The sequence below is a fragment of the Mytilus californianus genome, unplaced genomic scaffold (assembly GCF_021869535.1).
Source record: "Mytilus californianus isolate M0D057914Y unplaced genomic scaffold, xbMytCali1.0.p SCAF_2, whole genome shotgun sequence".
NCBI lineage: Eukaryota > Metazoa > Mollusca > Bivalvia > Mytilida > Mytilidae > Mytilus > Mytilus californianus.
The window spans coordinates 64,022,152-64,125,411 of record NW_026262668.1 but is presented as its reverse complement, the minus strand read 5'-3'; the positions used below and the strand labels follow the sequence as shown (position 1 = coordinate 64,125,411).

The window sequence follows — 103,260 nt, the reverse complement described above, 5'->3', positions numbered from 1 at the left end:
GGATAATTAACAATAGGAAATGAAACATCATCTCTTTTGTCATAAATTTTTGTATTAAGCTTCCCGTTAATGACAGAGGCGGATTAAGATGGTTTTTCAGGGGGCCCGGGCCCCTCCCCCCTTTTTGGGGAAAAATTTGGTTGATTATATAGGGAATCACTGAAGCATGACTGGAGCGGGCACCCTCTTAGGCAGTCAGTGGGCCCCTACTTATGAAAAATTCTGGATCCGCCACTGAATGATATAGATATCAAGATCGAGGAAAGGACAGTGGTCATTGTTAGTATTAGCTTTATTTAAAGTAAGTTCAACAGGATAAATTTCTTTAGTATACATACTGAATTCGTCATTATTGAGAGCCAATATATCATCCAAATATCCAAAAGTATTGTTAAATTTTTGTATCAGATGTTGTTTCGATGGGTCTTTGCTGATTTTAGTCATAAATTGTAACTCATAACAATACAAAAACAGGTCCGCAATAAGTGGTGCACAGTTAGTCCCCATTGGAATTCCGATAACTTGACGATATACGGAATCTCCAAAGCGAACAAAAATGTTATCAAGTAAAAATTCAAGGGCAGATATAGTATTAAAGCATGTCCAATTGACATAGTTCTTTTGTTTGTTGCTACTAAAAAATGACCTAAAAGAGTTTGAACATATGTATTCGCATTCCGACTTTTTAAATGCCCATTTAATTAGGTGTGTGAATTTTTTCTTAATAAGAATATGAGGCAAAGTGGTATATAGGGTAGAAAAATCTAAACTTTGAACCGATTCAAAATCACCAATATATGCATGCAATTTATCAAGTACTTCCAACGAGTTTTTGACACTCCAAAAGTAATTAAATCCACTATTTTCAAAGGCCTTATTTGAACAATTTATTATCAGGTTTTTGATGGTACCAAGTGTACTAGTCAGTAGAATAGACAATTTAGTAGTGGAACAATGACTTGAAGACGAAATAAATCTATATGTGTAAGGTGATTTGTGTAGCTTCGGAAGCCAGTACATAGTTGGGACTTTCATTGTATTTGGTTCTGCTTGTAAAGAAGTAGCTAATAGTTTATGTTTGTTACAGATATCGTTTTCTGAAAATGAAGTCAGTTGGAATGTTGGTGAATTGGTAATTTCCTTTTGCAGAACCTCAATGTAAAATTTACGTCAAACTATAATAATATTATATACTACCACTCATGTTCGCTAGCCAAGGGTTACGATAGGAGGGGTCTGGATCGTAACCCTTGGCTAGCGAAGACGACTACCACTGGGTGTTAACTATCGGAATCATATTGTAGTCTGAAACAGTCATTTTGATCTTAACAACATCTGAAAAGTCAGAACCTCAAATGTTAAGTCTTGTTTAGAGGTTAAGATAACTTTCATATATTTTCCTTATGGAAATTCATTACCGTTCAGACATATGGCTTGCAGTCAATCCGGTACTGTTCAGTTGTTATTTCGACAATTGAGTTTTGTACAGGTAAAAACAACTAATGAACAGTCTGATCATAGACTATACAGATTTTAATTGACTGCAAGCAAATGATTCTGACAATTAGCACATACTTACAACTTCTCGTCCAATTAAATTACTTAAATGTTGTCTTCTAATTTTCATAGTACATACTTTTTCCGTGCACTAAGTAACTATGCATGAATGACCACAAGGGTAAGCTTTCATTGTATCGTAATCATTATTTTGAAACAAAAATTGCCACTGACTATTTTAAGATTAAATGATGTGTCCCAAATTAAATAGTTTGTAATTAGTGTTCGCATTGATTTTTAGCTCACCGGGCCCAAAAGTGCCAAGTGAACTTTTCTCATCACTTGACGTCCGTCGTCGTCCGTTAACTTTTACAAAAATCTTCTCTGAAACTACTGGGCCAAATAAAACCAAACTTGGCCCAAATCATCTTTAGGGTATCTAGTTTAAAAAATGTATCCGACGACCCCGCCAATCAACAAAGATGGCCGCCATGGCTAAATATAGAACATGGGGGGGGGGGGGGTTATATCTCTGAAACTGAAGCATTTAGAGCAAATCTGACAGGAGTAAAATGTTCATCAGGTCAAGATCTATCTGCCCTGAAATTTTCAGACCCATCAAACAACCCGTTTTTGGGCTGCTGCCCCTGAATTGGTAATTTTAAGGAAATTTGGTTATTATCTTGAATATTATATTAGATCGAGATAAATTGTAAACAGTAAAATTGTTTAGCATAGTAAGATCTACATATAAGTCAAAAATGACCAAAATTGTCAATTGACCCCGTAAAGAGTTATTGCCCTTTAAAGTAAATTTTTCACAATTTTTCGTAAATTTTTATAATCTTTTACATATATCTTCTCTGAAACTACTGGGCCAAATGAAACCAAACTTGGCCTAAGTCATCCTGAGGGTATCTAGTTTTAAAAATTTATCCTATCACCCCGTCAATCAACCAAGATGGCCACCATGGCTAAAAATAGAACCTGGGAAAGGGGGGGGGGGGGGTAAAATGCAGTTTTTGGCTTATATCTCTGAAACTAAAGCATTGAGAGCAAATCTGACAGGAGTAAAATGTTCATCAGGTCAAGATTTATCTGTCCTGAAATTTTCAGACGTATCAGACAACCCGTTGTTGGGTTGCTGCCCCTGAATTGATAATTTTAAGGAAATTTTGCAGTTTTTGGGGATCTTGAATATTATAATAGATAGAGATAAACTGTAAACAGCTAAATTGTTCAGCAAAGTAAGATCTACAAATAAGTCAACATGACCAAAATTGTCAATTGACCCCATAAAGAGTTATTGCCCTTTAAAGTCAATTTTCACAATTTTTCGTAAATTTTTGTAATCTTTTACAAAAATCTTCTCTGAAACTACTGAGACAAATTTAACCAAACTTGGCCACAATCATCCTTAGGGTATCTAGTTAAAAAAAATGTGTCCGATGATCCCACCTGCCAATCAACATGGCCGACATGGCTAAAAATTGAACATAGAGGTAAAATGCAATTTTTGTCTATTATTTTGAAAACCTTTATGACTAGAGAAAATCTGACAAGGACAAAAATGTTCAGAATGTTGAGCTCGTCCAACTGTCCATTTACGTCAAAATTGTCAGACGACTTCTTATAGGAGTTATTGCCCTTAAATGACAAATTTTACCATTTTTTTTTCATTTTTGCCTATTATCTTGAAAACAATAATAGATACAGAGAAACATTAATGGCAAAAATGATCATCAAGACAAGTTCTACAAATAAGTTCACTTTGTCGAATTCGTCAGCCTACTCCTTATGAGAGTTATTGCCCTTTGATGATGATTTTTACAATATTTTGTGTTTTTGCCTTATTTCTTAAAAATTATAATTGATAGATAGAAACTTAAGTAGGCAAAAATGGTCAGCAAGACAAGATCTACAATTAAGATAATATAGAGGAAATCGTCCGATCTACTTACAAGTCACATTTTGCTGATAAAGGTATATACTCTTTATAGGAGTGATTGCCCAGCCCTTAAATAAGGATTTTTTTACCCTCTTTTGTGTTTTAAGCAAAAACTAAAGAAGATGGAGAGAAACTAAACAGACTAAATTAATGTAAGATCAACAAAACAGAGATTTTTCTTATGAATTCTATTCTTGTCTTCAATGTTGGAGAGTGTTCTTTGTTGAATATGCACATAGACCAAGGTGAGCGACAGAGTCTCTTTAGAGCCTCTAGTTAAATATCCTGCTATTAAAATCTTTGGATCTAAAAAAAATGTTTTTGACAATTGCAAGTTTCTTTCATTTAAATAAACAGTAACACATATGGCCCTTAATACCTTGATACGAGTACAACGCTATCTTAAAATTGTGGTAATTTATCATCCATGCAATTACTTTGTACACAAAAAAAATGTGTACTTTGAAACCTTGTGAAGGGAAATTAAGACAACTTGATGATTTTTTTTTACTTTTCCTAAGGAAATTGCTCTATTTTGTCATGAATTGATTGATTGATGGAAGTTTCTTTCATTTAAATAATCAGTAACAAATATGGTCCTTAATACCTTGATTCGAGTACAACGCTATCTTAAAATTGTGGTAATTTGTCCTACCTCCATGACAAATATGTTGTTGTCCCCGCAGATAAAGCCCCAAACAACACCGTTTTTGTGTGTAAATATCATTACATAAACTGCTTGATAAATGAATTAGGTATTGATAATTCATTTGGAAACTCAACATATACCCTCTCGACACTTACCAAAGAGGAAATCCTGGATAATAATAGGTCTGTTCTATGTTCCTTTGGAATTTCAACCAAAGATGAAGAACTGGATCTTCCATCACTGTATTGGATACCTAAACTACATAAGTGTCCTTACAAACAACAGTATATTGCTGGGTCTTCCAAGTGCTCCACGAAACCTCTTTCTAAATTATTGACATCTATTTTATCAGCAATCAAAGCCGGGCTCCAAAGTTATTGTGAAACAGCCTATTCTAGAGGTGGCGTGAATAAGATGTGGATACTAAAAAATTCCAAAGATCTTTTAGAGTACATACAATCCAAGACTCTCTCATCTTGCAATAGTATTAAAACATTTGACTTTTCTACACTTTACACAAGTATTCCCCATTCCAAACTAAAAGACAAATTGAAAGAGTTGGTATTACTTTGTTTCATTAAAAAGAATGGCGAACGTAGATACAAGTATCTTGTCTTGGGGAGGGATAAATCCTACTTTGTAAAGAATCACTCTGATTCAAACAAAAAATTCTCTGAAACTGACATTATCAAGATGCTTGATTTCTTGATTGACAACATATTTGTTACGTTTGGAGGATGTGTTTTTCAACAGACTGTCGGAATTCTAATGGGAACCAATTGTGCCCCTCTTTTTGCCGACTTGTTTCTTTATTATTATGAGTCTGACTTCATACAGGAACTTCTTAGGAAGAAAGATAAGATGTTAGCAATATCCTTTAACTTTACGTTCCGCTATATAGATGATGTTCTCTCACTAAATAATACAAAATTTGGTTATCCCATCGAACTAGAGATAAAGGATACTACAGATACAGTTAAGTCTTCCTCATATCTTGACTTACATCTAGAAATTGACAATGAGGGTCGGTTGAAAACAAAACTTTACGACAAAAGAGATGATTTCAGCTTCCCAATTGTGAACTTTCCATTTCTATGTAGCAACATTCCAGCAGCGCCTGCATACGGAGTATATATCTCCCAATTGATACAATATTCCAGGGCTTGTATTTCCTATCATGATTTCCTTGATAGAGGATTGCTGCTCACAAGGAAGCTTTTAAACCAAGAGTTCCAAATGGTGAAGTTGAAATCATCCCTTCGTAAATTTTACGGACGCCATCACGAGTTGGTTGACCGTTATGGAATAACCGTTTCACAGATGATATCGGATATGTTCCTTATGTCGTAACTACAATACCCTTCCCTTTTCACGAATGTGACCTACCGAATTAGACTATTTACCGGATTTGTAATAACATAAGCAACACGACGGGTGCCACATGTGGAGCAGGATCTACATACCCTTCCAGAGCACCTGAGATCACCCCAGTTTTTGGTGGGGTTCGTGTTGCTTAGTCTTTAGTTTTCTATGTTTGTGTCATCTGTACTATTATTTGTCTATTTGTCTTTTGATTTTTGGCCATGGCGTTGTCAGTTTGATTTCGATCTATGAGTTTGACTGTCCCTCTGGTATCTTTCGTCCCTCTTTTATCATCCATGCAATTACTTTGTACACAAAAAAATGTGTACTATGAAACCTTGTGAAAGGAAATTTAGGCAATTTGATGATTTTTTTTACCTTTCCTAAAGAAATTGCTCTATTTCGTCAAGTATTGATTGATTGATTGATTGATGGTTACTAAATGTCCAGTGACAAATGTTTCATGCATGTTTAGGACGATGAAAAACCACGATAATGTCTGAAGGGAATGTGCCATCTATATATATATATATATATATATCTGATAAATCTTTTAGTTTTTACTTTGAAATAAAAAAAAAATAACAAAACCTATAATCTTTGATCTATTGGTAGCTTGTTAATGCATATCTGCTAGACTATCTATGGGGACATATTATGTTTCAAATTTATTATAGTTTTAGTTTTACTGTGAAATTGAAAAATGTTTTCAAAACATGTAACGCTTCCAGTGCAATTTAATTATTGCCTGATTTTGGGAAATTTATTTTGTCATCTTAACACATAAAAAAGTTTAAGGTGACCTATAGTTGTTAATTTCTGTGTCATTTGGTTTCTTGTGGAGAATTGTCTCATTGTCAATCATATCACATCTTCTTATGTTTACATCGGATGTGACCTTGAAAGGTCACACCGGTGTCATGTTGCCGCAGAAATTCCCTTGCCGTTTGACTGATAACCGAACGTATTTCGTATAATTACACGGATATTATCGAGTGCAAAATAACTGTCCTTATCGCTTGTTATATATTAATTTCATCAATAAATATTCATGAAAATAATTTTTAAAAACATAGATAAATGTATGAAAATGTTTTGTCGTGAGAAATATATATATATATATATATCAATAACAAATTATTACAGAAGAGTATCCACCATGCACTTGCACTGCACTATCATTAGAATAGTAGAATAGAATGATATACAAATAGCTGAAAATTATATATAACTGTTATACAAATATTAATATAATATATAACAACAAACCAGAGTTTACTGATAACAAATGATTATATCACTACAATATAATAGTTATAACGGCGAGCTTGAATCCCTTGCCATTTATTCACCATTCACAAAGGAACTTGTCTCAGAAAAAAATATATCTATGTTCTTTAACCTAACTTTCAGGTATAGAGATGTGATTTTTTTTCTGAGACAAGTGCTTCTAACCATCCACCAGAACTTGCGGTCATCCGATGTTCAGTACTTTGATTATACATGTAGTAAAACAGCGCTTTATATCAATATACATACTTACACCAGCAGCTACAGACTTTTCATTCTGGAGTCGAGGGCATTTTGAAATCACATATTTTACTATGATACTGCTGAGTAGATTTACAAAACATAAAACTTCGTTAATGAACTCCGTTTTACAAACACCTGTGATACAAGTAGTCAGCCAAAATAAACTATGAATAGACCAATTAAAAGATTACTTGAGTTGTAAATATGTGCGAAATTGGATAGTCTATGAAAAGGTATATACTATGAAATTAAGAGCTCGGGGCACACCCCCTCGCACTAAATTTCATAGTATATACCATTGCATAGACTTACCGATACTTCACTGAAAGACTGAATATGATCAAATAATGCAGTGTTCAGGTAAAAAATCGTTTAAGATCAAAATTAGTTAACTCGTGATTACATTTTAGGCTTTCCAAACAGAGACGTTTCTGGTGAAAAGGTTATTACGGAACAAGTTTGTCATAGTTTTTTTAAAAGCTCAGATTTATCAACTGCTTTAACATTTAAAATATTTGCAGGACAACGAACTCTCCAACTAAGATCAACTAAGGTCTAGCTCAAATAAAACCTGTCATGTAAACATGTTTATGAAAGTGTAATGATTTCAATACAAAACATTTTCAACCTATTATGTATAATTCGAGGGATGTGCTATATGTCATACATGCATGAGTATTAAGACATATATATATAAGCTCCTTTACGACAAACCCACATATGGTTAACATATCATTTAAAGTTACAGAAGAACAGATATATTCCTGGAACAACCTGACTACCGTCAGACTATCTCGATATGGACCATGCATGCATTTTTATTTGTTTGTATGTCTGGTTTTTTTCGGAGGGGTCCAGTCTCAAGACTGGTAGCTGGTGTGGTCTGTTCTACTGAAAAGTATTTCTGGTGATTCTGTTGTCATTCTAATGTCTTACTGGAGCTTGAAAATTAAGTCAACGCTTTATAAAACGTTGGACATACAATCCTACACGCAGACAACCATATACCAAATTAAATTGTTCATCTATCATGCATGAATACTCAGAAAATACCTAATCCTGGAAACTCGAAATGACCACTAAAACATGAAAATGAGGCCATGGTGATATGACATTATGTCAAACGGACATATACTCTTCACAGTCAACCCTTATATGGTTGATGGTGCTGGAGTCCTACAAAGTACACCAATTTCACAATGATATCAAATAATTTGAATCTTATTAGATATTCAGAGCTCTGTTGGGTTCCTCACGTCGACCTTGACCGTAAAACATAAGTACTAGGTTGGTGTAGTTCTAGACGTTAAGAATCATATTAAAAATCTCAAAGTAAAAGTCTTTAATATCTCAATACTTTTGACACCAGGGTACTAAGACATTCAAGGAAATGACGAGGCAGCCATTCTGATATAAATATTAGCAGAAGAAGCTAGAATCTTACCACCAGAAAATACCAATGTGTAGACGTGAAAAACGAGGCCGCCTAAGGTAAAACACAAATGTGATAAAGACGATGGGAAATCAGCAAACAAGAAGAACACTTTAAGAAAATTTATCAACAGTAAAGCGGGACATATTCTTTGATCATTCCCTTAATAAAGACTTACACTAGTAAACTAATTTTGGACTGAAACTGTCATTTGGACCTGAACAACTCATTTAAAGACTGAACAATAAATCATTTAGTATGTCCAGTCTTTCACTCAATTGTTAGAATTATTCACTGCGGTTAATTCACTGCTGTTCAGACTTTTCGCTTGCAGTCAATTAAGTTTTGTACAGGTAAAAAAAAAGCAACATACTGAATTGTCTGAACAGTAATGGATTGACTGCAAGTGCAATGTCTGAAAATTAATTTAAACTCTTGACAAGACCGGACGTTTTTGTGTTCCAACTTTTTCATATGTTGTTAAGATCAAAATGGCCATTTGAGACCAACATATGTTTACTTGTCTTATGAACTAAAAGGAAATTAGGACATTAAAGATAAAGGCTTCAAGAGTTAACAGAGCTGTTTGATGTAAAAGGACCGAAACAGTACACTATTTCGTTAAAGTGTCCGCTGTATGAATAACACAGAGAAATTATAATCCTAAAGGAGACAACAGAACTGGGGAAAATAAACATCAACAGCGTTACTCTCACATATGAATTGTGAAAGATCAGAGGAGACATGTTGCAAACTTGAAGCAATTGACGATTTCATCGACATTTCAGAAATATTCAAGAGATCGGAACCATCTAAATCTAAAATTGAGAATGGAAATGGGGAATATGTCAAAGAGATAACAACCCGACAAAAGAGCAAACAACAACCGAAGGCCACCAATGGGTCTTCAACGCAGCGAGAAATTCCCGCACCCGAAGGTGGTCCTCAGCCGGCCCCTAAATAAAATTATGTACTAGTTTAGTGAAAATGGACGTCACACTAAACTTCAAAACATATAAATGAACTGAAATTAAAAAAAAACATACAAGACTAACAAAGGCCAGAGGCTCCTGACTTGGGACAGGCGCAAAAATGTGGCGGGGTTAGCTTGTGACATGTTTTGTGTAATCTCATTCTTAGCAGAAGACAATAAAGATGCACATGGAGAATATTTCAGCCGAGAGACATTGGTAAAAAAAATCATTACGCCTGGAGCGTAATCATTCGAAAGTCAACTTTGCCCAAGGGAGTTGTAATGTTTTATTTTAGCTTTTCATTTATCCCCATTCATACTTCTACGAATTTCCATTTGATAGACTAGCTGACCCTCAGCACTCCAGCTTGATGTTTTGGCTTCTGTTTGTACAAATATAGTTGCCTCCTCGATTTCTGTATGTTCTACATATATGGCATAAATGTTCTTTTGGAAAAGAAACTTTTAGATATATTTTTCTACTTATCGATGTATTTTTTCTATTAAAGCAAACTTGCTTCATTAGGAAATTTCAAATATCCCAAGAGCACAACTTCTTCACTGCAAACAGTAAAACCTCCTCGCAATTATTTTCAAAAATATCAAGGCATTTATTAAATATGAACTGAAGTTATCTTTGAAACAATCAATTTTTCTGATTTCGCCCATTTCAAAAGACATAACTAAATGTAATAAGCATCATAATAAAAATTCTATCTGACCAGCTGTATCTGACGGGTCAGTTGTACTTCTGTTGAAGAAAAAAGAGTAATACTAAAATGATTTATAACATACTATTCTTATGTTCCCCTAAAATAAGGCTCCATACTGATTAAAAAAAAATTCTCTGAAACTGACATTATCAAAATGTTCTTGATTAACAACACAATTGTTACGTTTGGAGGACGTGTATTTCAACAAACAATCGGCATTCCTACGGGAACCAACTGTGCCCCTCTTTTTTTCCGACTTGTTACTTTATTCATACGAACCTGACTTCATACAGGAACCTCTTAGGAAGAAAGAAAAGAAGTTAGCAGTATCCTTTAACTTTACTCTCCGCTACATAGATGAAGTTCTCTCACTAAATAATTCAAAATTTAGTGACTATGTTGAACGCATCTACCCCATCGAACTTGAGATAAAGGATACAACAGATACAGTTAAGTCTGCCTCATATCTTGACTTACATCTAGAAATTGACAATGAGGGTCGGTTGAAAACAAAACTTTACGACAAGAGATGATTTCAGCTTCCCAATTGTGAACTTTCCATTTCTTTGTAGCAACATTCCAGCAGCACCTGCATACGGAGTAAATATCTCCCAGTTGATACGATATTCCAGGGCTTGTATTTCCTATCTTGATTTCCTTGATAGAGGGTTGCTGCTCACAAGGAAGCTATTAAACCAAGAATTCCAAGTGGTGAAGTTGAAATCATCCCTTTGTAAATTTTACGGACAGCATCACGAGTTGGTTGACCGTTATGGAATATCCGTTTCAGATGATAGCAGATATGTTCCAACTACAATCCCATCCTCTTTTCCCCGAATGTGACCTACTGAATTAGACTTATTACTGGGTTTGTACTAACATGAGCAACACGACAGATGCCACATGTGGAGCAGGATCTGCTTAACCTTCCAGAGCACCTGAGATCACCCCAGGTTTTGGTGGAGTTCGTGTTGCTCTGTTTTTAGTTTCTATCTTGTGTTTTTTGTACTATTGTACCAATGATTTCGGTATAACTTGGGACTTTTGAAAATTTTACCACAATATATACATGTACTGCTGATAAGGCTGAATGACAGAGGACAGACGTGATATATGTACAGTATAAAATATATATATACAAGGATTATTCCTAACATCTTTGAAAGATGCATCAACATTTTAGGTTTGATGTGAATTAAAACTGAGATGAAAAGGTTCATTACTTTGTACCCATAAAATAAGAAAAACACTATTTAGTCTGATTTTCTTTATTTTTCAATGACTAGGTCATTAGTTAGCAGTACAAAAAATAACAATTTTCTGTATACATGATACATGAATAATAATGATGTATGGATTAAATATTGCATATTTATTTCAAAAAATAAAACACTTTAAAATTTATTTCATGGAATATAATGACAATAATGTTGAAATGCTATGAAATAGAACATATAAAATTATATCTTGATACAAATTCCATGATTACCACCATTAAATACAATATTTGTATGTTCAACAAATGAATCAAGAATGAGTGTATATTCGAACTCTTGCTGTCATCTTTATAAAGCTAGAAGAAATTACAGCAGATTATTATAGAAAGGTTTCAATTGACACAATTTGAGCAAGAGTTACTTCCCTTTTAATGCCATGCTGGAGGTCATAGTGTGCAAATTCCTTCAAAAATCAGCCGAATTCTATTGGTGGCTAAGACTTTAGACAAAAGGTTTTTCTTAACAATTTTATTTCTTTTATTCTTGCTTAATTCATTACTATGATCTAGTAAGGATCTCTTATCAGACGTGTGTATCATATGTTTCAATTTCGTTAGTCGTATAAGAAAATCAACAGTTTATCCCTCCAAAATGGTGGCAAAGGAAAATAACTCAATCTAAAATTACATCATTCGAAACCTATCTATAATTACACTATCAATGTTTGTCCAGCAAACTTTGATATTCAGAGATGATGTGTGATAAGGTGTTTCAATTCATTTCAAGTTAGCAGACACAAAAGTTGATTGACGTCAGTTCCTTTTAAAACATTTCAAATAATGAATATGAATTTATCCTACATTAATCTGCATTCTTATTCAATATTTTCTCCTGCACCTCTGTATAATGTATGATAATGAATCACGAATAAAAGTACTACAGATTATGAACTGCGTAGAAAAATATACTTATTTCTATAAATTATAAGAAATATATAAAACCTATATTAAAATTTCTTGAAACCATCTGCATCATTCCTTAAATCTTGATACAAAGAAACTTGTTTAAAAAAATATTTATTGAAAATGAATTCAGTCTATACAAGCATTTTCCTGTGTTAATATAAACCTTTGTCTGAATAAATAAACCTGGAGCCTATTTAATATTTTAATGTCTTTTTAATAATGAATGTCTCCCTTTCAAATCTCATTGGCTTCAAACCTCTTAAGCCATTGTACTATATATATATTTGTTTGTCTTCAAATATGGAAATCTTTTGAAATACATACTAAAAACCAAGTCAAGATTGTCCACTTTTAACTAAAGCTTTAAATTCATAATGCATTTAAGATAACACATTTTTGTAGGGATGGGGGTCAGAAATAACATTTAATTATTTAAACATAGTCTGTGAATGCACTAATTGAATTCTGAAACACTGTCATACAATCAGCAATCTATTCTATTTCATATTTAGGTAGGAATTTTTTAAAAAGGGGCACATTTTATTGCTAAAGAAAAAATGAAAATGCCTACAAAAAGGTGAAGTGGGTGAAATGGTCAATCTCAGGTGGCACCGACAAGTTAATAAACAGCTTCTCCACTAGGGCAACATATGCCCATCGTGTGCCAGAAGAATACTCAATTTTCTCCCCAAAAAATTGCAATTTTTGAAATGTTTCCAAGCAATGAATCCCCAATGGAATTATTCATATATTATAAGGCATGTTCGTGAAATTATCATATTATCCTCAAATCAAATTATTTCCAGTGATAATTAATACAATGTTTTCATACATCAAAATCAAAATATAATTTATAACACAAATTATTACAAAGAATTAAAACAAAAGATTACATGGATGGAATATTCTACATGATATGTGTTTGATATGTAAATTATGTACAAATGTATATAAGTATCATACAAGTGTATAAAAATCTATTTACAATGCACAACCTTTTGATGAGGAATGGAAATGGTCAATTATTATGACCAATTCTACAAAACATAACATAAATATAAATTGGAAAAAAGTTTATAAGACAAATAAATATTCACAATATAGAATTCCCAATGTCTAAAGCATTTTTGAATGCAGTTTATATGAGTTCATCTGAAAAAAGTTCCATTTAGTAGTTAGATGACAAATGTAAGCATTGTACCACTAATCCTTAAAACAGAAATGATTTTGCTCATTTAGAAATAAAGTGAAAATGGCTGTACTGGAACCAAATTACTCTTTCATAATGGACAAATTCTGATTAACAATAGAAGAAATACACTAAAAAAGGGAAAAGGTCCATCTTTGTTAACATAGCAAAGCCTTAAACAGACAACATAAATATTTATTAAAGGATCAGTCAAATAATTAATCTGTGATATGTTGTGATATATTACTTTAACCTTGATTATGTTATGAAAACTGAAGAGTTTACAGAGAATATTATTGTAACAACAATTGCCTCATCTTTGTAATTTGAGCTAATAGCATTATTAATTTTGCATGGAGATAAAATATTTCTCTTATGTATTAGTCTCAGCTTCAACATTGAGGGTTTAATAGGAAAATTGTGTTTAGATATCATTCTATGATAAATAAAAGATGACAATAAACAAAATGTTTGCACAAAAAAGTTCTAGTTTGACAATAAAAAAATCAGTAAATTAATAGAACAATCTTTTCCCCAAAAGCACAGCATAGATCTTTAGTTCCTTTTACATTACAATAATAGATTAAGTGATACTGTGGATTCATTATTCTTCGTTGGATACCAATTTTCGTGGATTTCGTGGGAACATGTGCACCACAAAATTAAATATTCAACGAATGACAAATTTTCTTAAGGCTTGTATTCAGACTTCGGCAAAACCACAAAATTAAATATCCATGAACATGCAAGTTTGCCTTCATCCACAAAAATTTGTACCCATGAAAATAATAGTAATCTTTTTTAATTTATATGATATGACAACAAACCATTCACAGGAGCCTACAGCAGTGAGTTCATCATATGTTGTCAATCAAGATGAACTACATATATTAACCATTTTAAATATATTGCTTTTTTTATTGAAATTCAAACAATTGGTGATCATAGAAATGTTTTAAATGATTGGAATTGTATCTTATTATGAAAGTGTCAATGAGTATTTTGTGTTGTATTCAAAAATGTATTTCAATTTTGAACTAAAGCAATAATGAAGAAAAATGCATAAACTTGAATTGCCAAAAAGGAATGACATTATAAAGGCAATATTTTCTTTATATGAACCAAAATGTTTTCTTATAGGATTGATGTTTTATACATTCACATATATGGCATTACTCCAATAAATCAATGGCAATTAACCGATCAGTGTTAACCTTCTAATTTACATACATGCTGACATTATATATTGAAAAAACATGATAGCCAAAGAAAAAAAAAATCCAGTCGTCATATAATTCTTATATAAAATAATTTCTCTGTTCACCAATCTTAATCGCCAAAATATATCTAAAAAGGAACGATAAAAACAAGGTTGCACTTTACCAAGCTATTCATAGATGGTAACAGATGTATTGGCCATGCCTGGTCAGGTGAAACACTTTTGTGTATTCAATTAAGATGAAACTTAAAATTTGATTTATATCTTCCCTTTTTGGCAATATAAAATGGCTGTGACTTGACTAGCACTTTGGTAAATGAAGGCAATAAATACATTTTATACAATCTTTACCCACTCATTTACTTATTATTTAAAGGAGGCAATAACACCTATTGATATGTTATTTGTGTGACTAAATATACATAAAACTGTAAAAAAAAAAAAATATAATAAATTTAATTTACAACCTAAACTGATATGTATTGCATTAACTGGGAAAAAGTTCTTTACAAATAGTTCATTTAAATTAAACCTTATAATATAACTGTTTTTGTTCTTTCGAATATTCCAAACTTTCTTAAATTTTCCATCAGGAAGAGTCCCTTTCGTATTGAATTATAAAATTTTGTTTCAAATTTGTGCAATTCATCAAATGAAATATGGTTTGAGACAGTATTGCTGTAAAAACTTTTTTATCAACATAGTGGCTACCAAGAGTTCCTGTAAATAACTGAGTCCAAATATTATATTTTACTTTTTTTTTGCTGTAGCTTATTTCAATACTGCTTTTAATCAACATAACTTGAATCAATCAATATGGTTGCATAGTAAATAATTCAAAATGTTTTTGAATGGCACATGAATGGCACATTCTCTTTCACATCTCATTGTGATTGGTCAGTTTATATATTGTAACCATTCTGAATCAGAACTGACTATGAATACCTGGTCATGCCCCATTCCTTCTTGAAAAACAGTTATAATTGTCCCTCATTCTTGACATTTCTTAATAATTTCATCCGACTGAAACTTCACACTGTCATACGAACACATTTAATACTTTCCAACATTATGGTATACATATTCACAGTCTTTGGAATGTCATTTGATTTTAAATTTTCTGAATCCAACACATTACTGTGGGATATAATCTCATAATTGAAGTCTATTGCATTCAAGCTTCATATAAGCCTTTCTTCTGGTGGTGGTTTAAGTACTTGACCCAGTTCTACTCTGGACCCTGTAACTTCTTGTCTACTGGGACTATATGTTCCTCTTGTTGCTCTTTTACTGCGAGCACATAACACAAACACAACTATCACTGTTAAAAAAACAAGTCAGTTTAATAGTGACAGGAATTTTTTCAAATCATAAATTTTGTTGAATCTGAATGACATTTCATTTATTGCAAGTTTAAACAATTATCAATTCTTAATATTTCAATTTTTAAGTGAATGTGTGTGTGAAAAAATCTCCTCAATTCATTCCTTTGCTGCTACTTGTTTAGGTGATGATTGTTTTGATTTGGACACAAGAGGCTCTAACAATGTTGATTTCATCTTGTTAAGAAAAGTGTATACTATATACTGAATGTACTATCAAGTACAAAAACGTTTTTGTTGGCATCTTTGTTAAGGCTTATTTGTATGTTTGTTTGAATATTTTAGTCAGTTGTGTTGTATGTTTACAATTTCAAATCATAGATTTTATTTAATCTCTCCTATCAACTTCTATTGTTAATATTTTTTATCTGGAGAATTGCATGTTCATGTGAAATATACATCCAGTAGAAAAGAATATTTTTATTTCTGTGTTTGCAGGGGAGTTAAAAAAACATACTAGATTTTCCTCTGGTAAAGTAAAAATAGCATTATAAAAACAAAATAACAAACAGCTGTAATTTTAAAGAAAACTTACCAACAACAATAGCAATCAGTATAACAGCTACAACTGGTCCAATGATATACCACATAATGTCATTTTCATTATTTATTCTTTGGTAAAAGGGATCCTAAAAACATAAATATATGTTACAATAACTGTGCAAAAAAGACAAAACATTGTCTCTCATCAGTTGTTTTAAAAAAAAAAAAAAACTTGAATATTGTCTTCATATCTTACACGGTTTGAACATGATGTATGATGTAATTCATTCACAAAGATATTTGTATTATGAAGGTGTGAATTACTATAAAGAAATACAAAGTTTTAAAGATTCTAAAAAGGTTGCATTCTTTGCTACACATTACCCAATCAATTGCAACTGGCTTATTCTACCGATACATTGCAGATCTAGTAAAATTTAGACCTTGAATTAACTCACAACAGTATACCCCTGCCCTAGAAATTCAATTATCTCCCCTTAATAATATTATGCAGGGATGATTTTCATTTATGGAAATCCTCATGTAGTGTTCTAATACTGTCTAAAGTTTCATTCATCACTATCCATCCAGCCCATTAGAATGAATTGCACTTATAAGGCAAATGGACAGACAGAAATTGAAAGATGGGCAATGGTATGGACAGGGTGATACCTATTAATATACCCCCTCCCCCATAAAAATGTGTGCAGCGTCATAATTAGTGGTGGTCTCAGTGGCACATCTCATGATAAACCAATATGTGGTGGCAATCAGGAAACTTTAGGTGTGACATTGATTTAGGCTGAATATCTGTTTTTTTGGGGGGGACACTTGCAATGGTTCCAAAAATTTCTTCTAGAAGGTTTTAATCACAGGTTTTAAGAACACAGTTTTTTAATCCTAACCAGAAAAAATTATTTATCCAAATTACAAGTCTTGTTTACAACATACTGGTACCATACCTTTATAGAACATCTTTTCCCTTCATATCCAGGAATACAAGTACAGGAGAAGTCACCAGGAGAATTATCACATCTGACAGAATTGACACAGGTTTCTGAGGCACATTCATCTATATCATCTTCACACGTTTTATTAATGTAACCTTAAATAGAAAAAAATTTTCATTTAAACTATCCACATCTACCATGCAAATTCTTGAAATCAAAAAAATTAATATTTACAAGAAAATCTTGTTAATTTACCCCCTATATGCACAATCTGTTTCCCTGGACTCAGTTCCATTGACCTTTTATTACTCTGTTGAATTTTACAAATTTAAACATTAGTATATCAACTAGTTCAATGGTTGTTGTTGGTTTATGTCTGTAACATTATTTGTCGTAAATTGTTTTGTTATTTATCAGGCCGTTAGTTTTCTGGCTTGAATTGTTGATTTTGCACAAATTTGCATACAAGCCTTTAGAAAACATTGCACTTGGTTGAACTGTACCCCTATTCATGACATTTTTACCTATTATGTCTGTTTGTTTTGTTCACATATTGTTGCCGATATAATGGAAATTTATGCAACTGTCATACAAGTGAGAGGTTTAGCTAACTATAAAACCAGGTTTAATCCAACATTTTCTACATAAGGAAATGCCTATACCAAGTCAGGAATATGACAGTTGTTTTCCATTAATTTGATTTGTTTGAGCTTTTGAGCTTTTGATTTTGCCATTTGATAAGGGACTTTCTGATTTGAATTTTCCTTGGAGTTCGGTATTTTTGTTATTTTACTTTTTAAATTCATGGTTTACCTTTATCCATTAAATTCATTTAAACTGTTTTCCCACAAATAATAATGAACCCACAGTAAGATGTAAAAAATGCCACTTTGATTTAAAACTACCTGTATTGTTACAATCACAGTAAAAATCATTGACTTGATCACTGCAGTTTCCACCATTTTTACATGGTTGAGAGTTACATTCGTTTATATCCGTGGAACAATTCTTGTCAATATAACCAGGTGTGCAAGCACAATAGTAATCACCAAGTGAGTTAGAACAGGTACTGGAATGTTGACAGATTCCTTGGAGACATTCATCTATGTCAACATCACAATGGGTACCTTGCCATCCTGCAATATATTTAAAATTGTTAAAATTTTTGTACTTAAAATATGCTAACATTCATAGTCATATTAAATCAGATTGAACTACCAACTATTTTTTATGCCTAAACCCCTCCAACCGCAGCAGAGGGGGAATTAAGTGTTACCCTTGTCCGTATGTACGTCCGTCCCAAAATTAGTTCCGTTCTCTAACTTTAGTTTGCCTCAACCAAATGTTATTAAACTTATACACAATGCTTATTACCACACAAAACAGATCAAGTTTGAATTTGGGTGGAGTCACTTAAACTTTTCTTGAGTTATGTCCCTTTATAATGCAAGCGGGGACAACATCTGATATATAATAGGTTGAAAGCATTTGAAATCCCTCTAGTTGAGATGCAATGTTTCATACTTTTCAGCACAAAGATATGAACAATGACAATCACCAACAAGGTTTCAAATTTGATGGACATATAAAAGAATTTCTGCATGTTTACTATAACTAAACACAAAATATTGATGATCATAATAGGTACTGTTGATTCATTATTATTCTTGGGATACCAATTTTTCGTGGATTTAGTGCGAATAGGTTAACCACAAAATTTACTGTTAACGAAGTGTATATTTTCTTAAGGCTTGTATAATTAAGACTTCGGTAAATCCACGAAATCAAATATCCATGAAAATACAAGTTTTCCTATATCCACGAAAATTGGTATCTCTGAAAATAAATGAATCCACGGTACACAAAAGTATAATCAGTTTTGATCAATACATGTTATCATACATACTGTAAATATGTCTTTTAAATAATGAGTAAATATGTTCCTACCCCTGTTACAAGTACAGTTGTAAAATCCGTTTTCTTTGTCTTCCTGATAGCAGTATGCTGTATTATTTTGATTGCATGGATTGTCAGCACACTTTCCTTTAGATTCACACAACTGACCTACAATAAAAATGGAAAAATGTCACATAATTTGAATACAATCTATGTTTCTTAATAAAAATCTGAAATTACCTTCTTGTATTATATAAATATATATATTTTGTTCACATGAACAATGTAAAATCATAAAAATTTATGTATGCCTTCGCAAACAAATTTATAAGTTGAATTTTGATTGCTTAGGGTTACCAATCACCGGCACAATTTTATCAAATTATTGCTTTACAAATCTTCATTCTGGAAATGAAAGTAAAAGTACAAATCAACCATTCTGTGTATGACCAGTTTATTTTTGGTTATCGTTATACTGATAGTCTAAGTTATTGTTCAACTAATCCAAAACACTATTGTGGGAGTAAATAAATTGACATTAAAAAAAACAAAAATGTAGTAAAAGTCAGTTAAAATTTGATGTTTAATTATTTTAGGTTTTTTTTCCAACTTTTTATAGAAGCTTGGTAGACCTAAAAGTTCTCAAAACATGAAATGTTAAATAAAAAAGCCTGCTTACTGAGTGAACCAGGTTTTTTCAGATATAGAACCCCCATTCAGAAATATTTTTTATATTAGTTTGTTTTATGCCTTCCCTTGTTTATAGAAGTTTTTTTAAACCTAAAAGTTCTCAAAACATGCAATTGTTGTTTTTTTCAGAGATAGAACCCTATGCAGACATGAATATCTATACAAGTTTACATTTTTCCTTCAAAGATATATTTATTGTAAATTGATGAATACCACCTAAGTAAATGCATTGGTATTGATGAACACATCCTTTAGTAGGAATGAACATTTTACCCTTGTACCCTTTCTATCATATTGCTTCAAAGGCTAACATTAGATGATTTGATTGATTGATTGCTGATTGCTTAACGTCCAGTGGCAACTATTTTATGCATGTTCAGGACGATAACAAATTAACAATACATATAATAGGTAAGTTCTTTAATAGGGGTCAACAAGCATGAAGGGAGGTACATTTGGACTTTCATTGGAAAATGAGGATAAATTGGAAAGGGACAAAATTTGGCTTGGCAACAGGCCACCTTAGGACCCCTCAAAGAGTTGTTGCAAGGGTTCTTCTCAGGCAGAGAGTGTGGCACTCTCTAGATGATTTGAAAGACCTTGTACCTCCAGCAGTTGTTTCCTTTTAAATGTGAAGATATAAGCAGTTTAATTTGACTATCAAAAAAGTAATAATAGGAAAAGGCATTGAGCAAGTTACAAATACAATGGATACATTTGTTTTCGTGGGAACCAATTTAAGTGGTTCAACTTAAACCACGAAATCCATGAAAATTAATATCCCACAAATAATAATCAATCCACAGCATATAATGATTATGATAGGATGTAAACAAGTATTTACTGTTCTCAGTTGATCCTCTGGTTAATGGGTACATATTTTGTATATTATAGTTTTAATATTTTAAAAGTTTGAACCACAATATATTTTAAAAAGAATTGAATTTTTAAAAATGTTGTAAAATTATAGCATTTTGAGATTTGACCCTCTTCAGTGAGAAGTGATTTGTCTGTATACTAAGGGATCTCTACTTCCCCATAAAATTGAGTAAATTCATTTTTTGAGAGCATGATGATTTGTCCATTAGTCCCCACACATTTACAATTAGAATAACATACCTTAAGCAATGTTGTTATAATATATCAGTATGTACTTCTCAATTACTCATTTGCTTTACTTATGACATGTAACTGTAATTCCCTTAGGGAGGTCCAATAATGCAGTAATAAATTTTATAAAATCATAAATTTATTGCATATAAAGTTATACTTAGGTATAATAAATGCCTTGACTTTTGAATGCCAAGTTTGACGGCTTTTCAAGGTTAAAATATTATTCCATTGTCTGTTTAGTTACATCAGATTCTTACACATATTTTTAGGATTTTTAGACATTCAGTGGTTTTAATAATTTTAGGTTTAAGACCTTCTATTCCTTTATTCCTATTTTATACAAACAATGATTAAAAATAAGAAGATTTGGTATGATTGCTAATTAGACTACTCTCCACCAGGGACCATATGAAGAAGTAAACAACTATAGGTCAACATACAGCCTTCAACAATGAGCAAAATCCATACTGCACATCAAGCTCTAAAAGGCCCAGAAATGACCAATGTACAACAATTCAAACAAGGAAACTAACTTTACAAAATATGCTTTCTTTTTGTCATAAAAGCAAGAAATAAACAAGAAAATATCCTGTCTGGGATCAACTGGAAAATTTTAAATACATAAGAAACCCTAATGGGGAAAGACTGCTTGGAGATTGAAATATATGGTTAAAACACATTTATCAAACCATTTATCAGATAGCTAATCTGTGCAATAAAACATTGAAACTATTTGTCTATTTACTTTTCCATGCCTTCAATAAGATATATCCCAAGTTTATTATAATCCTTAGACTCACACAAGTTTCAGTATACTAATAAGTTATAAATTTAGTTTATCATAAAAGGCAATAAACTTCATTACTTCTTTAGATATTTCAATAAAAGAAACAATACAACTTACAATAGTAAACTGAAATAAATATATCCTTAGATAGTTGACAAAATGTCCAATATAAACTTCCTGTATGTCACAGTGAACACCTACATACCCCTAGGAGCCATTCAGGTATCCAACGTTATCTCAAAATCAGTGAATTTACTTGTTAAAACAATCAATGCACACAGTTTGAAGACTATTACACAATTACATAACAGTATTGTTGGTAAATTATTCTAGTTTTTCACAGTGAAATTAATCTTGAAAATTGTGTAATGAACTATAGTTTTCAATGACTTATTCTATACTGTACAGAAAATATGTAAAGTTGGCAAATGTTAGTTTAAAATTGAAAAATTTTGATAATTTCTCAATTTTAATGCCATTTTTTGTGGGGTTAATGGGGGTTTGGGTTACAAAATCTCAATTTTTTAATGAGAAAAAAAAGTCATAAAATCCTGTAGATATTTTGGAATAATATAACTTTTAAAAATTGACTGATGAAGAAAGTTTTTGTACTCATGAAATTCACAAATAATTACATACAATGGCTAACTGTGTTTATAACACTTTTAAAAATTTTCTTTTTTGTTTATGTCTAAAAAATGAAACTGAACTTACCCAGTAACAGACAAATAGTACTTGACAATTTGGGAAATAAATACATCCCATAATCACTTGACATAATATTTTAAACAAACTGGACACCTCTAATTACCTGGATCCTATCATATGTATACATATCGCTCCGAGGAAAACATAGTCTTTTGTTTTACATTTTTGTGTTAACCTTCCATTGTGATACATAATTTTTCCATTACATTAAACAGTAAATAATACACAGATATTCAAGATATAGCAAGAAAATACAAAATTCGTTCTTTACAATCATTTATATTTGTCCAATCAGAAATAATATCTTACTCATTTTATCATTATATTTTTTTTTATTTTTTAAAAGTACCGATTAAATTTTTTTTAAATTTCCAATTAAAAAAAAAAAAAGATGCACACAGTATTTAGACAAACTTTATAATCATGTTACTTGACTTATATTCATGTACTGTGGATTATTATTTATTGGATACCAATTTTTAGTGGTTTTCCTGGGTACATGGGAATCACGAATTTAAATGTTCAACCAGTTACAAATTTTATATAGAAATCTATGAAGAATCTCGCAAAACAATGACATCGAATATCCACGAAAAATACAAGTTTTCCTCAATCCACGAGAATTGGTACCCACGAAAATAATTGAACCCATAGTATTTGGGAAGGAGACCATACATACAGGCCATAATCTTGCCGGCGAAATGACGATTTAAGTCGCCAAAGAATTTTGAAAATCGCTAAATCTCGCCAGCCGACTGACTTCATGGCGAAGTCAAATCGCTATGAAAATCGGTAAAAGGGAGACAACTTGTGAATTACAAGTCTCCCAGGTCAAAAAAATGGCGACTGACAAGTGGGTCTCATTGGGGTCTAAGCTTGACGCGGGATTGCCGATTTTTTGTAAGCGTGACACGTGAAAGTCAAATTATTGTGCCGTGAAAACGGGAAATGATGTCTAGCGGGATACGGGAAATTAAAAAAAAAATGAGAATTGCTAACGTACATAGTCATAGTGTAAGCGGGATACGGGAATCTGACAAAACAGTAAGCGGGATGCGGGATCAGAACCCCCCAATGAGACCCCCTGACAAGGAAAATCGAGATTTTCGAAACGACCCGGCCAGGACTAATACTGTCGACGATCAAATTTAATAAATACAACGGCGACTTTGAACATCCTCGGATATAACATTCAAAACTATTCAAACGCAAAACTGACCGTCTGTTAAAGTTATCATTTACAATGATTTTTATCTCAGGATGTTGCGTAATCACTCAGCTGATTTGTTTTAATTTTTTTTATGACGAGTCGATCAAATTGTACTATTCGGTAGGTTAAGGGTGGGAATGAACGGTAGATTTATTATATTCATTGAACATGTTGAATAGAAAATGAAATATTAAAGGTAGAAAGACAGCTTGTGGATAATGTGATTGCATACGTACGACCCGCTGTGATCAGCAGTGGATTTTTTTTCACGACCATTTCGTTGATAGGGAAGATATCTTTAAAAATGATAGAAATTAGCTCTTTATCGGTTAATTAATATGTGATTGACAGATATTTTCATTTATAGGCTTACAATCTTTAACGAGAATCTCAATTTGCAACTACATGTAACATGATGTCCTGGACATTCAATAATGTTTTACAAAATAATGACAAGTGGTGATATAAATTAAATTCCTAGTCATGTGAAATTCATCAGGCAAACTGGGAGTCATATTTTTCTGGACATTTAAAAATAAATTGAGGCAGATGCACATGAATTTAATGCATCATAATAATTTTTCTAGGCTACTCCCTCATGTCCCAAGCAACACATTTTATTTAAACTTCAATTCAAGTTGACAGTACAAATGGTATCAATGAATTAATAACAACTATATTGTCTAAACCGTTTTATTAAGAACTTTCTACATATACATTTTGTACAATAACATGAAAAAACTGCAAGTATATTTTTTTTGCATATAAAACAATTTCCTTAGTGATAAGCACGAGAACACTATGCAACCGAAACGGTAATGGAATCTCACTTCTCCAAGAAATTGACCACTTCTCCCTTCTCTCTCATGGAAGGAGAAGTCACTTCTCCCTCTCCAAAATCCTAGATTAGGCCCTGTACATATACTATTTTCACTGTTCTGCTTTGACAATGTTTTAGAGATGAGGAAAAAAATTATGACCACTTGCTATAGTGGCCATCGTTGATGAAAGACGGTGCAATTGGACAAAGAAAAAAAAACGGAAAGTTTGCTTTCAGCTAGCTTTGCTGTTTCAGAGCCTTTATTAAAATTGTATATAAAGTTAATAACATGGAATGGTTACAGATGTTGCAACCAAAATTGCTATAAAAAACCTCATCATACATACCAAGATTAAAGTTTTGTATGGCAGACATACTTTTCGCTTTTCATCTACATAAGACTCATCAGCGTAACTTTAATCATATACCGGTAATTAAAAAGGCCAAATAAAGTACGAAGTAGAAGAGCATTGAGGACCCAAAATAAGAAATGGCCCTATCTAATTTGAACTATTTTTAACGTTAGATATTTTCATTTTTGTGAAAGATACCATGCTTTGCTACTTCAATGTAATAGTATCAATGCCGAGTCTTAGGAGTTTCTTTGTGTTTTCTGATTTGTGTGTTTTTCTTTACATTACAGCTGACTCAAGGATTTGTCTCACTAAACAAATGATCCTTTGTTGACATAGTTTTGTAAATGAATCTTTGAATTACCTCCGGTATATTGAATTTAAAGTTTAACTGGCAGCAAATTTAAATGGAACACATTCATCTACTATAATTTCCTTATCAACTTGAAAAGTGCTTATTGAATTATTCACAACTCTGATCATAGATATGACCTTACAGGTGCTAAAAATAACTTTGATTTAAATGTGTGAAGAAGGTGAAAGTTTTCTTACTTGACATTAGACATAAACACGTAAATCATATGTTCCATATATGGCCTTTTATGATAACGATATGTTACTCATCAAAACTGTATGTCTATGTAATACCTTTTACACCTGAGTAGTTAACGAGATAAATCTACATCAAAGCACAGGTAGACACAGGTAAAAACGTGTACTGTACTCGGTCAACCAAGTAAAAGGATTATCCACAATAAAAAAGATTTGCCTGAGAATTATAGAAAGCTATTTATAGTCAGTCCCATTTATAGTTTAAAGAAATTATTGTTGATTGTATGACACCAGCAATAAACCTTACTACAAAAGATTGATTGATTGTTGTTGTTTCCTTAATGCACTACAAAGGACAATTCTCTGTGCAACATCAATCACTTAATATAGAATCAGGACTCTCATATAAATTAGAATGAAGGATTCAGTCAGGAGCAATTTATTGTTACATCAAAGTTTAACATCTTAGAGATCATCAAATATATAATCATAAAAATTTTACTAACTTAAATTTCACTACTTGTCACAACATTTATTTTATCGTAATAATTAAACCATTTTTAAGACGTTTTGGCCACTAGAAAACATTTATTTTAAAGGAAAACCTGCATGAACCGCAAGGTAAAAAATGTCGGTGAGGAAAAAATGTTACTAAAGACTAAAAAAATCTGTAAATTTATATCACTTACTAAGTTTACAAGATTTCCAATTTCCAAAATATCCTTATGATCATTTTGTCAACAATGATAATGATATATTCTATAGATATTTCCTTTAATGGACAATAATTCCAAGGTTTCCAAGTAAATCAATAGGAAAGTAATTGTTCATTATTGATATCAAGTATTTCAGACAGCTGTCAAATGCTACATATGTTTTAGTATAAAATTAAATCAAATCACGATATGTCAATTTATTTCTACTTTTTAATTTTCAGCAATTTCTTGGTAAATTAAGTACAAGTCTTGTATTGTTTTGTTTCCATATTTAAGTGAAAAGTTTAAATATTTAAAATTGAAATACAACTTTTTTGTTTATTTTTGGAACGAGATAAACAAGAGTATTCTACTAAAAGGGGAGATAAGTCACAACTACCATAAACTGGAAAACTTTTGCCCATAAGTTTTAAGTTTTGTTGGTTTTTTTTTCAAGGAGGGGCTACATTGGAGAGGTAGAAAGTGGAAATCAACCATCTTCAAAAACAAATCTGTTTTTGGATGTTACAAGATTTTTACTTCTTTTATATACACAAACAAGTAAACACGAAATAAAATATCTAAATGGTATTCTGCAAAACACAGCAAGAAAATTTTGTTGTTTACAAAAATTACAGTATTTTAATAAAAAATATCAACTTACCAAAATAATACTGCTGACATGAACATTTCCATTGGTTGTTAGCTATTCCACAGCTTCCTCCATTTTCACAAGTAACAAGTGCACAGTTAGGGTTACTGCAGTTTTTACCCTCGTACCCCAGGGTACATGAACAATTGTAATCTCCTTCATAGTTTGTACATTTTCCAGCGTTTTGACATGGTGATAATTCACATTCATTCAGGTCCACATTACAATACTTGTCTAAAATTAGTAAAATATAAACCTTATTATCCGGCAAACTGATAATGTTGACTTTGATGGTATAAAGTAAAGTTTTTTTTTCTGAATATCTGCCAATAAATGGATGGATGGATGGATGGATGGATGAATGGATGAATGAATAAATGAATGATAGTAAAACACAACTTTAAGTATAATAAATGAAGATTCAAGTTGATATGACCACAATTTCATTATTAACTACCTTAGCAAAAAACTATACCTGGTATGGAACTGATGCAGAGACCAGAAAAATATTGCCCATCTACTATTGTGGAATTTATTAGCCCTGAAAATTATTACCACTAATGTATGTTCATTTTGCCCTTAATATGTGCAAGGAGTATACAGACAGTTTTTTAACAAGAGTGCACACGCTGAAATGTCTCGCCTTCTTTACTAATCATTGATATTATGTTGATAGTCCTAAATATAAAGCTTTAATACAACTATCACATACACTTAACATGATCCAAGAAAATGAGGTCAAGGTCATATAAACCAAACAAGAAATACATGTACACCTTACAATCATTCAATACACTAAATATAGTTGACCTATTGTTTATAGTTTCTAAGATACAGACTTAACCAAGAAAACTAAACATTGACCAATGAACCAAGAAAATGAGGTCAAGGTCAGATGAACAATGCCAGGCAGACATGTACTACAGCTTGCAATCCTTCCATACAACAAATATAGTTGACCTATTGCTTAAAGTATTAGAAAAACAGACCAAAACACAAAAACTTAACACTGAGCAATGAACCATGAAAATGAGGTCAAGGTCAAATAAAACCTGCAAGACTGACAGGTACATCATAAAATATTTCCATACACCAAATATAGATGACCTATTGCATATAGTATTAGAAAAAAAGACCAAAACTCAAAAACTTAACTTTGACCACTGAACCATGAAAATGAGGTCAAGGTCAGAAGACACCTACCCGCTAGACATGTACACCTTACAATCATTCCATACACCAAATATAGTAGACCTATGGCATACAGTATAAGAAAAACAGACTAAAACACAAAAACTTAACTATAACCACTGAACCATGAAAATGAGGTCAAGGTCAGATGACACCTGCCAGTTGGACATGTACACCTTACAGTCCTTCCATACACCGAATATACTAGACCTATTGCTTATAGTATCTGAGATATGGACTTGACCACCAAAACTTAACCTTGTTCATTGATCCATGAAATGAGGTCGAGGTCAAGTGAAAACTGTGTGACGGGCATGAGGACCTTGCAAGGTACGCACATACCAAATATAGTTGAACTATTGCATATAGTATTAGAAAAAAAGACCAAAACTCAAAAACTTAACTTTGACCACTGAACCATGAAAATGAGGTCAAGGTCAGATGACACCTGCCCGCTAGACATGTACACCTTACAATCATTCCATACACCAAATATAGTAGACCTATGGCATACAGTATAAGACAAGAGTGGACACGCTGAAATGTCTCGCCTTCTTTACTAACCATTGATATTATGTTGATAGTCCTAAATAAAAGCTTTACTACAACTATTACATAAACTTAACATGATCCAAGAAAATGAAGTCAAGGTCATATAAACCAAACAAGAAATACATGTACACCTTACAATCATTCAATACACTAAATATAGTTGACCTATTGCTTATAGTTTCTAAGAAACAGACTTAACCAAGAAAACTAAACATTGACCAATGAATCGTGAAAATGAGGTCAAAGTCAGATGAACCATGCCAGGCAGACATGAACAGCTTACAATCCTTCCATACAACAAATATAGCTGACCTATTGCTTATAGTTTAAGAAAAACAGACTGAAACACATAAACTTAACACTGAGCAATGAACTGTGAAAATGAGGTCAAGGTCAAATAAAACCTGCGAGACTGACATGTACATCATAGAATATTTCCATACACCAAATATAGTTGACTTATTGCATAATAGTATAAGAAAAAAGACCAAAACTCAAAAACTTAACTTTGACCACTGAACCATGAAAATGAGGTCAAAGTCAGATGACACCTGGCAGTTGGACATGTACACCTTACAATCATTCCATACACCAAATATAGTAGACCTATTGGATAAAGTATAAGAAAAACGGACCAAAACACAAAAACTTAACTATAACCACTGAACCATGAAAATGAGGTCAAGGTCAGATGACACCTGCCAGTTGGACATGTACACCTTACAATCATTCCATACACCAAATATAATAGACCTATTGCATACAGTATAAGAAAAACGGACCAAAACACAAAAACTTAACTATAACCACTGAACCATGAAAATGAGGTCAAGGTCAGATGACACCTGCCAGTTGGACATGTACACCTTACAATCATTCCATACACCAAATATAATAGACCTATTGCATACAGTATAAGAAAAACAGACCAAAACACAAAAACTTAACTATAACCACTGAACCATGAAAATGAGGTCAAGGTCAGATGACACCTGCCAGTTGGACATGTACACCTTACAATCATTCCATACACCAAATATAATAGACCTATTGCATACAGTATAAGAAAAACAGACCAAAACACAAAAACTTAACTATAACCACTGAACCATGAAAATGAGGTCAAGGTCAGATGACACCTGCCAGTTGGACATGTACACCTTACAGTCCTTCCATACACCAAATATACTAGACCTATTGCTTATAGTATCTGAGATATGGACTTGACCACCAAAACTTAACCTTGTTCACTGATCCATGAAATGAGGTCGAGGTCAAGTGAAAACTGTCTGACAGGCATGAGGACCTTGCAAGGTACGCACATACTAAATATAGTTATCCTATTACTTATAATAAGAGAGAATTTAACATTACAAATAATCTGAACTTTTTTTTCAAGTAGTCACTGAACCATGAAAATGAGGTCAAGGAAATTGGACATGTGACTGACGGAAACTTCGTAACATGAGGCATCCATATACAAAGTATGAAGCATCCAGGTCTTCCACCTTCTAAAATATAAAGCTTTTAAGAAGTTAGCTAACGCCGCCGCCGCCGCCGGATCGCTATCCCTATGTCGAGCTTTCTGCGACAAAAGTCGCAGGCTCGACAAAAAACAGACTAAAACACAAAAACTTAACTATAACCACTGAACCATGAAAATGAGGTCAAGGACAGATGACACCTGCCAGTTGGACATGTACACCTTACAGTCCTTCCATACACCGAATATACTAGACCTATTGCTTATAGTATCTGAGATATGGACTTGACCACCAAAACTTAACCTTGTTCACTGATCCATGAAATGAGGTCGAGGTCAAGTGAAAACTGTCTGACGGGCATGAGGACCTTGCAAGGTACGCACATACCAAATATAGTTATCCTATTACTTATAATAAGAGAGAATCTAACATTACAAAAAATCTTAACTTTTTTTTCAAGTAGTCACTGAACCATGAAAATGAGGTCAAGGACATTGGACATGTGACTGACGGAAACTTCGTAACATGAGGCATCCATATACAAAGTATGAAGCATCCAGACCTTCCACCTTCTAAAATATAAAGCTTTTAAGAAGTTAGCTAACGCCGCCGCCGGATCACTATCCCTATGTCGAGCTTTCTGCGACAAAAGTCGCAGGCTCGACAAAAATCAGCCTTCATGAATATATATGTATAATTTCAACAAGTTTTCTATTTAGTGTTCATCTTGCTTAATGGAAAGAAGACCCGACCACGTCTGTCCTAATAACACACCCAGAAATTATTACCTCTCTATCCTGTACCAGTATAATCATAGAAAAATTATATCCCCCCCTTTCTTGTCCTCTAACCACCCACAGTAATTACCTGTGTATCCTGTTTCATAGCAGTCACAGGTAAATGATCCTGGTATATTTTTACATTTTCCTCTCTGGCAAGGTTGTGATTCACATTCATCAACATCATCCTGACAATGTTTTCCTTGCCAGCCTGTAAAATTCAATACAATATTGAAAGTATATGTTACATGAGGATATTGAGTATTTAAATATTTTAATGATGATGCTTTACATTTATTCCACCTCTGTCAATTTTCAGTGTTTTCTAAACATTAAGTAAATTATTTTGGAATTATTTATGAAAAAAAAATTTTTAAAAAATTGCATGATGCTTCAAGTCAATATACTGTTGATGTACTACAGTACAATACCAGTATCCCATTAGAGTCTCATGACAAAACCAATCGCAATATTTCAAAAATTTTCAAAAATACGCATATTGACATGTATGTAAACAAATTTTACTTACTATCCGTGCAGTTACATATGTAGTCATTTACCATATCTATACATGTACCACCATTCTGACAGGTGCCTGGAATGCAGTTATCAGTGTCCACTGTACAGTTCTTACCAGAATATCCTATAAAAGATAAGTCTCAAAATTGATTGATTTATTGTTGTTTAATGCCACTTTCAGCACTATTGTGCTATTTCGTGGCGGTAAGTTTTCATTGGTGGAGGAAGCTTTAGTCCCTGGAGAGAACCACTGACCACTTCAGTGTTGACAGGCTAGTGATATAATAGTTCGACTTCTTAGACCACTTGGCCACCAATGCCACACTCAAAATTGAAGTTATGCAAAACGAAACAAGACTTCAATTAAAAATTATCAGGAACATAAGCAACAATTGATACAACACTGGAGTACAATCTGTAGTACACATTGAACCAGCTATTAGTGTTAAAGTAACTAACTGTTTTCCCAATTTAATAGCCCTGAAAATTACCATTTAACCACTAATGTATGTTCATTTCACAACTAACATGCTCATGGCTAGGGTCTATATTTACTGTAAAATGGGAAATGTATCAAGGGATTTATTTCGCTAATTTAGCAATAAGATAAAAATTGTGAAAATATACCTCATGTATAAAAAAAAAGTCAAGAAAAATGTGAAATTAAATCATCGTGAATGTATTTGGCATCAGAAATTGTGAAATTTTGACTCTAAGAAAATAACTATTTTACAGTAGTCATAGAGCCAAGTGTTGTAATATAGCCTGCACAGCCTTTCAGATGTAGTTTTTAACCTTAATATCATAAGTGTTAATAGTGCCTTTATATTTTTTTTAAGTATTCATACCTGACAACTTTTCAAAATCTCCATAGGGGATGTTAAGCACAATAGGACCTAATGCTCCTCTTATAATTGTCATAAAAGAGTTAATCTACTACTATATTGTTTTAATGAGTATGTATGTGCTTAAATACCCCTTTAACTCATTTGAATGCCCTTTTAAAGGTATTCAGTTCATACATTCAGGCCAACACCTCTCATAGGGGAATACCCCCATTATTGTGAAAGTTGACAGATCTGAGTATTTAAAAGTTAACCATTACAGATGACAAATGGTAATAAATGGTTGAAACTCACAATAAAACATTTCATTAGATGATTTTCACAAGAGGAGGTATGAATGAAGACAGAAAGATTTATTTGTTTACCTGGTGGACAAACACACTGGTAATCATTGTTCATTGATGTACAATTGCCACCATTTTCACAAGGCAGATCTTCACAGTAATCTATTGACTTTTCACATAAATATCCACTGTATCCACTGGGACAAGTACAGTTAAAACTTGGTGTTGACTGAAAATTAGGAGTTAACATAGAATTATTATACTGTCATAATGTCTTAATAGATTTTTATTTAGTAATATCTTACATGTATGTTCTGATGTTAATTGCTTTTAAAATCAATTAAAATTTTGCAGGTTCAGTTGAAGAAAAAGGGAGATAACTAATTCTTTTATTAATTTACTTTAATAAAAAAAGTTGTATTCCACATTTATATCATTTTCAACTATTGCATGAAGGAGTTAAGAAAATCACATAAATTTTGTTTTTTCATCATATCATATCTATAACTGCAATAATCTTTGACAACAGAGATAAATTATATATATAGCGTTTTTATATGTGGTCTTTATTAAAATCGTGTGAAAGCAATATGTTTCTAATTCAATTTCCATCCTCATAAAAAAACATATAACATGACTTTGAAAAAATATGTTACATGAGCTTTCGGAAAATGATTTTACTAATTTTAAAAATTACGAACTAACGACTTAGGGACAAAATTTTTATGAAATATGAATCAAAGTAGATGTGGGGTATATATTTCAATGAGACAGCATATTTTCTTGTTTCAGAAAGATTGATATACATACCCCTGTTAAATCACGACACTGACCACTACTTTTGCATGGTATATCTGAACATGTTGCTGTTGCCTGTGTATATACAAAATAAATGATTATTACAAATGTACTAATTCTAAAACAAAGATTTTACAAAATTAATATTGTTTCATTCATTGCTATTCTTTTAACACCTATAGTGTTATATTTATAGATTTTATTTAAGTCAGTGAAAATTTGGTAGATATTGGTTTGCATTTTAGATTTGTTATTTAGTCTAAAAAAAAATCAAGAATGTGTCCGAAAAGCATGGATGCACCTGAACACACCATTTGACAAATGGCAAGACTAAGGTATGCTAAGAAGTCCCTAACTTGGTGTTAAAGATTTGGTTAAAGCAAATTCAAGTTATTTAACGGAGAAGATTTATGACATTAGAGGAATAAAATCAACTTAAACATGAACTGGTGTCAAATGATTTGGTTAAGGTTAACTTTAGGTAGCAGAAACTTCAAAAAATGCTTTTCATCAAAATGCAGAAATCAGGTGTAAATTAACAGAAATACGTCAATTAAACTCCTTATCTTTTCAATATTAGTCCTCATCAAAAACCTACTAATATGGTTACCTTAATTGAGTTCTTGGGGGAAAAAAACTTCAAACTTGCATATTTCTATCATTTAAGAGCTATTACTACAAAAAATACATATGAGATATTATATCAAAGTCAAAGTTGGTCACAAAATAGAAAAAGATTAATTTAACACTTTTCTTGTTTTAATGGTTCTGAAATTAAATCATTTTCAAACATGGCCTGTGTTTACTAAATAGGTTCCTAAACTTGTGTCTGAATCTCATATAATTTCCTAATTAAGACAACTTAGCAAGTTTAATAAATAGGATGGATGCACAAATGCTGAAACTTCATTTCACCTACAGTGAGGCATACCTATACGATATCTTTATCTAAATTATATAGTGACAGTCTCAAAATTATTTTCTGATTTTGCTTATATCAGGTAAAGATTATCAAAATACACAAACTACAACGTTTGAATAAAATTGGGTTGGTTCAATTTAAATTGTTACAAAGAATCATATACTTGTTCCAATTTAGAAGTTCTAATTCTACTACATGTACTACTATCATTTAAACATTAGCTTACCGAAACTTCACAAGATTGTCCTACAAATGATGTTCCACATTGACATTTATTCTGTTGACAGGAACCATTATTCTGGCATGATGGGTCACATCCTGCTTCTTCAGTCGAACAACTTGGAATGGAAAGTAACAATAATAAAAGATATACAACAGATAATCCACATATAACTTGAACAGTTGTCATCTTTTGATGTTTTCGAAGTGTAATTTGTATCTGTCAGTATTCCAAATGACATTTCTCATTCTGGTAGACTATATATATATCTAATTAGTACGAAATCAAATGCTTATTATTTAAGACATTCTAGCATTTCATCAATAAACTGTACCAAGGTGGTTCATATAGCAATCCTAAAGGCATTATGTAGCCAGGTTAATACTCAATCATTTACGAACCTGTTGCAAAAAGAAATTATTCTAATTGGTCTCAAAGAATATCAAGATTTCAATATTTCTATGTTCTGAACAATAAACCATGGAAAATGCTACATAATTAATTCCATCTATCACAAATCCTTTAGCCAATTTATTTCCTCATAAATCTATTAAACGGTTCATTGTAATACCCTATCACCATGATATTTAAAGTCCTAATGATATTTCAAAAGGTCTCAAATATTTTGACCTTCCAAGATAACACTACCAGGGTAAATGAAATTCGTAAAGTTAAGTAACTATGTCAATCATGAAAAACTTTTCCATTTTAGTTTATGAATATGAATTGTAGTATTATTTTCTAGGAAACAAATACTATCAATGCTGATGACACCTATTTTCTAGAAATTTTATTTATAAAATCCAAGTTCAAACATTAATGCAGAGCCAATGCATAGTACTGCAATATATGCAAGTTTTGTAAATATCACCACTCCCTGGATTAATAAATTTGATGGTCACATATCAAGCAGCCTACATTTTATCTAATGATTTTTTTTTCTTCTTGCATTTGCTAGATGCAATAACACCTACATCATATAAAAGGACAATCCATCTTTCACCAGGTGTTAACACATTTAATCATAATATTGATTTACTGATATAAAAGTTGTGCATCTACTGACTTCAAGCTACAATTGACTTAATTCTTTTATAAGTCTTCTCAATCTCATCTTCTTTTATGTTCGTTCGCACAAAAAATATAAAAACTCTTTTCACAATCAATGAACTTATAAATAAAAAAATTACACTATTTTAACAGGTAAAGTGAGTTGAAAGGTCAGTTACACAGTATGCCAGTCTATCCAAACAGAAAACATCCTTGAGTTTATGAAAACCTTGCATGTATGAATGCAAAGAGCAGTGCCAAAAAATTTCTTAACACGTTTATGTGTCACAGCTAGTTGAAAGAAAAATATGTCAAAAGAGAAGAGAAGCTATATATGTCCTCCAGTATGTTAATATGTCCTATTATACTTTTATTTTCATACATTGTCATATGTCATTCAAAAGTACTCAAGTGTACATTAATTGTTAGGACTGGTTATGTGTTCACTGGAATATTTGGAATAGTGTTCGCTTCACATGATATACTTCTCAAAATGGTTATATATATATTTTTTTTTATTTTAGTACTTTGACACTTGCCAAAGATGTTTCATATGATTTCTATTAAAATTTCTACAGTATACCTATTACTGAATTTATATAAGGATCTGTAGGGTGGACTGTTGCAAGGCAAAATTTCTGTCTCTATCCAATATACCCTCATTTTCCAGTGGAAGTCAAAATTTCCCCAAACTTCATCCTGGACGGCCACTATTACAGGGCCTACCTATTGGACTTATTATTAACTTGTTCTCATCCTGAACATGCATGAAATATTTGCCACTGGACGTTAAGCAACCGACAATCGATCAATAATTTATATAATATCCTTTCTTGTGTTCATGACATAAAAGGACATTTTCTTTACAAAAATAAGTACTGTATCATCTCATTCACAGAATCAATGAAGAAAACATTGTCAACATTTTTTGTTTCTTATCTTCTTAAGAAAGACTTATATAAGAGACCTATCAATCATCTACTTTTATCTATTTAAATTTATCTGTCTCACATATAAATAGCTTATGTTATCTTTCCCTTATACTATCAGAACTAACAACCTTAACTCAATCAGATTTAACCTATCAAACTAATGAAATAGGATTTAAAACTGACTGGAAATCAAACAATAAAGGGAAGCAACTCATGATTGAAGAATCTGTGTCAATAGGACATAACAACACTGTAGTACTTTATTAAAAGAACCATGAAATTTCGACCAAGCAGTCAATTGGCATATAATTTAAATAGTTCAATTTCGTAATGAACATGTGAACTATGTATCAAGTTGATGTGACCAGAAACCTTAACCTAAAATTGACATCATACATAACAATAGGAAGCAACCTCATGCAACTTCTAAGTCATATTGTGACATTAATGGACATCACAACATGGATATGCATAAACAATTTCACAGCAGATATCACAAAACAACTTATCTTTCATACGGGAAAACTTACTACATACACAAAGGTCAAGTTCATTCAAGATAATACAAAAAGACCTCCTGAAATCAATAAGAGAATTTAAAAAAAACAGCACGAGTTTGAACTAAGAGTGAAACCGAATTAACAAGTAAATTTCGACAAACTACAAGAATGGCCTCTCTTTGTAAAATAGTAATCTTCATCATATTTATTGCAAATTAATTATTTTCCTGTTGCATAAATATTCTTTTGTGTTTTTTTTTTTTACTTCCTTATTGTAACTTAACATTGCTACCGGCTAGAATAGAGTAAACTCTCATTATATTAAAACGTACCCAAATTAATCATAAAATGTCAGGTCTTGCCTAACATGGTTAAGTAGTTAAACGATTATATAAATAATTTAAAGATTCTGTTTACACATAATAAATCAAGCAAACAAATAATACTGTAAATTTGTTTACAGGTACTCCTATAATCTTCAGGTTTGTTTGCACATGGTCAACACAAATGTTGTATAATCAGTTAAACTATAAAAATGGGAGGGATATTCACAAAATAAAAAATAAATCATTATCTAAAATTCTCTGCATATATATAATAGGACAAAGAAAGTGCTATCATATATATTGGTGCATGTTAAATTTTGTAAAGACTCAAATTAGGATAGTACATGCTGGAAGTAAAAAACTTAAAACCTTATATATTGGTAGAAAGAGTCAAAGGATAGGCTTTTTATAAGCAGTATGTCCTCCCCATAAAGGAAAGAATATAAAAGTAATGAATTTAAAAAGGGTATATTGTTAGACGAATGAATTGATGGACAGAAGAATGAATGGAGGGATAAGGAGATTGCAATATCAGGTGCGGCGACTCTTTTCACAAAAAATCTTACGATTAAAATCGATCGTAAGTTATACTGAAATGAGTATTTTCACTCTTCAGATTTTTTTGGGAAAAGAGCCGCTGATTCAGACAGGGACGCACTGGCATATGCCCCTTAAAAAGAGAAAAAAAAGTTATTTATAGATGAAATTACAGCCTTTTTTTGGTCAAAATATTGTCTTCTAACTCCCAATTCTCAGATGCGTCCCCTTAACATCAAATCCTGGATGCTCATCTGAATATAGCCTAGAGTGTGGTATAAGTGTAGGTAGAGTGTAAAACATTTAATCTTATTTAACTTAAGTCTAAATATTCCCTTCTTGGATTGTTCAAGTTGAGAAATTTAACAAAACTTTGGGTTGAAATTTTTTCTAAATCATGTTAATTAAATCAAAATTGATCTTGTTTCAAGATAATAATTTTAACTCATGAAAATGTCTAAAAACTCAGTATTTCGTTTATTAAGTATTGAATTTAGAAGGAAATTTAAAAGTGCCATTCAAAGATTTAATTTTCTGTTAATTAACACAAATTTTTGCAACATAAATTTTATTAAACATGGCAACAAAGAAAAGAATAAACTTGACTAAAATCCGTGTTGTATCAAATATTTAGGGACTTGTGGTTATTTCTCACAAAGGAGAAGGTCTGCTAAGGGCTAGTTTTGGCCTAAAATTTGAAATACATTAGATGAAAGATTTTTAAAATTTTTTAAACACTTAAGTGTCTACTTAAGTCGATTCAATTAGTTTTGTAGAAGATTTGAACTGATTTGGGCATTAAAGACCCTCAAATTCAAGCTTAATTATGAAATATCTATCAAATATGCCATAAAATGTCACTTTTCAGATGGTTTTGTCTAAAATGAAAGTGGCCACATTCGTGTTCAGTCTCAACCTTTATATATGTTATGTTTTATCATCAAATACAACATATATTTAAATATTAAGACTGAACACAAATGGGGCCACTTCCATTTTAGACAAAAACCGTCTCAAAATTAGCACAAATGCTAAAATTGTGAAGATATCAGTACTTTTGCATGAATTTATTATGCTATTACCTGATGCATGTGAATTGTATTGTCAAAAACAGCCTATATTTATGGAACCAAAGTATTCTACTTTCTAATAAATAGCTAAAAGTTTACATTTCAACAAATTTGTAAAAATGCTACTGTTTGGGGCCAAAAAGGGGTCTTACCGGGCCTACTCCTTTATCATTATAACAAAGATTCTGATGGGTACTGTGGATTCATTATCATTTTGCATACTGTGGATTCATTATCATTTGCATACTGTGGATTCATTATCATTTTGCATACTGTGGATTCATTATTATACTTTGAATACCAATTTTTGTAGGTTTCATGGGTATAAGTGAACCATGAAATCAAATGTCCAAAGAATTACAAATTTTTCATAGGTTATGTATGCAGAAATTGGTAAAACCACGAAATCAAGTATCCACAAAAATGCAAGTTTTCCTCAATCCACGAAAATAAATGAATCCACAGTAAAAGTATTTACAAAAACCCTGGAAAATTGTCATAACAGTGTAAAACTAGCATTAAAAAGTAAGATGGAATCCCCTTCTAGTACAGGGACTGTGACATCTCTATAAAACATACCTTGTTCCTGTATAACCAGCTCTACATTTACAATAGAAGTCATTGATCTTGTCAACACATTTCCCTTGATTATAATTGTCATAGCATATTCCTACTTCACAATCATCAACATTAGTCTGACACCAATCACCATAGTAACCACTTCCTGTACAATTACACTGGTAACCATAGTAACCTGCCACACAGGCAGTTCCATGTTTACATTGATTGTCCTTACAACCAGTACCACCTTCACAACCATCTTGAAGATTTGCTTTGTTCTTGACCGAAAAATATTGCTCCGTTGTGAAATTGGTGAAAGAGGATTGCTGATAAAATGGTAAAAGTATACCCCCAATTCTGACTTCTTTCAGACATCCACTGTAATAGTGGTGTGCCAATGGTGAAAATAAATCTGTAAATCCAAGCACTATAGATGGTGAAGATGTTCCATAATTAATCAAGGTCTGAAGTGAAATAGCATTAGCTGACACCACAGTGGTATTTGTAGCTTCTTGATTGTCTCCCTTGACAGTTAGTGTCAGGTCTTTGTCCTTTTCAGTTAGGGAAACCATATACCAAGATTTATCACTTATTAGTAAATCCACCATGACTTTCTGTTCTTCTGTATTATCTAACTTGCATGTAACCACAACATTGGCTCCAATAAGCTCAATTCTAATATACAGACCATTTTCATTTTTGATTAGCAATATATGACCATTTCTAACAATAGTTCTTAATTTCAAAGAAATTTCGTGAATCTTGTAATCAGACTTTATATGTTTTTCATAGGAAATGATAGAAGGGGCATCTTTGTTTCCTGTTAATGTGGCAGTACTAATACCTAAAAGATAAAAAAAAAGTTACTTTGATAATTTTTTGTACCCATAAGTTTATCTCAAAAACATAAAAAAATGAATTTCAGATAAAATATTTTATGTTTGAATTTCTGAAAATTATCACATATGATTTAAAATTATTGAAAAAAAATCATACTACAGTCAATGGGAGATAACTCTGATATATATTCAGTATATAACAATAATTGTAGAAAAACTCACATTCAAAGCCGTCAGGTAAAGTGTTACAATCTGCTCCAACCGGACAGGAATGATCTTTACAGAAATCCAATTCACTACAGTTTTTACCAATGAATCCATGGGGACAAACACAACTGAAAAAACAAAAAACATAAATAAAGAATAATATTCTTTTGTATGACGATGTCTAAAGAAATACATTTTGTATATTTACACCAGTTCTATTTTACATTTAAGAACAATCCATCATTCCCTTATAGCTACCCTTAAGTCAATTTATTTCTCAGGCATAAAGTTGATCATAGGGACTTTACCAAAAACTGATCTCAGATAAAAAAAAAATTAAAAAAAACACCTTATCATTCATAGTGTGGCATATGGTATAGATGCTTGTCTATAGTATTATAGCCTCTTAATGTCTTTCATGTCTTTGATGTTGTTAGATTGCTGTCTCATTGACATATACCCAACTACCAGTACTCCTTTATATGTTGCCTACTGATGATTTGTAGGACTCTTGATACAGACCATTCAAACATATCAATATCTAACTCCAATTGATTCGGAGGACCTATTCTTGACATTGGACCTATTTTAAAAGTCCTTTTTTAATGCCTAATGTGGATATCATTAACTTGCTAAAAATTACTCCAAAAATAATTACGAAGGAGGGGCTTAATAAATGCTAACTTTATGCCCCCAGTATTTTAGAGATCATAGTAAGATATCTCAATCCTTTCAAAATTAAGTTAATGAATAGTATTATATTGACTAATCTGGACAAATTTCATTTTTGCATACCTGTAAATTGTCACAAGCATGTCAAGATTAGCATATTTAACAAAAATAGCCTTCCACAAAAAGACATTTGACTCATATTTACACACTTCTTTGTATATTAAGTCATCTTGTGGCAAAAATTTCTACTTGGGCAAAGACAGTCATATCTGAATATTAATGATAACGCTAAAATCATAGTTCATGGGAAAATGTATGACAAAATTCATAATATAATTACTGATATTTTACATAATAATGGCTTATTATCATCTGTCAATATCCGATGTGTTTTATTAGATAACTTCATATTTCTTTGTTATGTTAAAGTTCAAGATGTAAAAAGATGATCTTTATAATATCATTCTTTGGTTAAAAGGGTCTTTTTCGTACATTCCTATAGCAATCAAACATGACTCCAAATATATCCCAAGACTTTCTAAAAAGATGTGGCCGAATGACAAATGGCAACGATTAAATACATATCCAATAAACAGTTACCATAACAAAAAAATAAACAATTATAATAATAGTAATATTTTAAAGAAAAAAAAACTTAACGTACGAATATGTAAAATATTTCCAACAGGAATTTAGAAAAATAAGATATAAGAAAACTTACTGGAAATCATTGAAAAATACATTGGTACAAGTTCCATTGTTATCACAAGGAAAACTATTACAGATATCATCTGTGACTTCCCCTTCCTCAAGACTGGAGACATTAATAGCATTAATGCTTGGTATGTCAACTTCTGGATAAAACAGTAATTTCTGATTGATCAATTCAATATCTTGTATTGTTCCTTTGTATCTGCCAACAGATGTTAAACTAGATATATCGTCCATACTAATTGTGAAATCCGCTGTCCTTTTTCTTCTTCCAGCTGCAAAGTTTTTGGGAATTTCCCCACCGACGTACAAGTATTCTGCATTAAATGGACACTGGGCTAATGACACAGTGTCATTCACGGAGAATGTGTCGATATTCAGAGTAAACATATTGTCCTTCAATTTAACTCTTGTGAAATGCTGAGCACCATTATTAAACATAGTCTCATTAATATAGAACGCTTGACGAAAACTGCACAATACCAATCGACTTAAGATGTATCCTTGGTACAACTCTAATGTAACATATGTAGACCCTTGATCTCCTAAAAACATCATAAGACCTTGTGTTTCCCTGGTACGAAAAAAGAACGATATATCTAAATTGCTCTGGAGTGAGGCTTTTAAACTGTTTATGTCAAAGCTGGTCCAACTTCTTTTATCCCCTTTGGCAAAGGTAGCAGCTGTAAAATCTAAAGACACATAAAACAGTTCATTAAAAATTGCTGCAGCAGCAAATTGTGGTCTGAAATATTGTGCTACTATTTATAGTTTTATAGAAACCAAATAACATGATTTTGAACATTTAAGTCACTTCAAACAGTTATAAATAGCCTCAATTAATGATATTAATCAACCAGTCTATTTATCATTTAATCTATCCATATTTTATAATGATAAAAAATTTTTTTGAAAAGTTTTTTATTTATATAAAGAGATCTTTATTCAACTTTATTTAAGACAATTATAAAGTTATGAAGGTAAGTGCGAGTGTTTTTTTTGAAAGCTGTCATCAACTGAATATTAATGCATTTAAAAATTTATCAATAACAAGAATGTGTCCATAGTACACGGATGCCCCACTCGCACTATCATTTTCTATGTTCAGTGGACCCTGAAATTGGGGTCAAAACTCTAATTTGGCATTAAAATTAGAAAAATCATATCATAGGGAACATGTGTACTAAGTTTCAAGTTAATTGGACTTCAACTTCATCAAAAACTACCTTGACCAAAAACTTTAACCTAAAGTGAAACAGACGGACGAACGGATGGACGGACGAACAACGGACGCACAGACCGAAGAACATAATGCTCCTAGCTAGGTAGGGCATAATAATAATTAAGTTATTTATAAATACATACTTTTCTCACAGTCTGTCCCATGGTATGGTCTTTCACAAACACATTCGTGTTTATACCACAAGTCTATACATGTTCCTCTTTTGTTACAAGAATCTGTTGTACATTGAATTGTCCTCGCACAACCAGCGACAACATTTACTGCATCAGGTAATGGAGAACTCATTGTTAAAACTTTATCATTTATATGTATATCCTGCATGCAACCAATCCAGTTTGATTTAGACACTGTCTTACTAGTTTTAAATGCACTTGCAGATTTCCCAAAAGATATATTATTTTTTGGAGCCTCGGTCGTATAGCTCACATTTTTTCGGCAATATGACAAACACTTGCTGCTTTTCAATTCAAAATATAACATATCTGCAGTTTGAGTTATTTTGACTTCATGCCAGAGAGAATCATTGACCATATGAGGAAAATGGTAATTTTTAGTTACAGCATTGTTACTTTCCCCTTCGGGATAAGTCACATATAGCATCCCATTAAATAGTTCTACTGTACAAAATAGGGCAGACGTCACAAAATTTCCATCCCATGCAAAAATTAATCCTTTAGACAATGTTGTCCTGAATCGGATGGATATTGTGTTGTTGACCAAATTTGTCAGTGTATTTTTGATAAAAGAATCATTTTTAAAGGACATTGTTGTTGAAATCTCACACAGATCTCCTGTATAACCATTCAAACATGCACATGTGTATGCCTGCTTATTAGTGGCTTCATCCACTAAATATGGTTTACAGGTAGCACCATTTGTACAATTATTGTTCACACAACTGGTCAATTGTACCGTACAATTTTTCCCACCATACTGTTTACTCATATAAAACTCTGGACATATACAGTTATAATCTGCAACTTGATCTTTGCATATGGCACCATTCTGGCAAGGTTGAAACTCCACACACTCATCGATTTCAGTCTGGCATCTGTCTCCACGGTAACCAGGAGCACATGAACAGGTGTAGGCATTAATTTGATCCACACAAGTAGAACCAAACTGACATGTATTGTTTACACACTCATCTATGTTGATTTCACAATTAACACCTGAAATATATTTTTTTCAAGTAAATAAATAAACTTTGACTATTAGTAAAAATATTTTAAAATAAAGTTTCAATTCCAAATCATTACATTTTCAAGAACGTAAGCTGAACAAGTTACTTGTCGGAAGAAACAGATGGTTAATCTATGTAAATTTTATGAAAATTGCTTTATCATTAGCCAATTTAAGTTGAATTCCAGTTTAATTAATTATATTTTAATGATTCTTTCATCATTAACAAATGTTCTACACTTGTGTCTTTTTATTTGATCTGTAATCATCTCAGGTAATATCACTTCTTCATCAATCATCATAGAAGTTATATCATTGTAGGTCATTAATTACTGTAAATTCAGAAATTATTGAGGTTTTGGGGTAAAGATTGCATGAAATGCAATCAAAACCCTATGGTAATGACTTGATATCTAAATCTTCCAAGGTTTATCACTACTTTTGAGATACACAAAATATAGTGCATTGATCATAACATTCTATACATCCTATCCATGAACATTTCCAGAAATTTATCAATGAAATATATGCTCAGAAATTCAAGTTACAAAATGATGTTATACTTGTCAAGAAAATTACATAACTTGTGCATGGTGCAGGAATCTAATATTTGTTCTAAAAATATTAATGATGTCATTGATAAAAGTAATCTTTAAAATTGGAGTTATCTTCCTTTGTCCATAATTGAAGTTGAATCAACTACAACCAATACAATGCAATGTTTAATTGACATCCCAATGATAAATTAAAGCAAACTTTACCCTTCAGTGCTTACAAGCACTTTGATTATTAATGCCAATAGTAAGACTGGGTTAGTATTGCAATAATTAGAACTCGCATTCTGAGATCTGATATATGCATATGTATGCAGAATTGCAATAATAAATGCACACAATAATTTCTGAGTTTACAGTATTTGAGATCTAAACTAGATTGTAAAGCTTGGTCGTTGAACCATTAATAGAAAGTCAGAGCAACTACTTCTTTTGGGATACTGCTATACTTAGATGCATCTTTACACCAAGTACTATGATTGCAGGTCTCTTAGTATCCTAAGATCTGAATTTGGTTGTAAAACTTAAAAATCTAGTACATGGAGAGTAAAATGAAGGTCGAAGTGATCTAATTTTTGAGTGAGGCTGCTAAAATACCCACAATGCACCCTTACAAGATCTTACATGTCAGACACAATTTGAAATAAAATCATATTTATCAGATGAATTGAAAGGCTTTCAAAAGTTAGATAGGAATGATTTGCTGAAAGTTATTGGTTTGTATATACCCCTTAAACATTCAATAACATGGGGTATAATAACACGTCAATAAATACAATGCTGTTTGGTAGACTAATTTTTCCCAAGCAGCATACATATGAAACCAAGAAAATGAAACTTTTAATTTGACTAGAATTTTCTTACCAGTACATCTATACAAAATTTACTCTTTGTTATCAAATACAAACTTTCTAATCAAAGACAAAAAGATGAACAGTTGAAAAAATCAATAAGAAAGAATGAAAAAGAGTAGTACATTAAAATGTTTTATTCTAATTGTAACATTACCTGTTATTCCAGGAATACAACTACAATCATACCCAGCTGCGTCAAAGTAGGAAAAACCTGGATTGTTTTGAATGGACCTCTGTGTACATGTACCATTGTACTGACATGGGTTTGATATGCACTCATCAATGTCAGTCTCACAATTTTTACCCGTATATCCTGAGAAACAATTACACCTGTAGTCCTACAAAGGAAAAGATGATTTGTTTTATTTTTCACAACTTTTTTTGCAGTGTGTATTGATTTCTTGAAGCAGAAAAATAATAACAGATAAAAACATTGTTAGAGTGCAAATTATGCAATTTAAAATCATATGAAAATTGGACTCAAAGCCATATTTTTTAATACATCTTAAAATTTAATGACCATATACAAATAATTACATTACATGTATGTTTCATTATAATACGTTATTTTGATTGGCTAACAGCAATCCCTCGTCATTTTGAAATTAACCTTTATTTCAAAATGAAATGTATCAATCATGATGACACGAGCTTCCAGAATAAAGTCACAGGTAAATAAAAGAAAAACTTGATAGAAATCGTTTTTTCATGATCCTAGCAAAAAAAGTAATTATAAGTATTGAATGCTTCTTTTAGTAACTTTATAGGGTTGTAAAAGTGTTGACCGTGCGCACCTATTTAGAATGAAGCGCTTCCGCTCTTTATACAAAATGTACTTCGGTCAATGCTTTTACACCTCAATAAATTTACAAAAAGCAGCATTCAATTCTTAAACGAAAAATATTTCTAAATAGGTGAACATTTGTATAAAAAGCACAGAAAATCGGTGAAAAACTTCTTAAATTTGTTGTAAAATCATTAAATCTCTAATTTCTAATACATAGATTTTTCTTAAAAAACTATATGTTGTTGATACATAAATTTCAGTTTTAAGGAAAATAGTTGCTTTGGCTGAACTGACATGCATGCTTATGTGCAGGCTTAAAAAGGCAACAATTCATCAAAGGACACATCACCCTAAGCAAACATATTATGCTAACTTTATTGCTCTTACTCTTACATGCTGAACGTTTGATAGATTGATTGATTGATTGGTGTTTAACACCACTTTCAACACTAGTGTGCTATTTTGTGGTGGTCAGTTTTTATTGGCGGAGGAAGCCGGAGTGCCCGGAGAGAACCACCGACCTTCAGTAGGAAAACTGACAATCCTAGTCAATTAAGATTGGAGTCAAGTGCACCTGCCCAGTGAGGGATTCAAACTCACAACCTCAGTGTTGACTGGCTAGTGATACAGTAGTTCTACTACTTAGACCTCTCTGCCACCAAGGCCCATCTGAACGTTTGATAGAAAAACATCAAATACTACTTTCAAAGTCTTTGGCTTGACCTTGCTTTGGAAAATTCTTCCCAATTGGAGTCCAGGGCTCTTGGTCATAAACTTTACACAGTACTCTGAGTACAAAATATGTGCTCAAAACACCAAATCCAATATTTTGATTGGTTGAATGCTAAGTCTGAGTAGGATAAGCATACTCAGAAATTTTCTGACCACAAAGCAAGCGGCAACTAACTCTTACTTTAATAAGATCTGTACATGAAGCATTGTTTTTGCAGGGATCTAAGATGGCACAATCATCAATGTTAAACTGGCATTCTGTTCCATTAAAACCTGTATCTGTACAATTACACACATATCTGAAAAGGGAGATAACTATAATATAACATCTTGAAGAAAGATATCCATTTTATAGATTGTCATGTGATCTTACAGATTTTTAAAACCTATATTCACTAAGGTTATACCTGACAACATATTCTATCAGCCATTATTCATAAATATATACCAGTGGATGGAAATGTTGTTGATTGAAAGATAATACAATTGATAAGGCAAACATAAAGATGAGCAAGGTTGAAATGTATCATATATAGTATGACTTATCTAGATAACCTTTGGTAAAAAGAATTAAAAAGTACTACAATTCTATGCATTAAATATAAGTTCCAGTAATGAAAGTAATTCGATTGATTGAATGATTGATTAATTGGTGTTTAATGCCACTTTCAACACTATCGTTATATTTCATTGAAGTCAGGTTTTTATTGGTGGAAGAAGCCGGAGTGCTCGAAGAGAACAGTCAACCTTCAGTAGGAAAACTGACAATCCTAGTCAAAAAAGATTGGAGTCGAGCACACCTGCCACATCCAGGATTCGAACTCACAACCTCAGCTTGACAGGCTAGTGATACAGTTGTTCTACTAATTAGACCACTTGGCCAAAGAGGCCCCAAAAGTAATTTTGACAAACAGAATATAAGTAAGTGACTAGAAAAGTAATTGATATTTCAATTCTAATTACAAACATGTTTTAATTAACAGATAATTATAATAAAGATAAAAAAATATTTCAAATATCTCATTTAAATAAGTTTACATTTAAGTGTTATGGTTATTATATTAATATAATAATAATAATAATTCTTTATTTAAAGAGGGTTACACAGTTAGCTATAAAGCTAATCTTCCCTGAGGCCATCATGAAATACATTGAAAAATAACAAACAAAGAATTACAAAATAATCAAACAAATACACACATATGAAAAATCTAATGAGAAATTGCTATGAAATAAACAATTTTTAAAATAGGTAAAAATGATGAATTCATATAGTATTGGCATCATTCAAATTACATCAACAATATTTAAAATTTAAATAAGTGTGTAAAAAATTATTATGCATATAAAATTACACAGCTTCTGAATGTTCCAACAAGTAATTTTTGAAATCTTTTATGAATGAACTTGTACTTGAGGTCAATTTTTTCAGGGATATTGGTAAGTTATTCCATAAAACAGATCCCAAATATATAAAAAAATTCTTTTACAGCTCTGTTTTGGCTTTTGGAACTTGCAATTTTTAGTAAGACGTATTCCTCAAACAATATTGGTTTATTTCTGGCATTTCTTTAAATTTTTCAGCTAAATATACAGGGGCTTCATTATTAATGCATTTATGCATCTAAACAGATTTATGGTATGAGATTCTGTTTTCTACTGTCATCCACCAAAGCAGTTTAAACAGTGGTGCTGATGATGAAAGTGGATCAGCATCTAAAATTAGTCTTGCAGCCCTTTTCTGCAGTTTTATTATTTTTACTAGCTCATTATTATTAACGATTAGTGTAACCTATATGGAGTTGAAAATAAAATAATACACCCGTATTGTAATAATTTTTTAAGATTTAGTCAATTATTATGTTTTTGAGATATTTAAAACCACTGAAAAATAAAATAAAAAATATATCAAGAATTCCATTTTCTGTCATGCATTTATACCCTGCTGTGTACTGTAGAACTTTTTTAGGAACTTCGGAAACTACTAAGCTGAATAGAAACTTTTTATTATAACATCAATCATTTAAGTGAATATAGAAATAAAGAATTGTAATTAAGACAGAACTATAACAAATAAAAACATGTTCTAAAAGTTATTTTCCTTCAATAAAGGAGCTCTTGTGTGAGTAATCTACTTGGTCCATATCACTAATGGCACTATTTACTATACAATTGACAAGTAAAAATTAACTTTTATTCTACGAATTTAAGTACCTGCATCATTTCAGCGCAAAACAACAGCTAGAATAAAAACTACTATTTTAAAGTAAGTGATCACATTTCTGCTTGTTATCATGAAATCCATCTTCTACTTTTTATGTTTATATATACTTTTGTTTTAATTTTTAAAGTTCTACCTGGTGCATAAATTGTAAACAAAAAACAAAAATTTCCATAATGAAAATCTGATTCATTAACGCTTACCCATTTATTTTATCATGACATTGACCCTTGTTCTCACATGGCGTAGAAGCACATTCATCTATGTCGATCTCACAGTTTGGACCAGTTATACCCGGGATACAGGTACAGGTGTACCCATTAATACCATCCACACATGTACCATTGTATTGACATGGACTAGATTCACACTCGTCAATATTAACTCTACATCTGGGCCCTGAAATCAAATATTTTCATTTTTTACTTCATCTGTTTACTTTATCTATTGAATGCATCTCAACAATGTTAATAAAATGTTATTTTATGTGCTGATTAAAATCAATGACAGCTTTTTTTAAAACAAAAATGGGCTCACCATATTTTTTGTGCATAATAACTGGAAAAGTATTCCAAGAAATATTGCACCCAATTACTTGTCAAAATATATTTCCTTGAACACATCACATACATCTTTTTTAATGATTTTGATACAGGTTAATGAAATATTACTAGTCAGAGGTTCTATTTTCAATTTTATAATTTTTTTCAAAAATAATTGAAAATAAAAAAAAAAAATCATTGGAATTTGGAAAATGTATATGTAAATATATCTAGCTAATAAAAAGGAACAAAGTTTTATGCTCACACAAGATATTGACAAAAGCTTAGATGACAAGATATGTGCTGATCCAGTGTGCTGGTCATAGTAAAAAATTAAGTTCAAAGGGCAATTTTTTGACTAGCTTCAGTAGGAACTTCAAGGAATTGAACAAAAGAAAACTGACATGGTCCTGACAGACAGGTGAATATTTCATATATTCCCAAAACTCCAAGAAAAATGCAAAATGATCAAGTTCTTGTTCAAACTTAATTAATCAACCATTATACCTTGATTACTAAAAATTCTTTGATTGGTGGAACAGTGCTATACGTGATATAAAAAAGGGAGATAATTACCAGTAAATCTTGGAGGACAGATTCAAAGGAAAGTTGTGTCCCTAGATACACATGTACATGTACCACCATATTTGCAGGTAGGTGGATCATTTTTATAATGCCTGATAATTCACAGTATAAAATAAGGGAGATAATTACCAGTAAATCCTGGAGGACAGATACAAGAATAAGTTGTGTCCCCTACTACACATGTACCACCATTTTTGCAGGCAGGTGGATCATTTTTTACATCATCTGATGATTCACAGTATGATGTTCTTAACTCACAATTCTTTCCTGAAAAAATATCAAGACAAAAATATTAATCAAACAGTATCAAACATTTCCTTATTTCACTTAGCATATGACAGTTGTGGTTTCTCACAATAAGAATCTATTAGGAGATAAAATTGGCAAAAATTCTGGACACTTTCTCAGTCCTTTCAGAGTGAAATCAGGATATGGTTTACATAATCATATAATTAAGGAAATTCATGTATAATAATGGTACAAATTTCAGAACTCAGTCTTAAAAAAAAGCCATCATACCATTTAATTTTTTAATGAATTATTAAAGATTTCAATGTGTGTTTTATCAGGAAATTGAATTTCAGTATTTAATTTAAATTAATGTTTACTTTCCTATTTTTAATTGGTAACCTTAAATTGTTTTTGTGCAATATGTCATAGTTTTGAGTGTCTTTCAAATGTTTTTTTCATAGTAAACAGAGCACTTTTAAGAAAAATTTCACCCCAAATCATTTTTTTTGTACTACTGACCTGTCGTATATATCCCATTGGCATCAGGTCCACATTGACAGTAATATTCTGAATTTGAAGTTCCATCTTTACAAGTTCCATTATTTAAACAAATGGATGGTCTCAGGGCACATTCGTCAATATTAATCTCACAGTTCTCTCCCTTGTATCCAGTCAAAAATTCTAGTTTTTCTCCATTACCAAACTTGGTCAAATTTACAAATGTTTGAGGACATCGACATGTGTAATTGCCTATTTGATCGATACATGTGGCACCATTCTTACAAGGGTTGCTGTCACATTCCTTAATTTCTTCTGAACAGTTTACACCAGTGTATCCTGAATGCATATCAATGTGATAAAAAATAAAGTTTGAAATCAGATGAAAATCTGACAGTAAGTATTTTTGGCCATAATTTAAATGAAGATAACTCTTTATATCTATTTTTTTTGTGGTTTTAACCTACCCATAAAAATTGGTATCCAATCAACAATAGTGAATCCAAAGTAGGTCTATATGTAATACAAATTTATGATACTGATTTCTGTGACAAAACCAGACATGTTTCCTATGTAGTCTTTTGGAGGTACCCTCTAATCCAAAACTTAAAAAAGTAAAATCTATACATGAAAACCCCTAAAAGATCTAAAAAGACTAGCAAAAAGTGTCTTACATTGAAGAGGTAGTTTTACCACAATTCAATAAACTTAACCTTGTGTGAAAAAGACAATTAGAAAATATAATTCAAATATGCATAATAAGATATATATCAAATTATAAAAACAATAACGTCTCTCCTAACGTAGTGGAAAGACCTTAATTAATAAAATGTACATTGTCTATTTAGTACCCTAAAATTGTTACAGCTCTATAATTAGAATGTACATGTTGGAGCAGTAGCAAATAATAAAATAAGATGCATATGAAAAAAATAAACAGTACACTGAAGTAATTCAAATGGGTTCAAGGAGTGACAAAAAGTTGTTCAGTGTATTATATAATGTAAGAATTCATAAAGATCAAGCTTATCTCTCTACTTTTAACTCATACAGATCTTAAAATCTTATAAAAAAAAATTTGAAAATACTCAAGAAGAACTTTGAAAATGGTATGGGTGAGTCAATTGACTGCTAATGCTTCAATTTAATGAAAATCTTTCTCTTTTTGTTTTTTGACACAAAAAATAAACTTGGAGCAGTAGCTACCTTCTTACAACACCATATGATTTTCAAAGCTTATTGTTATAATAAACAACTGTCTATATAATAGCATTTAGCCCCATTTGACCATACAGGCCAAAAGATTTTGAAATATCACTGGCAGGAAGTAAAATATTAGTAAAAAATATTGCATGTGCTGTTTTAATCCTCTTCATTTCATACCATGAAAGCTAAGCTACCACAGTTTCCACCTATTGTGCAGTTATGTTACCTTACCTATAGATTTGTCTAAACTTGTGATATTACCGCTTCTGTCATTCTAACTCAATTTATACTTTTCACAACCACATGTGGCTAAATTATTCTTAGCCCTTTATTATTAAATTCAATATGGTGCAAATACTGTGGATTCATTAGATTTTGTTGGATACCAATTTTGGTGATTTAATCGGCATAGAAAACCACAAATTTAAAAATTCAGCGAAGTCCAATTTTTTCTACAGGCATGTAAGCAGACTTTGGCAAAACAACAAAATCTAATATTCACGAAAAATACAACTTTTTATCGATCAACAAAAATTGGTATCTACGAAAATCAATGGGAACCACAGTACTTAATTTTCATTGGTGGCAGCAAGAAAAAAAAATGATGTCATAGAGAAAACAAAATATTTTACATAAGATTTTTAAAAAAAAAACATCCAACAAGCCCCAAATTTGAAATTTGAAAAAAAAACTTTCGTCAGAAGTTAGATATATCATCATGCAGAAGTTTAATTTATATATAGCTCCCTGCTAATATTTCTTGGACCCATTTTTTATTTGATTTATTTATTATTCACTTTTTGACCTCTATCATTCTATATATCATTATATTTTTGCATTGACCATTTTTTTCTTCTCATATCATTTACTGCTTGTGTATGACTTAATCGATGATGTCACAATTAATTTTTGCTGCAATATATATTTGGCCATTATTTTACCAAGTGACATTCTTGTTCATTTCTAAATACAATGAATGTATAACAACTTCCCTGCTGGAAATATGTATCAACTCAACCATATATTCATAATTCAAAAGGTGTCTGTTTTGAAAGAGGTATGTATTATTTAAGGCATGCATTTTTTTTCTTCAACAGTCTACATGAAATCTTAAAATCATTTTCAATCATACATGGGACTCATACCTCTAGTAGTCACAGATTATACATTTTACCTCTTACTTCTATCACAATTTACTAATTATATTGCATATGACAGAAAGCTGCAAAATAATAGGTACGCTTGCATAAAATACAGTCTTCCAATATTACTGATAAGATTGAAGAAAACTTTATTACATATTGCACAAACCTGTTGGACATGCACAGGTATAATTATTGACGAGGTCAAAGCATACAAATGGTGGCGAGCAGGAGTCAGACTTGCAATCATTAAAATTCGTCTGACAGTCAAGGCCTTCAAATCCGGTAACACATGCACAGCTATATTGTCTCATTGTTTTGTTTGTAGAGCAGGTGGCACCATTCCTGCATGGCGTGAATGAGCATGCATCATATTCATCCGAGCAGTTCTTACCCATCCAGGCTTCACCACAGTTACATTGATATCCATTGACAAGATCTACACAGGATCCCCCATTCTGGCATGGATCTGGCACACAATCATCAATGTTGTTTTGACAGTTTTTACCTATAATTTTACAAACAAAAAAAAGAAGTTAATTAAGTATTTAGAATTCATAATTTAATTTTATTTTATAGACGTTTTTGAAAAAAATAAACCAACATATATCTACACTTTTAATGCAATATAATAACATAGCTTTTGATTGGATAAAATCTGCCATCCTTTCCAAAGTTGACCTTTGCAGTCAGCGGCAACAAGATTGGGAAATTGCAGTGGACATTTCAACTTTTTTTTGGAAACATTTGACTAAAACTGCATTAGAATATTATTTTGAAAATTTGTCTTTGTAAATTGGGTCCCGGTGGTGGCAACTCCTCAACCACAGACCGGGAACATTTTACCAAAACTGCATTAGAATATTATTTTGAAAATTTGCCATTGTAAATGGGGTTCTGGTGGTGGCAACTCCTCAAACACAGACCTAATATTCCTTAATTGACATGATGATAGTAAATAACTCTCATTTAGTGCAATGAAAAATAACACAAACTACTATTATCTAACATTATGCAGTTCCAATTTATACTTATTCCAAACCAGTTATTTATTTTCTAAAAATCATAAAATATTTTCCTCATTTCCACTCTCAAAAGTTTAATTACCAATAATTAAAACTTGTTCAGTAATCCCATGCCTTTAAAATTAGAAAATTAGAAATTTTAACTGCCTGAAGAGTAGAATTAATACTGTAGAGGATCTTTAAATAAAACAAACAATTCATATTCAATCTATGACTAGTCATAATCTGCATGGTATGCAACAAAAAAAGAAGCATTTAACAGGTATTAGATAATCTTAAAGCCAGATTGGTATTCACTTATCTTAAAGCTAGATTGGTATAAGCTAAGAGAGGTATTGAAAAACAAAGATTTATGTATTGTTGACAATAAAAAACTATGTAATGCAACTAATATTGGCCCTGCATCTGGTCGTGCATTCATGGTATCTACTTATTATTTTACAAGACAATCTAAGTTTTTATTTTGCATCTTTTTTAAAATTCACTGTCAGTAACAAATCTATTATGAAAAGGTATAATTTTAAGCTTATATATATTTTAAGCTACTAATCAAAGCTATTTTTGCAGTATTTTTATAGGTAATGTTTCTTTCAGATTAACCATTTTGATTAGTGATTGGTTGCTTTTAAAATTTCAAGGTATTGAATGATATTCACACGACTAATGACCACTATATTGTGATAAAAAAAACTAAAACAAACTAATACAGAAAGTATTTACCATCATAACCAGCAACACATGTACAGTTGTAAAAATTTTGATAATTATGACATGTAGCACCATTTAGACAGGGTTGAGGACTACATTCATTAATGTCCTGGTCACACAGCTGTCCAGTCCATCCTGCTGTACAAGTACAATTGAAGTCATTCACCTGCAAACCAATTAAGAATAATTACATAACATGTATATTTCATTGGAAACCATACTGTTGATTGGCTGAAAGCAATCACGACACATTTCCAATATCCTATTGTATTTCTCAATAAATTCAACACTCATGACAGCACATGCTTCTCATGATGTCACAAAAATACATAGGAAAACATAAGAAAAAATTGCTATAACTTATAATTTCATGGTTGTAGCATAAAAAATGTAATTACCGGTATAAGAATTGAACACTTCTTTTTGTGATTTTATAGAGTTGTAACTGCGTTGATCATGCATACATTTTTAGTATGAAGGGCAAATATGCACATTTGTATAGATTGTTAGTAAATGACAGTAAAATAGTCAGTAATATACCCTTATAAAACCTCCATGTAAATAATTTGCTACATGAATAACTAACCAAATCAAGGCAAGTGGCTCCATTCTGACATGGCTGATTGTTGGTTTCACATTCATCTATGTTCGTCTGACAGTTCTTATCAGTAAATCCAGCTAAACAAACACACTCATAGTTGTTCACCAAATCTTTACATCTATCAAAAAAAGAAGCTCATAATCAGAAATGATTCCTTTTTTCAAGTAAATTTCAACTTGCTTGTCACAATATGATTTTTACATGTTTGTTCAATGTTCAACCCCATAACGGTTCATATAACATCACAAAGCTAAGAATTTAGAAAATCTCTAGTCTGAAAAATTGATAATCTATTTATCTTTTGAGTGCTTTTTTTTATCAAAGATATAGCTTCAATAACAGCCAGTCAAGGCATTTTGATAAAGCATAATAAATGGTAAATTCATTATCACTTGATAAAATATTGAGTTACCTCAAAAAGCCAAAAGTTCTCACCTGCATGAGATTCTCAAATACTCATACAGAGTTCCACACTCGCAAGATTTGACAGGAAGTTCTACACTATTTTAAACAATCTGATTAAAATGCAGATCCTGTGTCCTTGGTTCGCTGACAAGGATCTGAAATTGTTCCGTTCTACTTTCAGTTAAAAAGAATTTTCGGGATCTAATTATACACACCTTCACAAATTTGAAGATATAACTTTCACTGGCTGACGAATAATTACCAGAACAAAAAATACATCAGAGTGTTTTCAGATCCCTGTAAGCTAAGCGTGGACACAGGATCCGTATTCTAATCAGATTTTAATATCCCTAATAACCTGCCCCATTCAGGTATTGGTTGAAACCTATTTGTAGATATAGTGCTGAGAGTTATACTTACTCTGCCCCATTCTGACAAGGGCTAGGAGCACATTCATTGACATCATACTGACAGTTATACTTACTCTGCCCCATTCTGACAAGGTCTAGGAGCACATTCATAGACATCATACTGACAGTTATACTTACTCTGCCCCATTCTGACAAGGGTTAGGATCACATTCATTGACATCATACTGACAGTTATACTTACTCTGCCCCATTCTGACAAGGGCTAGGAGCACATTCATTGACATCATACTGACAGTTATACTTACTCTGCCCCATTCTGACAAGGTCTAGGATCACATTCATTGACATCATACTGACAGTTATACTTACTCTGCCCCATTCTGACAAGGGCTAGGAGCACATTCATTGACATCATTCTGACAGTTATACTTACTCTGCCCCATTCTGGCAAGGGCTAGGATCACATTCATTGACATCATACTGACAGTTATACTTACTCTGCCCCATTCTGACAAGGGCTAGGAGCACATTCATTGACATCATACTGATAGTTATACTTACTCTGCCCCATTCTGACAAGGTCTAGGATCACATTCATTGACATCATACTGACAGTTATACTTACTCTGCCCCATTCTGACAAGGGCTAGGAGCACATTCATTGACATCATTCTGACAGTTATACTTACTCTGCCCCATTCTGGCAAGGGCTAGGATCACATTCATTGACATCATACTGACAGTTATACTTACTCTGCCCCATTCTGACAAGGGCTAGGAGCACATTCATTGACATCATACTGATAGTTATACTTACTCTGCCCCATTCTGACAAGGGCTAGGATCACATTCATTGATATCATTCTGACAATGCTGTCCAGTATAACCAGCAAGACAAACACAATTATAAGCATTTTCTAAGTTTTGACAAGTTCCTCCATTTCTACAGGGGTCTGTTGTGCATTCATCTATATCTGTACAGCTTCCTGGTACACCTAGAAAGGTAAAGATTATTTGGCTGGTATTTTTATTGTCTTAAACTTTTGGAAAAATTCTTGAAATGTTGTCTAAATACCTGGGGTTCTTTTAACAAAAAGTCTCATAACAAAAATTGATCATAAATTTTTTCTCATAAGATTTTGTTTTTTTACAATTAGAATACTTTCAAGTAAGTCTCTGGTTGGAAACAACCTGGATTTACTTGATGCAGTAGAGTATTAGCTACTATATTTATTGAGTGTTTCTAATTATACAAATACAGCTATATAAGAGACATAAATTTACAAAATGCATGTTAGCCAGGAAATGTGACCATTAAATGCTTAAAAAAAGAAAAACTTCTACCTATATATTTATGATTTTTTTTACAATGTAAATAAGGATCTTAATTTAACATTTTCTGTTTAATACATTTGAACCATGAACCATCAACGATCAGTATAATTCTAACCTCAAGATAATTTTTTTATGTAGATTACCACACTGAAAAAATATATTTCACCTTCAACTATGTCTCAACTGATATATTTCTTTTCCTATGGTAATTTACCATAACACTGTCCTCTAAAGGCAAAATGTTTATCATGACACATTTTCACAATAGTGTATTTCATAAGTGTGAATTGTTTTAATTAATCTTTCATACTGTTAATGTAAAAGTTATTTCAGGCTTCCATTTAAATAAAAATAATTTTATTTAAATATTTCATTAGAAATTTCACATACTGGTAAAACTAAAAGCATACTATTCGAGCTACAAATTACTTCCAATATATGAAAAACTTTTATGATCCATATGTTATATCAGAGATGCTGAAGCCAAAGCTTGATGGTTTTTCTCAAGAAAGAAGTGTGTGACTGGTACAATTCTATTCTGGGGAAAAACTTGGATAATTATGCAAAAAATAAAAAATTATTCGTTTTTTTCTCGTAAAACTTATACATACATGTACCTCCTTTAATTTCCCCTCTATAAAATACTGTGGATTCATTAATTTTCGTACCAATTTTCTTGGATTAAGGACATTTTGCATTTTCGTCTATATTTGATTTCATAGTTTTGCAAAAGTCTGCATGTACAACCCAATAGAAAATTTTAATTTGTTGAACATTTGAATTTGTGGTTCATCTGTACCCACGAAATGCACGAACTTTGGTATCCCATGAATAATAATGAATCCCCAGTACAAATCTTACCGGTATAACCTGGTTTACATTCACAACTGTATTGATTAATACCATCTACACACACTGTATAATTTCCTGGACATATGATATTTTTACAATCATCTGTGTTGTTTTTACAGTCAGGGCCTTCGAATCCAGTGACACAAACACATGTGTAATTAGCTATACCATCAAAACAAGTGGCACCGTTGAAACATGGGGAAGAGCTGCATTCATCTATATTCTACAAACATATTTAGTTCATTATTTATATGCACAGCCATTAAATTATCTATAGATTATTACATTCTTCTATATCCTCCCGTCCCCTCAAATCAGTCATTTTCCAAAATCAGCTACCATTTAGAATCTTGTTTTTACTTTTTTTTATTGTCTGTGATGTCTTTTCAGCAACTCATTTTAGCCAACAGAAATAGAATATCTACTTCAATGACAATTATATATGCAACTTAAGCAGACAAGTGTAAAAAATTGTTATAAAATGTGTCTAGCTACTACTAGCTATCTGCAATTTACAAAATTAAATTATTTTACCTGATCTTTATTTAGTTATGTGGGAATAATATATGCAAAATTTAGTCAAGAGAAATAAATTTTAAAAAGAAAGAGACAGTAGCACAAATTTAGTGCATGTTATATTCTGTTTTTGCATCTTAGTTGTAATGGTTGGCATTCACAGTAGTAAGAAACATCTACATATCTTATCATTTTTATTTGAACACTAAAAGTTTTTCAGTGCATAACCTGGTCATCTATTGTGATGTGACTGGATTGAAAAACTAAAAAATAAACGAAAAAGCATAGCATGTTTTCAGTTCTTTAGAAAACTTTTTATTTCAGATTTTCAAGTTGTTCCTGTTTGGTGTCTTAAATAGTTTTCTCATAATCTCTTAATAAGAACAATAAAATGCTTCGCTGGGGCGCAGCTTGATACGACCGCAGAGGTCGAACCCTGAACAGTTGGGGCAAGTATGGACACAACATTCAAGCTTGATACAGCTCTGAATTTGGATTGTTATTAAATATTTGACACAGCATAGGTTTCTGACACAGAAAGAAAGTGGTCTAAGAACTTGAATTTTTTTAATTTACCTATTATGGTCCAATGTCCAAAATCAAAATACATGGTTAGATTCAGCATATCAAAGAACCCCATATTTTCAATTTTTGTTGAAATCAAACAAAGTTTAATTTTGGACCCCAACTTGGACAAACTTGAAAACTGGGCCCATAATCAAAAATCTAAACACATGTTTAGATTCAGCATATTAAAGAACCCCAAGAATTCAATTTTTGCTAAAATCAAACTAAGTTTAAATTTTGGACCCTTTGGACCTTAATGTAGACCAATTTAAAAAACGGGACTTAAAATTAAAAATCTAATTACACGGTTAGATTTGGAATATCAAAGAACCCCAATAATCCAATTTTTGATGAAATCAAACAAAGTTTAATTTTGGACCCTTTTGACCTCAATATGAACCAATTTGATACCGGTAGTTGGGCCCACAAATAAAAAATCTAAATACATGGTTCGATTCAGCATATCAAAGAACCCCATATATTCAATTTTTGTTGAAATCAAAAAAAGTTTAATTTTGGACCCCAACTTGGACCAACTTGAAAACTGGGCCCATAATCAAAAATCTAAACACATGTTTAGATTCAGCATATCAAAGAACCCCAAGAATTCAATTTTTGTTAAAATCAAACTAAGTTTAATTTTGGACCCTTTGGACCTCAATGAAGACCAATTTAAAAAACGGGACCCAAATTAAAAATCTAAAAACATGGTTAGATTTGGCATATCAAAGAACCCCAATAATTCAATTTTTGATGAAATCAAACAAAGTTTAATTTTGGACCCTTTTGACCTCAATATGAACCAATTTGATAGCGGGGCCCACAAATAAAAAATCTAAATACATGGTTAGATTCAGCATATCAAAGAACCTCATATATTCAATTTTTGTTGAAATCAAACAAAGTTTAATTTTGGACCCCAATTTGGACCAACTTGAAAACTGGGCCCATAATAAAAAATCTAAATACATGTTTAGATTCAGCATATCAAAGAACCCCATATATTCAATTTTTGTTGAAATCAAACAAAGTTTAAATACTGGACCCTATCTTGGACCAACTTGAAAACTGGGCCCATAATCAAAAATCTAAACACATGTTTAGATTCAGCATATCAAAGAACCCCAAGAATTCAATTTTTGCTAAAATCAAACTAAGTTTAATTTTGGACCCTTTGGACCTTAATGTAGACCAATTTAAACAAGAGTGCACACGCTGAAATGTCTCGCCTTCTTTACTAATCATTGATATTATGGTGATAGTCCTAAATATAAAGCTTTATTACAGCTGTCACATAAACTTAACATTAACCAAGTAAACTAAACATTGACCAATGAACCATGAAAATTAGGTCAAGGTCAGATGAACCATGCTAGGCAGGCAACAGCTAACAATTCTTCCATACAACAAATATAGTTGACCTATTGCTTATAGTTTAAGAAAAACAGACCAAAACACAAAAACTTAACACTGAGCAATGAACCTTGAAAATGAGGTCAAGGTCAAATAAAACCTGCGTGACTGCCAAATAGATCATGAAATATTTCCATACACCAAATATAGTTGAACTATTGCATATAGTATTAGAAAAAAAGACCAAAACTCAAAAAACTTAACTTTGACCACTGAACCATGAAAATGAGGTCAAGGTCAGATGACACCTGCCCGCTAGACATGTACACCTTACAATCATTCCATACACCAAATATAGTAGACCTATGGCATACAGTATAAGAAAAACAGACCAAAACACAAAAACTTAACTATAACCACTGAACCATGAAAATGAGGTCAAGGTCAGATGACACCTGCCAGTTGGACATGTACACCTTACAGCCTTCTATACACCGAATATACTAGACCTATTGCTTATAGTATCTGAGATATGGACTTGACCACCAAAACTTAACCTTGTTCACTGATCCATGAAATGAGGTCAAGGTCAAGTGAAAACTGTCCGACGGGCATGAGGACCTTGCAAGGTACGCACATACCAAATATAGTTGAACTATTGCATATAGTATTAGAAAAAAAGACCAAAACTCAAAAACTTAACTTTGACCACTGAACCATGAAAATGAGGTCAAGGTCAGATGACACCTGCCCGCTAGACATGTACACCTTACAATCATTCCATACACCAAATATAGTAGACCTATGGCATACAGTATAAGAAAAACAGACCAAAACACAAAAACTTAACTATAACCACTGAACCATGAAAATGAGGTCAAGGTCAGATGACACCTGCCAGTTGGACATGTACACCTTACAGTCCTTCCATACACCAAATATACTAGACCTATTGCTTATAGTATCTGAGATATGGACTTGACCACCAAAACTTAACCTTGTTCACTGATCCATGAAATGAGGTCGAGGTCAAGTGAAAACTGTCTGACGGGCATGAGGACCTTGCAAGGTATGCACATACCAAATACAGTTATCCTATTACTTATAATAAGAGAGAATCTAACATTACAAAAAATCTGAACTTTTTTTTCAAGTAGTCACTGAACCATGAAAATGAGGTCAAGGACATTGGACATGTGACTGACGGAAACTTCGTAACATGAGGCATCCATATACAAAGTATGAAGCATCCAGACCTTCCACCTTCTAAAATATAAAGCTTTTAAGAAGTTAGCTAACGCCGCCGCCGACGGATCACTATCCCTATGTCGAGCTTTCTGCGACAAAAGTCGCAGGCTCGACAAAAAACAGACCAAAACACAAAAACTTAACACTGAGCAATGAACCTTGAAAATGAGGTCAAGGTCAAATAAAACCTGCGTGACTGCCAAATGGATCATAAAATATTTCCATACACCAAATATAGTTGAACTATTGCATATAGTATTAGAAAAAAAGACCAAAACTCAAAAAACTTAACTTTGACCACTGAACCATGAAAATGAGGTCATGGTCAGATGACACCTGCCCGCTAGACATGTACACCTTACAATCATTCCATACAATAAATATAGTAGACCTATGGCATACAGTATAAGAAAAACAGACCAAAACACAAAAACTTAACTATAACCACTGAACCATGAAAATGAGGTCAAGGTCAGATGACACCTGCCAGTTGGACATGTACACCTTACAGTCCTTCCATACACCGAATATACAAGACCTATTGCTTATAGTATCTGAGATATGGACTTGACCACCAAAACTTAACCTTGTTCACTGATCCATAAAATGAGGTCCAGGTCAAGTGAAAACTGTCTGACGGGCATGAGGACCTTGCAAGGTACGCACATACCAAATATAGTTGAACTATTGCATATAGTATTAGAAAAAAAGACCAAAACTCAAAAACTTAACTTTGACCACTGAACCATGAAAATGAGGTCAAGGTCAGATGACACCTGCCCGCTAGACATGTACACCTTACAATCATTCCATACACCAAATAAAGTAGACCTATGGCATACAGTATAAGAAAAACAGACCAAAACACAAAAACTTAACTATAACTACTGAACCATGAAAATGAGGTCAAGGTCAGATGACACCTGCCAGTTGGACATGTACACCTTACAGTCCTTCCATACACCGAATATACAAGACCTATTGCTTATAGTATCTGAGATATGGACTTGACCACCAAAACTTAACCTTGTTCACTGATCCATGAAATGAGGTTGAGGTCAAGTGAAAACTGTCTGACGGGCATGAGGACCTTGCAAGGTACGCACATACCAAATATAGTTATCCTATTACTTATAATAAGAGAGAATCTAACATTACAAAAAATCTGAACTTTTTTTTCAAGTAGTCACTGAACCATGAAAATGAGGTCAAGGACATTTGACATGTGACTGACGGAAACTTCGTAACATGAGGCATCCATATACAAAGTATGAAGCATCCAGACCTTCCACCTTCTAAAATATAAAGCTTTTAAGAAGTTAGCTAACGCCGCCGCCGCCGCCGTAGCCGCCGGATCACTATCCCTATGTCGAGCTTTCTGCGACAAAAGTCGCAGGCTCGACAAAAACAGGACCCAAAATTAAAAATCTAAATACACGGTTAGATTTGGAATATCAAAGAACCCCAATAATTCAATTTTAGATGAAATCAAACAAAGTTTAATTTTGGACCCTTTTGACCTCAATATGAACCAATTTGATAACGGGGTCCACAAATAAAAAATCTAAATACATGGTTAGATTCAGCATATCAAATAACCCCATATATTCAATTTTTGTTGAAATCAAACAAAGTTTAATTTCGGACCCCAATTTGGACCAACTTGAAAACTAGGCCAAAAATCAAAAATCTAAATACATGTTTAGATTCAGCATATCAAAGAACCTCATATATTCAATTTTTGCTAAAATCAAACAAAGTTTAATTTTAGACCCTTTGGACCTTAATGTAGACCAATTTGAAAACTGGACCCAAAATTAAAAATCTAAATACACTGTTAGATTCGGCATAACAAATAAATAAATGTGATAAAAGATTTTACAAATCTAATGCGCCATACTGTGCAATTAAAGATTACTTCTTGAAATTTTTCAATATTTGAAATTTGAAAAAAAAATAATATTTGAAGAATAATTCTTTTTAATTTCTGAAATCTGAAATGAGAAAAAATTGACCCCCCACAATTTCTTTTTATCCCCCCCCCCTTTTTTTCCCCCAAAAAATTCTTTCCCTCAAGATATGGTCATAATCTCAATTCAAATTTTCAATGGAGTTGGCAACCATAATTACCCATTCAAATTTACCATAGTGTTAACTTAATCTATTTTATAATAGAATTAAAAATATAGTGTCAAATCTTTCATATGGATTTTTTTGTAAAAAAAAAAGATGCAACATTTGCAGATATTTTTACTGGTCTTCCTTTATAAATATGCATTTCTTTAAACATAATTTAAAAGCAGTGTAAGGGAAGTAACCAAAACGTTGTATTTGGATTACCTCCCTTACACTGTTTTAAATTATCTTTATTGTTCATTAACCATTACTTTATACATAATTTAAAAGCAGTGTAAGGGAGATAATTTCAATGATGTATTTGATTTATCTCCCTTACACTGCTTTAAATTATGTTTTGTACTAAAGTATTTGTCCATTAACCAGGACAACCTTGTTTTTCCCCCTTTTTTGCCCCTAATTCCTAAACGGTTTGAGCCATAACCCCCCAAAGCAAATCCTAACCATCCCTTTGTTGTATGGAAACTTGTAGTATAATTTCAGAGAGATCCATACACCGTTCCACAGTTATTGTCTGGAAACTAGAAAATGCTTATTTTTGGCCCCTTTTTGGCCCCTAATTCCTTAACTGTTGGTACCATAACCCCCAAAATCAATCCCAACCTTCCTTTTGTGGTATTTAACCTTATGGTCAAATTTCAAAGAGATCCATTCACTTAAACTAAAGTTAGAGTGCGAAAACCAATGTGTCTTCGGACGACGACGCCGGACGACGACGACGACGCCGGACGACGACGACAACGTCATACCAATATACGACCACAAAATTTTTGTGCGGTCGTATAAAAATTAGGAAAAGGCCTCATGAGGTTTATTTATGGTAGAAAAATGGATAAAATGTATTGTATGAATATGTATTTTGAGCATTTTTACAATGCGTTAACTCTTACATGTGTTTTAACACAATTATGTCATTAGGACTAGTTCCTTTACTGTAAATTAGAGCTTTTAAAAATTGTTATCAAGAAAATTTAAAAGAAATGTGTAATTTATGAAAAATGCATGATTCAAATGTAAGTTTTAAGAAATATGATAAGAACTGGTCACATATTTTGCATTTATATGGAACATAGAATATTAATTCCTAAAATACCAGCTTTCATAAAATGTTTTAAATCAAGCCAATTGGATACCCAGAAAACAAGATATAAATTTTAGACTTACTTTTGGAGTTGGCATATTGTGCAACAAATTTTAGGTTTTATGACTTCAACAGCTATAAACTGGGTTTTTCTTTCATTGTAGGTTATCAATACCAGGTCAAATATAGATAATAAGCTTACTTTTTGGCACTGGTGTCCTTCAAACCCAGTAGGGCATTGGCAAGTAAAGGAGCCTGGATTATCAAAACATGTTCCAGTACCACAAATGGATGTTCCAGACTGGCATTCATCTACATTTGTCTCACATGTCTGTCCAGTATAACCTTAAAACATATTAAACGTCTAAGTTTATTACCACATTAATATAAGTACTATACCAGATTTATTTTAAACGAGTGTGGTGCAAATAAGCTTTAAAGCAATTATATTTGTTCAATTAACAAATAAGTTCAATCACACTGCAAAAAAATGAGGGTTTTTGAATGATTTAATGTTCTTTTAGATGAACTTAGTGTAATTACAACACACTCATATTAAGTTGACCTGACAGTACACACAAATATCATTTTTGATCAAGTGACATCTCTAGGCCAAAAAGAAAAATCATATGTTGTTCCTCCCTCCCATTTATTGATCCTATATTTGACATGCTGACCCTAAAACACTTTAATGCCTTGTCCCAAAAAAACTTTTAAGAAAAGTTGTTTTGATTCATTTGAGTAGAAATCAAGAAGGGTCAAGAAGTGGTCAGAACATTAGAAGAAAGGATGGATTGATTGGTTATTGCTTGCTTGCAATTCAGTCGGAACCATTTCATGCATATTCAGGACATTACAATGTTTTTGCATGGTATGTCTACCAGGATGAAAGGGGAGTGGAATTTGGATTGCCACTATTTAAGACAGGAATTTGAAAAGATAAATTTCCCATGTGTGAATTATGGGATGTAAAGTGTAAATCTGGTCCAAAATAAGAGAAAATGTTGTTTTTTTTCAGATAAGGCCAAACAAAACAAAAAAAATGTTTTTTTCCTGCCTCCAACCATTATAAAATAGGGTCTGTCGGTTGGAATTTCATTTTATTTTTAATTCAATATAATTTTTTGCATGTTAACAAAATCTGGAAAAATCTCATGTTTTTTCAGAGTTTGATACCTTTATACACTTTTGCATCCAGTAATTTGTGCATGCATATTGATACGTTTATAATTTTCAATGGTTTGACAAGCTCAACAACAAATATGCATCAATCTTATTACAATTTAGAGTGAATAATCTAGGGGAAATTGAATTCATAGTCAAATAAGACGACTCACAATGCTTTTTCTTGAAATATTTTTTTGGACAAGCAATAAAATATTTTAGGGTCTCCGATCAAACTTAGGGTCGATGGGGAGGCAGGAAACAAGCATTTATTTTTTTGCCTGTTGATAAGAGATAAAAAAAAAAAAAAAAAAAAATGCCAACCTTCTGACCATACCATTATTTGTTTATGGCAATAATAGGAAATAGATACAAATTAAATTTTTGCCTAACAGTAAGTACATACCTGTTCCTGTACAATTACAACTATAATCATTAACTTCATCTATACATATTCCATTTTTACATGGTCCTGAGGCACACTCATTAATACTGTTTTCACAATTAATACCATTAAAACCTGCAAAAAATTTAATTTATTTGTTTTTAGTATAATACATATAAAACAAACAAGTACATGTGTACTGATAAATCATCACATCCCTTTACCAGGATGTTTCTATATAAAGTTTTGGGTTTTTCATCATATCATATTTATCTGGTGCCTATGTAACAACATTGCAATAGATGTCAAGGCAACAGCTACACAGAGTTTTCAACATATATTACTGTACCTCTTGAATTCAGCCCAATAATGTTGGCACTGCATCATGTTTTTTTTTTTTTTCGCACCTTCAAATTTATATGATTCTGCAGCAAGATTAGAAACACAAGTTTTTTAAGACAATAGAAAAACCACTTGCACTGTTTATAGTGCCAAAGACTACTCAGCCAACTAGCTACATAATATAACTTTTGATGTTGACTAAATATAGGTTTGGAAAATATTACATCATGATACTGAATAGTGGTATGGATATCATTTATCTGTGCTGTTTATCTATTTTCAATGGGTTGTCATAGAGTAATCATGTACCAGAGTATTGCCCAGAACATTTGAGTATCAAATTTAAAGTAATACTCTTACTCAAATATATTCTTTTTCCCCTATTTTTTCAAGAATAAATAAAAATAAAAAATTCTGGTTAAGTAGACAAATCTTAAGGAATTAAAGGTAACTTTGCATTCTAACAGTTGGTCACCGTTATTTATCTTAATAGGGATATGATGAATAAATGAAATTTGTCAACTTTTTGAGTACCAACTTTTCCTAGAAATGGATATCCCTTGTATATACGATATAAGGTCTTGCAAACATAGTAATAACTGATAACTAAGTGCTAATACATATATAGTGAAGTATTTAGAACTAGGTGACTGTTGTGAAATTGTGCTTAGATGATGCTGTAGTTAGAAATAAGGTACCTTTACAAGCCACAATTACAATTATAACCCCAAGGGTGGATCCAGGATTTTTCAAATGTAAATAATTATAGAAAACTTAATATAAAATTTGGACAATGTTATGCTAAAAAATTATACATTTTCCAATCAAAGGGGGCGTACACCCTTTGTGCCACCCCAAATTTGCCACTGTGCAATTTAACAGGCAAATCAAATACAAAATAAATCTGCCACTGAAAACTACATGTATAACTGTGCAATTTAACAAGCAAATCAGATAAAAAATAAATTAATTGTGAAAGTATATATATCCAGCGGCATCTGTACTTTGATACCATTCTGACCATTCTTACTTAGAAAGAACCCCCCTGAAGCAAGATCAGGACAGATCCTAAGACAACAAAAATTGACTCCTGACATATTCTTTGATATTCATAAAATTTAGAACAAACCTAATTTGTTACTAAATTATTCATTAATCTAGTCTAATTGTAAAATTATTGTTAAACCTTTTATTTAACAAAATTTGTCATCCATAATTGTGTCACATCAAACTAATTCATGGTAAAAATAAACATAAAAAATTCATCTTCTGCATGAACATAACTAAGATTCATAACTTAAAAAATATCAATTAGAACCATTCATCAAGATTGTGTCACCTGTCACAGTATTTAATCTACTTATCTAAATATGACAAATATTAAATATTTCAATAGAATTATTTCCCTAAGGGTTTGATAACAAACATACGATGATTGATACAAGCAGAGTTTAACCTCCTTATAGCATACTTATGCATTGGTAATCACCTGGTATCATTTGGTATATTGAAGGCACATAGTATAAGAGGTTCTTAACACAGGACATTAAGCATGTTAAGATCATGACTGGCAACATATAACTCTGATCCAGTAATGTTCAAGAACAATCAGGGTTAAATATATCAAAAGATAACTATTCTTGATTACCATTGAGTAGATGCATGAACATGTTTCAATTTATGAAATAAAAGGTTTAATCTGTGTTGTCCTATTGACTTTCCACTTCGTCCTGACTATAAATGAAATATTTGGCATTGGATGTAAAGCAAGCAACTTTTGATTGATTGATAGATTGATCTTGAATAATGTACATGTGTATGTTGCTGTATCCATAAAAAAAAATCAAAGAAAATACTGCTTGTGTACCCCTGTACATTCAATATTGTGTATTACTGGTATCCAATGGATGACTCTCAGCTACAGAAGAATTATATGACAGAAATACAGTTTACTGTACTATAAATTGCTATGATGTATTGTTATAGAGTGGTACTGAATCCTATTTTACATAATTGCAGTATTAGGTGAACGGGCACCAGTTAAAAGCAATATCTGGTGTACTTTGTCTTGATGCTGCTATGTATTTGGAGCGCTTTAATTCATTGCTGAAGATGCTTCTAGAAAATATCAAGATGAAAAACAGCAATAGAAGCAATGTTACTTTCATATGTTATTAGTTCCCAGTATTAAATGATTTGTTGCAAAAATTGGCTTATACTAATGAAAGGAGATGTCATACATTGTACATTTGATAATTAGACAACAACCCAACAACAGGAAAAACCAAAATATGTCATCTAGAGGTCAACAATAGACAGGTGTCTATACATTGTACATGGTATCAATGCAAGCTCTAATCACATTCAGTCTACAAAACTGAAAGCACCAAGACTGTCTTAAAAGTTTTAACTTGTATTTTTTCCAATGAAAGTTTCCATTAAAACAAGATTTGAAGAATGACAAGTAAGACTTAAGGCAATTATTATAAAGGAATCAATATGTTTTTCCAGAAACGTGCATGTTTTCGAAGGTTATGATTAAAATTCAATTTCCAATTGCCATTGATGGGATCTTTTTAAGCTAATGGTAATGAAACCCTTTCCAAACAAGAAAATTTAAAATGTATGCACACTATCTTTGCTATAGGATAAAGTCTAGAACTACATAACTGAGGGTTCAGGGAAATGGCAAACACTAGTTCACAGATAACAAGAGGCTGTCAGGTTGACAGCAAACCAGATTTTCCTGCATGAAGAAGATATTTGCAAATCTGGAAAATGGACCTTTCTTTAGTCAAAGGAAACAACATACCGGTATCTAAATTTGAAAAGATTTTGTCAAAGCATTCTCAAGTTATTGCACAGGCATTGTTTGGTGGCCACTTGCCCGCCCGCCATACATCACCAAATTAAGAACCGATATTATCCTTTGGAAATCAGGTTAATAAAAGATGTTAAGTTAACAGGTAAACACCTTTTATTATCTGTGAACTAGGATTTTCCATTTTGAATAGGCGTACATTTTTGTGGCTGTGAAAAAAAATCCTTCTATTAACTATTGTTTTTAATCCAGACCACTCAACACTCACAATATCATTCATATTTTATTTCAAAACATTTGTTTTTATAAATTTGTTAATTATGAAAAATGAGTTTCATAACCTGACAGTCATTACAGTGACGTTAACAGTGACATTTACATTGTAACACACCTAGATTACCAGAAAACTTAATCTGAATTGTAGGTAATTAAAATGTAAAGTTTATACATTTACCGTAATTATCCTAATACATGTAAAAACGTTTGCCGCTTTGGAAGTTTGGAACATATTTCTAAAAGGGGATTTAAAAAAAAAAGAAGATTTATCCACTGAAGAATTGCACAAAATGCTACTAATCTGCAGGAATATAGAAATTACTGATTTTGTAAAATGCCCTAAAAGATATATTGCCCATTTCAAAAGCCCACACACACTTAATTTATCCTGAAAACCAATAGAAACTGACTGGAATTGCTTCAATATTAAATGTTATATTTTTGCATTACTTTATCTGTTTCACTTAAGAATCTGTGAATGTTCTTTTTTTTCAGAAGTCCATGGTTCTAATATCCATTATCCTCAATATTAGGTTGAAAATTTACACATGAAAAACATCACCAAATTCAAATTGTGTGAAATGTTGGTCATGGTGACTTAAAACATGCCATACAGCAGAGGGGATTTTACTGCAGAATAATTTATTTCAAAAAAAGTTTTACAAAAAATATATCTCATCTTCAAATTTAATCAGTGACTTTGTGGAAATAGGTTGCTGTGTAGACTCTCGTTAAACACGCCCATCTGACTTAGATTTGACCAATATCACTCAAGATGTGAAATGTAGATCATAGTACTCAGAAACCTAAAATCGAAAATTCATAAAAATCGAAAGGGAGCTCACATCAATAGATATAAACAATTCACCAAAGTTTCTTGCAAATTGGTAGAAGTATTTTTGAGTTATTGTCCGAAAACTGGAAAATCCCCCTTTTTTAATGAAAAAAAAAACATAACTCTGAAACGTAAAATCGAAAATTCATAAAAATCGAAAGGGAGCTCACATCAATAGATATAAACAACTCACCAAAGTTTCATGCAAATTGAATTATGTGTTTTTGAGTTATTGTCTGACATGTTGACGACGGACGGACAGACAGACAGATGGACGGACAACTGGTGTACCATAATACATCACGTAAACGGGCGTATAAAAGGACACACTGAGAAATTTTTTTTTGATTGAATTTTCATCTGGGAGCAAGGAGGAGGGAAGTGGAAATCAGGGAAACCCTTTTCCACCCCCTCACATAAAGCTAAACATTAATCCCTGTGCTCTAGCCAGAAATGTAGGACTTTAAGAACTCAAGCTAAGCTTTTTAAGTCAAATATGATATCTTTACCTCCACATGTCTGATCTTACCTTCTCTACATATACATTTATAAATTCTGCTGTCATCGCTTTGGTTGAGGCAAGTTCCTTCATTTAAACAGGGTGATACTGAACAGCCATAAATACCTGAAACACAGAAGTAATAAAACAAACTAAATATCAACAAATTTGGGCAACAAAGACATGGAAACATAATTGCAAAAAATTGGAAGTCAAATTAGTTATTCAACCAATCTGTAAATTTTACATAGCAGATGTACAATGAATCTCCATCAACAGTCAAAAGTAGGTTAAACAAGAATGTGTCCATAGTACACGGATGCCCCACTCGCACTATCATTTTCTATGTTCAGTGGACCGTGAAATTGGGGTCAAAACTCTAATTTGGCATTATAATTAGAAAGATCATATCATAGGGAACATGTGTACTAAGTTTCAAGTTGATTGAACTTCAACTTCATCAAAAACTACCTTGACCAAAAACTTTAACCTGAAGCGGGACATACGGATGCACAGACCAGAAAACATAATGCCCCTACTACTATCGTAGGTGGGTTAACAAACTCAGTTGTTTAAAAGATGAAGATTTCATGCTGCGTTTTCCCTTTGGGTCTAATGTATACTATCATTATTGTAGTAGTGGCCACATTTGGTTTTCACCAAATAAAAATCCTTAATATAAGGAAATGTCTGTACCAAGTCAGGAATATGACAGTTGTTTTCCATTTGTTTAATGTGTTTGAGCTTTTGATTTTGCTATTTGATAAGGGACTTTCTGTTTTGAATTTTCCTTTGAGTTCGGTATTTTTGTTATTTTACTTTTTAATTGTCCATTGGCTGAATCAATTCAATATATAATCCCTCACAGTAAGAATTTATCATTAAAGATTAGCTAATTGCTATAAAAATAGACTCAACTGTCTTTATGACATCAGATTATAAATTTATTCTTAAATCTGATTAGATACTATACTGTAATTTTTAAACCATAATTCAAACTTTGAACTTTGTCTGTTTTTATTGCAATTTTTTATTGCAACTCTGACAATAGTCAAACTTTAAAAGTTCCAAATCAATAATAATTGATAAATTTCTGAATATTACAAAGCATGATTAAACATAGCTATAGGACAATTATAGTTCACATGCAATTATTTGATTTTTAAACTCCTAAGGTTTTATTGCAGAACTTAAAGTTTCGTTAGTACTATGTTATACTCTTCCTTCTAGAATTCCCAGGAAGTTAGTCAGAAATATTCTGTCTATAGCCCTCACAGTTGATACAAAACTGTCTTGGATAATCAAACTTTATATATCAAATGTTTTCCCATGCTTTCTATACTGTTTGGAATGACTGAGTCACTCGTCCACCAAGACTTCCAAATGATTGTTTATACTGCAACTGTGCTACATTGCTACATGTATTTACACAGTCAACCTGCATTGACTGTATATTCATTTGTAATATAGTCATTGATTGTATATCGCCTTGTTTATAACGTAACCAATGCTTTTCTGTAGTGTTTTATTTATGACGTAAAAAAAAAATTTATGGGTTTGTTGAAATTTTACATCGTCCACTTCAAATTTAAAAAGGATGGTTTACCCAAAATATTTCATTTAAAACAGTTATAAGAGTCCCAGTATTAAGAGAATAACCATACATTGTCTTGAAATATATATATATATATATATATATACCAGTTTATTTCTGTATAATAAAACACTTATTTACAGGCTATTAGGACAACAGCTAGCATATTAGATATCTCCCTCAACATCAATTATGTCCATCAGTGTCTCTGGCTATTGTCCTCATCAGCAAGTAAATAAGTGTATATCAATTACTATGCAGTGTCTGTGGGAATGGCTTTGAAACAAGGAGGAGCATTTGCATACTCTTCCTAATAATGTCATAAAGTTAGCTGGACCTTTAAAGGGGCACTAGCTACAAGATATATAAAAAATCTAATATATGATTTTTTTTTGTTCAATCATTAATGAAAGTGAAATAGTGAAATAATAATTCGCTTTAACCGCCAGTATGGTTCAATTTTGTCAAAATAAGCTAAGAAACATTGATGATGAATTATTCACTTGCAAGTGAATAATTCGACCTCATTGAATCCGTATTCATGCGAACTTCAATTTAACCCCTTAGCTAGAGATGGATAACACGTGAATTGTATGTGTAAAGTTATTTAAAGGAAAAGAATGTCAACATTGAAAGTGAAACAAAGGTAAATCATTTGATTGACTGATCCGATCCACAAAAAATCATTCTTATACAGGTAAAAACGATGATAAACATATATTTTTAATCTATAATATGAAATTAAACAGACCTAGAAAAATCCAATAGCACGAGTTCGCTTAATCTATTTATATCTTTATTTATGTTTACATCGCTTATATGGTCATCGGATGACTTTGGAGGTCAACTCTATAATTAATTAGATGGCGTCTAGATTAAAATACACACGAAAACAAGCTACGTGTTATCATGCCCATGTCCTGTTAACTGTTTATTTTAGACTTTTAATAGTTTGGATAAATGTTTTACATTGTTTTAAATCTAATACATGTATGAGAATTTGAGTCAAATCGGTGAACATGAATTTGACAGCTAGTGCCCCTTTAAAAAAGGCTTTATAAATATGCATATGTATGGATAATATAATAATATACCTGTTTGCATACTTGTAATAATATGCAACTGTAGAAAATAAATGTTTTGTATGAATTTTACTACTTTTTTATGTTATTTAAACTACAATGTTAAGGTTTAAACCTGTTCATAAATGTAGCTACATGTACTTACTGAGGTTATTTTCACAGTTGGTTCCATTGAACAAATGTGGACAGGTACAGTTGAAAGAGTTAGGAAGGTCATTGCAGGTAGCCCCATTTTGACAGGGGTTACTCCAACACTCATTTATATCTTGTGAAGCTGAAATCAAATGAAAACAACACATTTATTTAGCTACTACAAGGCTTGAGTTATACAACATTTGTTCTCAATCCAAGCATTTTTTAATTGTAATATACATGTATATCAACTGTAATGTGAACAAACATGTACATGTAGTTAGGTATATAATACATTCTTACACTTATTTTATTTCTTTTTTGACTCTACTCTGCTAAGGCAACTGTTTGTACAAATTAAGCTAGATTTCTTATTAAAAAAAACATAATAAAGACACATCTGAATTTGCAAAAAAAAAATCATATTTCACTTGATGCAATGATCGAATCTATAATATATAGTCTTCCCATTTCAGATGGTAAGTTTATATTTATAACCATGACAACCAAAAACCAAAAACAAAAGTACATCAGCAATTACAAACATTGAGAAGTTGATTGCATCTGACCTTAAAGTGACAGTATGAATAACAAGATAAGTAGGGATCGGGTTGACACATTCCCCATTTCCATTCTCAATTTTATCAAGTCAATGAGACAGCAACCCCACTACATAAAAAGACAAAAGTCATCAAATGGTAATTGTACTGACTTCATCAATAGACAACTAAATGTTCATATAATGTGCCAAGCTCTATATCACCAAAATTAAATTAATAAGGAGGTATGGCACGGTACATGTATGATTGCCATTAAGACAGCTGTTTAAGCGACAAAGATGCAAACCATGTACAGGTCACCAATCACTTTCAACAATGAGCTTAACCCATATTGTATTGTTAAAAAATAACAAAATGTGAATAATTTCTAAAGAGAAAAACCATAGCCTGATTTACATTAACAACATTGAAGGAAAAACAAATATGGCAGACAGTAAGCAACGAAAAACCACTGGATTACAGATTCATGGTTTGAGACAGTCACATAAAGAATGTGGTGGGCTACAGATTCATGGTTTGAGACAGTCACATAAAGAATGTGGTGGGCTACAGATTCATGGTTTGAGACAGTCACATAAAGAATGTTGTGGACTACAGATTCATGGTTTGAGAGAGTCACATAAAGAATGTTGTGGGCTTTACGATGTAACATGTTTATGAGCACTTAGCCATCCCCATTTTTCTGAGACAGTGGTGTAACAACACAGCATAAGAACAAACTGTAAAATCAGTTGGAAATGGTTTGACTCATCAGATCCTAAAACATTGTGTACAATTCAAAAATGGCTTTCAAGATATGTCATCAACAAAAAATTTCCTTAAGACCGAAATGCTTTTCAAATGTAGCTTAAAAGACAAAACATGTACATGTACACTTGCAAGGTTCCTGACTTCACTCAGCAACATGTGCTAGTTGTCTCCTATGATGGAACCAATGAATTCTTGATCAAAATTTTACATGTACATGTATGTGTTCCTCGTTTGGTCATGTTGAATGGGCTATAACACAATACAGAATGTTGTATGGATTTAATGACACCATTTCGGACAACATGAACAGCATAATTGTGATAAATATTTTGTCAAAGCACTGATAAACAGTAATAGAACTTGACTACTAAATCAAGTCTTATAATTCTTCCTTAAAAATAAACATAAAACATTCTTTTGTAACTAACATTAAGAATGGCAATTAATCATTCATACTGGTAATACACATAAAAACAGCTACCAATATATCTTCATATAATTCAAAGCAATGTTATTCATTGAGTGTACAAAAGGAATTAAAAAACAAATCTGTCGCAATAATGTTTGAAATAATTGCCTGCTCTCAAACACAAGGTTGATATAAGCCTTGGTTTTGATAGTCAATTTTATTTAAGGAAATTGTAATAATGGCATAACATTTTCAATATTTTAAGATATTCCGTTGCTTTAAGTAAATAATCCAATTAAATCATCTGTTTTAAGAACACACCAGGAATTTTAAGTTGACATTGGTCTTTCTGGCATGGTGAAAGTTTTATATAAGATATTTAACAAAACCTGAAAGACCAATATATAATAATGTTTCAGTTCCAGACAAAACAGACCTATTTCAAGATGACAGTGATCTTGCACAATTTATGCTACAGTTGTATGTAATCATGCAACTACTGCAATATAATGGCATACCACAGATTTCATTAATTTTGACCACAATCCTACACGAACCTGAGTAATCAAACAATTACTAATAACGAGTTGAAAAGGACAGTTTTATCACGTACAATTTACATGTACATGTATGTTAATCCTTACTAAGCAGACAGACATGTTTAAAATTATTTTATATATGTACATGTACATGTATATAACGTACAATTCCACATGTCTGCATGATGGATTGTCCATTTCATTCTTGTCACTATTTTCTATTGCAATAAGTTAGCTGTATAATGGGTTGTATATCTAAAGGTGAAAAAGGTGATCACATCAGGTGCAAAAACATTTAGGAATATCAGCTAGTGAAATTTAATTGAGAGCTCTACAAGTTGTGCACATGCAGCCTCAGAAAGTATCGGTCATATAACTACACAAATGTATCCCTGATAGAAACTAATTTTTTAATTAAATCTCTTTATCAAAATTTGCATTTGTTCAGTATATAACTACATGTTCATTTGGTCCATGTTCAAAAGGAACATTATATTTTCAGTCAAAGAACTATACCTGTATATTTTGATGCCTCAGAATTAGTGAATGATTTTCAGGGAATTCAACATAAACCATGTCAAAAAAATCATTTAAAAAAAAAAAAAAAGGAAAGGACACTGTCCTCACATATAGGATATTTTCAAACAACTCACAAAATAGTGAATGGTTCCCTTAACGAATAAATATTTCATTATTTTTCTAAGAAGGGATTTTTCCAAAAGATGATAAATTTTAAACTGACATACTTAGTTGTATAGTCATAGAAGCCTTTCTAAACAAATTAACATTTTTCAGGGCAACATATTATTTGAAAACTTTTTAATAAAACCATGCTTCTTTGAAAAAATTGGTCCATATTTATCAATGTGTCCCATTTTCAAGAAAGAGACTGGTGTTTATTTGAATGTCTTACACTCTAAAAATATTCTTCATTTGAGGAATACACATTTGGTGATCTTATATCTTATTTGTTAGATTTATAATACCCAACCAGTTAATCGTGTCACAGTAGTTTGTAAACTGAGTAAAAGTATTTATACTGAAACTACTTTTAGGGAATTATAGTCATTTCTTACCCTTACTATTTTGTATCCTTCATTTCATATCCTTACAAAAACGATTTCATACCCAGACCATTTTCGTACCTCATGAGAGATTTTACCACTTTCAGTCCATGTACGTCCTGATTTTAACTCCTACCTCAAACTCCAGGGGCTTAGGCAAGGATTTGTATACTCTAAAAATCCTTGGGTTTAGGTCAACTTGTTCTAACAAATTCAGTGGCGGATCCAGAACTTTTTATAAGGGGGGCCCACTGACTGCCATAAGAGGGGGCCACTACAGTCATGCTTCAGTGATTCCCTATATAATCAACCGAATTTTTCCAACAAAAGGGGGGGGCCCGGGGCCCCCCGGGATCCGCCTCTGAAATTCAGCATTTCTTAGTTCAGTTTTTAGATTCATATGTATCTTTTACAGATGAATATATTACCTGTAGTCTGACACCTTACATGTACTATTACAACATGTACTATACTAAGTTGTAGTAGTAAAATTCCATAAATTCCATTCATAATTCTCTTCAATCAATATTGATCTGCCTCAATCACACACAATTATTGATATTTTTATCCATAAACATTCCACATTATTTCTACAGGTATAAATTCCCTAAGAGTTGAATTTTCCAGTAATAAGTTCCATATATAGGCTGTTTGAATTATTATATTGTATATTATTAATTATAAAAATCACAATACAGGATTGACACACATTTTTGTTTCACCATTCACACTCCATTGTTGTACACACATAAACAGGTAAAAATCCAGGTAAACACATGTGACAAGACATTGTTGACAAAATTAATGAATAATGTTTCAAAAATATATGTAAACTGCGAGCTTTAAAACGGAAATTGACAAGTTTCTCCAAGTTTAAATCCAAATTTAATTGTTGAAAAGTGCACAGATTCAATAAATCTTTGCATTCAATATTGGAAGACTACATACAGGTAATCATCCACCTGTGTAAGACTTTTATGTTTTTATCAATAATTAATTCAGTATGCCTGACTTTTCCTTTTCTTATTAGCACAGTATAAAGACTTTCTAGTATAAAATGGAAATTAGCAAGGCTATCAGGTAGAAATTCCAAATTATGAGTCATGCAGTTAAATAAACATGAAATTTAATAGCTGTCACATCGAAAATTACACCTTTATCTGTTAATTGCACAGGTCTTCACCATACATGGCACCCTAAACACAACAAAAATGTCCATCTAAGCAATTTAGATCAATCCTAGATTTGATTTAAGAGTAAAAACTTGGGTGCAGTATGGAAATTCATATAGCTTTTTAAAATCCAAAGTAATCCTTTTTATCCTAATCCCATATGGAATGCAGTGACCTTCTGTGTTCTTGATCTTAAATGCTATGTCCAGGTAAAAATGGACACCCCTGACTTCTGCACAAGTAGATCTTAAAATGAGCACTTTTCAAAAGATGTTCCTATTTGAGGCATAATGACATGCATTTTGTTATTGTGTACCACCCCAGGCTATGGTCCAAGTGAGCTTAACAAACTGGTTCCAAATTCAATTCATTTAAATTCAATAAAGTGTGTAAAACAAAATTTTGCCATTGAGCAGTCATCCAAAATCTGATTAAATTGTCAAAAATAATTTAACTACATGTGAGGTATTTTCATTCAGAAAGACAACTGTATAAAATAATTGAGATATGTGGTTTGATTACAAATACAACTTGATCCAACAATGAAGAAAGATACAAAACTACAGGTAAAGGTTTAATTTCCATCAAAGGACATATATCTATAAGATAAGGTACTGGGCCTTTTCAGTTTTTTTTTAAATTGGTCACTGGTTAATAATTCGCTACATTGTTTCATAACATATATGAAAGCCCATACCAAAGCAAATTAATGCCAACATAAAAATTCATTAAAATCAACTTTTAATTTAGCCCCCTTATTGTTGTTCTTACTGATATCATGTTTTACAGTACTGGTAGTATAATTTACACTGCATAAAAAAACTTTCTCAGTTTGAGAAAGAAATTGTACCTCTGTCAGTTTTCAAAACAGTATCTAAATCAATGTATCGTTTGAAAGTTGCCCTTAAATGTAAAAATTCTTATAGAGAATTAATACAAGTCATAGTATTACTGGTATTTCTCCTGCAGAAAGTAAAAAGATAACAACATTGTTATCTGGCAGGGTAAATATGAACATGATACCCTGCAGCTGTACTTAAGTGATACAGAAGACCTTTGATAAACAACACTTAAGATAATCACAGGACTTCAGTTTGTCTAGCGGTAATCTCTGTTTTACTCTGACATCCACTCTCTGACACCCATAACTAGCTAGAAAATCCTGAAGAACCAATTGGCTGTTTTATTTCATCTTCTTGTAATTCAAGCTAGGGATTTTTATAAAATTTTGAGTTATCTCCCCTATTTGTTAGGAGTTTTATCAGAAATATTTCTGTTAATGTGTTATTCAGAAGATCATTTTTTAAGTTTCAAGGAAGTTATTCTACTAGCTATATTTCCTATTGGTGTAAATGTAAATCCATCTATTATATAAATGTCAAGCCCACATCTACCCACTTATACAAATACTGAAATATAGTAAATGTACACAAGATACTAAAATTTTTACTACCTGTCATTTTTGACAAATTGTTATGTGCAGACAATCAGATGATTGTTTGTATGACCTAAAGATACACTATTAATTGATACATATTCATCACATACTGCATAAATATACAAACAGCTAGCTAACTAGCCCTCAAGCTACAAATATGTCATTGTTATTTTAATTTACAAGCAGATGATCTCGTCTTTGCATATCAATTAACAGAGATGCATAAAAGTTCTTATGAAGCATATATATACATGTACTTCAGTCAAAAACATTAGCATAGCACAACTTTAGTAGCTAAAATGTCCTCTATCTTATAAAAGCCTGTAATAAGAAACAAGAGGTTAGATTTTGTTCAGGTATTTCTAAGATGAAAAGAACATAAGAGACTACAATAATTCATAGATATAAGAAGATGTGGTATGAGTGCCAATGAGACAACTCTCCATCCAAGTCACAATCATGCTCATTTGACAAAACTATGCCATATTGATATTCAGATAGAAAATAAGGATAAAAAATTATGACATATGTTAATTTACAATTAAAATATTGTGATTTCAGTATCAAATAGAAACCGATGATTTCAAAGCTGTGCCAGGGGTGTAAGATGCTCTTATCTTATGACTGTATTAAAATTAACGAAAGAATCAAATTTGATATCGTAGAAAGCATAAAATAAGGAGGATATATATCCTTAGGTGCATGGAAATTGCTTTAAATTTGATGTTTTAAATTGAAAAAATCCACAAGCTTTCATTTGATACCAAAACTACCCAAATATACCCGCTATTGACAAAGATACAGCTATGCGTAGGAACTATTTTGTTTAAAACATGTACTACTTTCTTGTATGTTCTTTCTGACCGGGCCTGAATTAGTGGTTCTATACCTATAACAGCACCAAACTGAAGTCCTCAAAATTTTCATCATCAATAGAAAGAAAACTTTCACCCATCCCACCAACAGTTTAAGTTTGAAGTTGATTGATACAAGCTTACTCAAGCTAGTGCCCAACAAGTAAAGCAAGAAGTTGCACACATCTCATGCCAAGCATAAACCCACTGCTAATTTAAAGCAGTTTCCGAAAACAGGAAATAGGTGTTTGTCAAAAAATGTCTTAGCTCCATGGTCATTCAGGTACCAGTTCAAAAACTCCATTGTATTTCTGTGTTAGCAAATTTTATTTAAGGATAAAATGATGGATTATCAATGTTGTACAAAGAGTTCAATTGACCCATATGTAATGTCATAAATCAATGTGCACATTGCAGGAAATTATCAAACTGCTTTACATTTTCATTCAAATAACAACTGTCATAAATTTCATCAAATTATAATCAATCATGACTCCTACATTGCTTACACAGCACAGCAAACAATTTTACCTGACACATGGCATTACTGAAAATGCATAAGTAGGTTGTATACATATACATGTATAGCTAAAAATTACAAAAATCTTAGCACTACTGACACCAGTAACTGGGAAGTTTTATAAAGTTGAATTTGTTTTTTTAAGTCTATGTAAAAATCACAATCACGTTATTAACATTAGGTGGTTCCTTTTCTGGCAATTGCTATATGTACTTTGGCATGCAAAGATAAATTTAATATTTCTACCAAAAGCACTTTGTAAATGAATGTTGCATTGCCTTAACAAAAATTTCTTTATGATTATGTCAGCTGTAAAAATACTCCTGCCCATCCCATAGAATATCAAGAGATCCCTCCTTATTCCAGGTCACTGGGTTACTCTGTTTTCTTGTCACCTATATTGATTTTCCTCCCATCCCATGTAAGTCCTCATCCTTCTTGACATCTCCACCCATGGCCCACCATCCATACTTAAGGTTCTTTTATCCCTAAGTCCTAGGTTCCTGCCCCTGTCCATCTTGCTATAAAATTTATTTTAGGGGCTCTTTCTACCACTTATGTAGGGATGGGATGTTATATTACTAACCAGTGTTATTTAGTTTAGACTTTCCATAGCGGCATATTTGATTCATGCTGCTATATATATATGTAAAAATGAGGAGATGTAGTTTGATAGCCAATGAGACAACTATCCACTCGAGTTAAAATTAAGTGGTAGTAAGCAATTATAGGCCACTGTATGGCCTTACACAATAAGCAAAATCCATACCGTATAGTCGACTATAGTATAAAAGGCCCTGACATGAAAAATGTAAAACGGATGGACATATTAAAAACAAAACAATTTACAAAAAACAAATATGACAGACATGAACCAACAACACCCACTGTAGTACAGTCTCCTGACTTAGGTCAGGTACATTAAGAATATGGCAAAGTTAAAAATGTTTGTAAGCACTCAACCCTCCCCTGAAACAGTGGTGTACGTAACAGCACATCATAAGAACAAATTGTAAAAATCAGTTGCAATTGGCTTAGCTCAAAAGATTGCCGGGTACAAAAACCACTAACACAAAAACAATAGATACACAGCATAGAAATATGAGTACTCTCAGTTACTGAAAGCTAGTTCAAAGCCAATTACAACTAATAAATAAATCATGTTCTCCCAGACTAAAGTATTTACCCATTTTCAGCCATTTTTTAAACACCATAACATTTGTTTCTATATATACCCAACTGGTGTAAATCTGTCACATTACCAATGTACATCTTTTGACACAGAAGAAAATTGACCCATTAACAAAAGTTAACTAACTGTAAATATTATGAAAAATACATTCAAGACAAACAGACTGACAGACAACTCTTAAAATTTCATTAACAAAGCTTACTTAAATAGAAATAAACTATTTCATTCTCTCAGTCTCAACATTATAATTGTCTTCAATGAGAAGAAAAATCTAAAAAAACAGTTTCTATTCATATTGGGAGTTTGAGCAAGAGTTTCAATAAATAATTACCACCTAACTTGATTTATATAACTTTAAAAAAAAACAGGTTTATATCCTCGTATTAAGTGTTTATCTCCCTTTGTAATAAAGACATCTAGTCAACAAGCAGTATGTTTCTATCTCAAATCATCAAAAAAACAATGGACTAACAAGTAGTATATTTGAACATAACAGAACATACAAGAAAAATCAATACTCTTAACTCTAAAAATGGTATAAATGTAACACAAGTACAAAAAAAAACAATAATAAAAAGACAGCTGCTAAATCCCCTGCTGATAGATATAAGATGTGGTATGAGTGCCAATGAGACAACTCTCCATCCAAGTCAAAATTTATAAAAGTAAACCATTATAGGTCAAAGTACGGTCTTCAACACGGAGCCTTGGCTCACACCGAACAGCAAGCTATAAAGGGCCCCAAAAATTACTAGTGTAAAACCATTCAAACAGGAAAACCAACGGTCTAATCTATAAAAAAAAAACGAGAAACGAGAAAAACTTATGAACCACATCAACAAACGACAACTTCTGAACATCAGATTCCTGACTTAGGACAGGTGCAAACAATTGAAGCAGGTTTAAACGTTTTAATGGTACCAAACCTTCACCCTTTTTCAGAAACAATAGTGTAACATCACAACATAGAAAGACACACTATAAAATATCAACTGAAATGGCTTAACTCAATCAAAGGATGATGCACATATTTTATCTGTAAGACGGCAAGTTAGTATCCTACAAGAAATATAGGAAAGAAATTGCTAGCAATCTTATTTTCCTTGTTAATTCTATTTCTAAGGGGCATAACTCGTGCAAAATTGTGAATAGGCACTAAGATTCTTCCAAGACCTTGCTGATAAAAACCTTTGATGTAAAATTCATACAAATCAAACGAAAAATGTAGATGAGAGAGTGTTTAAAATGCAAGTTGGTTGTAAATAAAATGTCAAAGGGACATAATTTCTGTAAATATAGTTGATCAGCAATGATTTTCATCGCCTTATATTACATTTGAAATAAGTTTTAAAACAGTGCTAGAGGAAATGTAAGCTTGAGAGTACTTACAAAGCAATTTTCCATACAATTTATAAATCCCAAGGGCATATCTCCTTTAAAAATAGTTGACCTGCATTGATTTTTGAACTTGCCTGTGACATTGCTAATGTAAACCTTTGATATTTCATAAAAGTCTGGCATGAAATGTACATGTGTGAACCTGTCAAGACTGGATAGATGCACTAACAACAGACAGATGCATGTACATCAACAAACACAGATGCAGACAAACACATGTACAGACCTGACATTTCTATGTCACCTTCACTGGGTTGCGCAGGGGACAATAACAAATACTGTATCAAAAAATTGCACACATTTGCTGAAAGCAATTTCAAAGCACTAAATCTGCTATAAAATCATGCTTTTTAACACTCTAATGACTTTTGAGTATATTTAATACAGCAACAGTATACAATAAACAGCACAGGAAGACACAATCTTATGCAATGCCCAGAACCATTTGAATGCAAAAAAAACAAACGGACCATTAATGTTTTCCATTATATTAAAAATTAGTCAATTGCTGATTGAAAAATGAAAAAATTATTTGCAGTTTTACTACCAAAAAGAACTACATGTACTAAATAAAGAATTTTCAAAGCATCTTCCTTTCTAGCAAATACCCTACAGTATGTAAAATGAGCTTAAATGAAATATTTGTAAATTTTATTTTTTCCATTTAACTTTTAAATCACTGAATAATTACTTGGCAAAACATAATTCAAATTTTTGTTTATTATATCTGGAAACAATTAAGTTTTTCTTGCATTATTTTGAAATATTTTAATAAAAAGCATTTCTTGCTGTTTTATGAAATAAAATTGAAACCAATAAACTTGAATTGATTCTTCAAATATAAAGCAATTTTGCAATTTATAAGAAAAAAAAGAAACTGCTTTTCTATTCAATGTTATGTGGATTACTTGTTACAAAAATATTATTGGTGAAGGGGAGTTAACTCTAGTAAACATTTAGCAAACCTGGAAGTTTAAAATATTGAAGGCTTAAATTGGGCTAATAGTAATAATATTAAAATAAATATGGCATCAGGGATGTCTCAAATATTTTTCATAAACCTGTCATATTTTAAAAGTAGAGAAATAACTTACATTTATAATAAAGTATCAAATATTTCATGTAGACTACTTTGTAAAATAAAAATGCTATTTTTGCTGAAATCCTTAAACTTATATATACCTTAAAAAGAAGTGCAATGTAGATGATTTGAAAATATTGCATTTTAATCAATATTGCATTCCCTACTTTCTAGGCACTAAGAGAGGTTCCAAGTCAAACAATATTTGTATGCAAGCAGGTGAGAGCTAAAAAGGATGGTGGAATAATGGACATTACGCCCTTACTGCAGGTATCATAGCTGCACAAATTGGACTAAGTATCATAAATGTTGCTGAAATTTTTGGTACTATATTATAAAATTGTTATTTCATTAATATTGAGGAATATATTAGTGCTATAACAATTGATCAGTTTCACATATCTTTATCTAAATGTAATATATCTACAAAATCTTCACATATCTTTATCTAAATGTAATATATCTACAAAATCTATCTAAATATTGTGGATTCATGTCTTTTCACGGTACCAATTTTCAAACCTAACTCTCATTTTCATGGATATTTGATTTAGTGGTTTTGCCATATTCTGCATATAAGACTATAGAAAATTTGTAAATCGTTGAACATTTAAATTTAGGATTCACCTGTACCCACGAAATCCACAAAAATTGGTATCCCATGAATAATGATGAAACCACAGTATGTCTACAAAATCTATCTAAATAGACTATATCTTACCAGTACAATCAGAAGAACTGAAGGGACATACTGTATCATTCCATATCACATGGTTTTCTATAATGTTTGGATTATTTAAAAATAAAACATATGGTCCCTGCCACACACAGCCAGTAAAATCATTTCCTCCGATCGAAAGACCTGTGTTTCCACTTAAATTCAGTCGAAAAATACTTGTCCTGTGCGTATTGTTTGCAATTATAATATCTTCAATTGAAACACCACTTTTATCCAACTTAAAATTAATATCACCGGTTCTTTCAAATAGATCTATAGAATACCATGAATTCTTATCCAAATGATTTGCGATAGTTAATGACACTTTTGTTAATTCCTTTTTCCATGAAATATGAAACGAGTCGCTCTGTAAAAATAATCTTATAAAATCTCCTGAGCTTCCTCTTTGGTATAAAAGTTGTCCTTCTTTACAAGTTAAAAATGAAAATGCAATTCTAAAATTTTTCATGCTAAAATTTATTGTAGTCTGTGATAGCACTAGTGATGAGTTTGCAGAATGGTCCAAGAATGCAATTCTTCCTGTTGCTGTCACAAGTGAACTGAGGTAGATTAAAAACACTAGTCCTGAAAAAAATAAAATACATATTTAATCTCTTACTTTTTCCATTTTCCATTTTTCTATTTTAGTTTAAACATTAATTACTGTGGATCCATTAATTTTCTTGGATACAATTTTTTAAGGATTGCCAAAAATTTGTATTTTCGTGGATTTTTGATTGTGTGTTTTTGTCTAAGTCTGCATATGGAAAATTTGTACTTCATTGAACATTTAAATTCATGGTTCACACATACCCACAAAATCCATGATAATTAGTATCCAAGAAATAATAATGAATCCACAGTACATAAACATAATTAGCAACTTAAAAAATATGTTTCTTTAGAAATCATAACATAACTGAGATTTTAAATATATGGATCTGGTTTAAAAAATCAAAATTTAGACATCATAAGATATTTTTGAGGATATTATTTTGAGTATACTCTTATTACTATAAAAGTTAAATGATATGGGTACCATACAAAATCACAAATCCAATGAGTCTTACCGGTATTTACTAATGTATGAAATACAGTTGGTTGATACAAAATCATAATTTTTAAGATTTTTCCTTGTTTAACTATAATAAAGTGATCATCTTATATGCATCAGTTAATTCATATTATTTGACTGTATGCAAGTATTATAAGGGAAATCAAAATTTGATTGGTTGAGACTAATTCAACGTGACCATTAACAAAAGTTCATATTCTCCCCTGAAAATCAGGACTAGCTTGTGCGACGTCACATGCGGTTAATGAATTTAATGTACACAACATTTTGACCATTTTTTAAATAGCGATAGTATAGTCATTATCGGGTTCAAAATTATTTCAGATGTAAAAACAAAATAGAATACAAATTTGTAATAGAATGAATAACTAGCTGTTGATCAGTAGTGTTTATCAATATTTTATTCATGACTAGTTATATCTTTTTCTGATACATCCCAAGTACATTATGTAACAGGTTTCTATCAACAAGTTTTTTTTACATGAGATTGAGCTTGTGTGACATACAATTAAATAGCCTCTAAATTTTCCACACAACTAAAGGATAAAATTTAACATAATACCTATAATACAGGCATCATGTATAAAGGGAAACAACTCAATTCCTACATGTTCTACATGTTACAATAAACCATTGAGTAGAACATGGTATTCAGAATTAAGAGTATGGCTAATCCTGATTGGTCGATGTTTGTAGCCTACATTATTAGAAACTCTATGTACTCTGCATTATACCAAAGGCAAAATAATATATTTTCTGTAGCTGACTAAAGGAACTAAAAAACAGCCGATATTTTTTATTACCTGAGACACTCTGTGCACTCTGCATTATACCAAAGGCAAAATAATACATTTGTTGTAGCCCAAAAGGAACTAACAAGTCTTTTCTACGCTGTTACGAGACACATATTTTTAGGTGCAGAATTGATAGGCAATAAATAAAAATTGTGTTAATGAGAGCCACATGAACATATATTTATTTTTTACTAAAAAATATTGTCCTAATAATTTTTCTTTAATTCTAGCAAGGTTACTTTCTAAATGTCAACTTTTTTAGGTCTGTATCTTGAAAAATGCCACTATTTTTGCCTAATTGGAAAATCAATTGTTCTTTGCAATCTACATGCCATGTCAACTGATAGTTAATTGAACTGGTAGTTAAGTTATCTATACTTTCAAGATAGAATCAATGTCAAGTGCTTTCTTCCCTCAATTCTTCCTTTCTTTCTTACCATTAAGTTTTATGGTCATGACAAAGCAACATACAATGTACATGCACTAAGATTCTAGCTGTTAAACATCTAGACTAATGGATTATTGAAAAATGGCCATTACATCTTGACTTTAAGTTCTTTTTTTCCCCAGTTGATGCAAGTAAAGTATCAAGGTAGATTATAAGAATATAGTACCAAAAAATATTAAGATTTTTATTTTTTATTTTATTTATAGTACACACACAAAGTATTGAGTACTCATTAATGAGTTAAGCTAGTATATCAAAGAGGAAGAATAGTATTTCAAATTGACTTTCTTATACGATCTTTCATGTATTTCAGCATTTTTACAGATTTGGGAAAACCATTTAAACAAGAAATAATAAACAATCCATCACATGAGGTACATATTCAGTATTTTCATTCAAGATTTCGTTTACTGAAGGAAAATAGCAAGTTAGTAGATTTTTTTCAGATTTATCCTCCAAATAATTGGGCACTTCAGGGATTTGAAATTTCAAAGATTTTGTTGATATGACAGGTGATCTGAAAAAAATTTCTCCATTAAAATCCATAATCTTTGCCATACATTTTAAGGGTTTCATAAACAAACAGTTTGTCTTCCTTTGACCAAACCTACATTGAAAGACAATAAATGTAAATAGACCTTTTGTTAACATACCTATACTATAACATAATAGAGTTCTAGATATTGACATAGTACATTATGGCTTACTTAATTGACCTAACACATTCATTTCTTTGGAGTAAAAAAGTCCAACTGAGAAATGATTGTACCCTCTGCACATCCAGTCTCCTCTTGTAAATTTGAGAGACCTTTTTGAAATAAAACATTGTAAATAGAGAGGTTTGACAGCATCACAATTAATAGTGTTTAAATTTAAATGAGACAGCAACCCAATAACAATGAAACAAAAAAAGTAAACGTAGACCAATCGGTGATCATTATCACTTTGAAGTTTTGATACAAAAAAGTAAAATAACAAAAATACTGAACACCAAAGAAAATTCCAAAAGGCAAGTCCCTTATCAAATGGCAAAATCCAAAGCTCAAACACATCAAACGAATTTAAAACAACTGTCATATTCCTGACTTGGTACAGGCATTTCCTAATATTGAAAATGGTGGATTAAACCTGGTTTAATAGCTAGCTAAACCTCTCACAAAAGCTACTCATTCTTTTCTTATGGTAAACTATTGTTATAAGTTCAATCAAAAATATACCTAACAATCTACAAATTTCTTTGGTGAATATATTGTGACAAATACAAATATTTAATGATCTTTAATACCATAGATACATCATACATCTGTTATTGTCTGAAATGAGGTGTTTATCCTTGTTCTTGGGATTAATTCTATGGCACATGTGTTAAGCCTTGTGTCCATTAAACTCTCATTCAAGTTTGTGATAGTGGTACTATAAAGATACCTATAACTTTAATATGAAATAGGATATACCTATTATAAATAATATATAGAGATATATGAGATTCCGAGCATACCTGTAGGTATCATGTGACCCATAACACCTTTTGTCAACAATAACAATATTGACCTGATCAATCAATAATATCAATCAAAGATCAAAGATCAAGGGATATCTTAAATAAATATATATATGTATGATATTTGATTTAATAGGGTCTGTAGGTCTAACATTATTGGACAACCAGCAAAGTATAAAAGATGACAGTAAATTTGTAAAACCTGTTTAAAAATAATAGGGACACATTCTCTAAATAAAAAAAAATCTAGATTTAATATTGAAGATTATTTATGCCTGGCACAAAATAACACAGGATGTCCTGCAATTTTTGGAAAATTAGAATATGTTCTAGTGGTTACATGTAAAGAAAAAATGGTTTCAATCTTTATTTTTACCAAAGTATATTGCACATGTTTTTTTTAAAAACATCCTTTAGAAGAAGGAGCAAATAAACAGCTACGCCATGAGCGCATGATACGCCTGTCGCTTTGTCAATAGATATAAACCAGTCAACAAAGTTTCATGAAAACTGCTCAAAGCATTTTTGAGTAATTGTCCGAAAACTGGAAAAATCCCCCTTTTTAATGAATAAAACCCCCATAACTTGGGAACGTAAAATCCAAAATTTATAAAAATCAAAAGGGAGCTCACATCAATAGATATAAACAATTCACCAAAGTTTCACAGAAATTGGTTTAAGTGTTTTTGAATTATTGTCCAACATGTTGACGACAGACGGACGGACAGACAACAGTATACCATAATATGTCCCGTTAGTGGGCGTATAAAAACACTCTGCTTGTGAAGTCAACAAAAGCTATCATTCAATCTTAAGTAGGACAGATTTGATAACATGCAACTTATCTGGCTAGGAAAACTGCAGGTCAACTGATTTTAATTTTGGCCACCTATTATTTCCCCCCCTTTTTCTTGCGATTTCAGGAAAATCTAAATATAGATATATGTAGAAAATTGAGAATGCGACGTCTTATTATTGCAGCACCTGCCCTGGGTCGCATTATTCGCATTAATAAAAACCTCGCAATAATTTCTGAATTTACAGTATCTTATTTGACAACTATGAATATTTTTTATGATGAAAAAGGATATGGCAAAAATGTGTTTAATGCTAAGTACATGTAGAAAAGAACATTTCCAACTTTTTACAATACATGTAGTGAAATTTAGAGCATAATAATAATGACAGAATAAAATATGTTTAAAATCAAAATAAAATGACAGTGCAAATTCCATTTGGAAATAAGTACATGGTTAGTATTTATGATGATGTCAACCATTTGCACTAATTGCTATACATGTACCAGTAAGTTACTTCAATGATAGAATTTAAAAAGATAAATTTTTAAAATAGACTTATAATTGCACATGTATTTGCAATGTCAGCTTGCATATAAAAAGACTTTTGACACTTGACTATAAAACCTTACCTAGATTTTTAAAGTCAATGCTAATCATATTTAATCTATTCAAATAACCATCTAAAAGATATTATTTCAATGGATAAATATGAAATATAATATAGCCATTGTTTAATTCTATCTTAAGCATTTTAAAATAGAGGACCAAATCTGGGGAAAGATTATAATGATCAAAAGGGCAGGGTTGCTCTTAAATTTAAACTAAGAAGTAGGTATCCAAAGATTAAATGTGTGCTACATCATTTTCTCAAATTCGGCTAGTTTTTATTTTTCTATTAAAATTGTTATACAGTAAACATGGATAGTATTTGTCCTAACCATTCATAATTTCCCTCAGGTTATCAAACAAATATATCTTGATTTTTTTAATGTTTGTATTGTTTCTGTAAAAGATTATGCAGCAAATTTATGACATATTTATCAGATTTCTTTGACAAATTTTAATTATATTATCTGACAGCTGTGTTCTTCAATGATTTATATTAGCCTGATAAACAATGAACAAAGAATTCAGCTTAATTTGATCCGATGTAAAGGGTTGTCTAGAAGTTTCAGAGAGGTGAGAGTTTTTGCTCCATGTTGAATTCAAAGGCCTCATCGTGACTTTCAAATGAATAACAGCAAATAAAAGTGCTGTTCCCTTGCTTTTGGCTTTTTCATGAGCTTGAAATAATTTTGTGTCATGAACTACCATACACCATATCCATTCTTTTTTGTCCTGAACATGCATGAAATATTTGCCACTGGGCCTATTATTATGGCTGTTAAGCAACCAACAATCAATCAATAGATTTTGTGTTCCATGCTGCAGATTTTATCTAAATTGCTTATTTTTCATTCTTAAAATTTTTGCTATGATGTTAGGCCTCCAGAAGTGATAAATTCTTAAATAGAAATTAGAAAATCTCCTTTCAAAGAAAATAAATAAGAATAATTACATTTGTATATGGCTTTTAAATCCATGAAAAACATTGTTCAGCTACATGTTATGGCAACCCTAAATGTCAAATGAAATTCAAGAAATATATTCTAGTCAGGAATCTGATGTTAAGTAGTTGTCGTTTGTTGATGTGGTTCATGAGTGTTTCTCGTTTCTCATTTTTTATTTAGATTAGACCGTTGGTTTTCCCCTTTGAATGGTGTTACACTAGTAATTTTTGGGGCCCTTTATAGCTTGCTGTTCGTGTGAGCCAAGGCTCCGTGTTGAAGACCGTACTTTGACCTATAATAGTTTACTTTTATAAATTGTGACTTGGATGGAGAGTTGTCTCATTGGCACTCATACCACATCTTCTTATATCTATGAGTTTTGGTTTATGCAATCAATGTTTTAAATCATAAACTGCCACAAGCAAAGTTAGTATTAATTAAATGAATGCTACAAGTGTGATTAAAATCACTATTAAACAATGGTAAGAGAGGTTACATAGCAAGACATCATCAAACAGGTACAAACATGACCAATTCTGTACCAATTGTAAAGAAAACTTAAACACACACAAACGAGTGGATAATAAAATGTAAGAACATTTTTCTTCTGTCTTTATCAAGCTCTCCTTAACATCATACCCCACTTATCTTAAATCTGAAATCTAAAAAAATCAGATCTACACAGGCATACTTAAGTCCTCTTTTCACCACAAAAAGGGTCCATGAATTCAATGGTGTTTTACAGTCTGTTAGAGAAAATTCAGCACTTAAAAAATGTTCAATGAACAAATTTACACAATTTTTACAGTGATTTCTTCTTAATTTTAATTTTGTTCTTTAGACTTTAATTTTAAATGGTAAATTGTAAAAATAAAAGTATAAATTGTGATAAGGTTAAATAAAAAAATGAATTATCTCCCCTATGCGATAACCCCCATTGTTAAATTTTTACACTTGCATTTGCTTGTATTCATTATTATTTGAAATCCCCCTTTATTAAGCCTCTATATTTTTTGCACTATCTACTTTATCTTAATTTGCTTTATAAAATCACATAATTACACCAAAATATTTTGGATATGAATATAAGATAAAATACCATAATTATATATCATAATCTGTCAACATATTAATAATTGCTGGTATTTTCATATCTTCATCAATTAATTTTTTCTACCTCAGGCAAAATAAATACTGTCCTTGAAATTATATGCATCAGAAAAATTATAAAATATAAAACAAATTGTGTGATGTGTAAATTGTAAAATATAAGATCAGCTTATTAAACAAGAAAAATGGTTAGTTCTTTATTTTAGATCAAACTAATTTTTGCAAAATTGACTGTAAAAATAAGAGTTTTTTGCTGATGTTAAATAAGAATTGCCAAAAAAATTGCAGACCCACAACTATCCTGATTTTGGCAGTATTATTCTGATTTTCATGCCTCTACCCGAATCCAGATATTGGGTTCGAAAAAAAAGCAAAAACCCTGAGTATTTGTAATAAAACAATCATACTGTAAACAGATGAGTGCTAACAATAAAAGCTACAATGACATCAGAAACTTAAATAAAAAAAAACATATACATGCTTCTTGCTCAAGTCATGAAATAGTGAAAATAACACCCCATGAAAATATCCAATGTTTAATTTATGGGATTTGCAATACATTTATGGGTATACTGGTAAATAGCATGAGTATAGTCACCAGCTTATTATGAAACAGAAGTCTCAGGTTCAATAAAAACTTATCTAAAAAAATCAGGCACAACAGAAATAAAGGTTTTTCCTGTTTTAGTATTAAATAAACTTATCAAACATGGTATAGAAAAATTATGGTTTAGAGAAAAGCATTGTCTGACAGTGATTTTTTAAAAATTTTTCCCTTTAAACTATATTATTCAATTACATTTGCAATTGTAACTTTTTTTCAAACACTAAATATCAATTCTGAATCACAATGAATTTTAACACAATCAATATTTTAAGAGTTGCTTTGTTGCACAGGATATTCTATATATATTACATAATTTTTCTAAATAATGGGTAGTCAGAGATTTCTCCTAAGTCTGACTGCCTTTTTTTGGACTTGCTGTCAGACAAACAAAAGTCAGGGCATTTGTTTCAAACTTGCCTCCCCTCTGTTTGTGCATGTTTGCCTATTTATGCCAAACATCAATAAATCATACATTGTATAAAACATTTTAAAATAATTATATTTCTATATAACAACTTAACAAAGAAGAAGACCCCAACTCACGCCTTAAAGCCTTAAAAATAAATGTTAAGCATTTCTGGCATCTGTTATTGCAGCACTACAGCAAAAAAAACATCCAAGAATAACTAACATTTTGTGTACAGTCAAACCCCTACATAAAGGTCACTATCAGAACTTGAAAAACTGAGAGATATTACATTGGAATTTTAAAGTAGCAAAATGCATAGGTATTACTACACTGGGACAAGAAGAGGTTTATATCTGGCAAGACAGAATTTCCCTGAATAGAGGTGACCTTTATTGCAGGTTTGGGGGGGGGGGGGGGTGTTATACTTAATTTCTTGGGTTGTTATGTAAGTCATTTTGTCATTCAATGTATATGTATTTCGGCTTTAATATGCACAAAACAGTGCATGGAATTCTTTGCTTTTGGATAAAAATTCAGCAAGATGACAATAATCCATAATAGATTCCTATTCATAACTATTCTCTTTCATTTTATGTATTAAACTGTACACAATTTTAATAGATGTAACTTCAGTCCAGAAATATGAGCACTTCTTTGCAGGGGCGGATCCAGGATTTTAGGTTAGAGGGGGGGGGGGGGGGGGCGCAAACTTAAATTTTTGAGGTAAAATCATCGAAATATTCTTTATATTAAGCTGAGGACAACCCATGCTTTGCAAATTTAAGCATGACTAAGCTGGCCCCCTCTTATGGCAGTCAGTGGGCCCCTTTATGAAAATTTCTGGATCCGCCACTGTAGAGGACATTTTTGCACAGACAATTATAGTCCATTTTAGTGAAAGATTAAAATGTTCATCTGTTGCTTTTTTAATTCAAGAATTTACAAATCATTCATTTGAACTCTAACATATAACTTTAATTTGTAAATGTTTTCAACATTCCAAAGTACTGAATTAGTAATTCAAATTCAAAACAAATAAACAAAAACAAAAACTAAAACAAAACCAAACAATATTAAAGTTCTTGAACATGTTCAGTTTCATAATTTTATGACTATAAACCCATGTTAGATGCTATTTCAAAAGTGCGCCATGAGAATTCCACACAGTAAATTTACTACAAGAATTTCCACGCTGAACAGTTACATAAATACTTATCGATATCTCTGTTTACAAACAACCGACACAATGGGGTAGATATCGGTCATTACAGAAATACCTGTAACTTACCTGCAACGCATCCAAGAGGAGGCGTGGTCCTTACCCCTCTCAGGAAGGGTGCTCCCATCATGCTTGGTCACCCTATGGCACTGGTCATCTGTCCATCATTAAAATTTTATGGATCTGTGGTGTATTCCCATCAAAATATTTAGCTATGCGTGAAATGTGTACAAAAATAAGAGATGTCACATATGATCACGTGACCTGTGAACCTGAGGGATCATCGGTTTATCTGTGTAAAAGTCTTCTTTATTGTTTAAAACTAGTCTTGGTCAACATTTTAAATGGCTTATCAATACTCTTATTTAGTTCAAAGTTGGAACATCAAAAAGTTTGTCACGTTTAGTTTGTCGTCTGCTGTTTAACAGGTGTGTTAATTGGATAAGGGGAGATAATTGGATTTACCTGTCACATTGAATACATAGCATTCCTTACAGTCGCTGAACCAAAACGAATTTCGAAGTCATTTTGTATTAAAATCATATTTCAACCTTTAAAAGACACGCAAGTGCAACTTTGTATTTAATAATTTCCACCAATAATCTGTAGTACGATAGTCAGGGTCACAATACACTGGCAATTTTGACGGAACGAGTTCACCTTTTAATATCGGTCGCTGGCATATGTGTTACAATGATTTTGTAAAATCCTTGATATTTCAGGAGTTTTGTAAAGTACCTGAACTGTTAAAACGTAACATATGAAACCGGGGAAAATATGACAAAAACTTATAGCAAAGAACCACAGAAAGAAGACAAGCTCTTATTACTACCTTGGGCGTGTCACGGAATAGAAGTTCCTTCATAATATAAGTTCCAAATGGAAAAAATATTCTGGAATATTATTTCCACTGGAATAAATATTACAGTAAATGTTCCTAACGGAATAAATGGTATAGAATATTTGTTCCAACAGGAACAGATATTATGACATTGTTTATAACAAAGTTTCCAGTGGAACTTCTGTTAGGTGGAACAAATATACGTTGACAGCCGAAACCCCACCATTTTAAATATGAAAAAGTCATTTATAAATAATATCAATAAATCCAACTGAGTATTTGATATTAAAAAAATATTTTTACAATATTAATAAATGATTTTTTAATATTGATAAATGATTGGTTAACATTATAAACCTCAACGGTTTACCATCATTTTCATTATATTGCTTCTGTTATTTATTACTGAAAAGTATAAAACCAATTATATCAAATTGCATAATCAAATATAAAGGCAGTACATTAAAGTGATTACAGTCATCAGAGAAGAAAAAACACATAATTATGCAAAGAGTTCGAACTTGATTGGTTTAGGGTATGTGGACCAGTGGCATATATTACATGCATATCAGGACGAGAACATCTTATTGTGACACGAAAAATGATATGTAAAAATCAAATAAGTGTTGTATTATTGATATTTAGCATATGAAAACATTTATATCCACAAAATAAAAATAGTAAAAATGACAATAGTTAATCTGTGTAAAAATACTTTGTATTGTACTAGCATTTCTATCATGAGATAGGTAACTAACCAGACAACGTTAGACCACCTTGAGCATGCTTCACTTAGTTTGGTCTATCTCGCATACCGTCTTATACATGTATGCTATCAAATAGTGATACAACTTTTAATATTTTTTTATATTTTCTCCACTCTTTAGATCAAAATCAAATTAAAAATGAATATTTGTTTGATGAAGGTATGAAGTTCTTCAATGTGCAGATGTGAAAAAAAAATCGTAAAATAGATGGTTTTCATCAGATGAAGATATCAAATATTATGTATGTCTTGAAGACATGTACCACTTAGTGGATAACATTCACATTTAAATGGGACATGGTGGTAGTTACAACAAATAGGAAGTCTGCACATGTTTTATCAGAAGATTTAAAACTTTGCAATGTACTTTGCGATAAATGCCAACCCAAAAATCATAGAACTGCTAGTAAAGTCATTGTCGTTGAGTCTATAATAAACAAATTTAAGAGTTCAATTCAGATTGATTTGATAGACATGCAATCATTCACATACAATTTTATAATGCTATTAACTTTAATTGTATACTTGGACCATTCAACCAAATTTGTAGTTTTTCGACTACTTACGCCAAAGCGTGCATATGAAGTAACAATGCAAATATTTGATATCTTCCTTCTTTTGGTGCTCTCAACATTCTTCAAAGTGATAATGGTGCCGAATTCACTGCGAACTTCATTAGTGAGCTAAATAATTTATGACCGGAATGTAAAATTGTTCATGGTAAACCTCGACACCCCAAGAGTCGAGACAGCTTTGAGCGAGCCAATGCTGATGTCAAGGATATGGTTATCACATGGATGCGAGATAACAACTGTAAAGACTAGCCTGTTGATGTCAAATTTGTACAATTGAGGAGAACAGAATAAACAGGCATAAGCCATGTTTGGGATCGATGCAAAAGTTGGGCAAACATCGACGATGATCGTCCTCACCCCCTGGTGAACTTATAATTAAAATTGACAGTAAAGAACATTTGTCAGATCTACCTTTTCCGAAACCCCAGCATTTTAAATATGAAAAAAAATCATTTGTAAATAACACGATCAATAAATCCGACTAACTATTTGATATTAAAAAAAAATTTTTTTCAATATTGATAAATGATTTTGTAATATTGATAAATTATTGGTTAACATTAAAAACCTCAACAGTTTACCATCATTTTCTGTTATTTATTACTGAAAAGTATAAAACCAATTATATCAAATTTTAGAATCAAATATAAAGACAGTACATTAAAGTGAATACAGTCTTCAGAGAAGAAAAACACATATGCCAAGAGTTCGAACATGGTTGGTTTAGGTTATGTGATCCAGTGGCATATATCACATGCATATCAGGACGAGAATATCTTATTGAAGAACGAAAAATGATATGTAAAAATAAAATAAGTGTTGTATTATTGATATGTAGCATATTAAAACATTTATATCCACAAACTAAAAATAGTAAAAAATGACAATAGTTAATCTGTGTAAAAAAATTGTATTGTACTAGCATGAGATAGGTAACTAACCAGACAACGTTAGACTACCTTGACCATTTTTGCATGCTTCACTTAATTTGGTCTATCTCGCATACCGTCTTATACATGTATGCTATCACATAGTGATAAAACTTTTAATATTTTTTTTATATTTTCTCCACTCTTTAGATCAAAATCAAATTAAAAGTAAATATTTGTTTGATGAAGGTATGAAGTTCTTCAATGTGGAGATGTGAAGAAAAAAATCGTAATAAAGATTGTTTTCAAGAGATGAAGATATCAAATATGATGTATGTCTTAAAGGCATGTACAACATAGTGCATTACATTCACATTTCAATGGGACATGGTGGTAGTGACAACATGGTAAAGGAGACAAATAGGAAGTATGCTTTACAATGAACTTTGCGATAAATGCCAACTAAAAATCGTAGAACTGCTGGTAAAGTCATTGTTATTGAGTCTATAATAAACAAATTTAAAAGTTCAATTCAGATTGATTTGATAGACATGCATTCATTGAAATACAATTGTATAATGCTATATGTTTTTAATTGTATACTTGGACCATTCAACCAAATTTGTAGTTTTACAACTACTTACGCCAAAGCGTGCATATGAAGTAACAATGCAAATATTTGATATCTTCCTTCTTTTGGTGCTCTCAACAGTCTTCAGAGTGACAATAGTGCAGAATTCACTGCGAACTTCATTAGTGAGCTAAATAATTTATGACCGGAATGTAAAATTTTTCATAGTAAACCTCGACACCCCAACAGTCAAGACAGCTTCGAGCGAGCCAATGCTGATGTCAAAAATATGGTTATCACATGGATGCGTGATAACCACTGTAAAGACTAGCCTGTTGATGTCAAATTTGTACAATTTGAGGAGAACAGAATAAACAGGCATAAGCCATGTTTGGGGTCGATGCAAAAGTTGGTCTTACATCGTCCTCACACCCTGGTGAGCTTATAACTAAAATTGACAGTAAAAACATTTGTCAGATTAAATATTGAAAGCGAAAACACGTGCACATTTGATGGGGAACCAAGGAACATTTCTGAGCCCCAACCTACTGAACTGATAACGAATATGTGTGTTGTATGTTAAGCAACTGCAAACTTAATCGTGTTCTACTTGTAAAAAAACTGTACATGCTTCGGTGTCTGTTATAGCTTGCTATGCGATATGGGTTTTGCTCATTGTTGAAGGCCGTGCTTACTTTCTACTTCATTTTGTCTCTGATGGAAAGTTGTCCCATTGGCAATCATACCACATCTTTTTGTTCTTATATTTATGTGGAACATCGGTTATAACAGAAGAGTTTCCGTCAAAAGTAATTTGCTGTCTGTGTGGTATATACGAAAACGACCATTGAAAAAGAACGTGCAAACGCGTCGCAATCAATGAAAAAACAAGCCCATCGTATGCTTAGTGAATGTTAGTAGGTCCAATAGAGTTTTAGAAGAAGTAGACATTGGATGTAATGTTGTTATTCCTATCCAAGTTGTTGATCGTTGGAAGGGTGACCCAAGAAATATAATGGCAATTGTCCATGGAAAGTTAGAGAAAGGTTATCGTCTTGCTATCAAACATAACATTTTGTAGGGTCATTCACTAGAAACCAGTATGAACCAGCTGATTCCCAGTTGTTGAGTCCGTCAGCTGTATCTTTTGATAATTTCAGATTTTGTTGTTGTTAAACTGTCTTCCATTTATGATGGGGCAAGGCTTTTTAAATGTGGATGTTCTGGAAAGAATAGATGTGAACAGCAGATGTCACCAAAACTTATACAAAAATAAATAAATTGTAGTCTTAATATCAGTTCATATGCCTTTTATCAATAACCACTGTACAATATTTTTATATAATAGTGTTTGTTTAAACAATTCTATTTCAAAATCATTGGTCTCATTTATATTAAGAAAAACACATTTCTTATATTAAGTTTAAACCTTTAATTTCGAGATTTTGCAAACCGATAGCAATATGATAAGTGAAATCTTACAAAATCGTTGAAACTGTGTGTAACATCACTAATTATTTCATGGATTTTACTAAATCCCTGATTTAACAAATTCACTGTAACATACGCACTGCTGGTTGGTTAGTCAAAATGACGAAGGTGTTCATGCCGCCTTTAATATGACCTTCTCTTCTATATTTATAGACGAATTCACTCCTTCTTAGACTAATTAATTCATTTTTTGCTCCGACTCAATTAGATTATGTTTTCGGTAAGGAGACGACCATTTGATTTTCTGGGAGGGGGGAGGAGGGGGATTTTGAAAACGAATATCCTGGCCTGGTAAGGCCTGAAAATGAATTACTTTGCCGAAGACATATTGAAACATGCAGGATATGATTGTGTTTAAAAGTGACAACAAAATTTTGCACGGTCAGCAAATAAGCATGCGATGCGACAGATGAAAATGATTAGTCAATCCTCAAAAAACCCTCCTGTCCAACTCCAGAATATCAAATGTTTGTCCCCGAAGAAAGTCTAAGAGTTTTCCTTACCTCAAACCAAAACATAAATTCTATCAAAAGTAAAGCAGATTTTTTTCATATAAATTCAACTTGTTTGGGGTAAAGGATGTCCATCGATTCCAAATTTTACAAAATACATGTAAAATTTACGACACTGCATCAAAACTGTCTTCAAAAACTATGTACGACACTAAATAGCATTTCGAATGTATGGATATGCGAATTTTTCATATAATTATATTCCAAGGGACATAACTCTTTTAAAGTAGTTGATCAGATGGACGCATAGACTTGCCAATGGACATATTTCCTATAAAACTAGTGGATCTGGAATGATTTTCGTACCTATCCTAGACACAAATAATATAAAATCTCTGATATAAATTTCATAAAAATATGGTATGAGTTGTACGCGTAAGAGCGCTTATAAGACTGGACGTACATACTTTCAATGGAGAATATGGCGGACAACTCATGTAAAAATAGTTGACCGCCAATGATTTTCGAACACGTTAGAGACATTGCTGGTAGCAACCTATAATAATTTCACAGTAAAAATAATGTGTTAATTTTGAAATTAATGTATGCATTTTAAATGCAAACTGCTGGCAGAAAAATCGAATATATGAAATTATGTAACTGAAAATTTCTGAAAATGAATACTTATTAAATGAATATTAATGAGACCGTCACTTCAAGTCACATTTTGTATTGGTAAAACTAATAGCAATGATTTTATAAACGCGAGACCATATTCATAATATTATATCAGCTCCTTAGATCAGAGTTGGATAGTCGTCTCTTTGGCAATCATACCACACCTCATGATTTATATTGAAGAACTTAAATGAAATATCCTGATAATATGAGGCCAAATACAGGCCTTATTGTAAAACAGTTATTAGCGCGTACGGTTCTACATCATGTCGTTATATATTTTGGTATTGCACAAGGTAGTGTTTTTCTAGACTGATTATGATGTCTTACACTAAATTCGTTGGATGTGTACGGATTGATATTTTGTCTTGGATATATGATTTAAAAAAAAATATTTGTTATTGGCTTTGAACTAGCTTTCAGTAGCTGCGAGTACACTCAGATCGTTGCCAGGTACTTTGTGTCTTTCGTCTTTTGTTAGTTGTTTTTTTCTTTGTATCGATCTGATGAGTCAAGTCCTTTTCAACTGATTTATATTATTTTGTTTTTATTTTGTGCTGTTACACCACTGTCCCAGGTTAGGGAAGGGTTTTCCCGCAGACATGTTAAACCCCATCATATTCTGTAGGTGCGTGCACTTTAAAAAAAAAACCCCAAAAAAAAACCAAAAAACATACAGATCTATAAACGAAATAAGAGCTACATAATGGCTTTATT

General features: G+C 31.7%; 1 protein-coding gene across 2 annotated transcripts; it reads right to left on the bottom strand.

Annotated features, from left to right (window-relative positions):
• Window positions 1-11,359: 11,359 nt before the first annotated feature.
• Window positions 11,360-96,689, bottom strand: LOC127730225 (protein crumbs-like). 2 transcript variants are annotated; one of them, XM_052238513.1, is made up of 31 exons: window positions 96,370-96,689; window positions 86,791-87,372; window positions 75,106-75,234; window positions 72,315-72,410; window positions 67,533-67,646; window positions 66,165-66,307; window positions 59,071-59,284; window positions 57,692-57,869; window positions 56,084-56,216; window positions 55,510-55,663; window positions 53,934-54,272; window positions 51,438-51,755; window positions 50,817-50,954; window positions 49,764-49,959; window positions 47,521-47,638; window positions 45,975-46,158; window positions 43,353-44,402; window positions 41,998-42,679; window positions 40,620-40,732; window positions 39,577-40,402; window positions 34,589-34,700; window positions 33,453-33,515; window positions 32,724-32,871; window positions 31,524-31,637; window positions 31,083-31,205; window positions 27,001-27,222; window positions 19,460-19,576; window positions 18,418-18,648; window positions 17,525-17,667; window positions 16,615-16,708; window positions 11,360-16,018 (listed from the first exon to the last, which is right to left on the bottom strand). In XM_052238513.1, exons 1-31 carry the CDS (start codon window positions 96,428-96,430, stop codon window positions 15,879-15,881), a joined length of 7,275 nt encoding a protein of 2,424 aa, XP_052094473.1. In that variant the 5' UTR covers window positions 96,431-96,689; the 3' UTR covers window positions 11,360-15,878. The 2 variants fall into 2 exon arrangements, with proteins under 2 accessions (XP_052094473.1, XP_052094474.1); XM_052238514.1 differs by lacking the exons at window positions 86,791-87,372; window positions 96,370-96,689 and adding an exon at window positions 78,843-79,358.
• Window positions 96,690-103,260: the final 6,571 nt, after the last annotated feature.

Bases quoted from the DNA above. Each gene is read 5' to 3' on its own strand.
- LOC127730225 (XM_052238513.1), bottom strand. From the start codon at position 96,430: ATGATGGGAGCACCCTTCCTGAGAGGGGTAAGGACCACGCCTCCTCTT. The intron at 47,639-49,763 runs GTAAGCGTTAAT...CTCCCTTTTCAG, and splicing joins TGTCATGATAAAATAAATGG to ATATGTGTGTAATTGTACAG. The intron at 34,701-39,576 runs GTATGTTTTATA...TTCCATTCCAAG, and splicing joins GCTGGTTATACAGGAACAAG to TTGTTCGACTGAAGAAGCAG.